General features: G+C 41.2%; 2 protein-coding genes and 1 pseudogene across 2 annotated transcripts; 2 read left to right on the top strand and 1 right to left on the bottom strand.

Moving 5' to 3' along the window:
- Positions 1-21,270: 21,270 nt before the first annotated feature.
- LOC137757780 (sex-determining region Y protein) lies at positions 21,271-21,885 on the bottom strand. The gene has a single exon (XM_068534369.1). The coding sequence runs from the start codon at positions 21,883-21,885 to the stop codon at positions 21,271-21,273; it is 615 nt and encodes a 204-aa protein (XP_068390470.1).
- A 56,890-nt stretch (positions 21,886-78,775) lies between these two features.
- On the top strand, positions 78,776-115,022 carry LOC137757778 (immunoglobulin-binding protein 1-like). The gene is given in 7 exon segments (XM_068534368.1): positions 78,776-78,845; positions 78,848-79,058; positions 79,446-79,739; positions 87,904-88,099; positions 89,679-89,758; positions 90,476-90,588; positions 114,725-115,022. Coding segments are annotated over 7 exon segments (1,104 nt in total). The 3' UTR covers positions 114,865-115,022.
- An 8,882-nt stretch (positions 115,023-123,904) lies between these two features.
- Positions 123,905-139,919, top strand: LOC137757777 (diacylglycerol O-acyltransferase 2-like protein 6; annotated as a pseudogene).
- Positions 139,920-144,179: the final 4,260 nt, after the last annotated feature.

Raw genomic sequence — 144,179 nt, 5'->3', positions numbered from 1 at the left:
TACTTTGATTGGTACCCAGAAGCTTCTAAAAGAGGAAATGAGAGAGTAACTTCTTGAAACTATATCAGAACTAAAGAAGGCTACCAGCCCTCTGTCTCTGACTCCGTCTCTCCCTCTGGCCGTCCCACGGGTCCTCTTCTATCTGAACTGTGTGGCCCAGATGCTATCTCTTTCCCTCTTCCAGCTCTTCCACCTCCTGCTGCTCCTCTCTCCCCAGCAAAGGCGGATAAAGAGTCACAAGTGATTATAGCTCCCTTTAATGAGAAACCTATTACAGGGAGAGATGAACCATCCTCGGTGCTTATGTACACACCCTCGACCCAAACAGGACTTAGAGCCTTGCCTAAGGAATTTCCCGATCCAAGTCAGGATCCATGGGGATTTGCTAAGGAATTTGAATCAACCATCCAGACCTATGAGCCCGGGTTTTCAGACCTATATCTATTAATACAGCTATTAGTTCTGAAAGCAAAGAAAGGGAATGGATAGAGAAGGCAGGATGGAAATGCTCCTTAATGGATTTGGAATTACATACTCCAGAGGCTCACACTGAATGCAAAGAATTAGCTCAGAAATTACTCAAAATTATCCCAGAGCTTTTTCCAAAAACCGTACACTGGACAGAGATTCAACAGTGCAAGCAAAGATCGGATGAATCTATTCTGGATTACTATGAAAGGTTTGAAGGAAAAAAAAGAAAACTTTTAAGCAATGCTCTGGCTCAACACCTGAATCATTCTCTAACCACCAAAATGATAGTCTGCTTAACTCTGCCTTTTTAGAAGGCTTAGATGAGAATTTGGCTACTCTGGTCCGAAGACACAATCTAGGTTGGTCTACTCTACATACAAATGCCCTTGTTACGCTGGCTGACCAAATTTTCAAGACCATAAAAAAAAAGCAAGCAAGCAAGCAAACAAGAAAGGAAGAAGGGAGGAAGGAAGGAAGGAAGGAAGGAAGGAAGGAAGGAAGGAAGGAAGGAAGGAAGGAAGGAAGGATGAAAGAAAGAAAGAAAGAAAGAAAGAAAGAAAGAAAGAAAGAAAGAAAGAAAGAAAGAAAAGGAAAGAAAGAAAGAAAGGAAAGAAAGAAAGGAAAGAAAGAAAGAAAGGAAGAAAAAGAAAGAAAGAAAGAAAAGAAAGAAAGAAAGAAAGAAAGAAAGAAAGAAAGAAAGAAAGAAAGAAAGAAAGGAAGAAAGAGAGAAAGAAAGAAGAAAGAAAAGGGGGGTACCTATGAAAATATGAACCAATTGTGCCAATTAAGTGTACAATGCCAGCTGAAGGTTAACTGACCGCTGTTTAATTCCCAAGTGGTAGAGAATGGTAGCTTGAAGGGAAAAAAAAAAACAAAACAAACTTCAGAATTCTGATCCTGAGGGAATAAGTCCTACTTGGACAACCTGAGTTTCTCTCCCTGTGCCTTGAGACCAGAGCTCTCAGGATCACTTTTCTTATCTAGATCATCTCTAAATTCCTGAGACTGAGAAAAAAAAAAAAAAAAAAGAAGAGAGAGGTGGGGGGGAAAGGAAAAAAAATTCTTTAAAAAATTTAACTTATTCCAACTGTTACTTAAAATTGGTGAGTCTTATGATATCTGATTCATGATTGGTGAGTCTTATGATATCTGATTCATGACTAAGTTTAGAAAAGGAAGCTATGTGATCTCTCGTTTTGTCTGTCTGCATGTTTATATGTGCATTATCTTTGTTTTTACCTTCGGATGGTATTCTTACTGAGTCCAAGCTCGTTCTGCTTACCGCAAAAGAGGCCAATAAATTGGGAGACGAGGTGTAGAGGCAAGGAATGCAACTTTATTCGGAAAGCCAGCAGACCAAGAAGATGGCTGACTAATGTCGCTAAATAGCCATCTTATCGGAATTTGGATGCCAGTTTCTTTTATGGAGCAGAGAGGAGGAGGAGGTGAGGAAGTAAAGTAAAAAGACCATAGTCTTGCAAATATCTCCTGGAATGGCCAGCCTCGGGGAGGGGATGTGTTAATTTCTTCTTTCTTGCAGCCATCCGCAGGTGGACAGGGTCTGGATGTTTCCCTGAACAAAGGTACTTTGGTTTAACATTCAGGCAGAGGGGAGGGTTCCCCAAGGCAGACCACTGTGTACAGACATTATCCTTTTAGTGAACAAAAGCAATGGGAAGCAAAGGTTAAAGTAAAAGAAACACATCCAATATGGAATCAGAATTAGTTCTTCCCTGTTACAGCATTATCAAAAATTAATTTGTAAGTGAGCTCTACTTAACTGGATTAAAGGAAAGTAAGCACTTATATAAATTCTCAAAAAAAAAAAAAAAAAAAATCCCAATATAAACAGAAGTTAACTGGCCAGAATTAATTTCAGTTTCGTGTGAGCTCGGAACTAGTCAGTATTAAATTAATACCTAGTATTAATGTTTGTTTATTGATCTAATTAATACAGACCCATCTTTAGAGTCATCAACATTAAGTATAATACTTTCATTGTGCCTCGGTTTAATATAAGCTAAATAAAATCTTGTTATATCTGTTACAAATTTGTCAGTAAGGAAAGTAACTTGATGTGAAGAAACTTCTAAGGAAAGAAAATATAAATGAGATAATAGCTTTTAGATAAACTGTATTAAGAATAATTATGCTTTAAGAATATCTATTCAAAATAGTCTCTCCAGATTCTGGTAACTTGAAATTCTAGAGTTGTGCTAAATTAAGTTAAGTGATGGAAGCTTATTGCATAGCTAGGTCATTCCCAAATAAAATAAGATACCGAAACATTAATTACTGAACATTGGCTTCCTTTTGCAGAGAAACAAAAGGTATTTAGGACTGTTAATGAATATGTTTGGTGCCACATTCTCTAAAGAAAGCAAATGTTTTTAGAAAATACCACTTGCATTTATGTTCACCAATCTGCAGAACAGTTCATAATTGCTTACTTCTTAGTTTTCACAAGAAATTAAGCTTTTAAGGGCTGAGGATTTTAATTTAAACATGTAATTAAAGCAAATAGAAATAATAAAGGAAACATTTCAGTCTACAGTAGGAAAGTAGGATGTGTGTTGTCAGTAAAGAAGATATGAGGAATGGAATTGCATTTTATTAAGGGAAAAGGAATACAGGTGACTGTTTCTGAAAGGGAAAACAAAGTGATGGATACAGAAAGTGAGGAAAGTTTTGTGGAAAGTGGACTCCAAGAAAAGTATTTTGTACATGGCCAGGATTGACTAAGGTTAAAATAAATTTAATTGAGATAATGAATTTTAAAAGCAAGTGAGCACAAAACTTGAATTTGATTTTTCTCTCTCTTAAGAGGACAAGATTTCTAAAAATGTTGAACTGCCTTTGAGAACAGATTTCAAGTTTCTTTACCTTTTAAGTGATCTGTTCTGTATTTGCCTTTGAAAACTTTTATTGTTACTTTGGCTAAGTGAATATTGTTTCAGAGTGACCTGTGATTGTCTCTGACTGAGTGTTCTAAACCCTTTTTGATTTGGGGTTTTTCTTTTGACAAAACTTTCTAAATCAAATTCTAATGAAGTCCTTTTGACATCTAGCTAACTCTGGGGTGCTTCAAAGGGGCCCTGAAACATCCCAAAGAGAGATTTTAAACTAATTAGGTTCATTTGGTAATTTAAATTACATGGGAAGTATTGTCAAATGAGTAATAAATATTCTTAGGTTATATTGTATGGTAAATGTTACTAATATAGATATTCTAGAATGCATATGGACGTCCTAAAATTCTGATGTGTCCTGGTAAAATGTTATCAGTCATAATTCTAGTTATTATCTACAAATGTTGTATGTCACAGCAGTAACCAAGTTTCTATGTCAGTTGCATTGCAGTCAGATTTAAACGTGCCTTCTTAAGTCTTTTGTCATTATAGACAGTTATGTTTTTATTCTGATGCCTTTGCAAAAATGCTTCCTCTTCAAGAAGATTTATAAAAAGGACTTTTGGATAAATACAAGTTTCTGACTTTCAGACCATAATGCTGAACTGGGTAAGAAATTATAGAATCCAAATGAGAAACCTAATGGCTTCATAAACTGTTAACAAAAAGAGTTCGTTACAGAAGACTGAGTGAACTGGTGAATATGGTTATACTTTTTATGGTTTCTATCTGAAAAATTACTGGTTTAAACCTGTGTTTTCCAGGTATAAGGAAACTTTTCCCTTAAACTAATTATGACTTACAGTAATTTGGTAAATTATACCTTTGTAAGCAGAATTGAAACATTTATCATTTTTCTCTATCTGCTCCCTCCACAGATTGTAAACTCTGGTTCCCAGCAGCTTTATCAGGTAAATTAAAAAGGCCACTCATTAACAGGTACAGAAAGCTCGAGGTATCTGGGGGACCATAAAGAAGGAGGAATTCACCTAGATCTGTTAGGCGAAATCTGTGATAAGCCCTTGGCGTGATTTTCCGAGCCCTCAGAGGTCTTTTAAAAGTTCAGTCTGAGACTCCCTATAAAAGTTTCAGCAAAGCAAAAGGCCTATATGATCAAGTACAGTTACATAAATTATCAGGCCAAGGTTTTGAGACCAGAGTTATTTTTGCAAACAAGTTAGTCTTAATTTGGTTATATTTGGTAGAAATGAGGGTAATTTCAGAAAGAAAAGATGTTTCAGTGAATGTTAAATCCTAGTCTTGTTAGTGGAGGTCTTTATTTACTAAGACTCACTTCCCAGATAATTCCTTGCTGTTACATTATATGGATGTAAAGTTTACTTGAATTATTAAAAGGACAGTCTAAGTTGTTTCTGAAGCTTATCTCAGTAATCTGTCTTTAGATGAAGATCAGATGCCCCACAACCTCCAACCAGGGGATTATGCATACTGGAAATGACATAATTTAGAGGACTATCTCCAATCTAGATGGAAGTACTCTTATCAGATACTCTTTTCTATCTCATGCACAGGGAAACTGAAGGGAATTGACTCTTGGATTAATTTCCAATTACAAAGGGCCCCTGCACCGGACTGGTCTATAGAGAGGACTGCTGACCTCAAACTCGCCTTAAAATGATGCTCAAACAGAGGAAACTACACTCATGCCAGGACGAGGAGAAGATGACATCAGAGGTAGATAGCTAGCCCAAGATGCTGGACCTGACTTGTATGACCATTTATAATGTTTTCTTGACTTCTTGGACCTTTGCATGTGAATCAGATGTTTTCCTATAATGGACATGATCCTCTATGCTGGTTTTAAAAATCAATCCAATTGTTGGGTTTGTGACCAATTACCTGTGTCTACTACTGCTGGATTACCTTGGTGGATTTCTCCACTCCAAGGTTCTAATTAGATGGCCCTTAGGACATTTATATTAGAAGAAAGAAAGTTCAGTCCTGTTCAGGCTACTCTTGATGTTACTAGATGGAATCCCCTTACCTAACCAACTAACAACACCCGCTCTGACCCTGGCCATCAAAAGGACTTTTGCTCTAAAGTAACTCAAGCTCAGTCAGAGCAACAGCAACATTTCAGCCAAGGAATAAAACCTCCCACAATTATGGGATGGATTTATGTGGTTGACACCCAGCTATGGTCATTTGAGTTTTAAGCCCTCCCCACCCCGTCCCCCCCTTATCTTGGGAACAATGAAATTATACTAAGGATAACCAGCCTACTAACAGTAGGAAACTGGGCTGAGAGCCTTATGGACAGTGCCAATATGTCATTTCCCTGAAAGATAAGGTCTGGTACAGAACAGACTAAGTCAGATGACCTGAGGATATACTGGGCTGCACCTAATGGAAGTTCTTGGCTTAATTCTCACTTATGACTTTAATAATGCTGCTAGCCATCTTATTTGTATTTTGCCTGTTTTATAAGATTGTTGTTTTTTGCATTACCAAGTGTGTGACTGAACCTGTGACAAAAAAATATAGTTTTATATGAGATCAATGATTGTAATACTGTGGTTCTAGATAGGGGACGATACAACAAGAAGGAATTTTCCTGGAGCATAACACACTAGTTAGACAGGTGGTCCAGAGTCCTTAGTTACTATTAAAAGACCTAGTCCAGTAATAGCACATTGGGTGGCCTATCAGCAAAACCTTTGCCAGACCTAGGAATGAGCCTTCCTATCACTGTGGGACAATATGGTCATGAAATGCCTCTCAAAGCATGGTTGTATTTATGACCATGAGGGGGCCCTGTCAGCTACAAACTGGCACTTGCCATCTACCTCTACAAGGATTGAATCATGTGCTCTGCAGCTGCTGACCTTCCCCACCCCCTGAAAGGAGTTCAGGGTGGAGAGCTGAAATGAGGCCCTCTGTGCTCTGGGAAAAACAGGCAGAACAGGTCTTCGGATAGTTAGCTATTTTCAGCAGATGATTTAGTGAGCCCAATTCTTGTATCTCCTCGTATCTAGAAAAACACTAAAATCCTTCATGGTGACAACTGCTCCTCGTGACTAGCAGAAGCCTTCTGCAAACAAAAATATATGCTTGATTGCATGTACTCCCCCTTCACCAAAATCACATATATACTGACCTTCCCCCCTATCTCTTTGTAGCAGTTTCTCAGAACTATCTGAAATGCTGTCTCCCAGGCCAGAGTCCTCATTTTGCCCCAAATAAAACTTGATTCACAACTCTCATGTTCTGCACTTTTATTAAGTTGACACTATTATTGGGATAATTATTATTATTATTACCAGTTAGTTCGTTACTAGTGCTGACCTCCTTTCTAAGTACTTTGTTACGTTTGCTCATTCAATCCTATACACTGTATACAATTTCAAGAAAATTGAAGTGGAAATAATCTTGTTCAGGCTTTGCAGGCAATACTAGGCCCCTGACCAATGTGTGATATTGCCTGGACTACATGCTTGCTCATAAGCCCCCAAAGCAAGTCTGGTGGCACTTAAGATAAAGAAAGGGAGTGCGTCTTGGAATTTCTTGAGCCCTGAGAACCTGGCCAGTTCCCCAGGGTCTGGAAAATATTGTGACTCACAAGGTAAAGCAAACAGCATTCTTGAAGAGACCCAAGGCTGCATATTTGCACGTAAACTGATGGTATCAGTTTGCGGCCTGGTATTATAAGCGGGACTCCCCTAAACTGAAATTTGAAGTCTCACCCATGGAGTGAACGCACTGCTTGGGACCTTTCCCAGCTGGGACACCAGATTGCTGTTTCTGGGACTCACCAGCACTGTTTGAGTCTGGATGTAGATGTCAGCCCAATTTGGGGATGTAAATGCTTTAACTTCTCTCTCTCTCATTTATATTTCTTTCGTTTTTTGATGATTTCTTATTAAAATTGAGCTAAAACTGTTCATTTGTGTGATGAGTGGTGTTTTTTGTTAACAAATCCTTTGAGGCTAAAACGAAAGTAAAACTTTTGGCGAAACACACCCTTCACATATTTACTCTTCACAGCCTCCCAGAAAGCTAGGTTATGCTGTTCTTGTTATATTTTATTATTACTACTGCTAATCACTCCTTAGTAATGTCTGCTTCTGTACTTTATACACAAGTGGTTTATATAGACTTACTATTTGGATCCTTATATACCTTCACATATTTAGTCTTCTCAGCATCCCAAGTAAGCTTTGTTGTTGTTGTTGTTGCATTTTTAGTATTATTAATAATTATTATTACTAGTAAGTTCTTTCCTAATATCAACCACTCTTCTAGGTACATTATATACACTCACTCATTGAATCCTTATATGCCTTAACATAGTTAGTCTTTGTAGTGTAGTCTGATGTCAGGGAGCCTGATTCCTCCAGCTCCATTTTTCTTTCTCAAGATTGCTTTGGGAATTCGGGGTTCTAATGGATAAAGAAGATGTGGCCCATATATACAATGGAATATTGCTCAGCCATAAAAAGAAACAAAACTGAGTTATTTGTAGTGAAGTGGATGGACATAGAGTCTGTCATACAGAGTGAAGTAAGTCAGAAAGGGAAAAACAAATACCATATGCTAACACATATATATGAAATTAAAAAAGAAAAAAAAAGGTTCTGATGAACCTAGGGGCTGGACAGGAATAAAGACACAGATGTAGAGAATGGACTTGAGGACACGGGAAGTGGGGAAGAGTAAGCTGGGACAAAGGGAGAGGGTGGCATGGACATATATCCCCGGCCAAATATAAAATAGATAGCTAGTGGGAAGCAGCCACGTGGCACAGGGAGATCAGCTCGGTGCTTTGTGACCACCTAGAAGGGCGGGATAAGGAGTGTGGGAGGGAGATGCAAGAGGGATGGAATATGGGGATATGTGTATATGTATATGTATAGCTGATTCACTTTGTTATACAGCAGACAGTAACCCACCATTGTAAAGCAATTATACTCCAATAGAGATGTTAAAAAAAACAAAACATAGATAGTCTTAACAGTCTTAGTCATCCCAGTGAGGTGGATTTTTTTGTTATTTTATAATTATTTGTATTATTATTACTCATTTGTTCTTTACTAATGCTGACCACTGTTCTAAGTAATCTATTTACATTTACACACTGAATCCTTATACACCTGAACTTATTTAGTCTTCATAGCATCCAAGTGAGGTAGGTTTTTTTGCTGTTATTTTTAAATTTTTATTATTAATAATAATAACTTATTAACATATTGAGTCTTCCTAACAACCCACTGAGGTAGATGGTTTTTGCCATTGTTTTTCTTTTCTTCTTTTTTAACATCTTTGTTGGATTATAGTTGCTTTAAAATGTTGTGTTAGTTTCTGCTGTTTAACAAAGTGAATCAGCTATATATATACATACATCCCCATATCCCCTCCATCTTGTGTCTCCCTCCCACCCTCCCTATCCCACCCCTCTAGGTGGTCACAAAGCACCGAGCTGTTCTCCCCATGTGATGTAGCGTGTCCTCAAGTCCATTATCAACATCTGTGTCTTTATTTCTGTCCTGCCCCTAGGTTCATCAGAAACTTTTTTTTTTTTTTAAGGTTCCATATATACGTGTTAGCATATGGTAATTGTTTTTCTCTTTCTGACTTACTTCACTCTGTATGACAGACTAAAGGTCTATCCACCTCACTACAAATAACTCAATTTCGTTTCTTTTTATGGCTGAGTAATAGTCCATTGTATATAAGGGCTACATCTTCTCTATCCATTCCTCTGTCGATGAAAACTTAGGTTGCTTCCATGTCCTGGCTATTATAAATAGTGTTGCGATGAACATTGTGGTACATGACTCTTTTTGAATTATGGATTTCTCAGGGTATATGCCCAGTAGTGGGATTGCTGTGTCGTATGTAGTTCTATTTTTAGTTTTTTAAGGAACCTCCACAGTGTCCTCCATAGTGGTTGTATCAATTTACATTCCCACCAACAGTGCAAGAGGGTTCCGTTTTCACCACACCCTCTCCAGCATTTATTGTTTCTAGGTTTCTGATGATGGCCATTTGGACCGGTGTGAGGTGATACCATCGCAGTTTTGATTTGCATTTCTTTATGATTAGTGATGTTAAACATCCTTTCATGTGTTTGTTGGCAATCTGTATATCTTCTTTGGAGAAATGTCTATTTACCTCTTCTGCCCATTTTTGGATTGGATTGCTTGTTTTCTGATATTGAGCTGCATGAGCTTCTTGTATATTTTGGGGATTAATCCTTTGTCAGTTGCTTCATTTGCAAATATTTCCTCCCATTCTGAAGGTTGCCTTTTCGTGTTGTTTAGGGTCTCCTTTGCTGTGCAAAAGCTTCTAAGTTTCATTAGGTGCCATTTGTTTATTTTTGTTTTTATTTCCATTTCTCAAGGAGGTGGATCAAAAAGGACCTTGCTGTGATTTATGTCAAAGAGTGTTCTTCCTATGTTTTTCGCTACGAGTTGTATAGTGTCTGACCTTACATTTAAGTCATTGTTCCACCTTAAGTTTATTTTTCTGTATGGTGTTAGAAAGTGTTCTAATTTCATTATTTTACACATAGCTGTCCCGTTTTCCCAACACCACTTACTGAAGATGCCCTCTTTTCTCCAAGGTATATTCTTGCCACCTTTATCAAAGATAAGGTGACCATATGTGTGTGGGTTTATCTCCTGGCTTTCTATCCTGTTCCATTGATCTATATTTCTGTTTTTGTGCCAGTACCATAATGTCTGGATTACTGTAGCTTTGTAGTATTGTCTGAAATCAGGGAGCCTGATTCCTCCAGGTCCGTTTTTCTTTCTCAAGATTGCTTTGGCTATTCAAGGTCTTTTGTGTTTCCATACAAATTGTGAATTTTACTGTTCTAGTTCTGTGAAAAATGTCATTGGTAGTTTGAGAGGGATTTCACTGAATCTGTAGATTGCTTTGGGAAGTATAGTCATTTTCACAATGTTGATTCTTCCAATCCAAGAACATGGTATATCTCTCCATCTGTTTGTATCATCTTTAATTTCTTTCATCAGTGTCTTATAGTTTTCTGCATACAGGTCATTTTTCTCCTTAAGTAAGTTTATTCCTAGGTATTTTAATCTTTTTGTAGTGATGGTAAATATGAGTGTTTCCTTAATTTCTCTTTCATATTTTTCATCATTACTGTATAAGAATGCAAGAGATTTCTGTGCATTGATTTTGTATCCTGCTACGTTACCAATTTCATTGATTAGTCCTAGTAGTTTTCTGGTAGCATCTTTAGGATAGTCTGTGTATAATATCATGTTATCTGCAAACAGTGACAGCTTTATTCCTTCGTTTCTGATTTGGAGTCCTTTTATTTCTTTTTCTCCTCTGATTGCTGTGGCTAAAACTTCCAAAACTATGTTGAATAATAGCGGTGAGAGTGGACAACCTTGTCTTGTTCCTGATCTTTGTGGCAATTGTCTCAGTTTTTCACCACTGAGGATGATGTTGGCTGTGGGTTTGTCATATATGGCCTTTATTATGGTGAGGTAAGTTCCTTCTATGCCTACTTTCTAGAGAGTTTTTAATCATAAATCAGTGTTGAATTTTGTTGAAAGCTTTTTCTGCATCTCTGGAGATTATCATATTGTTTTCATACTTCAGTTTGTTAATATGGTGTATCAAAGTGATTGATTTCCATATACTGAAGAATCCTGGCATTGCTGAAATCAACCCCACTTGATCATGGTGTATGGTCCCTTTAATGTGCTATTGGAGTCTGTTTGCTAGTATTTTGTTGAGGATTTTTGCCTCTGTGTTCATCAGTGATATTGGTCTGCAGTTTTCCTTTTTTTGGTGACATCTTTTTCTGGTTTTGGTATCAGAGTGATGGTGGCCTTGTAGAATGAGTTTGGGAGTGTTCCTCTCTCTGCTATAGTTTGGAAGAGCTTGAGAAGGATACGTGTTAGCTCCTCTCTGAATGTTTGATAGAATTCCCCTGTGAAACCGTCTGGTCCTGGGCTTTTGTTTGTTGGAAGATTTTTAATCACAGTTTCAATTTCAGTGCTTGCGATTGGTCTGTTTACATTTTCTACATCTTCCTGGTTCAGTCTCGGAAGGTTGTGCTTTTCAAAGAATTTGTCCATTTCTTCCAGGTTTTCCATTTTATTGGCATGTAGTTGTTTGTAGTAATCCCTCATGAGTCTTCGTATTTGTGAAGTTTCACTTGTTACTTCTTTTTCATTTCTAATTCTGTTGATTTGGGTCTTCTCCCTTTTTTTCTTGATGAGTCTGACTAGTGGTTTATCAAATTTTTTATCTTCTCAAAGAACCAGCTCTTAGTTTTATTGACCTTTGCTATTGTTTCCTTCATTTCTTTTTCATTGATTACTGATGTGAACTTTATGATTTCTTTCCTTCTGCTAACTTTGGGGTTTTTTGGTTTTTGTTTTTGTTTTCCCTCTTTCTCTAATTGCTTTAGGTGTAAGGTTAGGTTGTTTATTTGAGATGTTTCTTGTTTCTTGAGGTAGGATTGTATTGCTATACACTTCCCTCTTGGAGCTGCTTTTGCTGCATCCCATAGGTTTTGGGTCATCATGTTTTCATTGTCATTTGTTTCTAGGTATTTTTGATTTCCTCTTTGATTTCTTCAGTGATCTCTTGGTTATTTAGTAGTGTATTATTTAGCCTCCATGTGTTTGTAATTTTTTTTACAGTTTTTATTCTGTGATTGATATCTAGTCTCATAGTGTTGTGGTTGGAAAAAATACTTGATGCGAGTTCAATTTTCTTAAGTTTACCAAGGCTTGATTTGTGACCCAAGGTATGATCTGTCCTGGAGAATGTTCCATGAGCACTTGAGAAAAAAGCGTATTCTGGTGTTTTTGGATGGAATGTCCTATAAATATCAATTAAGTCCGCCTTGTTTAAGGTGTCATTTCAAGCTTGTGTTTCCTTATTTATTTCCATTTTGGATGATCTGTCCGTTGGTGAAGGTGGGGTTTTAAAATGCCCTACTATTATTGTTTTACTGTCGATTTTGTCTTTTATGGCTGTTAGCATTTGCCTTATGTATTGTGGTGCTCCTATGTTGGGTGAAAAAATATTTACAATTGTCATATCTTCTTCTTGGTTTGATCCCTTGATCATTATGTAGTGTCCTGCTTTGTCTCTTATAATAGTCCTTATTGTAAAGTCTATTTTGTCTGGTATGAGAATTGCTACTGTAGCTTTCTTTTGATTTCCATTTGCATGGAATAACTTTTTCCATCCCTGCACTTTCAGTCTGTATGTGTCCCTAGGTCTGAAGTGGGTCTCTTGTAGACAACATATATACAGGTCTTTTTTTTTTTTTTTTTTTTGTATCCCTTCAGCTAGTCTATGTCTTTTGGTTGGACCATTTAACCCGTTTACCTTTAAGGTAATTATCGATATGTATGTTCTTATTACAATTTTCTTAATTGTTTTGGGTTTTCTTTTGTCAGTCTTGTCCTTCTCTTGTGTTTCCTGCCTAGAGAAGTTCCTTGAGCATTTGTTGTAAAGCTGGTTTGGTGGTGGTGAATTCTCTTAACTTTTGCTTGTTGGTAAAGGTTTTAATTTCTCTGTTGAATCTGAGTGATATCCTTGCTGGGTAGAGTAATCTTGGTTGTAGGTTTTTGCCTTGCATCACTTTAAATATGTCCTGCCACTCCCTTCTGGCTTGCCAAGTTTCTGCTGAAACTTTGCGATCAGCTCTTACCCTCATGGGGTTTCCCTGGCATGCTATCTCTTGCTTTTCCCTTGCTACTTTTTTCTTTGTGTTTAATTTTTGGTAGTCTGATTAATTTGTGTCTTGGCATGTTTCTCCTTGGGTTTATCCTGTAAGGGACTCTCTGCCTTTCCTGGACTTTATTGACTATTTCCTTTCCCATGTTAGGGAAGTTTTCAACTATAATCTCTCCAAATATTTTCTCAGACCCTTTCTCTTTCTCTTCTTCTTCTGGGACCCCTATAATTCGAATGTTGGTGCATATAATGTTGTCCCAGAGTTCTCTGAAACTGTCCTCAATTCTTTTCATTCTGTTTTCTTTATTCTGCTCTGTGGTAGTTACCTCCACTATTTCATGTTCCAGGTCACTTAACTGTTCTTCTGCTTCAGTGATTCTGCTATTGATTCCTTCTAGAGAATTTTAAATTTTATTTATTGTGTTGTTCATCATTATTTGTTTGCCCTTTAGATCTTCTAGCTAATTGTTAAAAGTTTCTTGTATTTTCTCCATCTCTTTCCAAAATATTGGATCATCTTTACTATCATTACTCTGTATTCTTTTTCAGGTAGACTGCCTATTTCCTCTTCATTCGTTTGGTCTGGTGGCTTTTTACCTTGCTCCTTCATCTGCTGCACATATCTCTGTCTTCACATTTTTCTTAACTTACTGAGCTTGGGGTCTCCTTTTTGCAGGCTGCAGGTTCATCGTTCCCATTGTTTTTGGTGTCTGCCCCCGTGGGTAAGTTTGGTTCAGTGGCTTGTGTAGGCTTTTTGGTGGAGGGGACAGGTGCCTGTGTTCAGGTGGGTGGGGCTGGATCTTGTCTTTCTTGTGGGTAGGACTGCATCCTGTGGTGTGTTTTAGGGTGTCTGTGAACTTAGTATGATTTTAGGCAGCCTCTCTGCTAATGACTGGGGTTGTGTTCCTGTCTTGCTAGTTGTTTGTCATGGGGCATCCATCACTGGAGCTTGTTGGCCATTGGGTGGAGCTGGGTCTTAACGTTGAGATGGAGATCTGTGGGAGAGCTCTTGCCAGTTGATATTATTTAGCGCTGGGAAGTCTCTGGTGGTCCAATGTCCTGAACTCAGCTCTCCCACCTCAGAGGCTCAGGCCTGACACCTGGCCAGAGCCCCAAGACCCTGTCAGCCACACGGCTCAGAGGAAAAGTGGGAAAAAAAGGAAAGAAAAAATGATAATAAATAAATAAAATAAAATAATTAAAATTAAAATATAAAACAATTATTAAAATTAAAAAGTAATTAAAAGAAGAAGAAGAGAGCAACCAAACCAATAAACAAATTCACCAATGATAACAAGCACTAAAATCTATACTAAGTTAAACATAAAAATCAGAAACAAGTCAGTCGCAGACAGCAAAACGCAAGCCTACCGTTGTTCCTAAATTCCACTGCCTCAGTTTGGGATGATTTGTTGTCTCTTCAGATATTCCACAGATGCAGGGTGCCTCAAGTTGATTGTGGGGATTTAGCCCACTGCTCCTGAGGCTGCCTGGAGAAATTTCCCTTTCTCTTCTTTGTTCTCACAGCTCCTGGGGTTCAGCTTTGGTTTTGGCCCCACTTCTGTGTGTAGGTTGCCCTCAGGCTTCTGTTCCTATCCAGAAAGGACGGGGTTAAAGCAGCGGCTGATTAGGGGGCTCTGGCTCACTCAGGCTGGGAGGAGGGTGGGATAGAGTAGACATAATTGGAATGCGGGATGAGCCTGTGGCAGTGGAGGCTGTGGTGTCGTTGCACCAGCCTGAGGCATGCCGTGTGTTCTCCCGGGGAAGTTGTCCCTGGATCACGGGACCCTGGCAGTGGTGGGCTGCACAGGCTCCTGGGAGGGGAGGTGTGGATAGTGACCTGTGCTCGCACACAGGCTTCTTGGTGGCTGCAGCAGCAGCCTTAGTGTCTCATGCCTGTCTCTGGGGTCTGTGCTGATAGCCATGGCTCGCACCCATCTCTGGAGCTGGTTTAGGCAGTGCTCTGCCTTCTGTGGGCAGACAGGGAAGGAATCCCGTCTCCTCACCTCGAAACAATGGTCTCTTGGCCCTTAGGGCTGGACTCTTAGTTCCAGACTTTTTCCCGGACTCCCTCATGGTTAGCTGCGATGCACTAACCCCCTTCAGGCGTTGTTCACGCAGCCAACCCCAGTCCTCTGACTGGGATCTGACCTCCAAAGCCCGGGCCTCAGCTCCCAGCCACCATCCACCCCAGTGGGTGAGCAGACAAGCCTCTCAGCCTGGTGAGTGCTGGTCGGCACCAATCCTCTGTGCAGGAATCTCTCCGCTTTGCCCTCTGCACCCCTGTTGCTGTGCTCTCCTCCGTGGTTCTGAAGCTTCCCCCCCTGGCACCCCCATCTCCGCCAGTGAAGGGCTTCCTAGTGTGTGGAAACTTTTCCTCCTTCACAGCTCCCTCCCCGTGGCGTAGGTCCCATCCCTATTCTTTTGTCTCTGTTTTTTCTTTTGCCCTACCCAGGTACATGGGGAGTTTCTTGCCTTTTGGGAAGTCTGAGGTCTTCTGCCAGCATTCAGTAGGTGTTCTGTAGGAGTTGTTCCACATATAGGTGTATTTCTGATGTATTTGTGGGGAGGAAGGTGATCTCCACATCTCACTCCTCCGCCATCTTGAAGGTCCACCTCCATTGTCTTTCTTATAATTATCAGTATTAATACTTAGTTCTTGTAAATGCCGACCTTGTCCTAGGTACTTTATATAATTTACTGTTTGAACCCTTGCACACCTTAAATTATTTCGTCTTTACACTATCCCAGAGAGGTAGGTTTTTCTTTTGTTTTTGTTGTTGTTATTTTATTATTATTAATACTAACTTGTTCTTTGGTAATGCCAACCTCCATCTAATTACTTTATATACACTTCCTCATTAAATCCTCATATACCTTAACTTATTTAGTCTCTGGAGCATCCCAGTGATGTAGTATTTTCTTGCTTTTGTTATTATTATTATACCATTTTCATTAAAATTATTACCAGTTAGTGCTTTAGTAAACCTGAACTCTGACTTGATATGCTATAAACATTTAATCATTGAATTATACACCTTAACTTATTTAGACTTTACAGTATCCCAGTGAGGTAGGTTTTGTTTGTTTTTATTTATCACTATTATTGTTATTATTACTAGTTATTTTTAATGATGTCGATCTCTGTTCTACGTACTTTATGTAAATTTACTCATTGAATTTAGGTATTTTAATTTATTTAGTCTTCACGGCCTAAGGGTGAGGTAGTTTTCTTTTTGTTTTTTCGTATTATTAATCGTAATCATTATCACTAGTTAGTTCCTTACTAAGGTAGACCACTTCTATGTATGTAACATGCACTTACTCATTGAGCCCTTATCCATGTAAACTTTTTAATCTTCAAAGTATCCCCCTGAGGTAGGTTTTGTTGTTGTTATTTTATTATTATTGTTACTGGGGAATTCTTTACTAATATGATCTCTATTCTAAATACTTAGTATAGTTTTATTCATTGACTCCTATACACTTTAAAATATTTTGTTTTCCCAGATTCCAGTTAGGAAGGTTTTGCTATTGTTCTTCTTTCTTCTTATTAATAATTATAACTATTATTACCAGTTAGTTCTTTACTGATGCCAACCTCTGTTCTAAGTACTTATATAGATGGACTCATTCATTCACTCTTATACACCTCAGCTTATTTACTCTTCACAGCATCCCAGTGAAGGAGAGTTTGTGGTTTTTGTCATTTTATTATTTTTGTTTTATTATTTTTATTGCCAGTTGGTTTTTACTAGTGCTGGCCTCTGTTGAAAGTGCTGTGCCTACATTTACTCACTGAGCCCTATACGCCTTACTTAATTGTCACAGATCTCATGCAGTAGGTTTTATTGTTATTGTTATTTTATTGTTATCAATAATAATTTGTTATTATTCTTTATAGTTAGTTCTTTATTACTTTCATATATTTACGGTTTGAATCCTATAAACCTTAACTTATTTAGTCTTTACAGTATACCAGTGAGGTAGGTTTTGATGTTGTTATTTTATTATTATTAATATATATGTTAGTTCTTTATAAAATAGACATCTGTTCTAGTACTTTATAAATACTTATTCATTTATTTCTATTTAGTTATTTTTTTTAAAATTAATGCTCGTCTTTAACTACTTTGATACATTTATCAAATTCTATAATCCTTGAATTCTACAGTCTTTAATCTTTACATAATACCATTGAGGTATGTTTTGTTGTTATAATTATTGTTGTTGTTGTCATTATTACTACTTTGTTCTTTACTAAGGTCAGCCTCTGTTGTAAGCCCTTTGGGTACATTTACTTATTGAATCCTATACACCTTAACTAATTTAGTCTTCACAGCATCCCAGATAGGTAGGTTTTGTATTGTTTTGTTTTTGGTTATATTATTATTATTGTTTACTATTACTAGTTAGTTCTTTACAAATGCTGACCTCTTTTCTAAGTAGTCAGATATATTAACTCATTCAGTCCTATACACTTTAACATAGTCAATGAGTGAGGTAGGTATTTTGTTAGTTGTATTTTTATTATTAATAGTCCTTATTATTATTACTTGTTTGTCTTTTACTAATGCCATCCTCTTTTCTAAGTTCTTTAGATACATTTATTCATTCAGTCCCTATATGTCTTAACTTACTAAATCTTTCATAGTATCCCAATGATATATTTTTGTTTGTTTCCATTATGTATTATTATTGTTGTTGTTGTTACTAGTTAGTGTTTTATTAATGCCAAGTTCTGTTCTAAGTACTTCAACACACTTATTCATTGACTCCTCTACACCCTCACTTAGACTTCACAGCATCCATGTAGCAGGTTTTCTTTGTTTATCATCATCATGATTTCATCATTACTACTTAGCTTTTGCTAATCTTGACCTCTGTTCTTACTACTTTATATACATTTATGCATTGAATCCTACTCATCTTAATTTCTTTAGTGTTCACAGCATACCATTGAAGTATGTTTTGTTGTTGTCGTTATCTTAGTACTATTATTATTATTACTATTGCTATTGTTATTATTGGCTAGTTCTCTATGAATGCTGACCTCTGTTCTTAGTACATTGTGTACCTTTACTCCTTGAACCCTGTACACCTGAACTTATTTAATCTTCACAGCATCCCAGTGGTGTCACTGTTTTTTAAGTATTACTACTAGTTAGTTCTTTAAAAACCTGAGCCTCTAGCTTTAGTACATTATATATATTTGCTCTTTGAATCATATATACTTTAATGTATTTAGTTTTCCCAGCATCCCACTGAAGTAGGTTTGGTTGTTTTTTTATTATTAATTTTTGCAATTATTACTAATTACTTCTTTACTAATGCCATCCTCTGTTCTAAGTACTTTGTATATTTACTCCTTGAATCTTATATACCTTTACTTATTTAGTCTCATAGCATCCCAGTGAGGAGGTTTTGGTGTTGTTATCATTATTATTATCATTATCACTGTCATCGTCATCATTACTATTAATAGTACTTTAATAATGTTGACCTCTAAGTATGTTAAATATATTTACTCATTACATCTTTATGCCCCTTAGTCTCTTCAGTCTTCACAGCACCTCAGTGAAGTAGGAGTTTTTTTGTTCTTTTTATTTTTGGTTATTAGTTTTACTATTTATTTCTTTGCCAATGCCTACGTCTGTTCTAAGTACTTGAAATACATTTATTCCTTGAAACCTATACACCTTTAAGTAATTTAGTCCTCTCTGTATCCCACTGAGGTAGGTTGTCACTGTTATTTTGTTATTATTACTATCATTAGTTGTTAGTTTGTTACCAGTGCTTACCTCTGCTCTAAGAACTATGTGTATTTTCACTCCCAGCATACTATATACCTTCACTTAGTTAATCTTCATAGTATCTCAGTGGGTGTGTTTTGTTCTTGTTATTTTGTTATTATTATCATCATTACCAACTAGTTTTGTTTTTAAAACTTTATATACTTCTACTCATTGAATCAGCATATACCTTCACTTATAGAGTCTTCCCTACAGCCCAGTGGGGTTGGCTTTGCTTTTGTTGCTGTTCTTTTATTTTTGTTTATTATTCTTATTATCACCTTTAAGTTTTATTATTACTGCTATTTAAAGGTGAAGAAACTGAGGGCCAGACATGTAAAGGAAATAGTTCAATGTCAGGTCTGGTAAATGGCAAAGAAAGGAGTCAGATCTGGGCTGCATCTGGAGGCCATGCTATTACTTCATACCGTTAAATGTTTTTTAAATGTTGGCATTTTAAAATATGGCAAATATTCATTATAAATATAAGAATACTTCTTATAACACTTGCTAAAACAAACAAACAAACACTTGCAAAAAATATGCAAAAGCATCCGTTCATTTCCTAGGTATAGTCTCAGAAGAAATTCACGTAAATATTCTCTCATGGGCATGTATACAAATGTACAAAGGATGTCACTGTAGTGACTAAAACCAGAAGTGTCCATTCACATGTCCATAAAAAAAAATAAAATAAAATGAAATATACACAGTAATTTCTAAAACAAACCAACTGAATGTCACCGACATTATATTAAACAAAACAAACAAACAAACAAAAAAAACAGACATAATATTTTATATGTTCATTTATTTGAAGTTCAAGAAAGGGAAAAATAACCTATTTTGATGCAGGTCATAGTGGAGGTTATTTCTGAACACGTGGAAAGAGAGGCGTTAAACATAAAACACAAATACATATAAATGTAAAAATGTATGTAAAATATTTTAAAATACCAGGTAGTTTAGGCAGTTGTTTAAAAGGTTATTACAACGTACAGTTCTCATTTGGGCTGCATGAATCTCCGATTAAGAAATACTGTTTCTGGAACAAATCAGTCTTTGAAGATAACTCCCTTTTTACCCTGAACTTACTTTCAAAAACCTGACATTTCAATCTAATACGTACTATTTTCGTGTTTTGAGTTTTATTATTTGAGATATTTTTTAAAGGTTTAGAATATATGTATTGGAAAGTTGACTTTGACATATGATATATCATACGATGTGATACATATTGACCATCGGCTTATATTTATTCCAAAAAGTGATGCTTTTCTTTGCAAACTGCCAGGTTTTCTACTTTAGCCTGTATGCAAATTTTATAATGCCTTTGACTTATATTTTCACTGACATCTCATCAGATTAACCAGACGGGGGCTCCCTCCTCCCATCGCCCACCTCACTGCCATAATCTGAATGGTTCATATTCTCGACACGATACCTCTCTCTCTCCCCCTCTTTCTCCCCCCTCTCCCTCCCTCTCTCTCTCTCCCTCTCCTTCGCTCTCTCCCTCTCTCTTCCTTGCAGGAACGTAATAGTTAAGCGGCAATAGAAACAAGTACCTTGCCATTGTTAAAAGAAAATTTTCGGAAAAGAGGCGAAACCGTGAGTCCCACAGGAGCTAATTAAAGATTTCTTTTTACCCGATAGACGTTATAATCGGTTCAAAATAGAGGTCGAAGCGTGCAGAGTTTGTGTGGACTGAAGGAATTGAGTTGCAAATGGCAGCAAAACTGGTTTTTCCACAAAGGGAAGAGGACCCAATATAAACTGTCAAAGAAGATAGAATGTACATATGTATTCACTAATTATCTGCAGTTTACGAAGACCTGCAAAGTAGCTGAAAAGACCAAGCAACAGGCCGTCTACGAGGGAGTGGGTTAGGAGTTAGGAAGATTTCCATCGAAGTGCGACATTTTTTCCCTATACCATAAATCCGTGAGTGTTTCTCTATAGTTTTGAGTTACAGTATTTAAAATAAAGAGTGAGAATTCTATTGTCTATGCTGACGATTACCGGACTACTAACATATATGAACGCCTATCTCATGGCCAATCTCGGGAACAACTAAAATTAGATATAAAAATATTTCCACTAATAGGAAAAACAGATGGCCTTTGAACTCAAGAAGTTTCAGTGTTGTTAAGATACTTTCTTACTAGTTAGTATTCTTTCAAGCGGTCATAAACAAAGGTTCAGTCATATTGTAATGTCCTAATTCTTTACATGTTAAACATGTTTATGTGGCTTATTTTGAAATTAAGTCACAGGTGAAATAATAGTAAAATTGAGATGAATAGGGCCTTTGACAGCGAGAGTAAGGAAATCAGCATCGAAAATAAACGTGAGAAAGTTCGGGCTCTGAACTATAGTAAAAGGGGACGTCTGCAGGTCTGCGTAGCCTAGGTTACCCTATTGTGGCTCAGGCTTGTCCAGCTGCTGCGATGCTCCTGTGGCAGGAGTGAGCTGGTTGTGTTCGTGGGCTGTGAGTGGCTTAACCGACTTTCCATTCGTGAACGTGTGGCCTTGGCGCAACCGTCCTTGTATGTGAAGGGGTACAACGTCTCCTCTATGTGCATTCGGCTGCACAGTACTGAAGAGTCTGCAGGAAGCAATTTCTGTGGCCTCTTGGCCTTGCGACGAGGTCGATATTTATAGCCCGGGTATTTGTCTCGGTGCATGGCTCGTAGTCTCTGTGCCTCCTCGAAGAATGGCTGCTTTTCAGCTTCTGTAAGCATTTTCCAGTCGTATCCCAAGCGCTTACTGATCTCTGAGTTTTGCATTTGGGGATTCTCTAGAGCCACCTTTCGCCTTTGATCACGAGACCACACAATGAAAGCGTTCATGGGTCGCTTGACGCGGTCCTGGCCGCTCTCTCTACCATTTCCTCCAGTTTCACACCGATCATTTGAGCCACCATTGTCCGTCCACAGTAGGGAAGGGGCTTTCCCAAAGTCGAGGCTATTTCGTTGCTGTACCGCTGGGCTGTAATCCTCACCGTTCACAATTCTGAACATGGCAGAAGCGTATGACTGCACCGTTTAAAAAGGGTGAGGAAGCAAAATTGGAAGGTGTAAGCGTTACGAAAATTATCTTGCTATTCAAGGGTTATTTCTGCCAGGGACTGACTGACTATAGCTTTTGCAGTGAAATATGTACTTCTCCGCCCCCAACACCTCCCCTCAATACCGCCCCCGGCCCTCAGCTAAAGCCCGCCCAACCAACCTACCTATTCTCAAGGGAAACTATTTAATACGATTGAAACGCTCTGCTTTCTGCTTTGTTTACATCTAATCAAAACCGCTGAAGGTGCTAACACCTGCTTTAAAATACAGACTTTGTCATTACAAAGCTATTTTATTATCCCCTTAATTCAAAGGCTGAAGGTGCAGCAGAGATACTAACGAATTGTTTATCGTTATGAATGTAAGTGAATATTACCTTAAACACAAAGCTTAAAGACAACCTGAACCTGTTAGCCGTTAGAACACACAGGATACCGAATTCATGCTAATCATCAAACTTGTTTCTTCACTTCTACCTAAAGTACAATTGAAAATTCTATATCAGTATTCCAGTGGCAAGTAACTCGGAATTCTATTATCTATGCTGACGATGACCGGAATGCTAATATATACTAACACCTATTTAATAGGCAATCTTAGGAACAATTAAATTAAATATAAAAAAAAATTTCCATTGAAGAAAAACAAATGACCTTGGAACCCAAGCAGTTCCGTCGTGTTAATGTAACCCTTAAAAGGGACTGGGTTTTTGTTTTGGCGGGGGGTGGGGGTGGGGGTGGTTTGAGACGGTAGGCTATACAGAAGTATACTTGTCATTCTCTACTGCACTTTTACATAACGGATGATCAAAACTAAACAAAACAAAAAAGAACAATGTTCTCGAAATCTAAGTTTCTAAATTATAGCTCTCAATTTGTCGTCTTTTATATTCTAGTTCAAACTTAGGACAAAATTAAAAGGTCGTACTTTACAAAGTGAAATAAATGAATACCTCCTCCAAATAAACCCTTAAGGCAAACTTGGGAGTTTTCATAAAATATTTGCATGTAATAAAACAGGAGAAAACTTCTCCGACACAAGTTTTAAAACTGTATTTGGAAAATGGGAGTAAAAATTATAGACTGCACAGGACATAACCTATGAAAAGTTAAAATAAAAAATATCTCACCAAGACTGCCAAAGAATGATGCCAAAATTCCTAAGAAAATAAAACTTAAATGATCCCTGCATTACATGCAAAACATCTGCATAAGCAAATGTGATTTAGGCAATAAGACATCTGATAGAGTGAGTAATAGAAACTCCAAACAAAAATTAACTTAATCAAAAGACATGTATAAATCCCATAATCTGTATCCTGTCGTCAAAGTTTAGTATTCTATGTTTAGGATTTAGATTCTAAGTTTAGTATTTCTATGGATAATGGAAACTCCAAACAAAAATTAACTTAGTCAAAAGACATGTATATATCCCATAATCCGTATCCTGTCATCAAAGTTTAGTACTCAAGATCCAAATAAAATGTGAAAATATTGTTACTTGGTCCAATTTGAAACAGGCATCTTACTACAGAATCAAATGTTTAAATTGCACTCATACACAAAAGCAGATTTTGTAAAGCTGGAAATTGTTTAACATGTGAGAAAAGAATATATACCATTTCAAAATTGAAATTAAAAAGCAAAGAGGGATACATTCTGCAATGTGGAGGAACCATGAAAACATCAACCTTTGTGAAAAAAGGCAGACACCAGAGGCCAGATACTGGAAGATTCCATTTATATGAAATCCCCTGAGGAGGTAAATGCAGAGACAGGAACCAAATTAGTGATGGTTGCCCAGGACTCAATAAGAGGGAGGGGACATGGGGAGTAACTGTTACCAGGTGCAGGGTTTCCTTCTGGAGTGACGATATATTCTGGAACTAGATACAGGTGACAGTTGCACAGCATTATGAATGTACTTAAGTACTGAATTGTACTGTTTAAATGATTACAATGAGTAAAATGAATGTTATGTATATTTAACCACAATGAAAAAGAAGAAAAATAGGACCTCACAGGTATGAACATAATTACATAAAGGGTTGGGGAAGAGTTTTTTGGAGGAAGGGTGGCAAGAACATTTAAATTTTAAAAAGAGACTTCAGTGCTTTTAGACCTCCAGCTCCTAGAACAGGGCCTGGCATGTATTCGGTTCTTGAAATATTTCTTCAAGGCTTCAGTTAACAAAAGGAGTGAAAATAGCTCCAAGCTTCGAGAAGGAAAGAGAACTGGTAATCCACTTAAAAAAAAAAAAAAAAAAAAAAAAAGAGTCTCTAAAGTAATGATTTTTCATGCAAGAATGGAGGAAAGGAGATGGAGAGAGAGAGGCATGGTCATATTACCTCGGTAATGTGATATCATGATTGTTTCTTTGAGTGCATTTTTAATGTTTCACCTCATTTTGATCTCAGAAACAAGGCTGATACTCACTCGCTATGCCCAGGTACAATATTTAGCAGTCCTTACAATATTGTGCCTTTATGCCGGAGAGTAAAAACATGCTCCCCTGAACTCCTGGGTAACTGGGATACCACCCCCATCCCCCATATTCATTAAAGAAAAGTTTAAGGCACCATTGTGTTAAATGACTACCACCTTTCCTATTCATTACTGACTATGTCTCAACAGTTAAATATGTTTTCCTCAATCAGACCCAGAAGCTAAGTGGTAGGAAGTGATATGGTCCTGCCAATATTAAATCCACACAGGATTTACTAAGAGCAAAGTTCACAAAACAAACAAACAAACTCATTTGATCTTTTGGTGGGATTACTGTTCTAGAATATAAAAATGCTCAAGTGATATTAGATTCAAGTAATTTCATATAGACTTCCTTCTCAAATTAGAATAAAAATGGATAAGAACTGAAAACCATAACTGAGATTATTCCAGTGAAATCAACTGCACTTGGGGTGGTACGGATATGCACTTTATTCTCATGAGTTTAATACCCCCTGTGTTGTTCTCATTTTAATTTCTATGGTGAATGGAAGCACAGCTCAACAGTGTTTACACAATAAAACCCACAAATTTTTACATTAATAATTTATATATTTTCTTCCTCGCCACCCCCCATCTCCTACTCCACCCCTCAGCCCCCAAAATTAGAACATCTTCAAATTAAGGTGTGGATACAAGGAAAATTACATGAATGTTACTCCACTTATTTCCTCTAAATGTATCAGGAGCTTCCCATCAAAATATGAATATAATGGAGTTAAAAGATAACTCCCCCCCACCCCACCCCACCCCCCCCCACCCCCCCCCCCCCCGCAAATCTTAAACCAGTTGGAGTTTACTAATCTAAATCCACTTATGTGTCCATTTCCTTTGCAGGCTGTCTGTGAGCTTTTTTTTTTTTTTTTTTTTGTTTGTTTGTTTGTTTTTTAAGCCTAATGATACATAAAACACAAACAACAAAAGAAAAAGTACATAAAGTACACAGCAGCCAGTGTTAAAATATTTGTGCATCAAAGGACACTATGAAGTAAATGAAAAGATTAAATAGAATAATACTAAATTTATGGGTTTAAAAAATGTTTATAAATGGCTGATTTCCTTTGGAACTTTAGAGTCAAATGCCTTTAAGGTCTGTTTATTTGCTCCTTTGTTTGCTTTTTAAATCTTGCTGGATTCTTAAAATAATTGTGGCCTGGATTTAAAGAACTGGAATGAAATATTCTTTGAATGTGTTAGATACAAATCAATGCTCAGTTATTTCATTGTTCCAAGACTTTAATCAAGTAAACCATAAAGATTCCCTTAAACATGATCTATTGCATTGCTATCTCCTTTCCAGTGGCTTCCTAATTAATCTGGGGGGGAAAGAAAAAGAAACTACTGGAAAAAAAGAAACTTACTAATACCTATCCACTATATTTAGTTTACAACTATAAAATAATGCTGCTTGTTTTCTTCTCTAGCCTCAAACACTTTCTTTTAGTTTACCGTTTTGAAATTTCCAAAATATAGGAGATTGCCTAAAAAAATGGCATAGCCCAAAGCATTTTCCCATATCAGTTGTAGCTGATGGTATTAAAAAGGCATACCTCTGCTAGCCAGGTCTAAAATACGTAAAAAGGAAACTGATTACAATGCAGTCCTCCTTTCTACCTTGAGACATACAGGTGGCCTCACTCCTTTCATTTAACTTCTGATGCACAAGCATGACCTACTCTTTTTAATTCCTCTAATCAGCTCAGATGTTGTTTGTCTCAGCTTGTGTTTTTCTGTAAAATGAAGGTCACTTTTGATCTCCCCTCTGTTTCATTTCTCCCTTCTGTTTCTGTCAAGGTCAGTTATAGCTTCAGTCCTCGAGCGAACCAAGCAGCTATTTGACCAAAACCTACTTTAAGGAAAATTTGTTAAAGATATTCCATGGAAGTGTTCCATTGTACTTTGCACACATTCTTTTTTTCTCACTTTATTAAGATCAGAAACTACTTTCATTCAGCTTCTAATTTTTTGAAATAATTTATTTAATACTCCAGTAATTGGTCAACGCTTATGAGTATTTCTCAGTTTTCTGCTGAGGACTTTTTTCTTTCCTTTTCATTTTGTCTATATGATAGATAGCATCCTTTAGCTGAAATACATTTCACAGATACTTTCCCTATTTTGGCCCTATATTTGCACTTATCCTTTTTTATCTTTTAACCTTCAAATCAGTACTGTAGTAATTAATAGTGGATATAATGTGAATCCCTGCTTTGGCCTTGTTTCAAAGACACTGGTTTCAGTATCTTAACAAGAAAATGTTGCTTGTTTGTGAACTAGTCTTTATGCTGCCACTGCAGCAGGTATTTGATAACAACAACAACAAAAATTTATATTATCTGGTGATTACATTGTTGACTAAAATATAACCATACAACGTAGGGAGTTCCCTGGTGGTCCAGGGGTTAGGACACAGTGCTTTCACTGCCATCACCCCAGGTTCAATCCCTGGTCAGGGAACTAAGATCTTGCAAGCCACTCAGCGTGGCCAAAAAATAAAAATAAAAAATAAACGCACAAGCTAAAAGTTGAGAGTTATATTTTATTTGGCAGACATGCTAAGGACTTCAAGCCCGGGAGGCAGCATCTCAAGTAACCCTGAGAAAACTGCTTTGAGGAGGCAAGGGGGGAGCCAAGGTATATAAGAGTTTTGCAACAAAGTGCAGGTAGTAGGAACAAAAGATTACCCTTAATAGAAGAGAACTAGATATGTCAAGTTAAGGAATATAGCACTTTTGTATGTATGAGAAGTTGCAAGACTGTGGGCTCACTGAAATCATTCGTTTGATATGCACTTCAGCTATCTGGGGCCAGGATCCTGTGCTTTCACATCCTGAGTTTCCTCAGGGCTCACTGTGGGGAGTGGCTGCAGTCTGATGGCTGCTACTTGGCAGGTATTCTTTGTTTCCTTCCTGAGTTCCCTCAGGGCTCACCACTCAATGTCAGAGGTGGCTGCAATCATTGACGACTGTGACATCCTTTGTTTACTGATATGGCAGGCAATGTTTTATTTCTCAATATCTTGCTTGAAATGTGGTTAGAAATCACCTAAAACAATCATCTGAGTCTGGTGACTAGCAAAACAAATCACACTTCGTGGCTGGATTTCTGAATAGAAAAATGAGAAATTGAACTGTCTATGAAACTTTTTGATTTGTGGGGATGTTTTGGTTTTGTTTCTTGGTTTCTATTTCAGCCAAACATGATCACTTTTCTTTTCTTTCCTTTTTTTTAAGGATAAGTGATGTATATAAACATATATACATATGCTTATGTGTCTTTTAAATGTAAAAGTATAAAAGTAGGCAATTTATGTGTTTCCACACCTGACATTTGAAGCAAACCTCATTCTCTCTACCTCTTTCACCCTCCTGTTTTCTTTCTTTTCATACTCTTGTATTGGTTCTAATTGTCAACTGAAAAAAAAAAATTAAGCATTATGTTTTATTCAGTACTGTTGAGAGGTCAATCAAGGTATTGATATCTGAATCAAGGTCTATTGATAATCTAAAATTCTCTGGGTGGCCTGTCTTACTTGTCTGCTATGATCCAGAAAATGTTTTCCTTTGTTGCTTGTTCCTATACCTAGAGATGCACTATTACAGTTATTCCATGTAGAGTTACATATATGAGCCACAGCCTCAAGACTTAGCCATCATTACTTTTGTCAGGGACCTGGTTACACTTTGGGCCACATAAGAGACAACAATCTTGTAAAACAGACAGGATATAAGTAATCTGGCTAGTGACATTAATAAAGTCACAGGGAAGCAGAGAGCGGTGTGAGGTATAAATAATTTGAAAACAGCAAGAGAGAACAAAGTAAAACAAGAATTAGCATAACTACTTGTAATCTGGTCCCAATAAGCCATCAGTTCCACAGGGGAGCCAGCTGGAGAAGCCAAATTCTGGAAGGATCCCTCAGAGAGAAAAAGATAAATGTTTCTTTTTTGTTTACAAAGGTATACTTTATCAACTTGTAGCTCACAGCATGAGAGGAAAGGTTTTTCTGGAAAACAAAGAATTAAAAGCAAGTATATTTCAGAAGAAGTCATGAAATTATAAATTATATTTATCAGTTAATTCAGTCTGATGTAACTGATTCTGTTGATCTGAATGAAGTCCTCGGGTTTTCCATTAGAGGTTTATAACTTCTTACCCGGTTAGGGCTATGATTTAAAAGTCATCAGAAATTTACATTTGTCAAAAAGTCCTTTTTATGACTCTTCCTGAAGATCTTTGGTTTATAAAAGCAACAGAGTAAAACAATGATTGTCTATAAACAACAAGAAAAAAATGGTGGGGTTAAGGATCAGATTACAGTGCAATTGACAAGAAACTTGGATAGTTTGGTGGCATACTACCTTTCAAGATAATCACTAGAATGATGACTGATATCACTGTTCCAGGACATATAAGATTTTTAGGGAGACTGGATCAAGATGGGGAGTAGAAGGACATGCACTCACTCCCTCTGGCGAGAGCACTGGAATCACAACTAAGTGCTGAACGATCATTGACAGGAAAAGATACTCCACATCCAAAGACAAAGGAGAAGCCACAATCAGACGGTAGGAGGGGAGCAATCACAATAAAATCAAATCCCATAACTGCTGGGTGGGTGACTCACAAACTGGAGAACACTTATACCACAGAAGTCCACCCACTGGAGTGAAGGTTCTGAGCCCCACGTCAGGCATCCCAACCTGGGGGTCCGGCAATGGGAGGAAGAATTCCTAGAGAATCAGACTTTAAAGGCCAGCGGGCTATGTTTGCAGGACTTCGACAGGACTGGGGCAAACAGAGACTCCACTCTTGGAAGGCACACACAAAGTAGTGTGTGCATCGGGACCCAGGGGACGGAGCAGTGACCCCATAGGAGACTGAACCAGACCTACCTGCTGGTGATGGAGGGTGTCCTGCAGAGGCAGCGGGTGGCTGTGGGTCACCCTGGGGACAGGGACGCTGGTGGCAGAGGTTCTGGTGAGCGCTCCTTGGCATGAACCCTCCCAGAGTCCACCATTAGCCCCACCAAAGAGCCCAGGTAGGCTCCAGTGTTGGGTCGCCTCAGGCCAAACAACCAACAGGGAGGGAACCCAGGCCCACCCATCAGCAGACAAGTGGATTAAAGTTTCACTGAGCTCTGCTTACCAGAGCAACACCCAGCTCTACCCACCACCGGTTCCTCGCATCAGGAAGCTTGCACAGCCTCTTAGATAGCCTCATCCACCAGAAGGCAGACAGCAGAAGCAAGAAGAAAGACAATCCTGCAGCCCATGGAACAAAAACTACATTCACAGAAAGATAGACAAGAAGAAAAGGCAGAGGGCTAGGTACCTGATGAAGGAAAAAGATAAAACCCCAGAAAAACAACTAAATGAAGTGGAGATAGGAAACCTTCCAGAAAAAGAATTCAGAATAATGTTAGTGAAGATGATCCAGGACCTCAGAAAAAGAATGGAGGCAAAGATCGAGAAGATGCAAGAAATGTTTAACAAAGACCTAGAAGAATTAAAGAACAAGCAACTAGAAGAATTACAGAACAAACAAACAGAGATGAACAATACAATAACTGAAATGAAAACTACACTAGAAGGAATCAATAGCAGAATAACTGAGGCAGAAGAATGGATAAGTGACCTGGAAGACAGAATGGTGGAATTCACTGTCACAGAACAGAATAAAGAAAACAGAATGAAAAGAAATGAAGACAGCCTAAGGGACCTCTGGGACAACATTAAACACAACAACTTTTGCATTATAGGGTTCCCAGAAGGAGAAGAGAGAGAGAAAAGACCCAAGAAAATATTTGAAGAGATTATAGTCGAAAACTTCCCTAACATGGGAAAGGAAATAGCCACCCAAGTGCAGGAAGCACAGAGAGTCCCAGGCAGGATCAACCCAAGGAGAAACAGGCCGAGACACATAGTAATCAAATTGACAAAAATTAAAGACAAAGAAAAATCATCAAAAGCAACAAGGGGAAAACAACAAATAACCTACAAAGGGAACTCCCATAAGCTTAACAGCTGATTTCTCAGCAGAAACTCTACAAGCCGGAAGGAAGTAGCACGATATACTTAAAGAGATGAAAGGGAAGAACCTACAATGAAGATTACTCTAGCCAGCAAGGATCTCATTCAGATTTGACAGAGAAATCAAAAGCTTTACAGACAATCAAAACTTAAGACAATTCAGCAGCACCAAACCAGCTCTACAACAAATGCTAAAGGAACTTCTCTAAGTGGAAAACACATGAGAAGAAAAGTACCTACAAAAACAAATCCATAACAATTAAGAAAATGGAAATAGGAACATACATATCGATAATTACCTTAAACATGAATGGATTAAATGCTCCATCCAAGAGACACAGGCTCACTGAATGGATACAAAAACAAGACCCATATATATGCTGTCTACAGGAGACCCACTTGAGACCTAGGGACACATACAGACTGAAAGTGAGGGGATGGAAAAAGATATTCCATGCAAATGGGAATCAAAAGAAAGCTGGAGTAGCAATACTCATATCAGATAAAATAGACTTTAAAGAATGTTGCAAGAGACAAGGAAGGACACTACATAATGATCAAGGGATCAATCCAAGAAGAAGATATAACAATTATAAATATATATGCACCCAACAGAGGAGCACCTCAATACATAAGGCAACTGCTAACAGCTATAAAAGAGGAAATTGACAGTGACACAGTAATAGTGGGGGACTTTAACACCTCACTTACACCAATGGACAGATCATCCAAACGGAAAATTAATAAGGAAACCCAAGCTTTAAATGACACAATAGACCAGATAGATTTAATTGATATTTATAGGACATTCTATCCAAAACAGCAGATTACACTTTATTCTCAAGGGCGCACAGAACATTCTCCAGGATAGATCACATCTTGGGTCACAAATCAAGCCTCAGTAAATTTAAGAATATTGAAATCATATGAAGCATCTTTTCTGACCACAACGCTATGAGATTAGAAATCAATTCAGGGGAAAAAAAAAAAAAAATTAAAAACACAAACACATGGAAGCTAAACAATACGTTATTAAATAATCGAGAGATAAGTGAAGAAATCAAAGAGGAAATCAAAAAAATACCTACAGACAAGTTACAACAAAAACACGATGATCCAAAACCTATGGATGCAGCAAAAGCAGTTCTAAGAGGGAAGTTGATAGCAATACAATCCTACCTCAAGAAACAAGAAACATCTCAAACAATCTAACCTTACACCTAAAGAAACTAGAGAAACAAGAACAAACAAAGCACAAAGTTAGCAGATGGAAAGGAATCATAAAGAACAGAACAGAAATAAATGAAATAGAAACTAAGAAAACAATAGCAAAGATTGATAAAACTAAAAGCTGGTTCTTTGAGAAGACAAAAAAATTTATAAACAAAAAACAAAAAAAAAATTTGTAAACAAAAAACAAAAAAAATTTATAAACAAAAAACAAAAATTTATAAACGAAAAAGAGGGCGAGGACTCAAATCAATAAAATTAGAAATGGAGAAGGAGAAGTTACAACAGACACCACAGAAATACAAAGCATCCTAAGAGACTACTACAAGCAACTCTATGCCAATACAATGGACACCCTGGAAGAAATGGACACATTCTTAGAAAGGTATAACCTTCCAAGACTGAACCGGGAACAAATAGAAGATATGAACAGACCAATCACAAGTAAAGAAATTGAAACTGTGATTAAAAATCTTCCAGCAAACAAAGGTCCAGCAGCAGATGGCTTCACAGGTGAATTCTATCAAACATTTAGAGAAGCGCTAACACCTACCCTTCTCAAACTCTTCCAAAAAATTGCAGAGGAAGGAACACTCCCAAACTCATTCTATGAGGCCACCATCACCCTGATTCCAAAACCAGACAAAGATACTACAAAAAAAGAAAATTACAGGCCAATATCAGTGATGAACATAGAAGCAAAAATCCTCAACAAAATACTAGCGAACAGAATCCAACAACACACTAAAAGGATCATACGTCATGATCCAGTGGGATTTACCCCAGGGATGCAAGTATTCTTCAGTATACGCAAAGCAATCAATGTGATACACCATATTAACAAATTGAAGAAGAAAAACCATATGATCATCTCAATAGATGCAGAAAAAGCTTTTGACAAAATTCAACACTCATTTATGATAAAAACTCTCCAGAGAGTGGGACATAGAGGGAATTTCTATATAATAATGGCCATATACGACAAACCCACAGCAAACATCATTCTCAATGGTGAAAAACTGAAAGCATTTCCTCTAAGATCAGGAACAAGACAAGGATGTCCACTCAAGCCACTATTATTAAACATAGTTTTGGAAGTCCTAGCCACAGCTAACAGAGAAGAAAAAGAAATAAAAGGAATAAATATTGGAAAAGAAAAAGTAAAACTGTCACTGTTTGCAGATGACATGATACTATACATAGAGAACCCTAAGGATGCCACCAGAAAACTACTAGAGCTAATCAATGGATTTGGTAAAGATGCAGGATACAAAATTAATGCTCAGAAATCTCTTGCATTCCTATACACTAATGATGAAAAGGCTGAAAGAGAAAATAAGGAAACACTCCCATTTACCATTACAACAAAACGAAAAAAATACCTAAGAATAAACGTACCTAGGGAGACAAAAGACCTGTATGCATAAAACTATAAGACACTATAAGATGAAAGAAATTAAAGATGACACACACGGATGGAGAGATATACCATGTTCTTGGGTTGGAAGAATCAATATTGTGAAAATGACTATTATACTACCCAAAGCAATCTACAGATTCAATGCAATCCCTATCAAATTACCAATGGCATTTTTTACAGAACTGGAACAAAATATCTTAAAATTTCTGTGGAGACACAAAAGACCCCGAATAGCCAAAGCAGTCTTGAGGGAAAAAAATGGAGCTGGAGGAATCAGACTCCCTGACTTCAGACTATACTGCAACGCTACAGTAATCAAGAGAATATGGCACCAGCACAAAAAGAGAAATATAGATAAATGGAACAGGATAGAAAGTCCAGAGATAAACCCACACACCTATGGTCACCTTAGTTTTGACAAAGAAGGCAAGAATATACAATGGAGAAAAGACAGCCTCTTCAATAAGTGGTGCTGGGAAAACTGGACCGCTACGTGTAAAACAATGAAAATTAGAACACTCCCTAACACCAGATACAAAAATAAACTCAAAATGGATTAGACACCTAAATGTAAGACCGGACACTATAAAACTCTTAGAGGAAAACATAGGAAGAACACTCTTTGACATAACTCACAGCAAGATCTTCTTTGATCCACTTCCGAGACTAATGGAAATGAAACACAAAAAACAAACAAACAAACAAACAAACAAACACAAATGCGGCCTAATGAAACTTAAAAGCTTTTGCAAAGCAAAGGAAACTACAAACAAGACAAAAACACAACCCTCCTCCTTAAAAAGCTCTAATTTAAAGCCAGCTACTGTATTCCTTTTATTCCAGTTATTCTTCTTATGTCCCAGTACTAGATGAAACACCTGTAAGTTGCCTGATAACAGTTATATAGATTTAAGAACTTTATTTCTCAGTAATGTATCGTAGAATGAAACCACTTTCTTAAGACCTATGTCAATTTTCCTTGATTTTTTTCAAAACTATCTTTCCAAACTATGCTTCCTTTTTTAGTATTAAGCCTGGGGTTTTGACTTAAACTCTGCATAGGGGAGGCATCCAGATTCATAAGAGTAATACAAGACGCCAACGGTGGTTCTACTCTTCTTCCAGTCGGAATTACGGTTTTTCATCCTCATTGCCGCCTCCTGCACAGTTTTATTTCTCTGCATTTTTCTAACCCCTCACTAGGTCCTGTCTTCCAGTTCTTACCAGGGAGGGGAGAAGGGGCTCATGGAGGAAGTTGAATTCAAGGTTAGATACATGCAGTTCTGGTCCCAAAGAGACACAGTGGGACAGTACACACCTTGCCATGTTTGGAGAACAGGAACATGATGAGATAGGACACAGACACACACTCTCACACACTGTGCATGCACACAGTATCCACACATGTGCACACACAAACACACACACACAATACACACACACACAATGCACACACACACATACCCTCAACTCTCACACACTGTGCATGCACACAGTATCCACACATACACACACACACATACACTCAACTCTCACAGACACACATACACACCTTTGACAAAGAAATATATTTGTGTAAGAGATATTTTTCCTAACATACAGGATTCACTTTAACATCCTTTATAGTACTGCCCTAAAATGACCCTAAAATGACATAGACGTCCTCTCCTCTTCTGCTTTGGGGACTCTGGTGCTTCCAACAAGGGAGAAGCTTGGAACAGCATGACCTCACGGGCACTGAGAGCTGTTTCTGTCTCTCCTGGGGCTGCAAAGTTAGACACGAAGAGATGCAGGACGCTCAGGCTAACCTTTAGACTGCAATAATGGCAAGATGCTATGAGGGCGTGTGGAGTGTGAATTTAAAGAGATTGTCATGTATCTCACATCAGCAGGGTTTGTTCCTGGAACCCTCCATTTAAATATCCCTCCCGTAGGATGGCCAAAATTTTTAACCATGGGGTGAATGTCAAGAAGTATTTAAGCCATGCCTATGTACTTTTAGTTGTAAGAATACAAGGACACCTCAGAAAATCAATGAAATGTAAGAAATGCTCAAAAGAGCACTTCATTTTCACCGGGGAAAACCTTGCCCCACTGCCTTCACTCAGCTGTGCTAAGTGCCATGAAATCTGCAAAGTAGACAAACATGATCACAATAAAATTCTGAAACCATGTACAAACTCTTCCATGCAAGGTATGTTTCCAAAAGCAGAGAGTACACACACAAGAGAGAAAGTACTCGGTGAACAGAACTTATCGATGTTGTGAGGTCGGTAGTTATATAGTCTATACATTTGATTTTCCTATAATTCCAGAGGATGCTGCCCTAATAACGTACGGGCTTAAAGAAGAGATAGGTGTTATTTCTAAATTAGACTTTTCTTCTGCCCAGGCAAATTGCAGAAAAAGCCATTACCTTGAAACCATACCTTTCTGCAGTTCTTTGTTCTTTGACTGTCTTGCCCTACTTGGCTGTAACCTCCTTGAGGTTAGGGATCTTTGTCTACTGTGTTCATGGTTATACCCACAGTGCCTAGCACAGTGCCTGGCATCTCATAGGACTGATAAATGGTGGCTGACTGAATGAGCAAAGCAGTTCAAGCATTGGAGTACAGTCAAGGACAAGGTTGGGGTCAGTATAGAAACCCAGCATGAACAGAGGAGCAAACTCTTATGACCTTAGAGGCTGAAGGGACAGGTGGGAGGATGAGGAAAGAACAAATCCTCAGAAAGATACCCAGAATACCTTCAGTGAGGTTGGCTCCCTGTTGCTCAATCTCCCGGCCTCCTTACTCACACTCCAACACCTACACCCCAGCGATGTAATCCTGAATCTGCGAGGGCTGGGGAGTGATTCTCCAGATGCCTAGGAGCTGTGAGGATCTGGAACATCCAGGATGAGAGGATTTCCTCACGACTCCTCTCTTTACACCAAAATATCATTGTATGCTGTTGTTTCTAATTAGGAAAACTTGAATATAATGGCTTGTATTTGACAATTTCTCAACAGCCCTTGAGCTCACTGGAAAGCTCCCTCTGATGTGAGCTAGGACCCCAGTCCAGACAGACACTTAAGGATCAATAAACTCTGAACTAATGAGTATGCTGATTACCATGGAAACTGCTGTCTCTGTTGGCCTATGAAGGGGAGGAGGACCGGCTGTGGTGAAATGGAAAGGGGAGGATGTGTGAGAATGGAGTCGGGGCAGGAGCTGGGAGGTAGGGACAGGGGTAAGGTAGAGGAAAGGAACTTCCGTTTATTACTGTCTTCTTCAGTGTCAGACACTGAACTGGGTGCCTGACATACATTTGATCATCACAGCCCCCTACGAGATAGGCATTAATTCCTTCCCCTCTCACCTCACCAACTGGCAAAGCATATGTTGTTAATCAACAAGATGAACTATCACCATTCCCAGTGCTTCTTATTGGAAAAGATAACCTTGAACTCTCTGCTATCTAATCCTTATCAAAAACTCAGCTGTGGATGTTACTGAGCTCTGCCCACCAGAGCAACAGCCGCCTCTACCCACCATCAGTTCCTCCTATCAGGAAACTTACACAAGCCTCTTAAATAGCCTCATCCACCAGACGGCAGACAGCAGAAACAAGAAGAACTACAATCCTGCAGCCTGTGGAACAAAAAACACATTCATAGAAAGATAGAAAAGATGAAAAGGCAGAGAGCTATGTACCAGATGAAGGAACAAGAGAAAACCCCAGAAAAACAACTAAATGAAGTGGAGATAGGCAACCTTCCAGAAAAAGAATTCAGAATAACGATAGTGAAGATGATCCAGGACCACGGAAAAAGAATGGAGGCAAAGATCGAGAAGATGCAAGAAATGTTTAACAAAGACCTAGAAGAATTAAAGAACAAATAAACAGAGATGAACACTGCAATAATTGAAATGAAAAATACTCTAGAAGGAATCAATAGCAGAATAACTGAGGCAGAAGAATGGATAAGTGACCTGGAAGACAGAATGGTGGAATTCACTGCCATGGAACAGAATAAAGAAAAAAGAAGAAAAGAAATGAAGACAGCCTAAGAGACCTCTGGGACAACAATTAAACACAACAATATTCACATTATGTTGTGAATAGGGGTCCCAGAAGGAGAAGAGAGAGAGAAAGGACCGAAGAAAATATTTGAAGAGAGTATAGTTGAAAACTTCCTTAACATGGGAAAGGAAATATCTACCCAAATCCAGGAAGCGCAGAGAGTCCCAGACAGGATAAACCCAAGGGGAAACATGCGAGACACATAGTAATCAACTTGGCAAAAATGAAAGACAAAGAAAAAATATTGAAAGCAACAGGGGAAAAATGACAAATAATGTACAAGGGAACTCCCATAAGGTTAACAGCTGATTTCTCAGCAGAAACTCTAAAAGCCAGAAGGGAGTGGCATGACATATTTAAAGTGATGAAAGGGAAGAACCAACAAACAAGATTATTCTACCCAGGAAGGATCTCATTCAGGTTCAATGGAGAAATCAAAAGCTTTAAAGACAAGCAAAAGCTAAGAGAATTCAGCACCACCAAACAAGTTCTACAACAAATGCTAAGGAAATTCACTAAGTGGGAAATACAAGACAACAAAAGGACCTACAAAAACAAACCCATAAAAATTAACAAAATGGTAATAGGTACTTACATACTGATAATTACCTTAAACGTGAATGGATTAAATGCTCCAACCAAAAGACACAGGCTCACTGAATGGATACAAAACCAAGAACCATATATATGCTGTCTACAAGAGACCCACTTCAGACCTAGGGACACATACAGACTGAAAGTGAGGGGATGGAAAAAGACATTCCATGCAAATGGAAATCAAAAGGAACCTGGAGTAGCAATACTCATATCAGATAAAATAGACTTTAAAATAAAGAATGTTACAAGAAAAAAGAAAGGACACTACATAATGATCAAGGTATCAATCCAAGAAGGAGACATAACAATTATAAATAGATATGCACCCAACATAGGAGAACCACAATACATAAGACAACTGCTAACAACTATAAAAGAGGAAATCGACTGTAACACAATAATAGTGGGGGACTTTAACACCTCACTTACACTGTCATCGAAACAGAAAATTAATAAGGAAACACAAGCTTTAAATGACACAATAGACCAGAGATTTAATTGATATTTATAGGACAGTCCATTCAAAAACAGCAGATTACACTTTGTTCTCAAGTGCACATGGAACATTCTCCAGGATAGATCATATCTTGGATCACAAATCAAGCCTCAGTAAATTTAAGAAAATTGAAATCATATCAAGCATCTTCTCTGACCACAGTGCCATGAGATTAGAAATGAATTACAGGGGAAAAAATCTAAAAAAAACAAACACATGGAGGCTAAACAATACGTTATTAAATAATCAAGAGATCACTGAAGAAGTGAACGAGGACATCAAAAAATACCTAGAGACAAGTGACAATGAAAACACAATGACCCAAATCCTATGGGATGCAGCAAAAGCACTTCTAAGAGGGAAGTTCATAGCAATACAAGCTTACCTAAAGAAACAAGAAAAATCTCAAATAAACAATCTAACCTTACACCTAAAGGAACTAGAGAAAGAAGAACAAACAAAACCCAAAATTAGCAGAAGGAAAGAAATCATAAAGATCAGAGCAGAAATGAATAAAATAGGAACAAAGAAAACAGTAGCAAAGATCAATAAAACGAAAAGCTGGTTCTTTGAGAAGATAAATAAAGTTGATAAACCATTAGCCAGACTCATCAAGAAAAAGAGGGAGAGGACTCAAATAAATAAAATTAAAAGGAGAAGTTACAACAGACACCACAGAAATGCAAAACATCCTAAGAGACTACTACAAGCAACTCTATGCCAAGAAAATGGGCAACCTGGAAGAAATGGACAAATTCTTAGAAAGGTATAACCTTCCAAGACTGAACCAGGAAGAACTGGAAAATATGAACAGACAAATCACAAGTAATGAAATTGAAACTGTGATTAAGAATCTTTCAACAAACAAAAGTCCAGGACCAGATGGCTTCACAGGTGAATTCTATCAAACATTTAGAGAAGAGCGAACACCTATCCTTCTCAAACTTTTCCAAAAAATTACAGAAGATAGAACAGTCCCAAACTCATTCTATGAGGCCACCATCTCCCTGATACCAAAACCAGACAAAGATACTACAAAAAAAGAAAATTTCAGACTAATAACACTGATGAATATAGATGCAAAAATCCTCAACAAAATACTAGCAAACAGAATTCAACAACACGTTAAAAGGATCATACACCATGATCAAGTGGGATTTATCTCAGAGATGCAAGGATTCTTCAATATACGCAAATCAATCAATGTGATACACCATATTAACAAATTGAATAATAAAAACCATATGATCATCTCAAATAAATGCAGAAAAAGCTTTTGACAAAATTCAACACTCATTTATGATAAAAATTCTCCAGAAAGTGGGCATAGAAGGAACCTACCTCAACATAATAAAAGCCATATACGACAAACCCACAACAAACATCATTCTCAATGATGAAAAACTGAAACCATTTCCTCTAAGATCAGGAACGAGACAAGGATGTCCACTCTCACCACTCTTACGCAACATAGTTTTGGAAGTCCTAGCTACGGCAATCAGAGAAGAAAAAGAAATAAAAGGAATACAAACTGGAAAAGAAGAAGTAAAACTTTCACTGTTTGCAGATGACATGATACTATACGCAGAGAATCCTAAAGATGCCACCAGAAATCTACTAGAGCTAATCAATGAATTTGGTAAAGTTGTGGGATACAAAATTAATGCACAGAAACCTCTTGCATTCCTATACACTAATGATGGAAAATCTGAAAGTGAAATTAAGGAAACACTCTCATTTACAATTGTAACAAAAAGAATAAAACACCTAAGAATGAACCTACCTATGGAGACAAAAGACCTGTATGCAGAAAACTATAAGACACTGATGAAAGAGATTAAACATGATACAAACAGATGGAGAGATATACCATGTTCTTGGATTGGAAGAATCAACATTGTGAAAATGACTATATTACCCAAGTAATCTACAAATTCAATGCAATCCCTATCAAATTACCAATGGCATTTTTAACAGAATTAGAACAAAAAATCTTAAAATTTGTATGGTGACAAAAAAGACTCTGAATAGCCAAAGCAGTCTTGAGGGAAAAACAAAAATGGAGCTGGAGGAATCAGACACCCTGACTTCAGACTATACTACAAAGCTACAGTAATCAAGACAATATGGTACTGGCACAAAAACAGAAATATAGATCAATGGAACAGGATAGAAAGCCCAGAGATAAACGCACGCACCTATGGTCAACTAATCCATGACAAAGGAGGCAAGGATATACAATGGAGAAAAGACAGTCTCTTCAATAAGTGGTGCTGGGAAAACTGGACAGCTACATGTAAAAGAATGAAATTAGAACAGTCCCTAACACCATACACAAAAATAAACTCAAAATGGATTAGAGACCTAAATGTAAGACCAGACACTCTAAACCTCTTAGAGGAAAACATAGGAAGAACACTCTTTGACATAAATCACAGCAAGATATTTTTTGACCCACTTCCTAGAGTAATGGAAATAAAAACAAAAATAAGCAAATGGACCTAATGAAACTTAAAACCTTTTGCAAAGCAAAGGAAACTACAAACAAGATAAAAAGACAACCCTCAGAATGGGAGAAATTATTTGCAACTGAATCAACCGACAAAGGATTAATTTCCAAAATATATAAACAACCCTTGCAGCTCAATATTAAAAAAACAAACAACCCAATCCAAAAATGAGCAGAAGACCTAAATAGACATGTCTCCAAAGAAGACGTACAGATGGCCAAGAATCACATGAAAAGCTGCTCAACATCACTAATCATTAGAGAAATGCAAATCAAAACTACAATGAGGTATCACCTCACATCAGTTCGAGTGGGCATCATCAGAAAATCTACAAACAGCAAATGCTGGAGAGGGTGTGGAGAAAAGGGAACCCTCTTGCACTCTTGGTGGGAATGTAAATTGATATAGCTACTAAGGAGAACATTAGGTAGGTTCCTTAAAAAAACTAAAAATAGAATTACCATATGACCCAGCAATCGACTCCTGGGCATATACCCAGAGAAAACCGTAATTCAAAAAGTCACATGCACCCCAATATTCATTGCAGCACTATTTACAATAGCCGAGTCGTTGAAGCAACCTAAATCCCCATCGACAGATGAATGGATAAAGAAGTAGTGGTACATATATAGAATGGAATATTACTCAGCCATTAAAACGGAACAAAATTGGGTCATTTGTAGAGACGTGGATGAATCTAGAGACTGTCATACGGAGTGAAGTAAGTCAGAAAGAGAAAAACAAATGTCGTATATTAATGCATATATGTGGAACCTAGAAAAATGGTACAGATGAACCGGTTTTCAGGGCAGAAATTGAGACACAGGTGTAGAGAACAAATGTATGGACACCAAGGGTGGAAAGTGGTGTGGGGGGCGGGGGTGGTGGTGTGATGAATTGGGATATTGTGATTGACATGTATACACGAATATGTATAAAATGGATAACTAATAAGAACCTGCTGTATAAAAAAATAAATTAAATTCAGTTCAAAAATTCAAAAAAATGCAGGTTCATGTGCCCCACCCAATCTAAACAACAACAACAACAACAACTCAGCCGTGAGAAATGATATTCATACAGAGCTGCCTGAAAAACAGGCAGCCCATCGACTGCTGAAGTTGTGTGGCTCTACAAGGCAGGGCATGTGCCAGGGAATTTGGATCGTAATCTCTAGATGGGAGAGTGTGTGCTGGGAAAGGTAGAGGAGGGGTGGAGTGGGTGGAGGTAGAGAGGGTGGTAGGCTTCAATGCAGAGCTGGAAAAGGCACATTGGATGTTATAATAACTATGGTTTCCTCAACACAAACTACAGGCAGTAAAGCTCAACATTTGCAAAGCTGGTTTTTCTGCACTTCGGGCCATAAAAGCAACGCCACGTAATGGGGCTTGACATACAAAGTGACCTGTCATCCCTTCTGCAGCATCTAAAAAAGCAATTTTGATTGCTGCAAATGAGCAGACTCTATGAGACCATTTCTATCATGTTATCAAAGTCCAAATGATGTCTCTTTCACGATCAGCATAGTGGTTTTCTAAAATTATCATCTCTTTGATTCATTTTAAGTCATGGTATTTAACTTCTTTGAAACATGAAAATGACAGTAAGGGAGAGTGTGAAGTATTTCTGTTTATTTAATATAAGATGGGGGAAGATAGAATAACTGTACTTTGCCCTATTCCTCTTGCTATTACAACTAAGATCCCTGGACATTGTGTTTAAAACAAACATAAGAAGACTCTGACAGGTGGAGAGAAGAAGGCAGGCGCCCTAGTCCTCAGGATGGGAGGAAAGATATGAATTTTCTTTTTGTCTCATATTTCCCATACTTGGAGTCGAAGAAACCAGCAACCCAGACATGCCAACAGGCACAGACAAAAAGAGCCCCAGCCAAAACCTTGTCTCTCTAGCCAAAGGACTAGGGAAAGATCAACCTAGCAAGACAGGAAATTTTTCGCACTAACCACTCTGCTCCAACCCAAACCAGAGAACAAACTGTGGCCCTGCTGCCACCCATGCTAGTAAAGGCTACGCGGGCAGCTTGGACTTCCACCCCTCCTGAGGCTGTAATGATATGTCCCAATACCCCCAACCCCCTGCCTGCTGGTGTGGTGTCAGAGAAGGCCAATTACAGAGAAAAGACTTTCATCCCCACAGGCCACCCACACACTATGTCAGTAGAGACAATGTGGGGAGTCTACAATTCCACCCCACCAGGCAGTAATGAGGTGCCCCCTATTTCCAGCCCTGACATAATGTCAGAGAAGACCTAATGGAGAGTCAGGAATTTCACCACTGTCCAATGGTAAAGAGGTCAACCTCCCACCCAAGTGTCAGAGGAGGTAGTAACAAAGGAAGCAATAACCTGACACTCTGACCCCTCCCAGGCAGGAAGCTATCAGTGGAAGCCCACTGTGGAGCAGAAACTGTCAACCCTGCCCAGTAGTAATGAGGAGTCCTCCTTTGGATCAGTTGAGGCCAAGTGGGAAACCTAGACTTCTACTTCCACCTGGTAGTAATGATGTGACAGCCCTCTTCCCTATTGGTGGCAGTGTCAGAGGAGGCCAGCTAAAATAGATGGTTTAAGTGAGGTTCAGAGTCTCATTTATCTCCATGACATAATGACATAATACCCAAATGCCCAGATTTCAGACAAATATCACTCAAGAACCAGAAGATTGGGCTTTCCTCGTGGTGCAGTGGTTAAGAATCCACCTGCCAATGCAGGGGACACGGGTTCAAGCCCTGGTCCGGGAAGATCCCATATGCCGCGGAGCAGCTAAGCCCGTGTGCCACAGCTACTGAGCTGTGCTCTAGAGCCCGCGAGCCACAACTACTGCGTCCACTTTCTGCAACAACTGAGCCTGCGTGCTGAGAGCCCATGCTCTGCAACAAGAGAAGCCACCACAATGAAAAGTAGCCCCTGCTCACTGCAACTAGGGAAAACCCACGCACAGCAATGAAGACCCAATGCAGCCATAAATAAATAAATAAATAAATAAATAAAGTCAATAAAAAAAGGAAAAAAAAAAAAAAAAAGAATTCTCACTTTCAAAAACTTGTCAGTCCAAGGCTAGTTGTAGGAGGGAAAGAAGTGTCACTGTTTTTTTTTTTTTTTGAAGGCAGGGTTTGGGGTGGGGAATCTGTTTCCAAAATACAAATATAGAAATCCTGCCAGATAGGTCACTGTGTAAATGTGTGCATCAGATACATTTTTGGATAGCCAGCTGGCTGAGAAGAGGAAGTCCCTGAGAAAACTAGGTATTTGGACGCATTGTGAGAGGAGAGCCTTTTATAGGGATGAGAATGCTGGCTGGGGAAGGAAGAATAGGCCAGAAAGGGAGGCATAATCTGTAGAAGGGGGCCTGGCTGGGAAAAAGGGTGAAAATTGGGGAAGGGGTCAGTCTAGGAGGATGAATGGGACGTGGCAGGGGAAAGGGGAACAGGCAGAAGAAGGGGAGACGTCTAGGTAAGGGAACCTGTGTGGACTGGGGCACAGGGTGAAGAAGGAGGCCAGGCTAGGAAGGGGATAATGGAGTGGGGGCTGCTTAGGGAAGGAAGACTTGGCTGGTCAAGGGAAAGAGGCTTAGTTGAGTTAGGGGCAAAGGATGAGAAAGGAATCCTTGACTGTTAAAGGGAGAAAAGCCTGGGGAATGGCACTTAACCAGGGAAAGAGATCTGGCTGGGAAAGTAGGCTTAAGCTGGGGAGAAAGGCCTAAGCTGGGGAAGAGGGTCAGGCTGGGGAAGAGGTCTGGATATGGGAAGGGGCCTGTCTTGGAAAATGAGCACAGACTTGATAGGGTGGCACAAGCTGAGGATGGGAGACTAGCTGGGCTGGGGGAGATTGGGGGGTGAAAATATCCTGGCAGGGAAAGGTGGCCTGCCTGGGGAGGGGCTCTGGCAGGGGAATGGGGCCTGGGAGGGAGGCACAGGCTAGGAAAGGAACCTGGTGGCAGGAGAGGTTCGAATGCTGAGACGGACATAGGCTGGGCATGGGATAATAGGCGGGTTGATGGACCTGGCTGGAAGAGGGGGATTAGCAGGTGGAGAGGGCCTGCTAGGGCAGGGATCCTGCCTGGGAACGAAGGTGTGTTTCCTGGCTGAGGGAGGGCACATGGTTGAGGAAAGGGACCTAGCTGCGGGCACAGGCAAGGGATGTGGGGAAGATCTGGCTGAGGAGGGGGAATAAGCTAGGGAAGGGGTTTGGTTGAGGAAGAGGTATACCGATTGAGGAAAGGGACCTTACTGGGAAGGAGGCCCACCTGGGAAAATGAGCTTAGACAAGGGGAAAGGCTGTAGGTCCCTGGGTGAAGAGAGCCTGGCTGTGGGGAGGAGTCTGGCTGGGAAAGAGTTCCCAGCTGGGGGCATGTGTGTGTGAAGGGGTCCTGGCAGGGAAACGTCACATGGTTGGGGAGGGTACTTTACTGGTGATGGAGAGCTGAGAGAGGAGGATACTTGGCCAGGGAAGGAGGCACTGGCTACGAAAGGCCAGTGAAGGGGGAACTCCTTGGAAAAGTGGTCCAGCTGAAAAGGGAAAAGGCTGGGCACAAGCACCTGGCTGTCAGAAGGAGGCCCTTTCTGGAGAAGGGGTCCCGTGAGGGCAAGGGGACAAAGGGTTGAAAAGGAGCCTTGCCTGGGGAAGGGTAGTCTGGCTAAGGAGGCTGTCAACAGGGTCTCAGGTTGGGGAACAGGCCCTGGCTGTGTGAGGGGCCTGCGAGCAGAAGGGTCGTGCATGGGGAATACGACAGGCTTGGGTTGAGGCCTGCCTGGGGAGGGGAGCCTGGCATCATAGGATGGTAAAGAGGCTGGGCTGTGGCCCAGGGTGGGAAAACTTCCAGGTAAGTGGCTAGAGGCTGGAGAGTTGGACACAGTCTGGTAAGATGGCTGGTTTAGAAAGGGGGCTAATCCAAAGAAGGAGGCATAGGCTGAGGAAGAGGCTCTGGCTGGGGAAAGGGGCCTGGCCAGGCCAGGGGACATAGGCTGGGAAAGGAAAACCAAGTTAGGTCAGGGAGCCTGGGCACGGGCTGGCGGGGGTGGGTGGGTAACAAGCTGGGGCAGGGGCCTGGGTAGGGTTGCTGCAAAAGAGGATACTGGCTGGGAATGTGACTCTGCTGGGGTGAGGGTCTAGGTGGGTATAGGGGAAGCCTGCCTAGGAGGGGAAGGGAACCAGGCTGGGGAGCTAGCCTTGGCCAGGGAAAGGGTCATAGGTAGCTGGGGAGGAAGGTATAAACGGACAAAGAGAGGCCGGCTGAGAAGAGGGCCTGGCTGGCTTTGAAGCACAGGCAGGTTAAGGGCTTCTGATGGGGGATGGCTTATCTGCTGGGGCAGGGTGCATAATGTGGGGAAATGGGACTACCTGGGGAAGGGGGCCTGGCTCCAAGGGTGTATAGACTGAGGGGCAGGGTTAGGGAAGTGAGGAAGAGGGAATAGGCTGGTGACAAGGACCAGGGGCCTTGTTGGTATAGGGTATGAATTGGTATAAGGGGAAAAAGGGATTCCTGGCTTTTGAATGGGGAAGGGCTAGGGAGTGGTATCTGGCTAGGGGAGGAGGCACTCGCTAGGGAAGTTATCTGCACATAAAGTTGGGAGGGGCTGGATGCAAATGGGGCACTGTTGTGAGGGCAGGGTGCACTGGCCAAGGAAGGGGGCATGTACCGGGCAGAGGCCCTGAATGGGGAAGAGGGCATAGGTTGGTGAAGAGGGCACTGCCTGGTAATGTGGACCTTGCTGGGAGTGGGGAGAGGGCCTGGTGCTGCCCACGGAATTCTTTGGCAGAAGGCAGCAAACAAACCAGCAGAGCCCCATTTTACAGGCTTCTCCCTAAATACAAGAGAAATAACTATTTCTGTCTAGGGAACCCTTAAGATCTCACTGGACCTGTTCCAGCTTCCTCCACTGGGTCTGCCTTCGGCTGGAAAGACAGGAAAGAGTAAACCCAGGCCAGATTCCAACCAGGCCCAGAGCACAAGCCAAGAAGGGGCCTTCGCTGTGGGATCTGGCAGGACACGAGGGATTTGCAGTCTGTTCCATTTTGTAACAGTGACCACAGTCACTGAGGACAGTGACTGTTCTGGGCAATTTTGTGTGCAAAAGCCATGGGGTACTGTTCCCAAAGGGATTCAATTCCAGAAGCAACCTTCATTCATTTACTTACTATTCTTCATTTACTCATTATCATGCCCTTTTGCCTTAGCAGCCAAAGACAAGGACATCTATCTGGATTTGAAGCCCAGCTCATATACCCACTTCCTAGCTTTGTGACTTGGATTAAGTCATCTAATCTTTCCGGGCTTCAGTTTCCTCATCAGTAACATGGGACAGTTAATACCTGTCTTAGAGGTATTTCTTGGGATGTTAGGTACATTAAATGAAAATATGTATAAAATGTGCAATAAATGTATCATTACCTAGGAGCCTAGGACTATAACACTATCAGCTGTGGCAGCAACCACCCCTTCCTTCTGTCTACAGTAACTTTTGGAGCCACTTGGCCTCTTCCCACAGGTCCTACAGTGGGAACCAGAACTTCTTGGGCTGCAGCGTGAAAGCAAAAGCCACTGGAGCTTACCAAAGTGCCCTCTTGAGGACAGGGTGGCCTGTGTGCAGGGACTCCTCAGGCCAGTCAGTATCTTCCTTCCTTCCATGCTTTTTCTACACAAACACACAGACATGCATATTTTTAAAAACCAGACTGGTATCATTCTATTTGAACTACTTTTTTTTTTTTTTTTTTTTTTTTTTTTACTTAACAATACATTATAAGCATTTCCCTCTGTCCTTAGTCTTCAATACAATGATTATAATGCCTGCATTCTAGCCTGTGTGCCATAATTTATTTGTCCTATTGCTGGACATTTAGATTGCTTTCAATTTCTTACTGCTATAAATATGCCACTGTAATATCCTTGTAGCTGAGTCTTTGTCTATATTTCTGATTATTTCCCTTTGATAAGATTTCTAGAAGTGATCTCGGTCAAAAGGAGAGGCTTTTAATGCATACTGGTAAATTGCCCTCCAGAAAGAGTGAGCCAATTTACACTCTCAGGGTATGAGAGTGTTATTTTCCCATATAGTTGCAAACACTGAAAATTATCATCTTTGCTAATTTGTTAGGTGAAAAATGCTGTATTAGTTGACCCTTTGTTGATTACTAGTAAGGTGGAATATTCCTCTAAGTATTTACTAGCATGTCTATTTCATTCATGCTGGAACAAATAATTCTTAATTTATTGCCTGTTCCTGACATTTGCTTAATTTTCTCTGGGTAAGTTTGTCTTCTTCTCATGGATTTTTATTAGGTCCTTCCACTTTTCATTCGGATATTTTTTAAAAATAGTTTTTCCTGTGCATTATTAGCCTTTCAGTGTTGTTTCTGACTTTTTGCATATGCTAAAGTTTAAAATTGTAATGGAGTCTATGTAGCAATCTTTTTCTTTATGGTTTCTGTCTTGGTATCTTGCTTAGAAAGGGCTTCCCCATCCCAAGGTTGGATCAATATTCGTATATACTTTCAAGATTTTTATGCTTTCTCTTTATATTTAACACTATTTAACATATCCACCTGGAAATTACTTGGGTGTAAGATAAGGACATAAACTGATTTTCTCCAATTATGGTAATTAACACCACTTACTGAATAATCCACCATTTCACCACTGAATTGAAGTGCCACCTTCCACGTATATTACATTCTTATGAGAGGGTAAATCTCATTTCAGTCAGTCACACAGAATAACTGCATTCCAGTGACCTCCATGTGAAACTGCCAGCTATCCATTCATCCATTCACTCCATATTTACTGAAGAGAATGGTGATAAACAATAGAGGTACAGAGATAAAGATCCAGTCCCAGCGCTCACCATCTAGTAGAGGTGGTAGATAGGAAAATAGACAGAAATAAACAGAAAGCAGCATGACCAGTGCTGTGATGAAAGGAAGCACAGAGGAAGGACACTTCATCAGACCTGGGGTGGCAGGGAGGCTTAGGAGGAGCTCGCAGAGGACACAGCCAGAGCAAAGGCAGGAGTGAAAGAACAGGGTGTCTCCGTGTTCAGTGGAGCTGCAGGATAGAGGTGAGAGGGGAGGGAGCTGTGGGAAAGAGGCTGCAGAGGGAGGCTGGCATGGTCTCCCAGCTTTAGTAACCATTGGTTCTACTCATAATATTACAAATTAAATAAATACACATTAAATGAGATACCATTTTTCATCAGTCAGATTAGCAAAAAAGTCAAGTTTGATAATATGCTGTGTTGATGGGAGAATGCAGAAACAGGCATTCTCAAACATACTGTTTCTCTTGTACATGACTAAAGAATATATTGTAAATGATACTATTGGTTGCTTTTGAGGAGGGGAACCAAGTTGCTGGGAAAAAAGGATGGGCTGGAGCTTTGCACTGTGTAATCTCTTAAACAGCTGATATTTTGAACTATATGAGTTAATAAATAAATCTAAACCTAGCTCACTAAATAAAATGCACATAGCTTTTGAACTGGCAGTCTATATCCAGGGATCTATACTACAGATATATGTATTATACAGCAGTATATTTCAAGGTTATTCATTAGAGTGTTGTTTGTCCAAGTAAAACTCTAGATACAACCTAAATATCCTCAGTAAGGACTAGCTGAGTAAATTTTGGATCATCCATATGAATTGTTTCCTCTAGGGAGAGGGAAAGAAATGGGTGGGTGGAAGGAGGAAGGTATTGAGCTTTTACTTTTAAACTATGTACTTCGATATAGTTGAATTTTTTTATTGTAAGGCTATATATCTCCTCATTCTCTCTCCTGCCAGCCCCTGGCAACCAACATTCTACTTTCTGTCTCTCACTTTGACTACTCTATGTACCTCATATAAGTGGAATCATACAATATTTGTCGTTTTGTGACTGGCTTATTTCACATAGCATAATGTCTTCAAGGTTCATCCACATTGTAGCAGGTGTCAGAATTTCCTTTTTAAAGCTGAATAATATTCCATTGTGTGTATATACCACATTTTGTTTATCCATTATATCATTGATTTTTTAAGTAGAAATTTTTATCTATATATCATCTAAAAACTAGAAAAAATGATTTCAAAACACTATTTCCTTTCTTCCACTTCCTCTGGGATAATTTAAATAGCATAGGAATTATCTGCTCCTTTAAAGTTTGAAATAGTCCATTCACTTGTGAAACTGGGCCTGGGCCCTTTTTTGAAGTGAGACTCTTTGACAGTCAGGTACACTCCTTGGAAGAAAAGCTATGCTGTGTAAAACCACCATAATTTATCTAAAATAGATAGGGACAAAAATTAGACAAAAAAATCAGGAGGTAAGGAGTAAATGTGAAATTTTTCTTATCTCTCAGAGGGTGAGTCAAAGGTACCATTTCACTTTTGAAGTTGAAAAATTGAGAATTATAGGCTTAAGCATGGTGCTTACCGTCATAAAAATAACCACCAGTAGAACTAAAAGTGAATTGCCTATGCTCCCATTTAGAAGATTAAAAAAAAAAAAAAAAAAAAAGACTAAAGGAAAGAGAAAACCTAGCCCTTGGAGCAACAGATAGAAAACAAAGGAAACAGAAATAGTGAACTGGCCTTTTGTCATGGGGTCGGGGAGGGCATGGGAGGAGCCAGGTAGCTTGTGCCTTTTTTTCCTGGCGTCTTCATTTTTACTTTGGTTTAAATTATTTTGCATATGGAGATACCAAGGTTGTGCTATGCATCTGTGGCCTGTTCCTAGTTTGAAAAAGACGTCTTCTTATTCATTTTGATTATTTTTTATTTCGGCGGGTATCCCCTAGGGGGATTATACATATGCACATTTACTCAACCATCAAGTCCCAACTTGACTTTGAATAGGAGAAATATGCCCCCTAAATATGTTTATTGCTCTTGAATTAATCTTTCCAAAACACTTTGTTAACCACTAACCTAGATGAGTTTTGTAGGCCCTTCAGCTCCCTCTGTGTCTGTTTTGGTTTCTCTGTCTCTCTATCTCTCTGTCTCTCTCCTTCACACACACACACACACACACACACACACACACACACACACAAATCTAAGACCTGTTTCTGAACATTGCGTATGACCCCATAACACTACACGGCAGAAGCAATAGGGAAGCAGTCTTGGTTTGGAGTAAGAAAGAATGTGTTGATAATCAGAGCTATTCAAAGATATGAAAAACCATCTCACAAGGCGGTGAGTTCTCTGTTATTGGATATGTGTAAGCCCAGGCTGGATAATCACCACCTCAGAGGTTTTCAGGCCATTCAAGCATCTCAAGGGGATTTAGAAGAAATCTGAAAACAAAAGTGGTTTCTTGTATTTAGAGGTGGGGAGTGAGCCAGAAGAGAACCACAGAAGCCCCTGGGCATGGGGAAACCTGGGTTGGGAGCTGGGGGAGCACTAAAGGAGATTTGCTAGGACTCTTTTACTCAGTTGAGTCTTCTTTCTAGAACCACAGAAATGTTCGTCTCTCCCCCAGGCCCTGATCAGTTTTGAGTTTGGGAACACAACAGTATTGTGGAGCTGCAGGAATAGCCTAAGGTAAGAGACACCACAACTGCAATGTTGACTCCAGCCCTTGTTCCTAAGTGCAAAACTACTGGTTCAGCAGGCTTGGATAGTTGCCCAAGGGACCTGTTCTAATGAATAGCCTAGAAACACTGGAATACATTCTCAAGTGTGTAAATAGTGCTTCTGACATATTTGAGGGGACTTGAAAACAGTTTAAGTTTTAAACTGTTTAAGTTTTAAAACAGTTTAACTGATCCTAATCAGTTCAACCAAATACACTGAGTATCTCTAATAGCAGGCACTGCTGGCTGGGTAGGGGCCCAGGGAGGCCAGGGTAGGGGCCCCAAGATGATTAAGACTGAGTTTGTACTCTCCACAGCAGCCTCACAGCCTCGGAGAAGAGAACCACACAAATCCAAGTGACTGCCAACCCAAGGCCCACCCCTAAGTGCTGTGGTCCAGTAAGAAGATGAGGAAAGGAAGTGGGAATGCTCTGGGCCAGCTTGGAGTAGGGAGGAAGAGGGAACGGGAAGCTTGGAAAGTTCATCTCAGATTTAGGGGGGAAGCCCTAAAGGGAAGAGCGTCCCAGGCTGTGAGGACCCCAGTAGGCAAACACCAGAGGTGGCAGTGGGCGAGACACGAGTAAAGAAGGGTTGTTCACATCTCCAGCGTCTGTTTCCCTCCATTACCACAAAAGCCTCCAATTTCCTTTTGGGGGTGCCAACCCCTGTCACCCTCTTGGGGTGACAGCGGTTCACCTCCAAGACCCTCTCCTTTCAGGTCTGCCAATCAAAGCACCGATTCTTCTGGGCCACAGTGATTGGCTCAAGCTGACTCTATGGCTTGGGCCCGCCCAATCAGAGTGAAGCCCATGAGCACATGCGCTTTGTTCCTCCTTTGAACCTGTGAGAAACAAAATCCAGAGCCCCCGCCATCTTGCGTCTGTGGGAGCTGGAGGGGGAGGGACTGCAGTGAGCAGGGTGGCTGAGGTGAAGCCACCAAGGTTCATCACCGAATTGAATCACCTCCTAGGAAGAGGCTAATAAGGCCTTCCTGGAATTGGAGGTGAGTTCAAAGTTCTTGGAAAATCACTGCAGAATTTTGTTTGAAACAAAAGAGGAAGGAAATGGGTAGTGACAAAAGTGTTTTCCCATGTCCACGAAACCACTTTATCTGGGTTTCTCAGCTACCTTGAAACCAAGAACAGGCTACTCGGGGTATTCTAGCCCCTGGGGAGTGGGCTCTCTAAGAAGTAAGTGAGAAGTCGGGGGCCTGTGGCAGTCTGATGTGAATTAGTGTTTGTCCATTCCCAGGAATGCAAGCATCACTGGGGGGTCCTGGGAGTAACCGGTTTCTGATCCCGGTCATGAGTTTCTGATCATGAGCTGCCTTCCCGTAGGGCCCAGATTCAGTGACCAGCCACACCCGAGAAGAGAGAATATTTCTGCCACTTGGTCCATCCTTTGTGGAAAAAATCTTCTGTACTGAGGAGTTTGAAAATTACCCTAGAGGGAGTAGAATCTGTTAAAAGTTTGTTTTTCAGAAGGAATGAGACATCAGAGCTATGCTTTAGAGATAAGGAATCCTAGGGGAAAGAATGGATTGCAAGGAGAGAGATTAGAGGCAAGAAGATGATTTGAGAGGTTGTCTTTTAATCCATGACAGACAACGCTGACCTGGCCTGGGGCTGTGGCAGCAGGGAGAGAACAGGGGACCAAAGTGATGGACACTGGCAGTAGAATTAACATTTGTTTTATGTGGAGGGTAAAGACAAAGACAGGATCAGAGGTGATTCCCTGGTTTCTGGCTGGAGTAACTCAGGAAATGGTCCACTGAGATAGACTCTTAAAAATCCCTTCAATTACCAATCAAGTAGAGTGTCCCCAGTTTCATGTATACAACCTTTGTACACTAAAGCTTTTTGTACATCTGAGCCAAACTGAAAAGAGCGTGTGAGTGAGCAAAGACTATCTTAGAAAGGATACACAAGAAACTCCAAGGAGACAAACTCAGCAGCTGACAATAGAGTGTGAATGCACTGATTATTCAAAATATAAATATAGTTTAAAAATTTAACTATATAATCAAAATTTAAGAATAAAAGCAGTACGGGATTTCCCGGGTGGTCCAGTGGTTAGGACTCCTCACTTTCACTGCCAAGGGCCCGAGTTCATTCCCTGGTCAGGGAACTAAGATCCTACAAGCCTCATGGCACAGCCAAATAAATAATAAATAAATAAATAAATAAATAAATAAATAAATAAATAAATAAATAAATAAAAGCAGTAGCAAGACAAGCGTGTGTCACCCATCAGTACTGTCACCAAGCTCAGAATTTTTCAGTTGATAATAATAAGACAGGAGCTTCATCAGGACAATACAGGGAGGGCTCTACATCCTTCCTCCTGTAGTTCTCTAGTAGGTAACTATTTGACCACAGTTCACAGCCTCTCTCTTTGTCATATACACATCCCACTGCTTTCAAGGAAAGCAAATAATCCTCAGAGATAATAAAGTCTAAATTCCACATTTTTTCGTTAAAATGGTAAATTGTATTTATTTTACTATAATAAGAATCATATAATATACACATATGTATACATATACATTTATACAGTACATATACATACAGATACATGCATATATAAAAGAAACACTAAAAAGCTATAAGCCAAATGTCAACAATGAATTGTGAAGTCTGAATCGTGAGATTATGAGATTTTTACCTTCTTTGCATTTTTCTGCATTTTAAAATTTTTCTGTCATGAACACATTACTTTTTTTTTTTTTTTTTGGCTGCATTAGGTCTTTGTTGCTGCATGCGGCTTTCTCTAATTGCCCTGAGCGGGGTCTACTCTTGGTTGCAGTATGCGGGCTTCTCATTGCGGTGGCTTCTCTTGTTGTGGAGCACGGGCTCTAGGCGCGCAAGCTTCAGTAGTTGTGGCACACGGGCTTAGTTGCTCCGTGGCATGTGGGATCTTCCTGGACCAGGGCTTGAACCTGTGTCCACTGCATTGGCAGGCGGCTTCTTAACCACCGCACCACCAGGGAAGCCCGAACACATTACTTTTTCAGGGAAAAGTAAGTGTGTTTCTTTAAATCCATTTGAGTTTGCTTGAACAGGCTCTTTGCTTTGGCCAAGGAGGAGGCAGGCCCTAGAGGCAGATGCACGTGTGTTCCACAGCAGGAATTTCTCCTCTCCAGCCCTGCCCTCCACCTTTACAAGGTGATTGCAGGCTTGCAGAGCTCATAAAGAGTCTCCCGCTCACACATGGGCATTGTCAGAGGGCATGTACAAGGTCTCTTTGAATCTCATAGATGAATTTATGGCTGTTTCATAAGGGATTCCTCCCGATGGCCCCAGAAGCTATGTTGGGACTGTTCTGCCTGACTTACAGCCAAGAGTCATGTCAAGGCTGCTTGTGGTAACAGCACAGTGCAGTGGGAAAAGTGACACAGATGAGTCAGCCGTGGAATTCTGCAGTGTGACCATCAGCCCAAGACTCCCCCTCTCTGACACTTCCTTCCTTCATTGATAAGATGAGGGGATCATTAATTCCACATTTTAAAAGCAGTATAATTTTTTCCTGAAATCAGACCCACAATGGATTTTGAGTTTTGCATCATTTGCAAAGCAATTTCTGTTTCTTTCTTCTGCTTCTACTTATGCAGAGACCTGAGGCCCACTACAATGCCTTGTCTAAAAGCAGAACCACTAAACCTTGGTGACACAAAGAAATTGCCACAGAAACTTTGAAATTTAAGAATTTTTGTTTTGCTTTGTTGTTTGTGTTTTTGATTTTTTACTTTGAGCCGGGTCAAATTTTTAGCCTTGATGTATTCCCTCACTGATCTTTGAAGATAGAAGAGAAGTCCCCAGAGGCCAAGGTGGGGAGAGTGATAGACAGACAGGATGGCGGGGAGCACCACTTAAAGTTCTGTTAAAAAGCAAAATTCACCTGAGTAAATTTGAAGATCAGTTGGCTTTATGCAGCAATTCATAAATCGAACAGCATCCCATCTAGCAAGTATGCTCCAAGGAACTGTACAAAATGGAAGGTTTTGAAAGGCAGCGAAGGGGTGGGACAAAGAAGTCATAAACAAAAGAAGGGGTTATTTCAGACAAGGTCACCTTCCTTTTCGGGAAGGCAGGGGTCTATGTGGCAGACTACCTCACTAGTACTGGCCAGGAAATTCCAGACTGACTGGTTAAAGTCACTTTCATGGGATGGGCTAAAACTGCAATTTGGTTACATGTTAAGTCTTGGTTTACTGATGTGGGGCATAGCACAAGTGACTTCATTTTGGGCCTGTTGTTTCTTTGTTTAACAGTTCTATTTGAGTAGAATAGGCATGGTAAGAAAAAACACAAAATGTTAACAGAGGTTTTCTCCCAGTGGAATTATGGGATTTAATTTCTCCAGATTATTGACAGTGCGCATATATTACAGTTTTGTTTTATATTGTATTTCAATAAAAACAAATCAGTATAAAGATTCCTAGATACTGTAAGAGACTCATTAAAATCATTTTGTAGTTTTTTTTTTTCTGCAAACAAAAGACCTTTTTTTAATTAAGAAAAAAAATCATTTAAAATTGCAAATGCTTTTCTTTTTTTAACGAAAAAACAATTAGCAATGATTTTTTTCCAGTGAATAAAAACTTCCCTAACAGGCTTGCTCTAAATGTTAAATTTTAAAAGTTTCAGTATTGTAGTGCTACCTCCATACACAATAGCTAGCATGATTAAAAGTTAAAATCTTTCTTGAAACACAGAAAGTCATTATAATGAATAATTGAAAATTAAAAAAAATTTTAATTCAGTGTTTTCCTAAAAGTAGCGTCATATTTTAAGTACTCATTAGAAAAATGAAGCTGCAAAGTAATTTGTAAAATGAGACCATACAAATAAATAGGTAATTTACAAGAAAATTAATTATCCTTCTAAATTTTTAGGTGTCATATAAAAACAAAAAATGTTAAAAATAAATTTTTACAATGGGAGAAGTGTCTAAGAGAGTGGGGGGAGGCTTCTGAGGGTAATGATACTACTACTGTATTTCTTAATCTGAGCACTAGCAATACAGGTATATTCACTTGAGAAAACTCATGGAGTTGTACGCTTATGAAATGGGCACTTTTCTGTATGTGTGTTATTCTTCAGTAAATAATATTAAAAACAAAAATAGGGAAGTCAAACAGAATTGAAGGTCACAGAATTTCAGGATGAGGACTGAGACTAGATTGTTGGCTATTGTGAATAATCATAATAGCTACCATGTACATGGCTGATTATTATTATATTGAACACTTACCACGTGCCAGGAATTACTCAAAGCACTTTGCATATATTCATAAATTTAATCCTTCCTTATCCTATGAGGTATGTACTATCATAATCCTCATTTTACAGATGAGAAAACTAAAGTAAAGAGTGGTTAACTTGTCCAAGGAGGTTATAAAGTACTCTTTCTAGAAGTGTATAGTGAATGAGAAGAGAGAACAGTAATTCATGTAGAAAGCAGAAAGGTTTGTTTTTTGTTTTTCTGTTGTTTTAGGCAGGGTTGAGTGCATTTATGGTTCAAGGAGAGAAGACAGAGAGAGTGGGGGAAAGAGAGCAAAAGTGCTTGATCCTCCCCCAGGAGGCCAGAAGGGGATGGATCAAGAACCCATATTTGTACAGTTTTGCCCTGAAGATCTGAAGAAAGGCGAGGTCTGTGCAGTGGAGAGCCGAGAGAGCCTCACATCAGGAGATAGTGAGAGCCTTTGCTGAGCCAGAAGGAGGCCCGGAGTGGGTAAAGAAAGCTGGAGAAAACCTGCAGTGAGGATTACTCAGTGTTTATGACAGTTAAAATGATGGCAATTGCTCATTTCTGGATCCCACCTCAGGCCTGCTGAATCAGACTCTCTGGAGGTGGAGCCCCAGTGCCCGTGTTTTCAACAAGCTCTGAAGGGGGTTCTGATAAACCCTGAGTTTGAGAGACATACTGGCTTATGAGGTCCACAGGCCTCAGAAGATGAAGGAAAGATGGTCCATCCACCCTGTGAGACAGCATGAAGGCATAGTTTTCCCTGGGATTGCAACTTTTTAAGGCTCTCCGAGTGATTCTGACATAGGTGGTCTGTGGATACACTGGGGAAATTTGGCCTCTATAGTGACAGTACTAAGCATGTGGGCTCTGGAGCTAGATTCTACATACTACTATATATCTCCCATTGCACATTTGGCAAGTTAGTTAACCTCTCCATGCCTCAATTTACTCATCTGGAAAAATGGGGCTAATAATAGATAGTACCCACTTCGTAGGGTTGTTGTGAGGATTAAATAAGTTAATGTATGTAAAGTGCTTGAAACATAATAAACACTTAATGCTCAATAAATATTAGCTATTAATGTTGCTATTTTTATTATTCACCATAGTTGGGGGGGGCCCATGGCCACTGAAAGTATGATCTATGAAAAGTAGCTTAGGCAATGGGATGTTCAAGCAGATTCATGAAAAGCACCCAAAGAGTAGAAAAGACAGTCTTGTGACCAGAGAAGAGCTCACGAGGAGACAGGAAAACAGTGGCAAAATGAGGGCTGTACCCTCTCCTGGCTGGTCTTACTAGGGTTCCTGGCTGGCAAAGACAGTCAGTGACCAGGTGTACTGGAGCTACAACCTACAGAAGTAGTGAATGAAGGCGCTGGGGGCAGTGGGAGTGGCAGAGAGATAAAAGTGCTGGTATACCCTCTCCAGGTGGATAGGAACCAGTACTGCATCAAGGACTAACTACTTAAAACCTGCCTTGTTTTGCCTCTGGTGGGAAGTACCAGGTTCTAAAAATGTTCTCAAAAGAACAAAAGTCCTTTATTATTCAACTGACTAAAGGCCTGCCATTAGATTCTAAGCCGAGCCTCTTTGACGTGCACTTGGATCCCAATCTTCAGCCACGGGTGCAGGCTGCTGCTTAGCCTCTTGATCCCTCTTTCTGCACCTTTGCACTTAATCCTGCTAGGGTTCCAGTTAAGGGAAGCCCAGATGGCTGGGGAGAGAACTGGAACCCAGGTCTCATGAGAAGCAGTTGAAGGAGCCGGAGCTGTTTAGCTTGGAGAAGAGAAGACCAAAGGCAGTGTGGTTTCCATACCTCTGAAGGACTGTTACAGGACAGCAAGAGCAGATGGGGTACAGGCCTCAAGAGACAGAGCCAGGACCCATAAATGGATAGAAACCGTGGGAAAGCATATTTCAGCTCAACACAAGGAACTGACTTTCTAACAGAACTGGTCACCCATGAATCAGAATAGATACCTTGTGAGGTAATGAGCTCCTTGTCACTGGAGTGCAAGCTGAGATTGGATGACAACTTGATAGCAGAGAACACTGAAATGTCTGGTTAAACTTTACAGCTAAAACACTTGTTCTGTGCTTGTGTTCAACAGCCTGGTTTGATTCCATAACCATTTGGTGTTCTTAACCTTGCTTTAGTATCCGGTAACCAGGTCACATCTAAATCTACTAGGGAATGGTTATTGGGGAGCACTGTGAGTTTCTCGTAGGCCCCATGTGGGTCCATTCGTGTCTCTCCCTTCTAGCTACCATCACCTCACCCCGCCCAGACTGCCTACAAAGTCAGATACACTGCTCTAGTTCCCAGCTTTTTTGCTGTCCCTGAAACAGACTCATAGGCACTTTAGGATTTAGGGTATAGAGTCAATGATAGAAGGTGACAAAACAGAAAATATGGCAGGTAATCCAGCGCCCAAGAACTTTGACCAAGTTCCCATGGCAGTTGTCCATGGTCTACTAAACAAGTGCTTCTCAAACTTTAGTGTGAATCGAATCGCCTGGGATCTTGTTAAAATGCAGATTCTGGGACTTCCCTGGTGGCACAGTGGTTAAGAATCCGCCTGCCAATGCAGGGGACATGGGTTCAATCCCTGGTCTGGGAAGATCCCACATGCTGCGGAGCAAGCCCGTGCACCACAACTACTGAACCTGCGCTCTAGAGCCTGAGAGACACAACTACTGAAACCTGTGCACCTAGGGCCTGGGATCCACAACAAGAGAAGCCACCACAATGAGAAGCCCGTGCACCACAACGAAGAGTAGCCCCTGCTCACCACAACCAGAGAAAGCCCGTGCACAGCAACAGAGACCTAACACAGCCAAAATTAAATAAATAAAATGCAGATTCTGGTTCAGGGAGCCTGAGATTCTGCATTTCTAACAAGCTTCCAGGTGCTGCTGATACTGCCAGTCCATGGATCTAAATCATTATACAAATAGGAGGGTTGTTGCTGTGGTTATAGTTATCATTGTGATTATCATTCATCGTTCTGTGGCAGAGGTGTAATAAGAGTTGCAAACTCAGGGCCTCCCTGGTGGCGCAGTGGTTGGGAATCTGCCTGCTAATGCAGGGCACACAGGTTCCAGCCCTGGTCTGGGAGGGTCCCACATGCCGCGGAGCGACTGGGCCCGTGAGCCACAGCTGCTGAGCCTGCGCGTCTGGAGCCTGTGCCCCGCAACGGGAGGGGCCGCGATGGTGAGAGGCCCGCGCACCGCGATGAGGAGTGGCCCCCGCTCGCCGCAACTGGAGAAAGCCCTCGCACAGAAACGAAGACCCAACACAGCCAAAAATAAATAAATTAATTAAAAAAAAAAAAAAAGTAACAAATGTTCAAGTGCAATTGGTGTCTTAAAAAAGAAAAGAAAAGAGAAGAAAAGGCCAGGAAGGCAATGGCTCCTCCTTGGAAGAAAAAAAAAAAAAAAAAAAAGAGTTGCAAACTCAAATGCCCATCAGCATTAATAAAACTGGGTGAGAGAAGGAAGATGTAAGACAATGAATTCTAAAGTATTTCGATTGAGACCCAACATAGCACCAATTACAGAGGGTAAACACCTAGCAGCCACCAGTCCAGGAGCTCTGTGAGTCTACATCCACTCCGCATGTGTGTGTAATTCTTTGTGAGAATCTTCTCATCTTGATGTCAGTTTGGTAGAGGTCCCAGGGGTTCTGAGAGGGGAACAAAAAGTGAAATCAGTTGCTCTTCAGGTGCCTCTGGACTCCCTGGGGCCTAGAGCACCCCCCTTTTTTGCCCAAGTGAAGGCCTCCTTGGTACTTTGCTCAAATTTCTCCCTTCAAAACAGAGGGCTCATTTTTCTACATTCAACACAATTCACAATGGGTGTCTCTATTTCAAGCCCCGCACCCCCCCCCCCACATGTACATTAAACAGAAGGTTTGCTGCAGTCATTTTTGGCCAGTAGACCACAGGATAGAGTCCAGGTCAGAGAGCTAAGAGGTGAACTGGGCAAAGGCCAGAGTCAGGCTCTGCGCCACAGGAGAGTCCCAGACCAGTACTCTGTCCATAGGTTTGGGGAGAGAAACTCCTTTGGAAAGGGACATGATGATTTCTCATGCTGTCAGTCAAGCCAGATCAAAGGATCCCTGTGAACATTTGCCTTTGCTCTGAATCTCCCAGATGGAGGAGATCTTAGAGAGTGCCAGTTAGTCCAGCTCACCACTGCCACCTCACACCCAGTAACACCTTAATGTCTTCTCTATTCCCCAAACATATTTTTGAGTTGGCCTTTATTTTCCTGAGTGAGCTTTCTTCCCCAAACAGAATTTTATCTGCCAGGAAAACACTGTTCTTGGGCTCAGTTCCTGGGTATAAGGTAGTCTTAAGGGAATGTGAGCTCTTTAAGATTTCAAGGCCTAATGCCTCTGTCAGGGTCAGGTGCTAGAATTCACAGTTCTCAGTGAAAGTATTGTTCTTCCACAAGAGGCCCATCCAATAAGAAAAATGGCAGCAGACTTAAGCCCAAGTCTATAATCAGGGATAGGAAACCCCACCTCAACCCCCTTGGTACCCTTGGGAAGTGGCACTGGAGAGTAAAACCCAGTTTATTCTACAGAAGAGACAGGATGTTGTGCTCCATTTTCTCACACGGCCCCCAGCCCTCTTTCACGATGCAAGCACCAATACCTCCCCGAAAGGGATTGTGCTAACTTTCAAGAGTGGGCAGCCCATCATTGCACATGACTGGGGCACAGAACCAAATGAGCCAAGAGTGGGAAACATGGAGTATGGCAAGAAGGGAGAAGCACTCGGAGAATTAGCTGCCTCCCCTGGGCAGAAGGAGAAACTGCTTCCAAGGTTCTAGGGCGTATGCCTCTCACGCTTTGCTCTGGACACATAGGGGGAGTCTGTCCCCCCAGGGGCATCAAGTGAGACCTCTACCAGCCTGTGTCTCCACACCCTCCCCCTTAATTGCACCTCTGTGCTGGATCAAGGTTGATTAGAACTTAGAGAAGCCGAGATGTCTGCCAGCTGGCCCTGCACAGGTGTGATGAGAATAGTGACGGCAGCCCCAGCCGGGCATGAAGGTAGGCCCCAGTATGGAGAACCAGAACGACCCAGTTGGGTCTACTCCCAGGTGGACTGCTGCTTGGTAGGAACGTCCAGCTGTTGCAGAGAAACTGTGTTGAACTGCGGGAAAAGCTTGCTTTGGGAATCAGTCCCATTAGGTTGCAGTTCAGCTCCCCCACTTTCTAGCTCTGCGAACTTGACCAGGTTACTTCACTGCTCTGTGCCTCAGTTTCCCTATCTGTGAAAACAGAGAGGTACCTACCTCTTAAGTGTACCGTGAGGATTTAATGAGGTATTTGTAAAAGCACCTGACACAGAGCATGTGCTCAATAAGTGTTTCTTCCCTTTCCTTGGCTTGGCAGAATATGTTTACTGAGGACAGGTGAGATCCACAGAGGCCAGCCCTATCCCTTGGACTGGTGTCAAATTGGAGGCCTCTATATACCATGCCCAATAAACAAAAATAAGACCAGAAGAAGGTTAAACAAAGCTGCGGTCTGCCTGCCTGCCAGCATAACAGTGTCCTGTCCATCAAATCCATAGTTGATCCTCTTGGATCCATCCATGGGCATGTTTGAGGGAGTAATACCTCTATGCCAGGCTTGTCATAGTCTGGTCTTCTTGTGACCAAAAGCAGTCATTTGCAAGACAGCTGGCCTGAGGAGCGGCTTTCCTATGTGAAGTTAATTAGTCCATGAAGTAGTTGGAACTTTGCTCCCTCCTGCATGGAGCCCCCACAAACCACCCCCCCCCCACCCTTCTCCTAGCTAACCTCTCCTCCTGCTGGCCTTGACCTGAAACATTAATTCTGCAGGGAAGCCTTCCAGACTACTAAACTAGGCAGAGTAGCTGTACTTTCCCTGAGCACTTTGCACACCGACAAGTAATGAAACAATTGCACATTTCTGTATAAAGACTGTTTTCGCCTCTAGACTGGAAGCTCCTGAGGGAGGGACAAGGCCTGTTTTGTTCAGCTCTATAACCCCAGCATCATGGTATGTGCTCAAAATATTTGTTGACTGACTAGATGATGCCTGCAGTCCCTCTCAGTCTTAGGATTCTAGGGTCACACAGGTAGGCTGTTCCTCTGTAACCCGCAATGGCAAGGCCATGGTTAATTAGCCAGAGTCAAATCTGAGCAGGGTTTGGGATACCCTGAAATATGACATCTTTTTTTCCGCTCTATTTCTCTCCTTTCTCATCACCATCTCTATTGAGGTGGTAACAGAATCTTGAGCAGCCATTCAGCCTCTGCCATAGTGGAGAGGGAGAATTAGCCAGCAATCCTAACAGCTCTTTTGAGTTCTGACAAAGGAGAGCAAGCCAGGATACACCTGGGTATATACACCCAGCACCAGCTCTGGGTGTTTCAGATCCCAGATCAAGGTCCTAAGTCCTGGGTGACAAAGATGAAGTCCCTAATTGCCCAACCTGGCATACAGTCTGAGGCTGGCAGATGTGTAGGAGAGGCCTGGATCAGAGAGTCATGAAAGCTCAGACTCTGACTGCCAGGAGAAATATGGTTTCTGGAGTCAGAGGTGAAGAAGCTTCCCTCCTGCTGAGAGCTGGAGGAGAGTTCCAGAATGAACAGGAAGTTCAGCACAGAGAGAGACAGCCGAGAGGGAGCCCTGAAGGAGCCATCCGTCAGAGGCTCAGATTGCAACTGCTCTTCTGTGTGTTGGCTTAAAAAATCAAATTCCATTCTCAACAAATTTCCTTATTGCATGCAAGCTGCTCTAATTTCAAGAATGTCCGATATGAGGCCAAACACAATTACACTTTAAGCACAGCACTCACTTGAAATATAGCATAAATTTCTAAACCAATTTTAATCACATTACAGAGAGGGCAGACATGCTCAGAAATCTGAAATTCCACCTTATCCAGAGAGCCTCTCCTGATTAGTTAGAAGAGTGGCCAATTTGCTGGCTCTGCCCTGCCTATTCTCTTGTTCTCTCTCTGCTGTCAGGTATGGATTTATCCTTATTCTTTTACATAATGTAGATGTGTTTGTCGATTATTCATTCTGCCCTGGTTACCTGTTCGCTTGGTTAATCACATGCAGCCTTTCAGCTGTTTGTTTCTGGTTCCCCTCTGTAAGCCTAGGCCTGGCTTTGGATTCCTTTCATGCAGGGCTTGCCCCAGCCCCAGCCCTGCCAAGGTGTTTAATAAGGGTTCTTTGAGAATGAAAGATCTAGGAGCCACAGACCAGACCAGTCCAGGTGGTGTATGGGCCAATATGTGGCAGTGAGTCCAAGCTCCCCAGAATGTAGGCGTAGGTGACTTCTGTCTGGCAGTGGGTCCAAGCACCTTAGCATCACTCCGGTCTGGGACACTGGCACACTCCTTGTGGGCCACCATCACTAGAGATGCCTGTATATATTTTTCTGCCATGGGGTGGCTGGAGAAAGGACCATCTGGGCGCTCCCTATGATTACCAACCCACTGACCAAGACTTGAAGGAATCACACTTGGGGTGGGGGGGGTGGGTGACTGATAGTAGAGAGACCAGAAACTAGCCAGTTACAGGGTCTGCAACTGACCTTTGGAGTCCTTCCAGGTGGAAAAATCTAGGTTGCTGATCTCTGGGTTACCCCAAAGGCTTCAGGACCATCATTCAGGTGGGAAAGGACTCCAGGCTCCACAGACAGCTTGAATCTCATGCTCACTTGTTCTTACTGGCGTGTGTGTGTGTGTGTGTGTGTGTGTGTGTGTCTCTGTCTGTCTCTCACTTGCACTGTTTCTGTCTCCAAATGTGTGTGTGTGTGTATACTTATATACCATCTCTTTCTCCTTTCTCTCTCTCTTTTCTCTCTGTCTTTCTCTGGGTCTCAGTCTCTCTCTCCTCTCTTGCTTCATTTCTATGTATGTACACGTGTCTCTTTAGTTTCTCTGCATCACTGTCTCTCAGTCTCTCTTCTCTCCCCCTTTCTCTTCCACCACTACTCATTCCTCTCTCTGTCTCCTCTCTCTCTCTTTTCATCTCTGTCTCTCTCGCTCTGTCTCTGTCTGTCTGTGTGTCCTCTCTCCTCTCTCTCACTCTTTCTTCACTGCTTACTTCACATGCCCAGATACAGAAACACCCATTTTTTCCCTTTGACAAACCCACACATTTAAAAAGGTAATTTCACTTAGAAATGAAGGGAAAGGAATCTGTCCCAGAGCACAGATGTTGCCTCAGTCAGGATGCTAAACCAAACCCCTTAACGCTTCTTCTTTTTTCTTTTTCTTTTTTTTTAAAATTTATTTATTTATTTTTGGCTGCGTTGGGTCTTCGTTGCCGTGCACGGGCTTTCTCTAGTTGAGGCGAGCGGGGGCTACTTTTCACTGCGGTGCATGGGCTTCTCATTGCGGTGGCTTCTCTTGCTGTGGAGCATGGGCTCTAGGCGCATGGGCTTCAGTAGTTGTGGCATGAGGACTCAGTAGTTGTGGCTCATGGGCTCTAGAGCACAGGCTCAGTAGTTGTGGCACGCGGGCTTAGTTGCTCCGCGGCATATGGGATCTTCTCGGACCAGGGCTCAAACCCGTGTTGCCTGCATTGGCAGGCAGATTCCTAACCACTGCACCACCAGGGAAGTCCCCAACACCTCTTCTGGTGTGTGTTGAGATCACAGGGCTTGAGTTCCCACAGAAACTGCTGTCCTCCCAGAACCTGGCTCACTGCGTTATTCACGCATTTGATGACAATTTCCTGGGGCAGGTAGAATCAGATGGAGGAGTTGGGAGATGAAGATAGACTCGATGGAATAGATAACAGACTTTTAAAGTCCATCCCTGTTGTGAGATTCTGGGATTCTGGGATTTTATGCCTGTAACTTACTTGAACCTGAAATAATCCGACAGTATTCAGTTCTGGGCTTCATACATTAAGAGGAACAAACCAGAATATGTCCAGAAGAGAGTGAGTAGACTGGAACAGGGACTCGAGACCATGTCACCATCTCACAGATGACATGAATTAAGTGTCGACTGTGTGCAAGACACTGGACTAAGCACTGGCCATACAGAGATTAATAAGGCACAGCCTTTTGACTTCACAGAGTGATCCAATCTAGCAATATGAGTTTAATAATTATAGCCCACACTCACCAACTGCTTCCAATATGCCAGACACTGTTACAAGATTTTTGCATGTATTATCTGGTTTAGTCCCCATTTTACAGGTGAGGAAACTGAGACACAGAGAAGTTACATTTGGTGACAGTTTAGTACCTGAAGATTTATTGTAAGAGTTAGGACTGTCTAGCCTGAAGAAGAGAGGATTCATGGGTCTCTTGTCTTCAGACTTCTGTGAGAGTCCAAGAGAACAGATGTATTTGGATGTGGCCCCAGAGGGCAGAGCTGGAACCCAGGAATGGAAGCAGACTTGGACTCAATACAAGGAAGAAAATCTGTCTTAGGACTCAGAGTAGTCCATGGCTAGAACAGGCTTCCCGGGAAGGGAGAGGGATGTCTAAGCAGAGGCTGCATGACCATTCAGGAAGGGGGGAGGGGAGGATGTGTCTAAAGTTCTCTTGTAGTGCCAGTGGGCTGGCACATCTCCATTTTCTGGCTGCACAAATGTGGGGACTTCCGTGGTGGTGCAGTGGTTAAGAATCCACCTGCCAACGCAGGGGACACGGGTTTGATCCCTGGTCTGGGAAGATCGCACATGCCGTGGAGCAATTAACCCGTGCATGACAACTACTGATCCTGCGCTGTAGAGCCCGTGAGACACAACTACTGAGCCTGTGTGCCACAACTACTGTACCCTGTGCGCCTAGAGCCCGTGCTCCGCAACAAGAGAAGCCACCGCAGTGAGAAGCCCATGCACCACAATGAAGACCCAATGCAGACAAAAATAAATTAAAAAAAAAAAAGACCCAAATGTGATACCTTTAAAGTCCTCTGTGAATCCACACTTCAGCTGCTAGAGAGAAACATGTCTCCCTCTGTACACAGGAAACCCCCTGTGGCCTGCTTATGGTTATCTTCTTTCACATGTTTCTCATTTCTCTTACCCCTCTCCAAGAGGTTTGGGCCGTGCCTTGCAAAAGAATCCCACCCACAGTCTTTCCCCATAGTTTCCTATTCAGGCCTTGGGCTGATACTGTTGCTGTGGAACTGCAGACCAAGAGCCAAGCAATGACTGTTTCTCAATAAGGTGGTCAGACCACACCGGATGACCAACAGGCCAGTCACCACCAGCCAGGTCCACATAGCCCAAAGGCTCCCATGCCTCATACACGGTAAACTGTGGTCACCCATTAGTCAAGCCCAGCAGCTGTTCTGCTACCAAGATAGATAGATACTCTGGCCTTCCTCTAGGTCTGGCCCTAAGCAGAGCATCCAGCAGTGGAGAAGATTGCTAGAAGTGGTCAAGCTTCTGAGGTGGTCAGGCACGACCCTCAGGGTCACTCTTTCACAGCTTGCAGGCTCTGGTAATGAAGGTCCAGACTGGCCAAGGGATAGCAGCCAAGGCCCTTGGTTGAGAAAGCTGCTCAGCTTGTAGCCAGAGAAGTCAAGGCACTGAGCTCCTAGAGGCAGGGAGGCTGTGCCTGGGAGTCAGTCATGCTATTGCCGTACCGTACAAAGAGAGCTTCCATGAACAGAAATGCAGGCCTCGGAATGTCCCTGCAGTTAAAGTCAGCCCCGTATTACCTGAGAGATCCAGGGAGCAAAAGGTGGCAGGGGCAGATTCCTGAATGTAAGACCCTGGGCTTCTTCCATGAAGGCCCAGATGCTTCACTAGGAAGACTGCCCTGAAAAGACTTTGGGCAGGGGGTGGGGTGGGGCTTTTGAGGGGCTCTTCCCCCATGGCCCCATGCCTCCAACACAGGTGAACCCCTTGTTCCTCAAGTCCATGGCTTCCAGCCTGGGCATAATTTCAAAGAATCAGGTGGGCAATGACTAAATAATATTCCCCCAGAGATCCAGAGATGTCAAGGGCAGAAGGACAGTGGAAAAGTAGGGACCGGCCTCAGAACTGGTGATGCCATGGGGCAGAGGGTTGTCACATTCTGGAAACAGTTCCAGGCCATTATGAGGTGCTGAAGGGCAGGAAGCCTACCAAGGAAGTCTCATGGGATTGCTGCCTACTTAGGTCAAGTGGGATATGCCAAGATAATGCGTTCAGGTTGGATGTTATATCATGGTACCAACTGCAACCCCCAAAGCTGGGGATAGGGGATTTGATTCTAGGAAGGCCAGGGAGTCGTCAGAGAGGTTAAAATAGAGGAGATGGTATTGGGTGGGTAGAAGTGGGAAGGTACTCAGTCAGTAATGACTCGGGTCTAATACCTGAAACTGGTATGCCCTCAGCTATGGATAACTGCAGGCCACTGGGGCTCAAGTGGAGCTGCCACAGGTTGGGAGGTTGAAGGTGGATATTCAATGAAGAGAATTCCTGGCCGAAATGAGCTCCTACAGCATGGACAAGCCAGCAAATTTCCAGAATGTAGCTGTTGCTCGGGTTGATGCCCAACAGAAAAGGGGATCCAAGAGGGCACCCCAAGCCAGGTGAGTCATGTGATTGTCTGAGAGATTAGGCTCTCCAGTGAGCTGAGTTTGGTCACCTGGTAAGCCGTCATGTCACTGATGAGGCAATTGGCTGAGAGGTCCAGAACCTGAGGGTGACACAAGAACTGGCACACTCTGTCATTAGCCAGGCAGTTATGGTCCAGGAGACTGGAGGCCAGGGTGAGGGAGCTGAGCCAACAAAGCTGGTTGAGGGCCTCTGAGGCCAGAGCCTCCAGCTAGCTACACCTAAAGTCCAGTCTTTGGTCGGGTCTCAGTTGCACCATCCCCTTTAGGGCTTTTACAAGGTTGTGAGAGAGGTCGAGTTGTTCCACACTTCCTGTAGCCCTGCCAGAAAAATTTGGAAGCCGAGGCCCTGGCAGGAAACACTCAGCCTGGCTGTCAGGGAGGAGGAGAGAGAAGAATATCCTGTGAGCTAGACAGAGTGGGGTGGAGTTGGGGAGGAAGAGCCAAACCCCATTTACACACACACACACACACACACACACACACACACACAAAAGGTCTTGAGTACCTCCCTTGGCACTGTCATATACATTACCTCACTCCAAGAAACAGGAGTAGTTTTTCCTGCTTTATAGATGATGAAAGAAGTGCAGAGAAGCAAAGTGACCTGCCCAGTGCACAGGATTTTAACCCAAGTCTGGCTGACTCGAAGCCTATGCCCTTTCCACTATTTATCTTGCCTCCTTGAGCATATCTTTTTCTAGTTCAAAAAGCCCTTGTTCTCTATGGCAACAGGAAATTTGTTTCTATACATGAATGAATCAGGCGATCCTACAGTACAATACAATCAATACAATCCTTGAATGTTACAGCTGGAAGAGACCTTAGAGACCATTTCTCTCTGACAATACTCTCATTTTATAGCTGGAACAACAAAAGGCTCAGAGAGGGGAAGAGACCTGTCCGAGGGGACAGCAAACCTGCGTCTGAGTCTGCCCGCTCACCCTGTTCCCCAGGAGCTCACCAAGTGGGGGTGAAGAAAGGAGGGAGAGACAACAATGAATCCATGTATAGATTCCTTAGGTAGACACTGCCTACCCCTGGTTACTCTTTTTTAATTTTTAAAAGATTTTTATTTTGGGAGATGTGGCACCCACTCAGGGCAGGAGAAACCTATTTCTAGCCTTTTCTTTTAGAAACAAGGTCAACCAGGGGGGTTCTCCTCCCACCCCCAACCCCACCCCACTCTCCCCGCAAAATAACTTACTGGGTACAAATGCATTTTGAGGTTAAAAACACATGGGTTTAATTCCTGACTTAACACTAACTAACCTAATAATCTTGGGCAAATTCTACCATTTCCCTGAGCCTCGGTTTCATCCATAAAATAATGACACTAATACCTCCCTCATCGGGTTGCTGTGGAGATGCAATGCAATGACATCTACAAAACACTTAACACAAAGTACCCGTATATAAGTATTCATTTGTCCCTTTCTTATCCACCACAAACTCCTGTATTTTCACCCCAGATGGGCCAGGAAGGCAAAAGTCCCCAGCATGGAGAAGATAGCAGCCTTGGGGCAGAGGGGCAGAATTTCTACTACTGCCCATGAGGTGCACAGACAGCAAGGCCAAAAGCAGGCTGAGTTCTGAATGGCCTTTGCTGTTGGACTCCTTTAGTTTTCTTCCAAACTGTGGGCCTGGGCTGGACCTTGGGTAGTTTTAAATAGTCCCATGCTGAGTAGGAAGTATTGATAAAAGATGGGAAAATCAAGAACCAACAATTCTCCCTGGGGAAAGATAATGCAGAGAAGGGGGTGAAGGTCTTTGAAAGTGAAAAAGAAACAGAGGAGAATTGCTGGGCTTTCCTAACATATTGGCGTGCCAAGAAATGAACAAAGTGAGATACCGTCTCTGGCTGGCTTATAAGTTTCCCTCAGTCCTTGGGGACCATTATAGGGAAGTCCCTTAAGTGGAAGGGAAATCCAGGCTCTGAGTAAATTCACCAGCCTCTCAGCACTTGTGTCATGGGACTCCGGCTTAGAGATGAGAGGGAAGTCAGAGGATGGGGTCCCCACTGAATCTGGGATAGGCCCCTACCGCTTGGCAGGTATTGGGCTATGTGCCCCTCCCTCCAGTCATTCAGTTAATTGGTGTCAGGTGCTACGGGGAATAGAAGAGCCTCAAGTCTCACCTGTATTTAAAAAAAAAAAAAAAAAAAAAAACTGTACCATAATTTCCTTCTCTGGACCTAGCACTCCTTCTTTTTTCAGGCAAGCTTTTAGAAAAACCTGGTTGCTGATTTCTTCCTCTGAAATAAATCCATGGTCTTCATCCATTGTTCTCTATCCCCACTACATCTTCTCCAATCTAAGCCCAGCTAATCTCTCACCTGCCTCCAGTCTCTGCCCTCCTTCAAGGCAGCTGAATCTCCAAGCCAGCAAGTGTAACCATCATTTCCTTGCTTTAAATTCTTCGATGGCTCCCCACTGCATGCCAGATCAAGTCCCAATCTTCTTCTCCATGAGGCCCTTTGTGATCTGGCCCCTGTCTTTATTTCTTGTCACTTCCCCACAGGAAACATGCATTTCAGCCATACTTAACTACTTACAGTTAGTCAGGGATATGCACATACTGTTTTGTGCCTTTCTTTATTTGCACATACCACTCTTTCTTCCTGGGATTCCCCTTCCAGCTTGACTGTCTGGCAGATTTTGACCTGACCTATGAGCTACAGCTGAAACATGGTCTCTTATGAAAAGACTTCCTGGATCTCTCACCTTTTCTTGGCTTCAACCTGCTAGTCACCTAAGCGGCACCCTCCTCATACTCCCTGGTCAGTTTTCGTCATGTTTGGTCTTATTTATCCCCACCGCTGCCCCTGATTTCTCTTCAATTGAGCCTTCTTCCATACCAGGCACTCTGCTAATGTTGTATACACACATTATCGCATTGAATCTTCTTACCACCCAGTGAGTTTGGAACCATTATTATCCTCATTTTACAGCTGAAAAAACCAAGGCTTGAAGAATCTGGGTCAGTTACCCAACATCACCCAAGATACAGGGTTAATAAGCAGCACAGTAGAGATTGAAACCCAGGCTGACTCAAAAGGCTTAAACCTGGCAATAAAGTACCTAGCCTTTACCCCTTTAAGGAGTGTAGTAACACCACTTAAGGGAGAGGCTTGCTGGGCTGGGCAGAAGTGGAGATATAATCTCTTTAGGTCCATGTTCCCTGATGTCCTAGAGGCTGCAGACAGTGACCTTGGAGCAGCCCAGTGGCTACTATCTATGGTTTCTTCCATTTGAGACAGAAAGCAGAAGGGGATAGGAAAGAAACTAGTACCTTTCTAAGGAGAAAAAGATGCAAAGCTTCAGGTACTAATGCTGCCTACTTCAACAGCTCACACAAAATCCCCTGGCCAAGCCTTGGCAGAGAAGGTCAAACAGTCCTGGGCAAGACTGACAGGCAGCGGGGAGAAAGCCGGAGGTGGGGGGCGGGGGTGGGGGTGGTGCTGCAAGCAAATGTAGCCAGAGTTCAGGCTCCAACTGCCACCTGGTGGTCAGCCTTAGAAAGGCAAGTGGATGGGGCTGGCTGGAGCCCTGTCTTGGCACAAGCTACAGGGCAGAGAGACTGCTCAAGTGAGCTGGCCCTGGCTCACAGCATTCTTTCACTCACTCATTCATCCATCCATCTATCCACTCATTTCTTCATTCATTCAACAAAGGTGTATTGTACCAGACACAGTGTAGGCACCGGGAATACAGCAGTGAGCAAAACAAAAATGCCTGCTCTCCTTGAGCTCGTAGTCTAGTGGTGGGAGACAGACAAAGAATAAATATGTAGATGATATTGTGTATTAGATGGTGATGAATGCTGTGGAGGTAAAAACACATGGGAAAGGGGAGAGGCAAAGGCTTTGCAATTTTAAATAAAGCCTCACTGAGAAGATGAAATTTCAGAAAAGACTTGAAGGAGATAAGGGAGGTAGCAATCGAGATGTCTGTGGAAAGAAGGTTCTGAGATAAGGAAATAGCCCAGGAAAGATTCTAAGGTGGGAACATATGTGATGTGATTAAGGAGCAGTCAGGAGACCAGTGTGGCTGGAACAGAGTGAATAAGGGGAGGAGTAATAGGAGATATGCACAGAGAGGTAGGCCGGGGTTAGATCAGGTGAGGCTCGGAAGGCCTTCTTATATACTGAATGAGGTAGGAAGTCATGGAAGGGTAACTTGCCCAGGATCACCCAAGCTAGCAACTGGCACTAGGCATTCTGTCTCAAAAGCCCGTGCTCTGCACTGACAGGGATATACACATAGACCAGTGGAAAAGAGAACACAGAAATAAACCCATACAAATCTGCCCAACTGAGTTTTGACAAAGGTACAAAGCAATTCAATGGAGGAAGGATAGTCTTTCCAACAAATGGTAGTAGGGCAACTGGACAACCATAGGCAAAAAATAAACTGCAACCTTATACAAAAATGAGCTCAGAATGGATTACAGACTTAAATATAAAACATAAAATTATAAAACTCTTAGAAAAAAAAATAGGAGAACATCTTTGGGACCTAGGGCTAGGCAAAGAGTTTTTAGGCTTGACTCGAAAAGTACAGTCCATAAAAGTAAAAATTGATAAATTGAACCTCATCAAAATTAAACATTTTGCCCATGAAAGACATGTTTGACTCACACAAAAAGACATGAATGTTCATAGCAGCCTAAAACTGGAAACAATCCAGATGTCCTTCATCAGGTGAATGGTTAAACAAACTGGTGCATCCATACCATCAGATACTTACTATTCAGCAATAAAAAGAATGAACTCTTGATATATGCAACAACTTGGATGAATTCCCAGGGAATTATGCTGAGTGAAAAAAGAAATTCCAAAAGGTTATATACTATATGATTCCATTTTTATAAAATTCTTGAAATAACAAAACTGTAGACATGGAGAACAGATTTATGGTTGCCAGGGATGAGGGATGACGGTCGGGAAGTAGGTGAGTGTGGTTATAAAGGGACAACACGAGGAATTCCTTGTGGTGATTGAACAACGCTGTGTCTTCTGAGGCTGTGGATACATGAATCTCCACATGCGATAAAATTGCATTAGAACTACACACACACACACACACACACACACACACCAATGAGTTCATGTAAAACTGGTGAAATCTGAGTAAGCTCTGTGGATTGTTTCCATGTCCGTTGACTGGTTTTGATATTATACTGGTAGTTAGGATGCCAACATTGGCAGAGGTGGGGTAAAGAATGCACAAGACCTCCCTGCAGCTTCCTGTGAATTACTTCAAAATAGAAATTTCAAAACAAACAAAAAACCTTAGAAGAAACCATTAGAGATTCTAAACAATAAACTTATAGAGTATTCAGTCAAAAACTTTTGAAGACCTCCACTATGTCCGTTTTAAAAAACAAAAACACCTTAACAGATTTACTAGCATTCATACCTAGAAAAAAATCAGTTCCTCAAGAGAAGATCAGAACTACTTATGATCTGACATTAATAAGGGGATATTCAAGGTGACAATTAGTCCAATACTGTTATTTTACAGATGGGGAAAATGAGGCTCAGAGACAGGAGGCTACTTGCCCAAGGTCATACAGCAAAGAAGAATGGTGGAAATAAAATCCTCTTGGTTCCCGGTTTCAGTGAGGATGATAAGAGGCTCAGCAGGGGAAACAAGGTCAAGTGCCTCCCCCTCTGTGAGCCTTTCTCCCTTAAACTCTGTAAAATGTATGGTTTGAGTATGTAAAGTGCCTAGCCCAGTGCCTGGCACCTAACTGGTACTTATAAACTGTAATTTCCCTAACCCGTTTGTTGAGAGGGGGGTCCCCATGCCTTCATTCAAAGCCAGAGGGAAAGAGACAAAGCCTGCAGCCACAGCAGGGAGTCACCCTCACCTTCCTTCCAGCGCCCCCTGATTTCTAGACTTCTAGTAAGGATTAATCCTGATTATGTCCTGGGGGTAAGGTTGAGGGTCACCATGGAGATGCCTGGGGGGATGGGGATGACATTTCTGTTTCTATGGTGACAGCCTGAGAAGCAGGATGTGATTCGGAAGAAAGGTTGGGGAGCATGGAGTTCTTTCCTTGGAGATTGGGAGGGGGCTCTCTGAGTCTCACCTAGGGGTGGAGGTAGGGGAATTAGAGAAGTGAAACCACTCATCTCCATGGCAACAGATGGGGAAGAGGTGGAGTCACCTAGGGAACAGCGGGAGGTGAAGCTTTCTATCTCTGATGCTGGAAGGTTGCTAGGGGTATTGCTTAGAGCTATTTAAATGTTTTAAGTGGTCCTCCATGTACCACCTAAATTCATCTCTTGTATCACCAGTATGCCTCCACATTTTGGAAAGACTGACCAGTATACCTACTGTAGTCTCTCTCAGAGCTACTGTGGGGCGCAGTTAAGACATTATCTAAGTTCTTTGGAAATAAGTGCTATACAAAAATGGGCATGCAGTAGCTACTGCTTGCCTTGCGATCCACAAGGGCAGGAGTTTTGTCTGTCTCATTCGCTCCAGCGCCTAGAATGGTGTCTTGCACATAGCAGGCATTCAATAAATACATGTTGAATGAATTAATTACCTACCTTTTGTTGCATCCAACTGTAAGTTCCAGTAATAGTGAAATGATTCAAGTTCCCTACACATCCTATCACCATTCAAGACTCAGTTTTGGCATCATCTCCTTTGAGATGTATCACTCTCAATGTATCACTATGTATCACTATAAAATCATATACCACTTTACGTTGACTTGTCGTCGGTCTCCCTCACCTGGCAGTTAGAGCTTCGGGAGCAAAGACTACGCATATTTATATCCCAGCAGCTAGCACAGTGGCTGGCATATAATAGGTCTTTAATAAATATTGAATTAAACCAAATGCCTCCCTATTGCTTACAGCACATCAAGTCTACACACTTCTGTCTGACTCCACATCCTCCATAATGTGGGCCAGCCTACTGATCCAGCCTTGCTTCCTTTTACTTTTTAGCACAATCTGTTACATGTTCATTTCCCCTTTCATTCTTCACTGGGTCTGTAATTTCCCCCCTCTTTTGTAGTATAGTACAGTGGTTAAAAGCATGGGCTCTGGAATAGGATCTGGATTCAATGGAGTTGGGTTCAAATCCCATGGTAAAGGAACACTAAAGGGCCAGTTACTTTAACCTCTCTGAGCCACAATTTCCTCATCTGTAAAATAAGGATATAACAACACCTATTTCTTAGGGCAGTTGTAGGGATTCATCGAGAAAATGCACATAAAATACTTAGCACAGTCATCTGGCAGGAAATGAGCACTCAGAGAAGGTAAGGTATCATTGTTTTTAATTCATTTAACATTGAGTCCCTACCTAATGACCCCACAGTGTTAGGTGCTGTGCTGAGGTAAACAAAGTCGAACAAGACACTCTCCCTGACCTCAAGGAGCTCTCAGGCTACTGAGAGACAACTGTGGATAAAGAAAACCATAGTCCAGTACTGTCATAGGGAGATGAATAAAGTGCTGGAAGAGCTAAGAGGAGGGCACCTCACCTGCAGGTAAATGATCAGGAAATGCTTCCTGGAGGAAGTGATCCTTCAGCTAAGGTGTCAGTACTAAACACAGATTTTCCAGGCAGACAAGGGAGAGAAGGACATTGCAGGCAGAAGGCACAACCCATGTAAATGCATGAAGGCCTAAGAGGACATGATAGTTTGGAGAACTAGGAGAGTCCACTAAATGTGGAGCTTAGGATCCATGGGTGAACAGAATGGAAAGGATGTCAGCAGCAAGTCAGAAAGGATCAGAAAGTCAGGTATGGAGTTTGACCTTTAACAGAATGCCCCCCTCAGGGCTAAAGTTATTCCCTCCATTCTTACCAAATTCCTATTTGATTATTTGTTTACTGGTCTTTCCCATTGAACTATGGGCCCCTTAAGGGCTCAAACCCAGTGTCTTGTTCTTTGAATTTCCAGTGCCTAGGATTTAGGTAGCACATAACTAATGTGGAAAGGAAGGGAATTCTGCAAGGACACACAGCTACTCAGTAGCAGAGGTAGGACTCAAATATCAGTCTCCAGAGTGTTTTTAACTGTTTTACCACATTCCTCAGAGTTGGATATAAAAGTAGGAATTTAAATCTTTCATTTACTTCAGTCTTCATTGTACTAGAGTTTTTCCTTTCATGGCTTAATGAACTTCTTGTTACTAGTCAGGCAAATTCAAATCTCAGAAATACTTAGTGAAGATAGTTTGAACACTAAGGATTAAGCCATTATTCCATATATAATTTTTGGCAAGTTACAGCCTGCTCTTGGCTTTACACTGTGTGCAATTTGATCTCATCTAGTGTTATTGCTGGCATTACAGGTACACATATCAGTAGAACATTACTCACTCAAGACAAAACAGCAGTAGACCAAAGAAGGTCTAAATTGCCGAACGCCTTAATTCAGACAGGCAGGAAAAGGTCTACTATACCATTTATCTCATGACTCACAAAATTTATCTAAGAGAAAAAAATCTGTGTTGATCCAAACATGACAAATGAACATCATTTCGATCGGGGAGTCACAACAGGAAATACTTGAAAGGTCATCTCATTTCTATAGTTATGCATAGATTACTTAAAATGCTTTCTACTATTTTCCTGGACTTTAGTTTCTCCCCATTCCGACTCACTCTATATACTGTTGACCAGTTAGTCATCCTAGCTCTGCAACTTTGGGCAAGTTCCCTAACTTCTCAGGGTCTCAGTTTCTTCATCTGCTAAATGAGGGGGCTGTGCTAGATTAGTGCTTTTTATACTGTGCTACTTAAGCCCTCGTGTCCCTCAGAAGTGCTTTGGTGCCTTCGGTGCCACTGCACAAGTTGGGGAAAAGATGGGCTGAGTTGGCAGGCTTCTGTGTATCTACTTCAAACACAGCAGCCCTTTTAAAAACTATGGGCCTGTCTAAAATTTGGTTTGGAAAAAGAGTTCTGCTACTACAAAAAGTTTAAGTGACATTTTACTTACAAGATTTCTAAGGGCCCCTCTGGTTCCCCTAAACTAGGATTTTTTTTTAAAAAATCTCTCATACACAACAGGGATTTAATGTGATAAAGTGTTTACACACAGAAACACAATAAATGACTCATTTTTATTATCACTTTTTTTCTAACCACTTTTTAGTCTTGGTATTATCTCAGTAAGATGCAATGCAATACTTAAAATGATGATGTGAATATATGATATGCACTCTGAAAGTAACTGGCGATTCTCATGAAGACTGTCATTTTGAAAGCCATAGAAAAATGGCTTACAAAGTTCAAGACCAAATTCAAATTCTGCATTTTTTTTTTTTTTTTTTTCTCTTGGGCAAGAGTAAAACTATGTCTTAATCCAAGCAAATGTGCAGGAACAAATTATCTTTAGTCTCACAATGACTGTTTCTAAGTCTCCTTCACAAGTACTATCTTTCTTCTTTGTATTCTTGGCAAGGCTGACCCTGAAAGTTCAGTTTACAAGACTCATTAGAGGTTCCAGACAAATCAAATTCGTGATTCACCAGAGCTTCCTTTCCTCCTCAGCTTCTAAAGCAGGTTGCAAGGGAAGGCATATTAGAATCACCTGGGAAGCTTTTTCAACCCACACTTACGCCCCACTCTCCTCTCCTTCTTGCCAAGCACTGGTTTAGCTTGGGGCTTCATTCTGTCCCACATGAAAGGCCTCTCCATCTTTTTAAATCCTACTCAATTTAAGATAGATGGAGTAAAAACAATTGAACTTAGAAGACACTGGCTTTGTCACAACTCGTTGGGCAAGTCACTTATCTGGTCTCAGGATTTTTCCTCTGATTTTTGAGATCCTCTTCCAACTTTGAAATTCATTGACTGCATGTCATGTCTAAGAAGCTTTCTGACTACTCCTAACATAAAATGATTTGTCATTTCTTGGGTTTCCAACAACCTATGCAGTACAGCATATCCCCTAGTTATATACTGTACTATATTGCCCTCTAGTTGTTTTTACATGAAAATTGTTTTCTTCTCAATGATAGTGTAAACTACATTTAGTTTAAAAGCTTATTTTCCAGGGCAGGCAACATGCATTTTACTTAAATTAAATCTCCTAGGACAACTGGGGGTGTGTCCTATGGTAATCAGTACATATTTATATTGATTTGTTCAAAGCAATGAGGTCCCTTCTTTCAAAGTCCTGGAGTTATATTTTTACATCAGCGCTGTACAGTAGCTGTTAGCCACAAACGTAATTCTAAGTTTTCTAGTAGACACATTAAAAAAGTGAAAAGACACAAGTGAAATTAATTTTAATAATATGTTTAACCCAGTATGTACAAAACATTAGCATTTCAACATGTCAGTGTAAAAATTATTGAGATATTTTACATTATTTTTTCGTAATAAGTTCTCAAAATCCGGTGTATATTTTACATTGAAAGCACATCGGCGACGAGTAGACACGCGTAAAGCAGCACCTAGGGTTTGCTTGTTTGTTTGCGCGTTGTGTGTCTGTAACAGATGCCTACTACCGGTAATAGGCAGCCTGGTAAAATGAGTCTATGGAAACGGTTGCTAGGTTTAGCTAACAGCTGCTTCTGGCAGTTGTCCGACGCTTAGGTAACAATGGAGCTACTGGACCAATGTTACGCCCCTTCCGGTTTCGTTGCTGGCAGCCCAGCCCATCTGTCCCAGGGCCGGAAGTGAGGTCTTATGTGTTCTTCCTTGCCCCAAGATGGCAACGGCCGAAGGCGAGTTACTGCTGCCGCGGCTCCCCGAGCTGTTCAGAACCAGCAAGCAGCTTCTGGATGAAGTGGAAGTCGCGACTGAACCCACCGGCTCCCGGATCATCCAAGCTAAGGTGTTCAAGGGACTGGCCCTCCTGAAGAAGGCTGCCGAAATGTTATTGGAGCTCGACTTGTTCAGGTATGGGGAGAGGGTAGTACGACTGAGAAAGTAGGTAATAATAGTTACCAAGGGCGGAACCATTGATCCTGGGTGCAGGAGAACTTTAAAACCCGGAGCCTTTCTTCCCTTCCTCCCACTGCGACCTTGTGTACATTGTTTACATTCTCCACGTCTCTTCCGAGATACTTAATATCACACGACTCGGTTCCCTAGTGTTGGCTATTTGCATAGGCACTGGGTGTGAGCGCTCAGCCACTGTCAATGAAGAAAACTGGCAGCTGTTCCCGGTGCCTCCTCCCTTTGTCCCACCCCCACCTCCACCCCAGCCCTTCCCTCCCCCAGGAAGCCAGGGCCAGAGTTTGAATGCCCAGCCAGACTTCACAGCCTCCTCTTTGCTCTTTCCAGCCGAAATGAAGATTTGGAAGAGATTGCTTCCAGCGATCTGAAGTACCTGATGGTGCCAGCATTTCAAGGAGCATTCGCCATGAAACAAGTCAACCCCAGCAAGCGTCTAGATCATTTGCAGTGGGCTCGAGAACACTTTTTAAACTACTTAACTCAGTGCCAATACTATCATGTGGCAGAGTTTGAGCTGCCCAAAACCAAGACCAACTCCGCTGAAAATAACACTGCTAATTCCTCCTTGGCCTATTCTAGCCTCGTTGCTATGGCATCTCAGAGACAGGCTAGAAGAGAGAGGTGGGTCATTTGAGGACCGCCCAATGGCAGTGCTGTTGGAGGGGAGGGGTGCATGTTTGTTTGTTTTTTTCCTGGGGTGGTGGGAAACAATGGTGTGTGTCACTCTTTGGGTTCTTATTTAGCATAGACCCTGGTGAGAGCAAACTCCTGAGTTTTTCAAGAAGCCTCTGCCTTGGTTGAAATGATCATACCTAACTGTCAGACCCCTAGCACCTTATGGTTGCCAACAACAGCAGTGTAGTTTAGCAGAGTGTCTCCCAGTCTCTCCCACATCACGGCACAGCAATACTCACATGGTACAGTGAGGTAAGTATCTCTGAAGGGCACAAATATCTTGTAGCTATAGTCCATTTATGGTCAATTGATTGAGAAGCTCTGTTCTAACAATACTGGATGAGATGTGTAACATCCTGAACTAATCTTAGTACTGGCATAGCTTCATTCTGTGACCTTGAACACCTTGCTTACTCTCTTAGTTTAGTTTTTTTAAAAAGAGTGCTCACAGTGTTTAGGAGCTATGCTAGGCACTGGGGATTCAAACTGAGTATGGGCGTTTGTATGAATATGGGTGGTCTCTGCCTTGGAGGAGCATACAGTGTGGTGAGGAAAAGAGGCATAGAAACAGTATAAATGATAAAATGATGTGATAGGGAAATGCACAAGGTATCAGGAGAGCAGACAGGAGGGGCACCTAACCAAAGAGAGAGCAGGAGAGAGGAGAAGTCTCCCTGGACGAGGTGACTCCTGTGATGAGTTGCTTAAGGATAAATAGGAGTATCATCTAGAGGAAGAGGAAAGGAGGGCTTTAGCCAGCAGAGATAATAGCATTAGTAAAGCTACAGGGACATTAAAGACCACAGTGCTGGGGTGGGGAACAACCATAAGCAATTAGGTGATGCTAGAACACAAAGTGGGTGGTGAAGGAGGGGAAAGAATGATGCTGAAGAATTTTTAGGGTTCAGACCAAGGAGAGCTTAGGGTGTGAGGAAGGTGAAAGAACGACCTTGTTCCTGAGAACTTGGGAAGGGGGTTTGAATCCCAGCTCCAAAAGTTAATCATTCTGATTTTGCGTAGGTTGCTTAATCCCTCGGTGCCTTAATTTCCCCAGATGTCAAATTGGATAATAATAGGTCCTATAAAATAGAAGAGAAATGCATAAAAAAGCTCTTACATTGTCTGATACAGTAAGCACTCAAAGTCAGCTATTGTCATATCTTTGTAGCTGAGTACAGGTCGTGGAATGAGAGACCTGGGTTTGAGACCCAGCTTTACTTATAAGCCATTGGACTTTGGGTAACTTATGTAACCTGTCTGAGTCTCAGGTTTCCTCATATGTGAAGTCTAAGTAACAGTGGTACCTATCTCATAGGGTTAAGAGGCATTAATAAAATAAACCACATAAAACAGCTAGCGCAGTATGTATTACATAGTAAATATTCTATAAATGTTACCTATTACTAGGCCATGCTAAAGAGCTTGAGATTTGTTTGGTGACTAGGGATCCACTGGAGGTTTTTTGGTTTTTTTTTTTCCTTAAAGAGTAGCAAGGTCATATTTGCATTTTAACTAGCATACTCTGGCAGCAGTTAGGAAGCATTCTGAGGGAGAAGATTAGATCCGGTTAGGTCACAGAGGTGATGAGACCTTACTAGTGCAATGGCAGAAGGGATGGAGGGGATATATTTATTTATAGGGTTGAATCTGCAGAAAACGATCAATTGGTTGTGACAGGTAGGGTAGAAGGAAGCAGCAGGAAGATGTCCACGTTTCTGATGTAGGTGGTTGGCTGTGGAACTCATTGAGATGGGGGGATAGAAGAGGAAGAACAGATAGGGGAGAGTATGAATTGTATATTGAGACATGTTGCATTTAAGGTGCCTAGGAGACATTCAAGTCAAGGTATCTGTAGCATGAAGCTCAGAGGAGAGGCCTGGTCTAGAGAGCTGAAAATTGATTGATTCAGTTAACATATTTATTGAGACTTTACTGTGTGCTAAGTAATGGAGATCCAGACAAAGTCCATATGCCCTCATGGAGCTCTTGTTTTGGTGGAGGAGGCAGACAGTAAGCTAGTAAATAAAAATGTGATTTTAGGTGGTAAGGGCTTTAAAGAATAATAAAGTATGGTTAAGAGCTAGTGAGTGACAGAGAATAATTTTTGAGGAAATGGGATAGACTGATATGAAGTGGAATTCAGTATCATGTCCTTTGTAAGAAGGTAGGGGCAGCCCCTTGGGATATAACAGGTAGTTTAAACAGTGAGTTTGGTATCCAAATTATCATAATATATCCAAAAAAAAAAAAAAAAAAAAAAGACTGTAAATGCACTAGAGAGATACAAATGGTGCTGTGGACAAAGACCAGGGAGTGATCACATCTGGTTGGAGGGTTAAGGAAAAGGTTTCCGAATGTAGTAGCATTTGAGATGAGACTAGAAGGATGGTTAAACATTGCAAATTACAGGTTAGCCTGAATGTAAAAGTAATAATACTCATTGTAGAAAGTTGGAAAACAGAACATTTTTTAAATTAAAAATAAGTCTTCATCCTAGCACTCAGAGATTATCTTTGTTAACTATCTGATTTATTTCCTTCCGGATATATAGTTATTATAATTAATAAATTTGGAAGAATACCATAAATATAGATTTTTTTAATCCTTTTTTTTAAACCTAACATCCTGTTTTGATTCCCCCATGTCTTTTGAAGCCATGGTATTTAATGGTTAAATAGTATTCCAGCTTAACAGTCATATCATAATTATTTAAACTAATATTGTCAAATGCTTAGCCTGTTTATGGGTTGATGTTTTATTTGCTATTCTAAGTAATGTTACGAGGAAACATAACTGCATCTGTCACTGTTCCTGTAGGACAGATTTCTAGAAGAACCAGTGGCTAAATCAAAGGGTTTGAATGTTTTGACTCTTGATGGTAATTATATTGCTTTCCACAATAACAAAGTTTCAAAGTATGTCCCACTGCAACAGGACTGAATGGCAACACTTAGAAAATCCAGATAAGATACCTCATTGTTTTGATTTGCATTTCTTTGGTTAGAAAGCTTGATCTTTGAACTTTTTTTTTTTTTTTTTTTTTTAATGCCTGACAGATGAGATACCAACACTATCTTTTCGCTAATGGCTCCCATATTTATATCACTAACCCAGACCTCTCCTGACTTTGAACACCATACGTGGATGTTTCACAGACATCTCAAACTTAACATGCCTTAAATTGAACTGCTGGCTTTTTAATCCCCAAATGTGCCCCCACACTTATGTCTTTACCATCTCAATAAACAGACCACCACTCACCCAGGTTTTAAACCAGAAACCTAGGAGTTAGCTTCAGTTCCTCCCTTCTGAATTGCCACATCCAGTCCATCAACAAGGCCTGCCAGTTCTAGCTACAAAATGTACCTTATGTCCTTCTGTTTCTCTCTCCACTGTCATACCTTCATCTAGGCCACCAGCATCTCTCACCTGAAATATCCAAGCCATTAACTATAAAGACCTGGATGATCTGGCATCTGCCTCTCTCCAATCTCGTCATATATCATACTCCCCTTGTTCACTAGACTGCTGCCGTAATAGCCTTCTTTCAGTTCCGAACAGATCCAGTCCTTTCCTTCTACAGAGTCTTCGTACATGTTGTTCTCTTTGCATGGCATGCTCTTCGTTTATCTGTCTTTCTGGGCTTTGTCTTTCTCCCCTACTGGAATGTATACTCCATGAAAGCAGTAGCCATTTCTCTCTTGTTCTCTGTGGTATGTCTAGCACAGGGCTTGGTATATAGAAGGTGCTCAAAAAGTCTTTATTCTTGTCAAGCAGCGGGGAACAATATGAGCAAAAGCCCAAGGCAGGGTAGTTGGAGGTATGTACAGGAAATGGAGAATAGTCTGATTTGTCAGAACCTAAGAGTAGTATGGTTGGAGAACTGTAAGGAAGTGATGTGTATGGGACATTGAAAGGGAAGAGAGGGGCAGAAAGACAAGTTAACGTGTTATAATAGTACTTCAACTGGGAAGAAGTGATAGAAATGAAGTTACAACTATCAGAGATATTAGTTTTGCAAGAAGCATTTATATGATTAGAAAACAAATTGTTCAAATCCTTATTTAATTTCTGTAAGTCCTCCATCCCCCACCTCAGGACTTTACACACTGAGGCCATCCTACATAAAACACCTGAATGGTATGTGCTCTCTCTCCCTCAAAACCTGTTTCTTCACATATCTTCTCTACTCTAATTCCCATCTTTGAGGCATAAGTCTTGATTAACTCTACCTACATTCTTTCGACAGAAATGGAGAAGTAGAAGCTGGGTAAGTAATGAGTCTAGTTTTAGATTTACTGAATTTAGGTCCTAAAGTGACAACTGGACAGCCATGTCTATAGACAGATGGAAATGTGTAACTAAAACTTATCAGACTGTTTTGCTGCTAGTGCTAAAAATTCAGGAGTGTCACTGGGTGTGGATAGTTTGCCAAGAAAAAACATGTAGAGAGAAAAAAAAAAAAAAGTCAAGGGCAAAACCTTGGGGCAAATTAAGGGAGAAAGAAGATGAAAGAAAGAGCAGAGGTAAGAGACTCAACAAGGTACAGGTAAAAGTACTTATAGAAAGAAGCCTGGGGAAGAGAGAGAACAAATGTCATGTCCTCTTTGAAGCTTCTCTCTACCTGTCTCCCCTCCCAGATACTGTAGCACTTAGTTTATGTTACTTATAAGGGCATAACAATCTGTTATTTTCTAGACTTGGAACTTCTAGAGGTCAGAGACCTTAACTAATTATATCCTTAGTATCCTAATTATATCCTGGGTACCCAACCAGTAATTGTATCATAGTAGGTACTTGAGGTATCTTTGGGAAGGACAGAGTGGTCATCAGAAAGATGGAAGCAATATAGTATAGCAGAAAAAGCCTGGGCTTTGGAGTCAGACCTGGGGTGACCAGTCCAATTTCTGCCACCTAGTAGATGGGCATCATCTAGCCCTCCTTAACGTCAATTTTTCCCATCAGATAACAATATTTTGCTGCTTACAAAGCACTTTCATGAATATTGTTCATTTGATCCTCTTAACAGCCCCGTGAAGCAGATATTATCCTATTTTAGAAATAAGGAAATAGGCTCTGAGTACTGACTTCTCCAAAGTTACGTGGCTGGTAAGTGGCCAGGCATTAAACTCAGGTCTTCAAATTCCCAGTTCTAGTGCTGTTTAGAAAAGAGAGAAGAGTGGTCATTTGAAAAGGCAGAACATGGATCGAGGGAAGGTGTTTCTAGGATAGGGGAAAGGCACCAGTAGAGTGAAAAATTGTAACTGCTAATGACAGGGAGGATGATTGATTGAGTGAGGCTTGGAAGAATGTGGGTGGGGACAGGATTTATAGCCAAAGTGGAATGGTAAAGACAACAGTGGCTCCTTAAAGGCAAGAGGAGAGGAGGAAAGGTGAAGCTATAGAGATTTTAAGGTAAAAAGGGAAATTGAATTTCTACATTGGCTGGCCATCTGGTGAGCATGATGGTGGCATGGAATCCACAAAAGATGAGCAAAAAGCTGAACAAGAGTGACCGTTCCACTGAAGTTTGATCATATGAATTTGTGGTTGACTCATTTGACACAAATTTGTAATTCGTTACCTCTCTTCAGCAGCTTGGGAACAGAAAAGGGGAATGAATGATGAAAGTTGCCCAGAGTCAGAAGGGTGACAGGCAGTGGGGAATTCTAGGGTGATAGGGAGTGTTCGCATGCAGTGTCTCACCATAGGAAATCTAGAACAGTGACACAGGTCTAGGACAGTGGTTTACAATCTGTTCCGTCGAGCCCTAAGATTCCACCACAGTGCCTGGGTAGGGCGCATGTTGGGAGCCCTCCTCTGATTTAAACAGGGCGGATTTTATCTTTTATTACTTTTTTTTTTTTATTACTATAAGCTCTCATAAGAAGAAAGGGTTCTTCTGCTAAGACAGAAAGGTTTAAAAATCACTGGCCTCAAAGAATAGGAGTTCAGGAACTTAGAAGTCCCAAAGATGACTAGGAGCAAAGTCATAGAAGCAAAGGAAGTAGAGAAGAAGGAAAGACCAGAGAGTGTGACTAGACCACATGCATGCAGAGGATGGGAAAGGAAGCACAGGAACCTTATTCAAAGGCCTAGTAGACTAACCAAGAATATACCCTTGATTACATACATTCTAAGGCCCTGATATATATATGTGCGTGTGCGTGTGCGTGTGTGTGTGTGTGTGTGTGTGTGTGTATATATATATATATATATATATATATATATATATATATATAGTTTTTTTTTCCCTGACTTAGGTACATCCAGGAAAGAGGGTGGGGGTAGGAGTGGCACCAGAGTTAAGTGTTCTCAAGAGATATCTGTAATAGCATTCATGAACTAGGAATTGACCTGTGTAGTGTTTGACTCAGAAGGCCACCTGTGATAGTGCTGTGACAGTTATTTGTAACATTACATAAAGTGCCCACTTGTTGATTAAAAGAAGCAGAAGAGCCTAAAAGATTTTATAATAAAGAATGTTTCCAGAGGGGAGGTTCTTGACTTTTTGTGGGTCGTGGTCCTCCTTAACCTCTCCCCAGTAAAAAAAAAAAAAGAAGAAGAAGAAGAAGAAGAAACATACATGTAGAATTCTATACAAAATTTGGGGGAGTTCAAGAACACCCCTCCCTCCAAACTCTGTCCATGGACCTCAGGTTAAGAACTCCAGATTTGGGTGAACACCCACAGAGGAGCGTCTGGTTCTGGATGTCTAGAGTGGGGTTCCAGACATAGATATTTCAAGATACTTCTCTTGGAAGTTGTGGAGTTTTCCCTTGGTTCCTCTCTGCCTCAAGACCTTACATCCAATAAATCAGCAAATACTGTTATATTTTAATTACGTCCACATCTCACCACCTCCCTATTTCAAGTCACTGTCTCTCACTTGGATTGTGGCAATATCCTCTTAATTGATTTTCCTGCTCCACCCTTGCCTCCCACCCCCCCAAGTCTACACACAACAGAGTAGTCCATTAAAAAAATGTTCATTTCATGTATTCTATTTTAAAGCTTCCAGTGGCTTTCTCTTCTCAAAATATCATGACGTTTGATATTTCGTGTCTTCTTGGCCTACAGGGTTCTACAAACTATGGCCCTGACTATCTCTCTGACCTCACTTCCTATTATTCTTCACTCCATGCCAGCCACACTGACCTCCTTGCTATTTCTCAAACATGTCAGGCCAGCACTCTCCCACCCCAGGACCTTCATATTTGCTTTTCCCCCTTAGAACACTGTTTCAGATACTGGCATGGCTTCCATCCTTATTTCCTTGAAGTCTTTGCTCAAATGTCATGTCTTCAAAGAAGTCTCTCCTGATCGCCCCTACTTTCGCACCATCACTCTATCCACATTACCTTGCTTTTTTTGCTTCTTCAGAGCACCTCACCACCACCTGACTCATCTATTTCTTTTTGTCTGTCTTCTCACACTAGATTGAAGGCTTAAGGAGAGCAAGGACTTTCTTGTATGCACTGTTGTGTCTCAAGCACTGAGAACAGTACCTGTCACGCAATAGGTACTCAGTAAATAGTTGTCCAGTGAGTGATAGGTGACATACTAGAAGGCATCTTGAAAAAAGCAGGCAGGGTGGATATGAGTCTTCAGATTATACTAGGATGAGTTAGAGGAGTTGGAAATGTTTTGCCCAGAAGAAAAGAAGAGATGACCATTTTTTAGGCTGTTTCACAAGGAATTCCTGCATCAATGGCAGGTAAATGACCCCTAAGATTCTATGACTATTTGAAGCTATAATTCCCAAATAGACATTGTATATACTAAGCACCCAACCTAGTAAAGGTTGATGTCATAAAATTACTAAGACACTCCCATCTCAAAATATGATGGGAAGAGTTGCTCAGATCAGGTTACTTTGATATTTTTCTAGTTTCAGAATGTATTTCTCAGCTTCTGCTGATACCTTCCTTGCCTTGTAGTCTTGAGAGAACTGCCTTGGTGGCAAATTCTGAGGTATAGAATCTGTATTTTTGCCTAAATGGAAATCGGTGTACCCGGTCATTTGTAAAGGTAAAATTGTATTGTGGCCTTCTTTTGAAGGAACACCTCTTTATTTTTAAGTTCATGGTAATGCGTTTCTGTGGAACAGATACAAGCAGAAGAAGGAGGTGGAGCATAGGTTGTCTGCACTGAAATCTGCTGTGGAAAGTGGTCAAGCAGATGATGAGCGTGTTCGTGAATATTACCTCCTTCACCTTCGAAGGTGGATTTGTATCAGCTTAGAAGAGATTGAGAGCATTGACCAGGAAATAAAGATCTTGAGAGGAAAAGACTCTTCAAAAGAGGTAAGCCTCGTCACTGTCTATATTGCTAAAAAAGCTACTGTCAGAGATTTGAATCTTCTACAGGAGAGTAATCGAATTAAAATCCTTTTAAGTCTCCATAAAATCATTGTTCTTATTAAGATTAGTGGAGGAAGGCTGAAGGTTCACTAGGATAGCTTTCTTTCTAGCTTATAGTATTGTTCCCCACTGCTTTCTAACCTGTAACACACTTCCAGTCTTTTGTAATTTTGTGACATGCCAGGAGGGAGAGAGCCTTCTCTGAAGTGAAAATTGGTTTGGGCTGTGAGCAGTCATGACTGCTGAAGGAAGGCATAGGGAGGTGGGCCTTGAAAACCTGTACTTGACTGTAAAAAACAGGAAGAGGGATAGGATGGGAATGAAGAAGAAGAGTGTAACTTGAGAAAGAGAAAAGAGTAAAAAGAAGATAAAGCAAAAGACATGGAATGTGTTTAGGTTGGGGGAGAAACCAGGATTTAACCTTACACAATGATACACTCTCACACCTTAGGTCACCCAAGTATGAAACACAGCAAGGACATCTCTGTGCACAAAATGTCGGGCATACTGGTAAAGAAAACTTGTTGTAACGCCACTTTGGCTGTCTCTAAAGATCATAAATGTGTTTTGGAGCTGCTACTTCAAAATATTAGGCTCTGCTGCCACTTTTTTTTTGGTTCACAATATAACATGAATTGAGTTCAATTTATCAGCTAGTCGCAGGCATTTAAGTCCTCAGAGAAACCTCTTGCTAATTCGATTTTCACTGATTAGCCCAGGAGCTTTTGCCTCAGGGTAACATCAACCTAGTTTCTCGTGTGAAAGGATCAAAGAATGAACAATTAGTATTCTAAAGCCTTAAGGCCCCTTGGGCATATCTAGATCAGTGGTTTTCAAGCATCATGAGGCTGGACTCTTCTGGATCCTCCCATCTCCTTAGTTTTTTGTTTTTATGCTCTCTCATTTGGTATTGGGATTGGCTCTGGAAGTGATGGAGTTTAGAACCAAGTGAACATCTTTTCTTTGATCTTTTCTTTGTTTTGGTGTGCCCCTGGACAGCCAAGTTTCCTTGAAACATTTCTATACACCTATATATGAAAGATACTAACCCATTCTTCCCCCCCTTGCATTTAGGAACATCCACTTCTAAAACATCCTAGGGAGCTCATGACAGTTAATAGCAAAATTACATTGGACAAGGTTTTAGCAGAAGGGTCTTCATAATTCAGCTTTAGCACTGAAGGCCAGGCTAAGGAAAGGGGCTTCAAATTCAGCTCAAGGGTTTTAGATGGAACATGGAAGAAGGCTTTGGAATCTTCCTCTTTGGAGGGGAGTATTTTAAAGTCAAGTAATTTTTCACTTGTGGTGAAATGATTCCTGGGAGAGCTTTCTCTTCCTTCCTTTCCAGCAAGATACTTGGGCCACCTCAGGAGAGCTAACCAACCTCCACCATTAGTATTCTGCAGATATATTTTAGAGACTGATAAATAGGGCTTTTCAAGCACCTAAAGACATTAGAGCCTGCATGTAGTGGGGTGGGCAGAATGACAAGTACACTTCTGATAATTAATTTCCTTTTTAGGCATCAACTTCTCACTCATCTCGTCAGGACAGGCGTCCAATGAAACCGTTTGTTCTCACTCGGAACATGGTCCAAGCCAAGTAGGTAGTATTAAAAAGTGGGTTGCCTTTGCAAGCCCCATGCTTTTGTGGTTCATTTACAGTGCATGAGTAACAGAAGGTAATGGCTTCACCTGGGGAGGCTGTTCTTTCATCAGAGGGATATTATCTCTTCTGATACTTTCTCTGTCTGTCTTCATCAGACATTTCTCTCACAAACTCGAGCTTAAAAATAGGCTAGAAAGGAAACCAACAAAAATTAATTAATTATCTAATTAAAAACAGAAAGAAGTAAAGAATCTAAGGGAGAATTGTAGACCTTAAAATTGTTTCCCACTGTTTCCTTCAGCTACAGTTCTCAAAAGGACATGTTTGCCTATCTAGGTTTTAATTCTGAGTTTTGGGATGCTTTTCCATAGGGTGGCAAAAGAGTCTTCTTCCTCTGTGTATCTTTTATACCCTCCAAGTATAAATACTCCTTCCATCGTATCATCACTCCTCTGTGGGGCGTTAACCTCCAGGATTGCTTACTGAGAGATGATTCTGGGCTATTTATCTTCTCATGAAAGCTCTTGCCTTTAATTCTCCTTCCTGGATGCCTCTTTTTACATATCCTAACAGCAGTTTGCACAAATCCTCAGAAGATAGCTGGGTAGGGGAGCAAGGATGAAACAGACACAGGATTTATCACGAAAGAGAAGAGGCTTTTTAATAGAGTTATTTATGTTTACTTTTCTAAATGCAGTGTGATTCTTGCAGAGTATTTGGAGCTTGTTACCCAAGTCTGGCATCTATGACAGTGAATGACTGGTATGAAGAGCATCGGAAATTTGGAGCATTACCCGATCAGGGTATAGCCAAGAAAACATCAGGTATGGAGGGGTGGGAGAAGAGTAGTTATACTACTACACTACTGGTCCCTAACTCTGGAGCAATTAAATTCAGACCAAGTATTTTTGCCTTTTAGAAGCAAAAGAAATCTGGGCAAGGATTCTGAGTAATAGATTCTAGTCAATATTTTATTTCATTTATTATTAAAATAAATAGCACATGATTTTGGGAGGATGGAGGCAGTGGGACAGCATAGTTTTCTAATTTCTCAAATATATCATGGCATAAAAACAGACTGAGCAGCTAGATAGCAAAGCCAAAAATCCATAGATAGCAGTTCTGCTTCTGGTAACAGTAGATAGGTTGTATCAGGCCAACCCCTCCTATAGATAACAATTACAGACTGAACAGAATATAACAAAACAGCTATCTGAAGGCACTGAGAGTGACCAAAATCAGACATAAACTGTAGGGCAGTCAACATTTATATAAGAAGGGAACGGTACTTGGAACTTCTTGAGGGCAAGGACTTTGGCTTACTGTGTTCTTGGTGCTCAGTTTGGTAATTAGATCATGGTAGGTACTTGGAAGTGTCTTTGGGAGGGAAAGGTGGAGCTGGTAGTCATTAGAAAGATGGAAGCAATATGGCATAGCAGAAAAAGCATGGACAGATCTGGAGTAACCAATTACTCCTACCACTTAGATAGGACATCATCTAGCCCTTCTTAGCCTATTTTCCTTATCTCACGTATTATCTCACTTGATACTCTTAACAACACCATGAAGCAAACATTCTTACTCCCATTTTAGAATGAGGAAATGGTGTCTGAGAACTAACCCAAAGTAAACATAGCTAGAAAGTGGCCAGGCTAGGGTCTTAATACAGGCCCTAAAATTCCCACTTCCAATGCTGTTTCCACTGTAGCAAAGAGAAGAGTGATCATTTGAAAAGGTTTCCTGTTTTTTGTATAGCTTTTCACCCATGGGCAGGCTACACTTGCTGTAATATGGAGGTAGGTAAAACTTGGATAGAAACCAGTCTTATTGGATGAGGAAGGAGAGAACTGAGTTCAGGGTGACTGTAGCAACTGAAAACTGAGAAGATATCCCAGGAGAGAACCACAGAGGAGGAGCCCTAATTGTATAAGCCCTGCCCAAATCTCTGGCAGACTACTAAGCTATACAGGATTGATGCCAAGCACCCTCGATAGAGCTAAAATAACTGAATGGATAATCTAGCTACTGCCCAATGCAGAGGAAACAGAATTTGGAATTTTCATTCTAGACAAATGAAAACTAACTAAAATGAAAAATCAGTACTTTTTAGAGGAACAAAACAGAATTCATAATCTCTACAACATAACCGTTCACAAAGTCTGGGATTCAGTCCTAAAATACTATACGTACGGGGAAAAAAAAAAGGAAATGTGACTTACAGTCAAGAGGAAAAGCAATCAATGAAGACCAACCCCAAGATAACTCAGATGTTGAAATTAGCAGATAAGGACTTTAAAGCAGCTTATTTCTATGCTCAAGGGCATAGGGGAAAATACACTTGTAATGAATGAAAAGGTAAGAAATCTCAGAGAAGTTGAAACTGCACAAAAAATTCTGGAACTGAAAAATACAATATCTGAAGTGTAAAAATCAAACCAGACTTATAGATACAGACAAAAAAAAAGGGTGGTTGCCACAGGAGAGGGAGGTTGGAGAGGGGAAATAGGTGAAGGGGATTAAGAGCTATAAACCTCTAGTTATAAAATAAATAAAGCCACAAGGGTGTAATATACAACATAAAAAATGTTGTCAATAATATTGTGATAACTTTGTGTAGGGACAGATGGTTACCAGATTTATGGTGGTGATCATTTCATAATGTATGCAAATGTCAAACCACTGTAATGCACCTGAAACTAACATATTGTACATCAACTATATTTCAATTTTTTAAAATTGGATGAGATTAATAACAGATAGGCAATGACAGGAGAAAGAGTTGGTTAACTTGATATAAGCCAATCTGAAAAAAAAAAAAAAAGATTGGTAAAAAATGAAGAGCCTCAAGGACCTGTGGAACAATATAAAAAGTTCTACCATATGTACAATTGGAATACCAGTAGGAGAGAAGAAAGAGAGAGAAGGGGCCATTAAAAAAAAATGAAGAAATGATGGCTGATATGTTCCCCAAATCTGTGAAACACAAATTTTCAAATTTAGAAATATCAGTAAGCCCTAACTAAGCAGGTTTTAAATACTGTGGAAAACCAAGCATAGGCACATCGTAGTCAAACTGCCAAAAACAAAAGAAAAAGGGAATCTTGAAAGCAGCCAGAGATAAAGTACATATTACACACAGAAGAACAATGATTTGAATTGTTGTCACCTTCCCATTTGAAACAGTGGGTCCCAGAGATAGTAAAGCAATGCCTCAATTAAACACCCCAATTTTATTTATTTATTTATTTAATTTTTCGTTGCATTGGGTCTTCGTTGCTGCGTGCAGGCTTTCTCTTGTTGCTTCGAGCGGGGCCTACTCTTTGTTGTGGTGTGTGGGCTTCTCATTGCGGTGGCTTCTCGTTGCAGAGCACAGGCTCTAGGTGCTTGGGCTTCAGTAGTTGTGGCACATGGGCTCCATAGTTGTGGCACAGGGGCTTAGTTGCTCTGTGGCACGTGAGATCTTCCCGGACCAGGGCTCGAACCCGTGTCCCCTGCATTGGCAGGCAGATTCTTAACCACTGTGCCACCAGGGAAGTCCCTTAACACCCCAATTTAAAAATGAGTAAAAGACCTTAGACACCTCACAGAAGAAGATTATATAGATGGGAAATGAGCATATGAAAAGATGCCCAACATCATATGTCATTAGGGAATTGCAAATTAAAACAACCGTGATCCCACTACACCCCTATAAGAATGGCCAGAATCCAAAATACTGACAACACCAAATGCTGGCATAGATAATGGAGCAACAGGGACTGTCATTCATTGTTGGTGGGAATGTAAAATGGTACAGACACTTTGGAAGACAGTTTGTCAGAATTAAACATTCTCTTACCATGCTATCAAGCAGTCATGCTCCTTGGTATTTACCCAAATGAGTTGAAGTTAGGTCCACACAAAAATTGCACACAAATGTTTATAGCAGCTTTATTCATAATTGCCAACATTTGGAAGCAACCAAGATGCCCTCAGTAGGCAAACGGATAAGCTGTGGTACATACAGACAATGGAATAATATTCATTGCTAAAAACAAATGAGCTATCAAGACATAAAAAGACATGGAGGAAACTTAAATGCATATTATTAAGTGAAAGAAGCTAATCTGAAAAGGCTACATACTGTATGATTCCAGCTACGTGACATTCTGGAAAAGGCAAAACTATGGAGAGAGTAAAAGGGTCAGTGGTTGCCAGGGATTAGAGGAAAAGGGATGAATAGGCAAAACACAGAGGATTTTTGGGGCAGGTAGACTACTCATTATGATGATGTAATGGTGAATATATGTCTTTATACATTTGCCCAAATCCATAGAATGTACAACACCAAGAGTGAACCCTAATGTAAACTGTAGACTTTGCATGATGATGATGCATCAGTGTAGGTTCATTGATTATAACAAATGTACCACTGTGGCTCAATGTTGATAGTGGGGGGAGGCTGTGTCTTTGTGGGGCAGGGTGTATATAGGAACGCTGTGTACTTTTCATTTAGTTTTACTCTATACCTAAGACAGCTCTAAAACTAAGGCCTATTTTTTTAAAAATAATGCAAAGAGAGAAAGCTATAAAGTCAATGGAGAAATTAAAAGGGAGGAAGGCAAGAAAGAATGGAGAAACAAAAAACATATGAGATGAACAGAAAACCAATAGCAGAATGGTAAATCCCAATACAGTCATGTCGGTAATTATGTTAAATATAAATGGAGTAAACCTTCAAATTAGAAATCAGAGATTGATTACCAGACTCAACCACCTGCTGTCTACAAGAGGTGCATTTTATTTGTTTTTTAATTGAAGTATAGTTGATTTACAATATTAGTTTCAGGTGTACAGCAAGATGATTCAGTATTTTTGTAAATTATGCTCCATTATAAGTTATTACAAGATAATGAGTATCATTCCCTGTGCTATACAATATATCCTTGTTGATTATCTATATTATACATAGTAGTTTGTATCTGTTAATCCCATACCCCTAATTTGTCCCTCCCCACTTTCCTCTGCCCTCTTTGGTAGCTACAAGTTTGTTTTCTATATCTCTGAGTCTGTTTCTGTTTTTCATATCCATTCATTTGTATTACTTTTTAGATTCCACATATAAGTAATATCATACAGTATTTGTCTTTCTCTGTCTGACTTATTTCACTAAGCATAATACCCTCTAGGTCCATCCATGTTGCTGCAAATTGCAGAATTTCATTCTTTTTTATGGCTGAGTAATAGTCCATTCTCTGTGTGTATGTGTGTGTGTGTGTGTGTGTGTATGTATATATATATATATGCAACACATCGTCTTTATCCATTCATCTGTTGATGGGCACTTGGGTTGCTTCCATCTCTTGGCTATTGTAAATAGTGCTGCTATAAACATCCGGGTGCATGTATCTTTTCGAATTAGTGGTTTCATTTTTTCTAGTTATATACTTAAGAGTGGAATTGCTGGATCATATGGTAGTTCTATTTTTAGGTTTTTGAGGCACCTGCATACTGTTTTGCATAGTGGCTGCACCAATTTACATTCTTACCAACAGTGTACGAGGGTTCCCTTTTCTTCACATCCTCCCCAGCATTTGTTATTTGTAGACTTTTTGATGATAGCCGTTCTGACAGGTGTGAGGTAATACTTAATTGTGGTTTTGATTTGCATTTTTCTAATAATTAGTTTTGTTGAGCATCTTTTCATGTGCCTGTTAGCCATCTGTATGTCTTTGGAAAACTGTCTCTTCAGGTCTTCGGCCCATTTATTGGGTTGTTTGTTTTTTTGATGATGAATTGTATGAGCTGTTCATAATATTTTGGATAGTAATTCCTTATGGGTCACATCAGTTGTAAATATTTGCTCCCACTGTATAGGTTGTCTTTTCATTTTGTCAATATTTTCCCTTGTTGTGTAAAAGCTTTTAAGTTTAATTATGTCCCATTTGTTTAGTTTTGCTCTTACTTCTTTTGCCTTAGGAGACAGAGCCAAAAAAAAATATTGCTATGATTATGTCAGAGTGTTCTGCCTATATTCTCTTCTAGGAGTTTTATGGTTTCAGGTCTTGTATTTAGGTCTCCTAATCCATTTTGAGTTCATTTTTGTATACGGTATGAGGGAATGTTCTAATCTCACTGTTTTACGTGTAGCTGTCCAATTTTCCCAGCACCACTTACCGAAGGGACTGTCCTTTCTTCATTATATATTCTTGCCTCTTTTGTCAATAATTAATTGACCATAGCCTATTTCTGGGCTCTCTATTCTGTTCCATTAATCTGTGTGTCTGTTTTCGTGTGAGTACCATGCTGTTTTGATTACTGTAGCTTTGTAGTATATTCTGAAGCCTGGGAGCATTATACCTCTGGCTTTGTTCTTTTTCCTCAAGATTGCTTTGGCAATTCAGGATCTTTTGTGGTTCCATATGAATTTTAGGGTTATTTGTTCTAGTCCTGTGAAAAATATCATGTGTATTTTGATAGAGATTGCATTAAATCTGTAGATTGCTTTGGACAGCATGGCCATTTTAATAATATTAATTCTTCTAATCCAAGAGCACAGGATATCTTTCCATTTCTTTGTATCATCTTTAGTTTCCTTTATAAATGTTTTATAGTTTTCAGAGTATAGGTCTTTCACCTTCTTAGTTAAGTTTATTCCTAGGTATTTTATTCTTTTTGATGCAATTTTAAGCAGGATTTTTTTCTGTTTTATTTTCTGATATTTTATTGTTAGTGTATAGTAATGCAACAGATTTCTGTATATTGTTCTTGTATCCTGCAACCTTGCTGAATTCATTTATTAGTTCTAATAGTTTTTGGGTGGAGACTTTAGGGTTTTCTAGATATAGTACCACGTCATCTGCAAATAATGACAGTTTTACCTCTTCCCTTCTGATTTGGATGCCTTTTATTTCTTTCTTGTCTGCTGTGACTAGGACTTCTAATACTATGTTGAATAGAAGTGGGGAGAATGAGCATCCTTGTCTTGTTCCAGAATTTAGCGGGAAGGCTTTCAGCTTTTCACCGTTAAGTATGACATTGGTTGTGGGTTTGTCCTAATTGGCCTTTATTATGCTGAGATATGTTCCCTCGATACCCACTTTCAGAGTTTTTATTATTAATGGATGTTGAATTTTGTCACATTGTTTTTTCTAAATCTATTGAGATGATCATGTGATTTTTATCCTTCCTTTTGATAATGTGGTGTATCACACTGATTAATTTGCATATATTGAATTACCCTTGTGACCCTAGAATAAATTCAGCTTGATCGTTGTGTATGATCCTTCTTATATATTTTTAGATTTGGTTTGCTAATATCTTGTTGAGGATTTTTGCATTTATATTCATCAAATATACTGGCCTGTACTTTCCTTTTTTTTGTAGTGCCACACTGTGGCATGGAGTGAGCAGGGCCAGAACATTCAGCTTGGGCTGGGGTACACATGCAGCAAAGCAGCTGTGGGAAACCCAGTAGCTCTGCTGCCATCAGAAGTCTGGGCTGCTTCTGGGGCGCCTCTTGAGTAAATTCCAGCAATGGTCACCACTGTTGCCCCACGTGGGCTCCACCCTAGGGCCAGGTCACCTCTCCATCTCAAGGTCGAGTCTTTTTTCAGGTCCTGGCCATCCTAGATCCAGTGCCATGCTTGTGGCATGAAGTGAGCAGAGCTAGAACATACTTTCAACTCTGGCTGGAGAGCACAGCAAGGCTGTTGCATGAAACCAGTAGCCTAGGGCAGCAGGCTGCTGGTTTCTCTACCCTACCTGGGGACAATCTACCATGCAGTACTCATGAGTGGAGCCCAGGCTTCTCTATGGACTTCTGTGTATCTTTCTTACAACCTTGGTTGTACAGGAGTCTTTCTGCCAATTTCCAGTTAGTTTTCAGTGAGACTCGTTCTACACGTTGATATATTTTTGATGTGTTCATGGGGAGAGGTGAACTCCACATCTTCTTACACCACCCTCTTGATCTCCTATCAAGAGATGCATTTAAATATAAAGGTACAGATTGGTGGAATGTAAAAAGATTTTTTAAATATACCATGCTAACAGTAAACATAAGAAAGCTGCAGAAGCTATATAATGTCAGATAAAGTAGACTTCAAGACAAAAGGTGTTACTGGACTTTCAAAAAGACATTTAGTGCTGATAAAAGGGGCAATTTATCTGGAAGACATAGCAATCATAAACATGTTTGTGACTAATAACAATCTTCAAATCACATGAAGAAAAATTGACAGAATTAAATGGAGAAATAGACAAATCTACAGCCATAGTTAGAGATTTTCATACTTCTCTTTCAGTAACTGAAAGAATTTCTGGACAGAAAATCAGTAAGGACATAAAAGATCTGGAGAAAACTCACAGCCACCTTAACCTGTTTGACATTTATAGAAAAATATATCCAATAGCTGCAAAATACAGCTTTTTTCAAATGCACATGGTACATTCACTAACTTAGACCATATTCTGGGCCACCAAATAAGTGTCCATAAACTTTCTTTTTTTTAATTAATTAATTTATTTTTAAAATTAGTTAATTAATTTGGCTGCATTGGATCTTAGTTGTGGCACGTGGGACCTTCATCACGGCATGTGAGATCTTTTGTTGTGGTGTATGGGCTCTTCATTGCAGCGCGCGGGCTTCTCTCTAGTTGTGGCGCATGGGCTCTAGAATGCGTGGGCTCAGGAGTTGTGGTGCACAGGCTTAGTTGCCCCATGGCAGGTGGGTTCTTATTTCCCCAGCCAGGGATCAAACTCTTGTCCCCTGCATTGGAAGGTGGATTCTTAACCACTGGACCATCAGGGGAGTCCCTCCATAAACTCTGAAAGATTGAAATTGCACTATGTTCTCTGACCACAGTCTAATTCAGTTAGCAATCAATGACATATAGGAAGTCCCTAAATATTTTAAAATTAAACAACATACTTATAAATAACCCATCAGTCGAAGAAGAAATCACAAAGAAAATTAAGTATTTTTAACTGAATGGTAATGAAATACATTAGAACTTATGGGATACAACTAAAGCAGTGCTGAGAGGGAAAGGTATAACTTTCAGTACTTATATTAGAAAAAAGAAAGGTAAAATCAGTTACTAAGGTACTAACTTAAGAAGTTGGAGAAAACAAGAACAAAATAAGCTTAAAGTATATGGAAGAAAGGAAACAATAAAGATTGAGAACCTCGGGGGGGTTGGTGGTTGTACTGTTGCACAAGAGTCGAACATGTGTATACCCTCATGACCTGGCAGTTTCACTCCTAGGTATATACCTAAGGGGAATGAGACCATATTTCCTCAAAAGCCTTGTACAAGAATGCTCATAGCAGCATTATTTGTAATACCCCAAACTGAACACTACTTAAGTGCCCATACATAGTAGAAATGGATAAATAAATTTTGTCATATTCACACAGTGAAATACTATTTAGCAATAAGGTTAAACAGACTATAGTTCTTTACTTACAAGTAACAAATATAGCTAAATTTTACAAACATAATTTGAGTAAAAAAAGTCAGACACAAAAGAGCATAAAGTTCAGACATGGCTGAAACTTGTATATGCTGGTTAAAAGCCAGTATGGTGCTCACCCTTAGTGGGAGATCATGAATGGACTGGATCTGAGGGGGACTTCTGAAGAGTTAGTAATGTTTTGTATCTTAATCTGGGTACCAATTACATGGATGTGTTCAGATGTGAAAATTGATTGAACTATACTGTGTGTATTTTTCTGCATGTATGTTATATTTCAGTAAAAAGACAAAAAAATCATGGATAATATTTACAGCAAAACTAAGTGACAGTGTATCCTCATGAAACACAAAATAAAAACAGGTAAGGGCAAATCATTCATAGCCACAAGATCAACAAGGAATGGACATCTGTGTAGGAGAAAGCACAAGGAGTTGACAGACCATGTGAAAGACCTGACAAACAGGAGAATTCCAAAACAACAAACAAGTATTCACTAAAAAGCGTGGCATTCTGACAAGTGTGAGGTGGTATCTCATTGCATTTGAGGTGGTTTTGATTTACATTTCCCTTATGATTAGTGATGTTGAGTACCTTTTCATGTGCCTGTTGCCCTTCTCTGTGTCTTCTCTGGAAAAATGTCTATTCAGGTCTTCTGCCCATTTCTTATTCAGATTGTTTGTACTGAGTTGTATGAGTTCTTTACATATTTTGGATATTAACCCCTTAACAGATGTATTATTTGCAAATATCTTCTCCCATTCAGTTAAGTTGCCTTTTTGTTTTGCTGATGGTTCCCTTTGCTGTGCAAAAGTTTTTTAGCTTCATATGGTTCCGTTTGTCTATTTTTGGTTTTGTTGCCGTTGCCTGAGGAGACAGATCAAAAAAAATATTGCTAAGACCAGTTTCAAAGAGCATACTCCCTGTGTTTTCTTCTAGATGTTTTATGGTTTCAGGTCTTACATTTAAGTCTTTAATTCATTTTGAGTTTATTTTTGTAAATGATGTGAGAAAATGGTCTAGTTTCTTTTACTTGTAGCTCTCCAGTTTTCCCAACACCACTAAGCCATACAAATGAATAAAATCTTGCAATCTATGACAACATGGATGGACCTGGAGGGTATTATGCTAAGTGAATAAGTCAGACAGAGAAAGATACAACAAATGACTCCTAAAAAACCCAGAAACAGACTCATAGATACAGAGAACAAACTAGTGGTTGAGAGAATGGGAGGATGGGTGAAATAGGTGAATGGGATTAAGAGATACAAATTACCAGTTATAAAATAAATAAGTCACAGGGATGTAATGCACAGCACAGGGAATATAATCAATAATATTAAATTAACTTTGTATGACACATAATTGATACAAATATAGAATCACTATGTTGTACATCTGAAACAAATATTGTAAGTCAACTATACTTCAATTAAACATTTTTAATGAAAAAAATAGAAGTGTGGCAGTTCAGTTTAAGAATATTAGTTGAAATGGGAGGGGTTTTGCCCTCCAATAAAAACTGAATGAATACAAAGAACCTGTGGTCAGAAGGTCTGAAAGGGATGGAGCAAGCTAACCCTTAATGAACTCTTGAAAATGAGCCACCAGATCTCCCGACTCATACACAGTCTCACACTGAGGAGAAATTGCTGAGAATAGAATTCAAATTGAGCAGAACAGGGACAAAAAAGAATAAAGAAAGAAAAGGTCTCAATAAGAATGGGAGAGAGAACCAGAACCAAGAACTCTAATGAAGCAAGTCATCGTATTCCTTTAACATACATAAAAACAGGAGAAAGGGAGCCTCTGTGAAGTTAGAAAAGCCACCCTGAACCATAGTTCTTTCTAAAAGTTCAGGAAAGTTTAGCACACATAAGAATGAGCAACAGATTGTGATGATGGTTGCAGAGTTCTGAATATACTAAAAACCACTGAATTGTACATTTTAAATGGGTGAATTTTATGGTATGTGAAAAATATCTCAATAAAACTGTGAGAAAAATGAATGGAAAATTAATCAAGGTCAGATCCCACACAAAGTTATTATAAGGAGAAAAAGGAGAGAATCAAAAGCATTCCATGTTGCTTATCTATTTTATGTATAGTAGTTTGTATCTTTTAATCCCATACTCCTAATTTGCCCCTCCCTCCCTCCTTGCTTTGGGAACCATAGATTTGTTTTCTATGTCTGTGAGTCAGTTTCTGTTTTGTATATAGTTTCATTTGTATTATTTTTTAGATTCCACATGTAATTGATATAAAGGATATAAACTGAAAAAACATATATATATATATATATATATATATATATATATATATATATATATATATATATATATATATATATATATATATATATATATACATAACTGAATCACTTTGCTGTACACCTGAAACTAACACAGTATTGTAAATCAACTATACTTCAACTAAAAAAAAAGAGAGAAAAAGGGGGAAAAAATTCCAGAAAGACACATTCAGAAAACAACAAATTTAAAATATACTGTTTAAAAATGAGTTGGAAGACATTAAGAAAATTAAATAAGACGTGAAAGAACAATACAAAGCAGGATTAGAAAAACTCAGAAATGTAGTGACAACTTGGGGGAAGTAAGAAGAAAGAATCACTTGAGAAATGAAGGCTGAGGGACTTACCTGGTGGTCAGTGGTTAAGAATCCGCCTTCCAATGCAGGGCATGTGAGTTCGATCCCTGGTCAGGGAACTAAGATCCCACATGCTGTGGGGCAAGTAAGCCCATGCACTCTAGAGCCCATGAGCCACAACTAGAGCGCCCACATGCCGCAACAAAGAGCCAGCATGCCGCAACTAAGATCCAACGCAGCCAAGTAAGTTAAAAAAGAAAAGAAAAGAGAAAGGAAGGCTGGGACTTCCCTGGTGATCCAGTGGTTAAGACTTCATGCTTCCGCTGCAGGGAGCACAGGTTCGATCCCTGGTTGGGGAATTAGGATCCCACATGCTGTGTGGTGTGGCCATAAAATAAAAATAAAAATAATAGAGATGAAAGCTAAGGCAGAACACTCTTTGACATAAATCGTAGCAATATCTTTATGGATCTGTCTCCTCAGACAAAGGAAACAAAAGCAAAAATAAACAAGTGGGACCTAATTAAACTTAAAAACTTCTGCACAGCAAAGGAAACCAACAACAAAATGAAAAGATAACCTACAGAATGGGAGAAAATATTTTGCAAATGGTATGCCCAATAAGGGGTTAATATCCAAAATATATAGATATTTATATATACAGTGGAGTATTAACCCTAAAAAGAGTGAAACTCTGCCATTTTCAACAACATGGATGGCCCCTAGAGGGTATTAGCCCTAGAGGGTATTAGTGCTTAGTGAAATAAGTCAGAGAAAGACAAATACTGTATGGTATCACTTATATGTGGAATCAAAAAAATAATCTAATAAAAAATATAACAGAACCAGACTCACAAATACAGAGGACAACCCTGTGGACACCAGTGAGGAGAGAAAAGGGAGGGAAGGGCAAGATGGTAGGGGATTAAGAGGTACCAGCTACTATGTATAAAATGAATAAGCTACAAAGATACATTGTACAGCACAGGGAATATAGCCAATTTTTTTTAACATCTTTATTGGAGTACAATTGGTTTACAATGGAGTGTTAGTTTCTGCTTTATAACAAAGTGAATCAGCTATACATATACATATATCCCCATATCTCTTCCCTCTTAACATCTCCCTCCCTCCCACCCTCCCTATCCCACCCCTCTAGGTGGTCACAAAGCACCGAGCTGATCTCGCTGTGCTATGCAGCTGCTTGCTATTGGTTTTACATTTGGTAGTGTATATATGTCCATGCCAGTCTCTCACTTTGTCCCAGGTTACCCTTCCCCCTCCCCGTGTCCTCAAGTACATTCTCTAGTAGGTCTGTGTCTTTATTCCCATCCTGTCCCTAGGTTCTTCATGACCTTTTTTTAAAAACTTTTTTTTAATATTCCATATATATGTGTTCGCATATGGTATTTGTATTTCTCTTTCTGACTTACTTCACTCTGTGTGACAGATCTAGGTCCATCCACCTCACTACAAATAACTGAGTTTCCTTTCTTTTTATGGCTGAGTAATGTTCCATTGTATATATGTGCCACATCTTTATCCATTCATCTGTTGATGGACACTTAGGTTGCTTCCATGTCCTGGCTATTGTAAATAGAGCTGCAATGAACATTGTGGTATGTAACTCTTTGAATTATGGTTTTCTCAGGGTATATGCCCAGTAGTGGGATTGCTGGGTCGTATGGTAGTTCTATTTTTACTTTTTTAAGGAACCTCCATACTGTTCTCCATAGTGGCTGTACCAATTTACATTCCCACCAAGAGTGAAAAAGCGTTCCCTTTTCTCCACACACTCTCCAGCATTTGTTGTTTGTAGATTTTCTGATGATGCCCACTCTAACCGGTGTGAGGTGATACCTCATTGTAGTTTTGATTTGCATTTCTCTAATAATTAGTGATGTTGAGCAGCTTTTCATGTGCTTCTTGGCCATCTGTATGTCTTCTTTGGAGAAATGTCTATTTAGGTCTTCTACTCATTTTTGGATTGAGTTGTTTGTTTTTTAATATTGAGCTGCATGAGCTGTTTATACATTTTGGAAATTAATCCTTTGTCCGTTAACTCGTTTGCAAATATTTTCTCCCATTCTGAGGGTTGTCTTTTCATCTTGTTTGTAGTTTCCTTTGCTGTGCAAAAGCTTTTAAGTTTCATTAGGTCCCATTTGTTTATTTTTGTTTTTACTTCCTTTCTCTAGTATGTGGGTCAAAAAGGATCTTGCTGTGATTTATGTCATAGAGTGTTCTGCTTATGTTTTCCTCTAAGAGTTTGATAGTGTCTGGCCTAACATTTAGGTCTTTAATCCATTTTGAGTTTATTTTTGTGTATGGTGTTAGGGAATGTTCTAATTTCATTCTTTTACATGTAGCTGTCCAGTTTTCCCAGCACCACTTCTTGAAGAGGCTGTCTTTTCTCCATTGTGTATTCTTCCTCCCTTTATCAAAAATAAGGTGACCTATGTGCATGGGTTTATCTCTGGGCTTTCTATCCTGTTCCATTGATGTGTATTTCTGTGTTTGTGCCAGTACCATACTGCCTTGATAACTGTAGCTTTTTAGTCTAAACTGAAGTACGCGGGAACCTGATTCCTCCAGTTCCGTTTTTCTTTCTCAAGATTGCTTTGGCTATTCCGGGTCTTTTGTGTTTCCATACAAATTGTGAAATTTTTTGTTCTAGTTCTGTGAAAAATGACAGTGGTAGTTTGATAAGGGTTACATTGAATCTGTAGATTGCTTTGGGTAGTAGAGTCATTTTCACAATGTTGATTCTTCCAGTCCAAGAACATGGTATATCTCTCCATCTATTTGTATCACCTTTAATTTCTTTCATCAGTGTCTTATAGTTTTCTGGGTACAGGTCTTTTGTCTCCTTAGGTAGGTTTATTCCTAGGTATTTTATTATTTTTGTTGCAATGGTAAAAGGGAGTGTTTCCTTAATTTCACTTTCAGATTTTTCATCCTTAGTGTATAGGAATGCAGGAGATTTCTGTGCATTAATTTTGTATCCTGCTACTTTACCAGATTCATTGATTAGCTCTAGTAGTTTTCTGGTAGCATCTTTAGGATTCTGTATATATAGTATCATGTCATCTGCATTAACAGCTTTATTTCTTCTTTTCTGATTTGGATTCCTTTTATTTCTTTTTCTTCTCTGATTGCTGTGGCTAACACTTCCAAAACAATGTTGAATAATAGTGGTGAGAGTGGGCAACCTTGTCTTGTTCCTGATCTTAGTGGAAATGGTTTTATTTTTTCACCATTGAGGACGATGTTGACTGTGGGTTTGTCATATATGGCCTTTATTATGTCAAGGTAAGTTCACTCTATGCCTACTTTCTGGAGGGTTTTTATCATAAATGGGTGTTGAATTTTGTCAAAAGCTTTTTCTTCATCTATTGAGATGATCATATGTTTTTTTATTCTTCAATTTGTTAATATGGTGTATCACATTGATTGATTTGCATATATTGAAGAATCCTTGCATTCCTGGGACAAACCCCACTCGATCATGTTATATGATCCTTTTAACGTGCTGTTGGATTCTGTTTGCTAGTATTTTGTTGAGGATTTTTGCATCTGTGTTTATCAGTGATATTGGCATATAGTTTTCTTTCTTTGTGACATCTTTGTCTGGTTTTGGTATCAGCATGATGGTGGCCTCGTAGAATGAGTTTAGGAGTGTTCCTTCCTCTGCTATAGTTTGCAAGAGTTTGAGAAGGATGGGTGTTATCTCTTCTCTAAATGTGTGATGGAATTCGCCTGTGAAGCCATCTGGTCCTGGGCTTTTGTTTGTTTGAATGTTTTTAATCAGAGTCTCAATTTCAGTGCTTGGAATTGGTCTGTTTATATTTTCTGTTTCTTCCTTGTTCAGTCTCGGAAGGTTGTGCTTTTCTAAGAATTTGCCCATTTCTTCCAGGTTGTCCATTTTATTGGCATATAGTCATTTGTAGTAATCTCTCATGATCGTTTGTATTCCTGCAGTGTCAGTTTTTTCTCCTTTTTCATTTCTAATTCTATTGATTTGAGGCTTTTCCCTTTTTTTCTTGATGAGTCTGGCTAATGGTTTATCAATTTTGTTTATTTTCTCAAAGAACCAGCTTTTAGTTTTATTGCTCTTTGCTATTGTTTCCTTCATTTCTTTTTTCATTTATTTCTGATCTGATCTTTATGATTTCTTTCCTGCCGCTAACTTTGGGGTTTTTTTTGTTTGTTTGTTTTTCTTTCTCTAACTGCTTTAGGTGTAAGGTTAGATTGTTTATCTGAGATGTTTCTTGTTTCTTAAGGTAGGTCTGTACTGCTATAAACTTCCCTCTTGGAACTGCTTCTGCTGCATCCCATATGTTTTGGGTCATCATGTTTTCATTGTCATTTTTCTCTAGGTATTTTTTGATTTCATCTTTGATTTCTTCAGTGATCTCTTGGTTATTAAGTAGTGTATTGTTTAGCCTCCACATGTCTGTATTTTTTAAAGTTTTTTTTCCTGTAATTGATATCTAGTTTCATAGCGTTGTGGTCAGAAACCATACTTATACGATTTCAATTTTCTTAAATTTACCAAGGCTTGATTTGTGACCCAAGATATGATCTTTCCTGGAGAATGTTCCTTGAGCATTTGAGAAGAAAGTGTATTCTGTTGTTGTTAGACGGAATGTCCTATAATTATCAGTTAAGTCCATCTTGTTTAATGTATCATTTAAAGCTTGTGTTTCCTTATTTATTTTCATTTTGGATGATCTGTCCATTGGTGAAAGTGGGGTGTTAAAGTACCCTACTATGATTGTGTTACTGTCTATTTCCCCTTTTATGTCTGTTAGCATTTGCCTTGTGTATTGAGGTGCTTGTATGTTGGGTGCATAAATATTTATGGTTGTTATATCTTCTTCTTGGATTGATCCCTTGATCAGTTATGTAGTGTCGTTCTTTGTCTCTTGTAATAGTCTTTGTTTTAAAGTCTATTTTGTCTGATATGAGAATTGGTATGCCAGCTATCTTTTGATTTTCATTTGCATGGAATATCATTTTCCATCCCCTCACTTTCAGTCTGTATGTGTCCCTAGGTCTGAAGGAGGTGTCTTGTTTTTGTATCCATTCTGCCAGTTTGTGTCTTCTGGTTGGAGCCTTTAATCCATTTACATTTAAGGTAATTATTGATATGTATATTCCTATTACCATTTTCTTAATTGTTTTGTGTTTGTTATTGTAGTTTTTTTCCTTCTCTTTTGTTTCCTGCCTAGAGAAGTTCCTTTAGCATTTGTTGTAAAGCTGGTTTAGTGGTGCTGAGTTCTCTTAGCTTTTGCTTGTCTGTAAAAGTTTTAATTTCTCCATCAAATCTGAATGAGATCCTTGCTGGGTAGAATAATCTTGGTTGTAGGTTTTTCCATTTCAGCACTTTAAATATGTCCTGTGACTCCCTTCTGGCTTGCAGAGTTTCTGCTGAAAGATCAGCTGTTAACTTTATGGGGATTCCCTTGTATGGTTTTTGTTGCTTTTCCCTTGCTGCTTTTAATATGTTTTCTTTGCATTTTATTTTTGATAGTTTGATTAATATGTGTCTTGGCTTATTTCTCCTTGGATATATCCTGTATGGGACTGTCTGTGCTTCCTGGACCTGATTAACTATTTCCTTTCCCATGTTAGGGAAGTTTTCAACTATAATCTCTTCAATTATTTTCTCAGTCCCTTTCTTTTTCTCTTCTTCTTCTGGGACCCTTATAATTCTATTGTTGGTGCGTTAAATGTTGTCCCAGAGGTCTCTGAGACTGTCCCCAATTCTTTTCATTTTTTTTTTTTTTATTCTGCTCTGCAGTAGTTATTTCCACTATTTTATCTTCCAGGTCACTTATCCGTTCTTCTGCCTCAGTTATTCTGCTATGGATCCCTTCTAGAGAATTTTTAATTTCATTTATTGTGTTCATCACTGTTTGTTTGCTCTTTAGTTCTTCTAGGTCCTTGTTAAACGTTTCTTGTATTTTCTGCATTCTATTTCCAAGATTTTGGATCATCTTTACTATCATTACTCTAAATTCTTTTCAGAAATACATAGACTGCCTATTTCCTCTTCATTTGTTTGGTCTGGTGGGTTTTTACCTTGCTCCTTCAACTGCTGTGCATTTCTCTGTTCTCATTTTGCTTAACTTACTGTGTTTGGTGTCTCCTTTTCACAGGCTGCAGGTTGTTAGTTCCCATTGTTTTTGGTGTTTGCTCCCAGTGAGTAAGGTTGGTTCAGTGGGTTATGTAGGCTTCCTTGTGGAGGGGACTAGTGTCTGTGTTCTGGTGGATGAGGCTGGATCTTGTTTCTTCTGGTGGGCAGGACCTCATCCAGTGGTTTGTTTTGGGGTGTCTGTGACCTTATTTTGATTTTAGGCAGCCTCTCTGCTAATGGGTGGGTTTGTGTTCCTGTCTTGCTAGTTGTTTGGGATAGGGTGTCCAGCACTGTAGCTTGCTGGTCGTTGAGTGGAGCTGGGTCTTGGTGTTGTGATGGAGATCTCTGGGAGATTTTTGCCATTTGGTATTACGTGGAGCTGGGAGGTCTCTTGTGGACCAGTGTCCTGAAGTTGGCTATCCCACCTCAGAGGCACAGACCTGATGCCCGGCTGAAGCACCAAGACCCTGTCATCCATAAGGCTTAGAATAAACAGGAGAAAGAAAGAAAGAAAAAATAAAATAAAGTTATTAAAATAAAAAATAATTATTAATTTTTTTTAAAATTTAGATAAGTAGTAAAAGAAAAGAAAAAAGAAAGAAGAGGGCAACCAAACAAAACAAATCCACCAATGATATCAAGTACTAAAAGCTATACCAAAAAAACCCCAAAAAAACAGACAGACAGAACCCTAAGACAAATGGTAAAAGCAAAGCTATACAGACAAAATCACACACAGAAGCATACACATACCCAGTCATAAAAAGAGAAAAAGGAAAAAAATATATATATCATTGCTCCCAAAGTCCACCACCTCAATTTGGGATGATTCATTGTCTATTCAGGTGTTCCAGAGATGCAGGTACATCAAGTTGTTTGTGGAGCTTTAATCCGCTGCTTCTGAGGCTGCTGGGAGAAATTTCCCTTTCTCTTCTTTGTTCGCACAGCTCCTGGGGTTCAGCTTTGGATTTGACCCCGCTTCTGTGTGTAGGTCGCCTGAGGGCATCTGTTCCTGGCCAGACAGGACGGGGTTAAAGGAGCAGCTGATACAGGGGATCTGGCTCACTCAGGTCGGGGGCAAGGAAGGTTATAGATGCAGGGCGAGCCTGTGGTGGCAGAGGCTGGCATGACGTTGCACCAGCCTGAGGCATGCCGTGTGTTCTCCCAGGGAAGTTGTCCTTGGATCAGCGGACCCTGGCAGTGGCGGGCTGCACAGGCTCTTGGGAGGGGAGGTGTGGAGAGTGACCTGTGCTCACACACAGGCTTCTTGGTGGCTGCAGCAGCATCCTTAGCATCTCATGCCCGTCTCTGTGGTCCACGCTGATAACCTTGGCTCACGCCCATCTCTGGAGCCCCTTTAAGTGGCGCTCTTATTCCCCTCTCCTCACGCACCACGAAACAAAGAGGCAAGAAAAAGTCTCTTGCCTCTTCGGCAGTTCCAGACTTTTTCCTGGTCTCCCTCCAGCTGGCTGTGGCACACCAGCTCCCTTCAGGCTGTGTTCACGCAGCCAACCCCAGTCCTCTCCATGGGGTCTGACTTCCAAAGCCCGAGCCTCAGCTCCCAGCCCCCACCCACCCCGGCGGGTGAGCAGTCAAGCCTCTCGGGCTGGTGAGTGCTGGTCAGCACCGATCCTCTGTTCGGGAATCTCTCCACTTTGCCCTCTGCACCCCTGTGGCTGCGCTCTCCTCCATGGCTCTGAAGCTTCCCCCCCCACCCCCATCTCTGCCAATGGAGGGTCTTCCTAGTGTGTGGAAACCTTTCCTCCTTCACAGCTCCCTCCCACTGGTGTGGGTCCCATCCCTATTCTTTTGTCTCTGTTTTTTTCTTTTTTCTTTTGCCCTACCCAGGTACGTGGGGAGTTTCTTGTCTTTTGGAAAGTCTGAGGTCTTCTGCCAGCGTTCAGTAGGTGTTCTGTAGGAGTTGTTCCACATGTAGATGCATTTCTGTTCTATTTGTGGGGAGGAAGGTGATCTCCACTTCTTACACTTCCACCATCTTCCCAATATTTTATAATAACTCTAAATGGAATATAATATATAAAATATTAAATCAACATGTTGTACACCTGAAACTAATATTGTAAATCAGTTAGACTTCAATTTGAATAAAAGAAAATAAATGAAGGCTAAACTAGAAGAAAACAAGAATGATTGAATATAGCAGAAAATGTCTTTCTAAAGTAAAAAGGAAAATGTTTTAAATCAAAAAGAGGCAAAGACGAACAGATTTCTAGAAAAAGTGACAAATATGAAAGATAGCAAAGAAGACCTGACATATAGATAATAAGATTATCTAAAGAAGGATACCGAAGCAAGGAAAAAGAAAAAAATGCTTAAAACTAATATTGGATGGACCTAGAGACTGTCATACAGAGTGAAGTAAGTCAGAAAGAGAAAAACAGATATCATATGCTAACGCACATATATGGAATCTAAAAAAAACAGTACTGATGAACCTAGTGACAGGGCAGGAATAAAGATGCAGATGTAGAGAATGGACTTGAGGATATGGTGGGGGGGAAGGATAAGCTGGGATGAAGTGAGAGAGTGGCATGGACATATGTACACTACCAAATGTAAAATGGATGGCTAGTGGGAAGCAGCTGCATAGCACAGGGAGATCAGCTCAGTGCTTTGTGACCACCTAGAGGGGTGGGATAGGGAGGGTGGGAGGGAGAGATATGCAAGAGGGAGGGGATATGGGAATACATGTATACATACAGCTGATTCACTTTGTTGTACAGCAGAAACTAACACAACATTGTAAAGCAATTATACTCCAATAAAGATATTAAAAAAAAAAAAAAAAAAAAACTAATATTGAGGAAACTTTAGATTTGCTTTTAAAAAGCACACCGTGTACCTAAGAATTTTGCTCCAGAATGACCAACAGCAAGACACATTCTAATAAAATTACTAGACTTTTTTTAAAAAAAGAAATGCCTTGGATACTTCAGCAAAAACAGCAGGTGGGTTGTAAAGGAAGGAAAATTCAATCATCTTCAAACTTTTTGACACCAACAGTTTATGCCAGAAGAAAATGGAGTAACATTTAAGATACTCAAGGGGAAAAAATGTGAGCCAAGAACATTATATCTGGTAAAACTGCCTTTTAGGTATAAAGGGTACAGGTATTTATCAACATACAGGAAGTCAGGAAATATTGGTCCCATGATCCCTTTCTGAGAAATTTGCTAGAGAATGAGCTTAAGACAACCAAAGTGATGCGAGAGACATTGATATAAGTAATATCAGTCAGCATTAAATATATAGTTACTTGTAGAACTAAGACTAAATGAGATTTGAAAGAGAGAAAGTAATAATGCCTATATGCCCAGTGCTCTGGTAATGTAGATCTCCCCGTGGAGAAATGGAGAAAGAATATGCAAAAAAAAGAACTGTTCTCAGCAATTATATTGGTAACAGTATTAATGTTATTCCAGGACTGTGTAATGTGAGACAATATTAACTGAGTAATTATGAGATATTCAAATTCCATCATCCTCTGTCTTTGAGCGCTAAGACTTTTAGTGTGGAAGAACACAGATGTAACTCAAACGAATTTGAGTTAGAAACAAAACACCCCTGTAGTCCTGAATATGAACTCATGAGACATTTTATTGAAAAGTACACACACACACACACACTTTTGCTTTTTCCACTGAAAAGGCTTAGAAACAATGACCAGCCCAGAAGCAATGAGCACACCTAGTAACCCAGGTTCTGTTCTTGAAATACCATTCCCATTAAAATAAACCAGGATGTCTTAGAGAAATAGCTAATTCCAGGTTTGCAGCAGGAAATAAATAAGATGAGCTTGGAACATCTTGTCATAAAGGATAGGAAAGAAGCTTTCAAAGACTGCTATGGTCATGTCAAAGGGACTCAGAAGCCACTTTGAAGACGTTTCCACTGGCCAAAGACAGTTTGGCTTGAAAAAGGATAATTGCCAGTAGCAACGAGCACATCTAGTGCCCAAATCTTGGTTTCTAATACTATTCTCCAATTAAAGGGCTCCTTAGAGAAATGGATAATTCTAGGGCTGGACCAGGAATATACAAGATGAACCTGAAATATCTTGTAGTACTGGAAAATAAGGAAGCACTCAAAAAACAATAACAACAAACAAAAAAATATTGAGGTATGTTAATGTGACACAGGGCCTTTGGAAAGAACTGTTACTGGCCAAAACTGGAAGAATGTGAGCAGGAAAATAACAGTATTGGATTATAACACAAGGAATAAAATGTGTCCGTGAGTCTATAGTGATAGAAATAAATGATTACATAAATAGATAGGGGTGAAGAGACCAATCTCCCCTACAGAATAATTCTGAATAATTTGTGTATATACACCTGTCTCAAGGAGATGCAGCATAACTCCTCACCCCTTAAGTGTAAGCTATGTTTAGTTACTTGCTTCCAAAGACTATAGTATAGAAGGAGGGGGGAGCAGTTGGGAACCCTACAAACACTACCTGAAGTGATCCCAGTTAACATCAACAGTGATAAGTCAGGTTTGTGGTGTGTAGCCTTGGTTTGATGTGATAAGGAGGAAACTTCACTGTGTTATTCTCTTCCAAAAGTCATAACCCTAGTCTAATTATGAGAAAAATATGAGGCAACTCCAGGTTGAGGGTCATTCTGCAAAAGACCTGATGAGTACCCCTCAAAACTGTCCAGGTCATCAAAAACAAGGAAAGTGAGAAATTCTCACAGCCAAGAGGAGACGAAGGAGACGGAGGACTAATGTAATATGGAATATTTGATGGGATTCTGGAACCAAAAAAAAGGACATTACGTAAAACCTAAGGAAATCTGAATAAAGTATGAACTTTAGTTGTTATGTGTGTATCAGTATTGGTTCATTAGTTATGACACACAAACCATAGGAATGTAAGATGTTAACAATAAGGGAAATTGGGTACAGATGTATAAGAACTCTGTACTATCTTCTCAATTTTTCTGTAAATTAAAACTAAAATTGAAAGCTTATTTGAATATTTTTTAGAAATCATTGCAATTCATTGAAACTCATCAAATATGTTTAAATCCATGAGTTCATAACTATAGTTAAAACAAAAATTGTTCGATTTCAGAGGATGATAAGGAACCAATTTATTACCTTGAGAAATGGTAAATTAAAGCAGAAGAATCAAGCATTAATCTTGTTTTCTTTTCCTGTAAATAGTAGTAGATGAGGGAAAGCCTCTCTTTATAAAAAGCATTCTACGTAATAAAAAAGGAAATGTTAAAGAGTATCACCATTTTGAAACCCTGGGAAAATTAACGAATCTAGGCATTGAGCATCAACAGCTGCTAACATCACAACATAGGAGACACAGATACTATGTGCCACCTGCTGGGGGAGGACAGCACCACCTGTATTCATGCGAAGGGATCAACCCTGAGTCATATCAAGCTCTGTGTCCACTTGCCAATCTGCAGAAATACCGAAGAACATGTTGGACTCCATCACGACTATGCAGTCAGCAAAATCCAGATTTGGGGAAACTACAGGTCAAATGCCCCTGCCTCTTCAATAGAGAACTTGTAAGGAAAGAAAGGGTTGGAAGAAGAAACCTGTAGATTAAAAATATACCAAAATATTTGAAAATGGGTAAGACTAACCTCAAAAGCATTATGCTAAGTGAAAGAAGTCAGACACAAAAGACCACTTGTTACATGATTCCATTTATGTGAAATGTTCAGAATAGGCAAATCTATAGAGATAGAAGGTAGATTGGTGATTTCCAGGGAGGGAAGGAATGGGAATTAACAGCCAGTGAGCACAGGGTGTCATTTGGTAGATGCTCATGGAGAAACTTTGGGGATGGGTACGGAAAATATATATCTTGACCCAAGTGAAGGCTATAAAGGTATAGCCTCCTTACCAAATTTTAAGTTATATATATTTTTGTGTGATTTCCAGTATCTTATATGTTACAATAAAGGGTTAAATAAAGCAGAACACAAGACTCCTAAGCTGTAAGGAGAGATCAGATTCCCCACATATGTCATCCTTTATCATGGTAATGAGAGTATTTCTCGTGGGCAAATTCAAAGTAGCTAGGAAATTGTTCCTTTACCTCACAAAGGAAAGAAAAAAATCGTGCAAAAGAGACGTAGTATTTGGTAGACTGCATGACAAGTGCCATTTGGACCTCACACCCTGTTCCAAACGCGCAAAATAACACACATTCTTTTCTGGTAGGTTCAACTGCCACGTGATTTCCAATTTTATACACACACAGAATTGTAGAACTGTAATAAAGGAAATGGATGAAGGAGAAGTCACCTGTAGTCCCACCTTCCTGGCAAATCACAAATCATAAAACCATAAATATTTTTTACTTTAGTGTTTTTGTCAGGCAAGTGTGATAACCACTATACTATGGAAACACTTCAGTGTTTTTGGTTTGCTGGGGTTCTGTTGGTCAGTTGGTGTTTTTGTTTTCTGTTGTGAGGGGTTGGCCATTTTAGCAAGAATTATTTCCCAAAATAGAATTCATTTTGAGGGGCAACTTATATGTTTTTGCCTTCTCATGAAAACCACTCAGAGGATCCTGTCTTACTATTATTTAACATGTCACCTGTTAAGTAATAGTAAGTACTCTTCCCAGTTCTGCTGGCCCCAGGGTAGGCAGCTAGGGATATATTCTTTGTTCTCTTGTTATGTGGTTGTATTCAGAGTGGAGCTGGGGCCCGTATCAGTCACTCTTTGCCTCACCCTGCTTTCTCATTTTTCCACTGGGGCAGAGTTCAGAACAGCAGCTCAGCGACAAGATCAGGAACAGGAGGAAGAGGATGATGAACGTGCACTCCACAGAGCTCGGGATTGGGATGACTGGAAGGACACCCATCCTAGGGGCTATGGCAACCGACAGAACATGGGTTAGTCTCCCCACAACAAGACAGGACTACAGGGGCTTCTGTCTTCCCCACCAAGGAAAGCTGTGCAGTCTTCCCCTCCCTGGGCTCCTGTGTTCAAGCTGTGTACAACGAAGGCAGAGATGCTTAATCTTGCTTTGCGTTCATTAAAATGTCAAACAATTAAGTGTGTATTTGTATCCTAGATGATGAGCCAGCAATCTTGTCTTGGCATTAGAATCCTCATCATGGTATATTCCACTTTTCTTAAATGGAAAGAAAAGAGTACTAAGAAATGGTTCTGTATAATCAATGGCTGTATGAATTCTCTTTGAAAAAGAAAAGTCCCCTCTATCATGTGAGCCTGTGCAGAAATAGGAGTATCAGCTGCTTTCTTCCAGGGGGTGAGGGGAAGGGGTCAGCTGTGGTTCCCTGGGCTTATGGAGAGATCCTAGTCATCTCCCTTTGATGTGGGCAGTGAGTTACCCAGCATCAGAGCTGCCCAGACTGGCTGGAGCTTGCTTTCTCCTTTCTACCCCAGTGCTGTGAACTAACCCAACACTTGCTTTACAAGGGACAAGCACAAAAGCCAGGACTTGCCCTGCCACACGGCTCTATTTTTGGGAATTACAGCTGTAAATGAACAGAACATAACAATCCTATCTACCCAATCTTCCTTGCTTCAGCCATGAGAAATGAGGAAACCGATAAGGCACTATGAGAGCCATCCTTGTGTGAGCATCTGAGGCCAGGGCCTTTACTCTGGATCTATCTAGAACCCTGAGGGTAAGAGCAGCTCAGGCCATAGCCTAGCTCTTAAGTGGGCTGCTGGAAGACCATTTTGGCCCTCTTTGCCCGTGCTGTGCCATACCTGGCACAGTCCTAAGCGGTCAGTGTGCCGTGGCAGTTACTTTGCTAGTTAATAAGGTACCTGCAGTCATGCCAATAACTGGGAGTGAAAGAGGGGGGACAGCACAGATGACAAGGAAAGGTACCTACTTTCTGCGGTAAAGAGAAGACACGTCCTCAGCTCCTGGGTTAATACCCTAGAAAAGAAGCCATGTGTGAAAACAAATGATACCTATAGAAAACATACTTTTGTTCTGTGTGGCTTTGGTACACTTCATTTTCTTTTAAGAAGATGACTCAGCCTTCCTATTCTAGCTTCTGCAGTCTAGCTTCGGACAGGGGTTTGAAAAGGAGACTCAGATCCCTCTCCTTTGTAGGGTGGTAAATGGAGGGCTGTCAGACGATGAATAGGACGTTATGTTTAGTGAGAGATGACAGAAGACTACCAATGATATATTTATTGCTAAACATATACTGCTTAATAAAGAATTCATGTCACCCTCACAGCATAAGCTCCTGAAACTGGCAGAGCACAGATTAACTTCCCCACAGATTTGGGAATCAAACATTCATTTGTAGTTCTCTTCCAGTTGTTGCCAGGCTGCCCCTAGCAATGGCCTATTTCGTGCCCTTGAAACTCCACCCTGAGCTCATTCCCAAAATGGGCCAGGTTGGGGTTATCCCCTTGGTCTGAGTCTATTTAAAGATGGTCCTTCCAGAAGATCCAGCCTGATGAAGCCCCCTCACATTCTGATATCGAAGAGGCAAACTAGACAAAGTGGGTTTGAATCCTGGCTTTAAAAGTTGAAAGCTGTGTGACCTTGGGCAATATAACTTCTCTGAACTGCTCCTCTGTTTTCTCTGTGTTCATAGATGAGCTGTTTCATAGGGTTGTTGTGAGAATTAAATGAATAATGGCAGCCATGATAATAGGCTGAATAATAAGTGTTTTCCTCTGAGCTCAGTGACTATGGTCTGTCCACTAGGAAGGGAAAGGGAATGGAAAGGTAGGTGTTCGAAACTCTGTTCTGTGCCAGGCACCAGACCCGGCACTTTCACATGCTATTAATACTCACAATGACCCTGCGAAATTGGTAGCATTGTCCTCATTTTGCAGATGAGAAAACAGGGCCAGAGTCGCTGAGTGATTTCTTCAAGTTCACATTGGTAACAAGCTGTGCTTCTGTCATTTTCCACGTGCTTCCCAATTGCATGTGCTTTTAGTTGTGCATCTCAAAGCAGCTTAAAAAGAGGGAGCAGCTTGAAAAATCCAAACCCAAACCACCACTTATATGTTATTGGAGCTCTAGAAATTCCTTTTTAGCTGACTCACTGAAGAAAAGGTTATGCCACCCTGCTTCCCCCCTGCCATTTCCCCCTCAGATGGGGGACAAGAAGACAGAGGCGGTGAGCAAACCCATCTTCCTCCATTTTCCTCCCTAGTTCAGTCTGCCTGCCCCGCGGCTAGAGAAAACAAAAAGAGAACCACCTTCTCTACTCCCACCAGAAGAAGGCGTTTCAGGGTCCTAGAGTGAGCTGAGTGTGGTGGACTGCGGCAAGCGAGGACTCAAAGCATTCCACAGATAACAGTACTGCCTCATCGTTTGCGCTATGCTTATTTCACGTATGCTGCATATTTCATCCTCACAACCCGTCAGGCGGGAGATGATGCCTTCGTTTTACAGGGAAAGAAACTGGCTTGGGGAAACACAGTGAGTGACTTACTTCACCACACGGCTCATACGTAGACCGTGCAAACATATCAGTGTAGCCAAAATATTTGCCCTTTGTAGCTCTCACATGGAGGCCAGTTAGTTATTTGGAAAAGGTGAACGCTGGGCACTACTTCTTTTAATGCCATCATGTGGTGATTTGTCCTTTCCACTCTTATTCTTTTCAACACCCCTGTAAGGAAGACAGGGCAGGGGACTGAATGAGCTGATTTCAAGCCCAAGAAGTTGGAGTTAAGGGTTCTGAATTGAGCCTCAATCCTCAGTGCTCTGCCCCTCCCTAGCCGGGTGACCCAGGGCCACCCAGGTCACCGGGGTCACTGCTGTCATTTAAAACAACGTGCAAAGGATAAAACTTTTGAACCCAAATCCACCTCTCTACGTCAACTGAGTTCCAAAGTCCTCCTCTCCTTACTGTGGGCCTCTGGTTTGCTCATCAGCACAAAAGATACACTGCCACCCAGCTCTTTCAGACACCCAACAACAAGATGGCACTGTGACCTTTGTCTCCTTGCAAAACAGCTCCTTCCAACACCTGCACATCATTTCCTCACAGATTGCTTTTCACCTATTCATCCAAGGTTTAACCTGGCTCAGTTCACTCACGCTCCATAGCAAGGAGGTATGGGTTCTAATACCAGCTCTCTCAGTTTTAGCCCCTCCCAGATGCTGACAACATCTGGCCTACTTACCTCACAGGCCAGAGTAAGGAGCAAATGAAATAAAATATGGAAAAGCACTTTGAACAATTAGAAAACATGGCACAAATGTTTGTAAGTTTGGCGGCCAGAGGAGGGGATGCATTGTTTTTTAAATTCAGTATTTCACAACTTATTTTAACCCCTGCCCGCCTATTGCTTTCTCAGTCTTCTATATATATCACCACCAGCGAAAAGGTTTGTGAACATGCTTTTCTTTGTGTGCTGGAGATGACCAGCACAGGAGAGAATTGTTACCTGCAGTGGAAATTGAGAACGGTTTTTACTTATCTGCCCACCAGACCGCCTTTGACAAACGTATGTGAAAAGATGGTAAACAAAAAGATTTCAGTTTCTTGTCCCAACTGGCAATAAATCCCTCCAAGAGAATACAACTCAGCAATGACTTAGGCCATCCTATTCCCATTTGGTAGCACAAATAACAAGAATTCATGTATTGAGCACCTACTGTATACTAGGAGTTGACTATTTCTAATCCTCACAACAACGTCCCAAGGTAGATATTATTATTGCCTCAATTTGTAAATGAGGAACTTGAGGCTCAGAGAAGGGATTTCCCAAAGGTCACTCAGCCCTAAGTGTCGAGCTGGGCCTGGCTTCCAGGTGGGCCTGATTCCACAGGCCACGTCCTTCCAGTCTGCCACATTCCCTGGGAAGCACAAATCACGGGGGACATATGAAGGTGGGCGAAATACCCCACTGGCACACGGCTCTGGGGATCACCCCTCCCCTTTCTCTGTCTAAATTTTGAGCAATGATTCTATCAGCTTTGCTGGCCAGGCCCTTTAAGGGCACATATGAGACCTGCTCACTAGGGGAATACCCCAGACTCAGAACTTTCCCCTTCCTGGGGCCCTACATCCCTCAACCTGTAGAACATTCCTGCTCCCAGTGCCAGGCTCACCTGTTTCCAGCCCCATCCAATCTTGGTACAAGTGAATCTTTTAAACCCTCTCTCTATTCCACCCTCTCACTTAAGGGTTCCTACACATTTTCTAAGCCCGTCAAAGCCCCCCCTCTTGATCTACCAGGCCCTCTTGGACTACTAAGACCAGACCCAGGTTGTGAGCGCATGAGACTTGGCAGCCAGGGGCTGGGAGGGAGGATTTCTGCCTGAACTCTGAGGCCCTCCCACACTCAAAGACAGATACCACCTCTGCTACCCTGGTGCCCTTGTCCCCGGCTCAGAGACATTGAGAGATTGGCAGAAATACTCCTCACCCGCTTTATGGAACCTGTCTTCTCCTTTCCTTGTCTACCTTCTGCCTGGGTGAGCTCACCCCACCTCCGGCTTTCATGACACACCACATGTATGCTGATGGCCAGCACTAGCCCTGACCTTTCTGCTGAGCTCCCTGACCCATATCCTATCATCTATCTACGACACCACTCCTCTTGATGAACAAAAACTCAAACTCAACAGCCTGGCAATGAACTCATCACACTCCCCACCCCTCTGGCTCCATTAGAGTTTCTTAGGGCCTGTCGCCTACTTAGTGCTCTTCCTGGGAAGCTCAGCACTGTTTCTGGCCTTCTCCTGACAAAGCCGGCATTCAGTGTCTGCAGAATGAATTACTGAATGAATGAGTCCCATCATGAATCATGCTTCTTCGTCAGGCAGATTCACAATAATGCAGCCTCTTTCTTTTCATATTCAAACAACTTTACATAAAAGGAAACCCAGAATCTCTTCACCTTAAAGCAGCAATCATTTCTCTCTCAGACCCCCTTTCATCCTATCACTTCACAAAGTGTATTCAGTGGAGAGGTCTGCTTTATACTCTGCTTTGAAAGCTTACCATATCGTATACTACTGAGTCTACCTTATAATAATTTTTATGACTTTTAATGACTGCAGATTGTCTATAAGAGTCCTATATAATTGCTTACTTAGCCAGGTCCAGATTTTGAACATTTGTATTGTTTCTAGGTTTCTACTGTTATTTCCTTTATTCATTTAACAAAGCAAATTACCTTATTTGCTTGGGCACGCATAAAATTTCCCTGGAGGAGGAGGAGGGGTGTGGGATTGTTAGAGGCCAGGAGTGGGAAGGAGACTTTTCACTGAATTTCCCTATAGACCCTTTTGAATTTTGAATCATGTGAATATGCTGACTATTCAAGATATATATACCAAAAGCTTACTGTACATGAAGCATCTCACTAGAAGCTGGATATAGCAGTGGGGTCTACACTCTCAAACTAACTTCCTAATATGTGCTCTCCCAAAAGTATGTATAATGTACCTTGGGAATCCAGAGGAGAGAGCAGGGTGGAGAATCTCAGACAGTGACATCTTCACAGCAACTTGAAGCATGCGTAGGACATGCTAAGCATGCATAGGCTGATAAGAGACCACCGTGGGCAAAGGCCCAGAATAGCAAAGGGCACTTCCTGGTTGGGAAAGGAGGCTGTATCTGGTGTGGTGTGAAAGTTATGGGTAGTGAGACTTTCAAGGAGGGCAGAAACCAGTGGAGCAAGGGCTCTGGAGGCCAGGCTCTCGGGTTCAAACTTGATCCCGGAGGCCATGGGAACCTTTGGAGGGTTAGAAACAGGGCAGAGGGTAAGAGCTGTGTTTGATAGCAATCCTCTAGCAGCAAAGGACCAAAGGAAGGTAGAGCAGTGGGGAGCAGCCTGCTGAAGTCCAGGAGACAGTGACAAAGGCCTGAACTAGAGGACAAGCTGTCCCAATAAGTCCCAAACCACCCTGGTTTTAGCACTGAAAATCCTGAGTCCCGGGCAACTCCTCAGCCCCTAGCAAATAGACATAGTCGGTCATTCTAGCCTGAACCAAGGCACTATATGCTGTTGTTCCCCAGAGCCTGCCTGCCCTGAGAAGTGATCCAGTGACTTCCAAGAGATTTTGAAATACACTGTTCTGTCCCACCCTCTACCTCCTCAGTCCCCACCTCCAGCCACTACTCCTGGGTTCATTTACTTTCTGTAGGTTCTTTCTAGAGCTGCTGATCTCCAGACATAAAGGGATTTATGAGGAAGACATCCCCACTTGCCAACGTCCAGTCTTCTGTCTTTCTGCTCCCCTCCACAAACCTGAGGCTCCTATCAAATGAAACTAGTCCCTCTGACAAAGCAAACCTGCAGACTTTTGTGTCTCCCCAGCCACCACAAGACAGATCACTCTTCCTACTTCTCTGCCTGTTGAAGCCCATTGCAAATGCCACCCACCCCCCCACCCCGCACAGCTGAGTACCAGTACCATGGAAATGCTTCTGAGTGGCAGACACTGCCCGAGAACATTTCAAACATTACCACTACTCCTCACAGCAAATAAATATGATTAGTCCCTTTTTCCAGAGGAGGAAACCAAGACTCAGAGAAGGGAAGTGTCTTGTCCAAGGTCACACAGGTACTAGCCTTCCCCTCCGTCTTCTTTATACTTCTCTGATGGCCCAAATCCTTGTGTTGATGATGTGTGTACTTTTCACTCCCTGCCAGCCCCCTGACCCACCACACACATGATTATCAACCTAGAATAATGCCAGGCTTGAGTAGAACCTCAATAAAACTTTGGTGAAAGAAGGGACTATGTATGTCCCTTGTATAGTACCTAGCCCATTGACTGGCATTAAATAGGTTCTCCTATGCAGGTATTGCTGAAATTGCAGTACCGAAACAAGTAAGAGTATGATTGAAGGGGAACGATCAGAAGAAAACACATTATGGCGAACCTCAGCTATCCAAAGCTTTCTAGAAATGAGTCATTCTGAAGGCTGAGGGTGAACCTTCAGAATCCAGGAAGAAGGAATCCTAGGGCTGCTTCTTTCTCAGCATTTCCCTCGCTTCCACCCACTTCTTCTGAGCTCCCAAGTCCCCTTGCTCTCCTTTTCCTTCCAGTCCTCTTTGGTTTTCTGTTGTTCCTGCAAAGCTTCTTAGCTTCTGGTTTGGTGAGCTAATTTCAGTCTTCCCCGTGCTGTCCTTCCATGCCTTTTGCACCCTTTCTCCTCACCGCAGCACCTCTGCTTCCATAGAGGCTTCCCTGTCCTCCTCAGGCTGGCGGATGCTTCTCTCATCTGTGTCTGCACACCCCACGGCACCCCATTCGGGTGTCTGTGATTCCATCCACCTCACATGTTGGACTGTGAGTTTCTTGAGGGTTAGAATCATATCAGCCCTAAATGTCTATGAAGGAAACTACCAGACCCTTTTGTGCTTCTCAGCCACCTCTCCTTTGGCACTGTTTACTCCGAGGCAGCTAAGGGTTTGCTTGTTGGTTGGTTGGATTGTACTTGAGAAATCATGAGTGCTGGTTATTCAGGATTTGTCTGGTCACCTACTTCTCTTCTTCCTGCTTTTACTACATTCACTGGTGTTTGTGTTATCCTTGTCCAGTTGGCTCAGGGAGGCTCCAGCTCAGATGGTATGCTCTTTGTTTTGGGGGGGAAATGGCTGGCAAATCAGGGTCATGGCCCAGCCCTGCCAGTCCACCTTGCTTAAAGAACCAGGAAACCAGACCTCATTATTTATTCCACAAGCATTTACTTGAATGCCTACACTGTACCAGGCCCTGAGCCGGACAATAGGGAGACAGAAATAGAAATTGGTGTGTCTTGGCCCTGCATCTAGCACCATGTGTGAGCCCTTTCTAGGCCTCTTCCATTTACCCATCTGAAAGTGAAGCGGGGTAGAGACCTGATTTGTAAGCAGCCTTGGAGCTGGCAGCATTTTGGAACTCATCTATCCAGGATACTCTCGCCCTCCCCACATCTGTGCTTTGCCTTGGAAGAGCCCAGGCCCACCTCTTACCTCTCTCCCTTCTCCCCTGCAGATTCTGAGCAGATGTGCTCTTATATGTCTCACCCTGTATGTGGCCAACTAGCCCCCAAGAAGCAGTTTGGTAACCCCAGCTAGCCAAGGGGAAGAAAAGAAAGAGGAAGAGGAGGAAGGGTGGCATGTCAAGTGGCCATGGAGGGTACATTGGGGGAGGACAATACATCCCAAGGTGCACCAAAACCATCCCCTAAGCTCAACTCCGAAGATTCATATTAGTCAGTCTAATCGAGGAGGCCCAAGCCGGAGTGGGAGATAGGGAGAGAGACAGAGTTCCACTAATATTCTTGGAAAAGGCTAAGGAATCAATATTTCCTTGTACTTGTAGGACACTTGATACCTTTTTGTATTTGATTTTCCTAGCAACCTTTTTGATTACATTCAAAAGATTTTTTTGAGCACCTACATTAGAAGGCTTATGCTGAGAATTACTGGCCTTTTCCTTTAGGACGCTTATCAGAAATTCAAGTGTATAGACAGTTTTGTAAGTTTGTAATGTCTGTCTCCTCCACTAGACTGTGAGTTCAGCGAAGGCAGGAATCATGCCCATCTTCTTCCCCAGTGAATCCTCAACACCTAAAACTGCACCTGGCAAACGGTAATCACTCAACAGATAGTTACCGAAAAAAGGAATCCACAGGCCTGGGACCTGGAGACAATCTTTAATTTTGAAAAGGCTGGTGTGCAGAAGCAAGCTTTTTAGCCTGAAACATAATAGATGTTCAGTAGTCATTCATTTAATTAAACGAAGAATAATAATAGGAAACAATTACAGTAATACCTCCTGTGTGCCAGGCCCTGTGTTAAGTGCTTTACATTCACTCACTCAATCCTCAGAACAACCCTATGAAGCAGGTTCTATTATTATCCCCATTTTACAGTTGGGGAAACCGAGCCACAGAGATTTGCCAACTTGTAAGTGGAAGAGCTGAGATCTGAACCCCAGCTATCTGGCTCTAAAGTCCATGCCTTTAGCAGATAGAATGCCTCCCAACAACAGATCTAGAGAGACAGAGCGATTCCCCCACAGCATCCGGGGAGGAACTTGGCGGAGCCAGGACCGAAAGCCAGGTCTGCTCTCTGTGCAATGCTTCTCCCACTGGCCACTGGTACAGAACCCCTGGGAACAGAGGCACAAGGAGGGATCTGAGAAGTCTAGATATTCATGCAAAAAAAGGCTCTAGTCGACTAGGTGGCTCTCAGAAGAAGACAGGAGGAGTCAAAGAGCATCCACCAGAGCAGACTGCTTTTCAGAGATCCTATTTGAGGCCTAAGCCATTCCCTTTTCCTGCACTAATTTGTGAGGGACCCCTCCTCCCCACCCCACCTCCCACACACACAGCTAGAACCAGCCTGAGGCAATTGAGCATCTGTGGGGAAAGGATGCATATTAGAGAGATTAGAAAGTATGATCTAAAGCCTGGTGTGTGTGTGTGGGAAGTTGAGGTGAGGAGAGAACAGGGAAGACTGGAGAAACGTTAGGTCAAGGCTAAAACCTCCAGCAGATAAAAGTACTCAGTGATGAGATTAAAGCAAAGCACCTGCAATCAGCTCAGCTTTGGAGGCACCAGCCTTCTTACCATAACAGAACAGCACCTTGGCCATTGCCTTTCTCTCCCATCGGTATCTTCAGGAAAGCCTCCAAACACTCTCTGTTTTGCAGTGGATCCCAGTCTATGTCTTTGTAGGTGAGTGAACCCCAGGGGCTGGAGAGCACAAGGGAACAGATGAAGAAAGAGACCAGGAATCTCCAGATGAGGAGGGCTCCAAAGAGATCATTTCGTTGGTCCCCACTCTCTGGGAAGGACTGTGCCTCTCCACCCAGAGAGATGGCTACTGTTGAGTTCATTAGATTTTTCTCCTCCCATCTGAGGGGCATGAAGACCAGGAGTGAGGCTGCAGGTTTCCTGGTTTAAAGATTACCCCAACCTTCTCTCAGGACTGTCCCCAGTGAACTAGCTGAAAAGAGACCTATTCGGGGGCAGGGGCAGAGTTGGTGTTACTGGTAGATGTAAGGTGATTTTCCAGGATAAGACTATGATGAGAGAATTATGGAAAATCTGTGGGCTGCATGAGTGACTCATTAGACAGAATTTTGAGAAAGGGCCAGTTCTTCAATGGACTCAGAGAATGACAGTCATCGGTGCTGGGCAAATGGGCTGAGAGCTTGAAGCTTTTCTCAGTCAGAAACCAGGGCTTTGTGAGCAGCCAACTACAGGGGCAAGTTTGGAAACTGGACGTGGAGAAAGGTCATCCTGAAGGATGGGACAGGTTAGGAGGCTGCTAAGTCCAATCTGTGGGAAGCTATACGACCCCGTAGAGCAGTGGTTCTTAACTAAGGACCTATAGACCTAGAATGAGGCAGGGAGGGACAACGTTGAATTTGGATGGAAAAAATTACCTGTTTATTTTCACTAACTTCATATTGAAATGATGAATGTAGGCAGCAAACCACAGAAATACCTGTGAATTTGTCGATAATAGACATGACAGAGATTTACATTTCACATGCCAGTTGTTGCAGTCATCTCAAAAGTTCATTTATGCTCGTTACCACGTCCAAATTCCAACAGTTATTGGAACTACCATTAGGTGTGGTTATTTAATGCATAAATCAAGAAGCCCATGTTACTCTATGACATTTTTGGCAATATTTTGATAACGGTGTTTTACTATGATGAGTTTCCTTTGCAACTCTGTGTATTTTATTTTGTGCATTAAAAAATACTGTTCAGAAAAGGGCTTCACCAGACTGCCAAATGGGTCCATGGCCTGGTTCCCAGTAAATGCTCCTTACAGAAAAGTGTCCTTCCTTCCTTCCTCCCTCCCTTCCTCCTTCCTAATTCATTTCTTCCTTCTTTTTCTCACCCTCTTTCCTTCATTCTTTCTGTCTTGCTCAGAGCCTCCCTCAGCGGTTCTCCTCCTTCCTGAATGATGTTGAGAATCATGGCTGATTACTGAACACTACTGGGAGTGATGGGGGAAAAAGTAGGGAAGAGGGGGAGAGAAAAGGCAGAGGGACAAGAAGGAGAAAAGAAGCGAGGAGAGAAGAATGAAGAGATGGTTTGGGGGAGATGTGGAATATAAATATTCATGACCCTTGGAATTAGGCAATGCTCCTGAGAGCCCCTCTGAGGCCCAGCTTCCAGTTAAAAGATGGCTCTCCATCTGTCTCTTCTTTTCTGGGCTTGTATTGCCATCTATCTAAACTGTTGCAATATCCTCTTTCCTGGCCTTCTATTCTCCACCCTCTCCCATATATTCCACTGCCTACAACCAGGAGAGTCTTTCAAATGCATCTTTGATTACAGCCCTTTGCTGTTCAGAAATAGTCAGTGGTTTTCCCTTGCCTACTTGATGAAGTACAAATGTGTTATCCTGGGCATTCAAGGCACTGCTGCACTCTCTGCCTCGAACTCTTTACCAGCTCATCCCCCTACTCTTCCCCTAGGCGAAGCTCGTATTCCAGGCAATCTATTCACAGAACAAATGTGAAGGGCACTTACTCTCTCACTCCTTCACCTCTGCTCTATTTCCTCCACTTAAAAGATTCCCTGAACACCCTTCCTGGACTATCCATGGACAACCCCTCCTTTGAGATATTGCTCAAGTCATACCTTCTCTGCAACATTTTCCTGGCAACCTGAGATTACATTATCTCTGAAAGTCCAGAGCACTTTGGAAAAATTGGTTGCATAGCAGCCTTTATACCCTATGCCTCCTCTACCCAGTAAGCTCCATGAAAACAGGAGCCACGTCTTGTCATTGTTATGTTTCTTGCAAGACCAAGCTTGACACTGTTGATTCTTTCAGATTTCTTCTCCTCAGTAAAGACCTTTAAGTCCACCTCTTGTTCTTTTTTCTCTCTCATGGACATCTTTGTGTGTGTGTGTGTGTGTGTGTGTGTGTGTGTGTGTGTGTGTGTCTGCCTCCTATCTCTGGTTGCTGATAATACAAAAAATAGAACATACTCTTGAGAGTCAGACAGACCAGGTCTGCCATTTACTTGTTGTGTGAGCTTGTGCAAGTAAGTCATTCACCCTCTACCATTGTAGAACAGAGCTCTCAAGACCATTCTGAAAATCAAAGAGGAAAGAAAACCCTCAGTAGATGTTCATTTTCTTTCTGTTATAGAAATTGACATCAGAGCCCAACCACCCCACCTTAGAAGACGTTTGATCAACAGAAGAGTGACTACCACTTCTGAGACAGGCACCCTAGACTCTAAATTTATTGCACCTTCAGGAAGAATAATGAGTAACTAGATCCTAGAAAATGAGGCAAACAGAGACTCTGATACCTTCCGAGCATTCCCACAGGCCCTTTCAAGGCATCATTCACTACTCCCTCTCCATCACCCCCTACATCCAGTCAACTGCAAACCCCTGAAAATTCTGCCTCCATAGTATCTTTCAAATTGATTTCTGAAGTAGTGGCTGATTTCACGTTTCCATTGCCTCTCATCTAAGTCACTGCAACTCTTAGCTGACCTCTCTGCCTACCGTTTCTCCTGCTCGTACAGTCATCTCAGATGATCTTACTGATACGCAGATATAATCACGCTCTTCCTCTGCTAAGAACAATCATTGGCTTCTCATTCCATTCAACATGGGTCCTGAGCTCCCCTGCTCCCTCCCAGTGTCATCTCCTGTTCCATGGCTTCCCATGCTCCCTGTACTTTTGCAGGTTATGGTATTACTCACAGACCTTGGACTCTTCCATCTCCAGGCCTTCATTTGAGCTCTTCCTTGTGCGTGGAAGGCCCTTCCGCCACAAATCCATCTGTCAAAACCCTACTCTTCCTTCAAGATTCAATTTAACTCTTACCTTCTGCAAGAAGGCTTTCTAGGTTGCCTGGTAGTAAAGAATGGCCTTCTCCTTTGGTCCCCATATAATGACATTTGAACCCTAACTGTATTGTTCTCACCCTCTAGGATATATCCATTATGTATGGTGTCAGTTTTCCCCTCTTGACTATGAGTCTCTGGAAAGCAGGAACATTATTTTTTACATGTCTTAATATGACTTAAAATTAATTAAACATACACAAAGTGCTTAAAGTAGCTCTTGGTTCATAATAAAGACTCAACAAATGCTACCTACTTTCTTCCCCAAAGCTTGAAATGAAGATATGTGACGTCTCTGAACCTCAGTTTCTTCATATGTAAAATGGGGATAACAAAATTATCTACCTCTCAGGGTCATGAGAGGATTAAATGAGCTAATGTACATTAAGTGCTGAACAGTGTGCTTGTTGACAATAAATGCTCTTACAAGTTATCAGTAACCATACTTAAGTTATTTTCATCATTTTCATACTTATGCTTTTCACCCTCCTCCTTCCAGGCCCCAAGCCTGCCCCCATTGCTTCTAGCACAGATATTTCACATGAGGTATGCTTCGTCTATGTTTGCTGAATTACTAAGTTATCTTTTTTTTACTCTCGCGGGTTCTCATATTTATGGTAATACAGATCCAATAAGTAATCACAAAGCCACAGAAACTCGTCTTTGACAAACCAGCCACATTCTTGGATTTCTGAAGGCTTTGAGCCAACTGATTAAGACGCCGGGTTTTCGTTTTACACTAGAAATGACGGGCTGCCCATAGCCTTACACACTCATGCACACCCTGGAACCTCAGGAGGCCTTTCTTTATTTGGAATAAGGGCATTGGTGGTTTATTTCCCTGTTAACATTCACCTGTCACTTGGAGAATTTTGAAATCAAACTTCCCTGTGCTACAACTGAATGTAACAAATATATTTATCCTGAGTCATCCTCCTGTGCTTGGCACTGTGCTGAAGGCTGTTTTCAAGAAACTTACTGTCTAGGGCTTCCCTGGTGGCGCAGTTGTTAAGAATCCGCCTGCTAATGCAGGGGACACGGTTCGAGCCCTGGTCAGGGAATATCCCACATGCCATGGTGCAACTAAGCCCATGCGCCACAACTACTGAGCCTGTGCTCTAGAGCCCGAGAGCCACAACTACTGAAGCCCGCGTGCCTAGAGTCCATGCTCCGCAACAAGAGAAGGCACTGCAATGAGAAGCTCGTGCACCACAACAAAGACCCAACATAGCCAAAAATAAATAAATTTATTTAAAAAAAAAAGAAGCTTACTGTCTAAAAGGCAAAGGGCCAGCCATGTAAGGTGCTAACTACACAAGCAGCAAAATGAAACAGGGCCAAATAGATGCAGAAGTAATGTGCTGTGGGTGTGTAGAGGAGGGAACTCTTCATTCTGACCAGAGAATAAGCAAAGATATCATCAAGGAGGTATCATTTGACTTAAGCCTTGAGGGCTGAGAGAATTTTGATATAGACAGAAAGTTGGAGAGCGGGTAGTCAGAATAAGGGAACAGCATCACCAAAGGCATGGAGAGGTGAAATTGCATGGTGGGTTGAAAGAATGGGGAGTAGACTAAGGTGGTTGGACCCCCGTTTCCCATTCTTCAGCCATTTGCATCCCACCTTCTGGTTCTTCCCACAGCTGAGTACCACTTATGCTATTATTACTTAACATTTTTTCTCCAAATTGACTCATTCCTGTAACCTAAGTTAATATATTCTAACAGGAAACTTTACATTACCACCATGAATTCACTTTTATTCACTACACATTAAAATAACTTTCCATCCATGAGCCACTTAAGATCACCCTGTGTCCTTACAGTAGCGTGGTTATGATCACCTCATGCTAGATCATAAGGGGTGTGAGTGCCGGTGCTGAGAGATGAGGCCAAGAAGGTGTGTGGGGCCAGCCCATGGAGGGCCTTAAACAGCAGGCTAACATGTTTGGACTTTATCCTGTCAGCAGTGGGAAAATACTGAAGGTTTCAGAGGAGGCAAACAACATTATGACTGCGCCTTAAAAATATATTTGCGGCATGGAAAATAAACTGGAGGGGAAGAGACCAGCAGGCAAGAATAGACAAGAGGCTGCAGTCCAGACCAGAGGAGATCAAGTTCTGGACCACAGCAGTGGCAATGGAGACAGAGGCAGGAGGATGAATGGGAGAGATTTTTTTTTTTTTTGGAAAGAGAGAGAAGTTAAAGATAACTCCAAAATGTTGAAACTGTGACATTTATCCTGAGGCCTGAAATATGAACAGGAGCTAGCCAGGCAACGAGCTGAGGAAAGAGTCTTCCAGGCAAAAGGGACAACATGCACAGAAGCCCAGAGACTGGGGAACACAATGAGTTGAAGAAACTGACAGAAGAACAGTATGGTGGCATGCAGAGAACCAGGGGATGGCCAGGGGCTCCATCACCGAGGACCTTCAGAACCAAGGTTATGAGACTGGACTGTATCCTAAGAGTCATAGGAAGACATGTGAGTTGTTGAATTATTGAATTACCATTAACCCCCATAGGTTCTCACATTTATCACTAATTTTGATCCATTAAGTAATCACAGGACCACAGAAATGTCTCTTTGACAAACCAGCCATGTTCTTGGTTATAGACTATAGAAGGACAGAGATTTGCATTTAGCATGCTGGCTGCATCATGGTTCAAATTGAAGCAGGTAACCTGTTGGGAAGACATTGGCAGTCAGCTTAGAGAGAGAGAATGGTGGCTTGCACGGGATGGTAGCATGGAGGTGGGGAATAGAACAATTTGAAAGATGTTTGGAGGACAGAACTGACGGGAATTAATAATTGACTAAAGGAAAGAAATAATTAGAGCTCAGTGGCAAAGAGTACAGTCTCTGGAGGAAGAGTGTGAGTTCTCAACTCTGGATCACCCACTAGCTGGCTGTGTGACCTTAAGTGGTTATTTAACTTCTCTGAACCTGGGTTCCTCATTCACAAAATGAGAATGATTATTGTCCTAATGGGGGTTTTATGAAGATTAAATAAAATACACATATAAAATACTTAGTTTTACATGATGAGTGTACAGTAAATGTTGACTATTACTATATGGGAATAGTGAGCAAGCAAAATGAATCAGAAATGATTTGAAGAAAGGACCCACTTAGATTCATATTGGTATACCATCTTTAACTTAAACTAGTAATCGTTAGTAATGTGAGGGTGTACAGGTTTCAATTTATTTTTTTAAAATCAAGACCAAGGGTGAAAAAGGATATTACATAATGGTAAAAGGGTCAATTCACCAAGAAGACATAACTATCCTAAATTTCTAGGCACCTAGCAATAGAGCTTTAAAATATATGAAGTGAAACCTGACAGAACTGGAAAAAAAATAGACAAATTAACAATTATATTTGAAGACTTCCTTGAAAACCACAAACAACCAAAACTCACCCAACATAAATAGATAATCTGTAACTATTAATTAAAGTAAATTTTAATTTTGGAAGGTTATAAACCTTCCAAAACAGAAATCTGCAGACCCAGTTGGTTTCAACAGCATATTCTTCCAAACATTTTAAAGATGATATATCACAAATTCTAAACAATCTTTTTCAGAAAATACAAGAGGAAGGAACGCTTCCCAACTCATTTATGAGGCCAGGCCCTGATACCAAAACCAGACAAATCAGTACAAAAAAGAAAACTACAGTCCAATATCCCTCATGAATATAAATGCAAAAATCCTCAAAAAAATACAAGCAAATCAAACAAAGATTAACATACCATGACCAAGTGAGCTCTGTCCCAGAATGCAAGTGTAAATATTTGAAAATCAATCAATGTAGCCTAACATATTAACCACCTAAGGGAGAAAAAACACACACTATTATATTAGTTGATGTAGAAAAAGCATTTGCCAAACTTTAATCCATGATAAAATCTCTCAGCAAACTAGGAATAGAAGGAAATTTTCTCAACTTGATAAAGAGCATCTGTAAAAAAAAAAAAAAAAAAAAAAAAAACACCTGCAGGTAATATCATACTTAATGGTGAAAGACTGAAAGCTTTCTCCCTAAGATGGGGAGCAAAGCAAGGATGTTCACTCTCACCATTTGTATTCAACATCATACTAAAAGTCCTAGCAAGTGCAATAAAGCAAGAGGGGAAAAAAAATAGAAAGAAAAGCATACAGATTGAAAAGTAAGAAATACAACTTTCCTAATTCACGGATGACATGATCATCTGTGTAGAAAATCCCATTAAATTAAATACTTTTAAAATCTACTAAAAAAAATCCCTCTAAGGGTGTGGAGAAAAGGGAACCCTCTTGCACTGTTGGTGGGAATGTAAATTGATACAGCCACTGTGGAGAACACTATGGAGGTTCCTTAAATAACTAAAAATAGAGTTACTATATGACCCAGCAATCCCACCACCAGGCATACACCCTGAGAAAACCATAAGTCAAAAAGACACATGCACCCCAATGTTCATTGCATCACTATTTACAATAGCCAAGACATGGAAGCAACCTAAGTGTCCATCGACAGATGAATGGATAAAGAAGATGTGGCACATATGTAAAGTGGAATATTACTCAGCCATAAAAAGGAATGAAACTGGGTCATTTGTAGACACATGGATGAATCTAGAGACTGTCATACAGAGTGAAGTAAGTCAGAAAGAGAAAAACAAATACCATATGCTAACACATGTATATGGAATCTAAAAAAAATAAATAAAAATAAAAGATGGTTCTGAAGAACCTAGGGGCAGGATTGGAATAAAGATGCAGACCTACTAGAGAATGGACTTGAGGACATGGGGAGGGGGAAGGGTAAACTGGGACGAAGTGAGAGAGTGGCATGGACATATATACACTACCAAATGTAAAATAGGTAGCTAGTGGGAAACAGCCACATAGCACAGGGAGATCAGCTCGGTGTTTTGTGACCACCTAGAAGAGTGGGATAGGGAGGGTGGGAGGGAGATGCAAGATGGAGGGGATATGGAGATATATGTATATGTATAGCTGATTCACTTTGTTATAAAGCAGAAAATAACACACCATTATACAGCCATTATACACCAATAAAGAAGTTGAAAAAAAATTAATGATGATTCATATTTAACATTATCTGAGTTTTCTTCTGAAGCTTACCCAGCAAATTTACTCTCATCTTTTATGAGGGTCAGAGGTAGCAAGATTTGTATCCATGGCAATCTTCCCATAAATTCCTCCCCCTGTTATTTTTCCTATTTAATTGGTATGCTTACAACAACCCCTTCAGCCAGCTCTTGTAAGGGAAATTCAGCCTATCATTAAGGTTTCTTCTACTCCATAACACAACTTTTTTTTTTTTTTTTTTTTTTTTTTAATGCCCATTCCATCTTTTTCCTGTTATTTTCATCTAAGCCCAAAATGCGAGAGACAAACCTGCTGGCAGGTAACTCTTGAGTTTCTTCCCCTTCTCTGAAACTTTTATCTACTATGATATTATCTTGTCAAAGAAGTCATTCTTTTAGCTGGGTATTTTTAAATTCACAATATCTGTACTGAGCCCCTCTTTCTCATGAATGCAGATTTTAAAATGGAATTCAACTCCCACTGCTGTAAGATGTATCATATCTGCATTTCATAGCCTGCTGTGACCCTTTGCTAACAGAGACGATTTTTCTCCCTTCTGAACTTTTGAGAGATTTCTAATGGGACAAAATTGAACAAAGTAAAGCAGTTTCTAATATGTGTTTTCTTCTCAGCATCAAACAGCCCATACACTGCAGGCTGCCCCTCTCCACTGGAATGTGCTGACAGAGCAGTTGCACAAAGGAAGGAGGGTTGAGCTTTCAGAAAGGACTTCCTGAGGTCCCAGAATGGGGATGTAAGCCACCGGCCCAAGATGCTGTTTGCTTCCAATTGCCAAGTAGTGCTGTCCTTTGACCCCAGCTGAGGAGCTACTCTGAGAACGTCATGGTTCTGCTGTTTCCTCAGTTAAGATACCAGCCATCAAGGGGACCCAGATCCAGGGACTCAGAGGTCATCCCGGACCACAGCAGAGCTAGGAGTGTGGTAGGGTGTTGGGGGGTGTGATGAGGAGAGAAGAGTCTCACACCGGCCTCGACCTGCTCCTTCACTACAGAGCAGAGATTGGGGTTATGATAGGTGTATTAAACTTGAAGGGAACTGAAGGGCACGAACCCTTTGTGTCCCCTCAGGAGCTATTCCTATTCTTCTTATACCCTACTTTCTGGTGTTCACTAAATTCGGGATGCCGTGCGTGCTCGCCTTAGCCTGGCTCGCCTATGACTGGAACACCCACAGTGAGGTAAGAAACAGGGGAAGAGTGGTGGTCCCTCTCTGTACCAAGGATGGAACCACAGGGATGGGGTGGGGGTGGAAGGAGAGAGTGGGAGAGACAGATGGAGAAGAGGTGGGGAGAGGAAAGAAGAGGAAAGGGAAAGGAAAGGAGGTCAGGGAGGCGAAGCGAAGGAGAGAGGGAGAGGAGCACAGGAAGGCAAAGGGAGACAGGAGGGCAAAGCTCAGCAAGGAACAGAGGTCTCTGCCAGGTTTCCCAGGAAGAATTGAGGCTGGTTTCTGGGAAGGTGCTCCCAGCATCCTACTACTTCCCTCCCACCTTTCTGACTTCTCCAGAGGGGCCGGGACTTCCTGTGTCTCCTTGGGAGTTGGATTTAGGGACAGTACCTATAGCTCTGTGCCCAAGATATGGAAATGTGAGAAGGAGGCCCCTCTAGTGACCTGAAGATTTTAGGAAGAACCCTCCACCTCCGAGAGAAGTAGAGGGATTGGCAAGATCTCACCCAGTCTTCCCTTCCCTTCCATACCTGCAGGTGGTAGGCGTTCAACTTGGGTATGAAACTGGACGCTCTGGAATTATTTCCAAATTACTTCCCAGTAAAGGTGACTATGCTACCTCTGGGTACCCTCATTCCCTCTTACCCAGACTCTTCCTCCCTATTCAGCCCCATGGTTTCAAAGGCTTTGGTGGCCAGCAGTGGACATAAAGGCCCAGAGGCATATTGCAGAATAGGGACCCAAGATGGATGGGCAGGTGGGGAGACAAATGGATAACACCTTGCCTCAGAGTGGCAGACCCAGGTCAGCCTCTCTGAGCATCATAATCCCTGGCAATCCTGTGGCAGTGAAGACATCCCAGTGAATAGGGATTTGGGGCTGCCCAAGGGCAACACAGGCTACCTACTGGGATCTGAGTCCACATGTCCTCTCTTCCTTCTATCCACTACTCTGATTCAATCTCCCTCTAACAGCTGGTGAAGACTCATGACCTCTGTCCCAAACACAACTATATCATTGCCAACCACCCCCATGGCATTCTCTCTTATGGTGTCTTCATCAACTTTGCCACTGAGGCCACTGGCTTTGCTCAGAATTTCCCAGCCATCACTCTTTATGTAGGGACCTTGGAAGGGATCTTCTGGATCCCAATTGTGTGAGATTATATGATGTCAGTGGGTGGGTATAAGAAATCATTCCATTCTCTGACCTACCTCAGGGCTCCAACTTCTATAAGATTTGACAGTCAGTCCAGTTCTCACTCCCTGCTGGAAGAGGACTTCTTAGTAGAAAATGAGTCCAGAACACACTGGGCCAGTAACAGGAATATGTGACCAAGCCTCAGGTTCTGTCCAAGATCCGAGAGGCAGGGTTTGATTAGGCAGCAGGATAAGTTATATGCATTCATAAGCGTTGCCATGGATCCTTTCAGAGGAGGAAGCAGAAGCCTGGAGTTCAGGATCAAAGCCAAAGTGGAAAGCAGAAAGCAAAAGCCAAATATCAAAACCAAATAGAGGGAAAATGAGGCATGAATGGGACAGCTCAGATGAACTTTGCCTGATTTTTGAGGGATGTCAACTGGCTTCTTTTGACCAGTCATTTATTTAGCAGCTCTCATCTCAGGGTGTCTCAAAGACACTTTTAAGTCTTTCATACTAGCTGGTACCCTCCTGGCCCATGACCTTCATCTCCTGAGAACCCCTTTGAACTTGCATAAGACATCAAGGCATAAAGGATAGGCATCCGTCAGAATCCAGGACAACTTCCACATGCCAGGCTTCAAGCCGTGGTACTGTGCCAAATGTCCTTCTCTTTGGATGAATATCCATCCTTCTGGACACCAGAAAACAACCAAAGCCAAACATTAAATGTAAGATACATTGATATCTGGAGGGGCCAGGTGGGACCACTAGAGTCCCAGAGGATGATTCTACTCCCCTCTGAGGTTGGTATGACCCTGGATCTCAAGGACTGTGGCCTGGAGCCAATGTCTGCCATCCCAAGAGAGAACAGAAGGTGAGCACAGGGCAAAGTTGGAAAACAGAGGTGTGGAAAGACTCTGTGACTGTTGTAGAGCAGCAAGATGTCATCCTCATTCCACGGTTCATCTACATTTCAATTTGGCTTGGACAGGATTCTGGGTCTGCCTACTCTCCAGAACCCCCAGCCAATGGCTTCCCTTTGCCAGGTTGCTCTAAGGAGGAAACATGTTGGTGGTGGCTATTCCTCATTACTCCTAGGGAAGAGAACTCTGGAGAGCCTCAATTGCCATCAGCCTGGGGAGAGTGGAAGACAGCTGTGGTTCCTGGGTAGAGAAGGAAGGGATGGGCTTAAATCCTATAGAGTTAAGAGAAATTAGGCAGAAGAACTCAATGTATCCCCACCTGTAGTAGCGCAGAGCTGCAAGGCAAGAAGCTGACCTTAAGGACCAACCTCAGGGCTAACCCACGATATGGAGGTTAAAGACAGAAGAGTGGAAACAAGCACAGTCAGGAGACAGAAGAACTGTCTCCAGCAGGAAGACCCTCGAGGAACCCCTTATCCCGTCCCCAAGCACCAAGTTTGTTATACCACTTGACTCTTTGGTTTCACAGGTGTGTGCCCAGTGAGTGAGTTGGGCTTGAAGTATTTGCTGACCAAGAAAGGTTCGGGCAATGCTGTGGTTATTGTGGTGGGTGGAGCTGCTGAAGCCCTCTTGTGCCACCCAGGAGCCTCTACCGTCTTCCTTAAACAGTGTAAAGGTTTTGTGAGGTTGGCACTGAAGACAGGGTGGGTCCCTAGGTTCTGATGCCCTATCATCAGGGTGCCATAGGTCCTCTGTAGCACCTCTCCAGAATGGTAACCTTCCTTGGAAACCTGTTAGAGGTGGTTCCCTCTTCATTCTGATTGCTTTTCTCTACTCGCTCACACTGTGCCTTAAGGGTGTTTGGGCCTCCAGACACATTCTGGTGGGTACTTTTAAAACTTGAAGTTGGAGAAAAAACAGTAAAAGACCTTTACCTTCTGCCCATTAGCCTGGTAGGCTGGGGGTCTGGGGAAGTGGGGCTTCAGCCTATATCAACCCATGAACTGTGAGGCCGAGAAAACTTACCCAGGGCAAGGAAGGCACTGGGCTTGATGCTGAGCGGATTGCAAAGATGCAAAAGACATGTATACTGCCCCCAAAGAGCATATAATCTTTTTGAGAAATAGAATGCATTCATTCAGCAGTTATTAAACAGCTACTGTGTGTCAGGCATAGTACTAGGCATTAAGGATATAAAAATAAATAAGACCTAGTCCTTGTCTTTAAGGAACTCCCAGTCCAATGGAAGACAGACATGTTCACATATAATTACAAAATATATCCAGAAACCAACCACTTACCATCTCAACTATCGCCCCGTGGTTTACCACCCCATCGTCTCGCCCCTGGATTATTACAACAGTCTCCTAAGTGCTCTCTCTGCTTCTATCCTTGCCTCCCTCACATCCAAGAGTCTATTCTCAACCATGGCCAGGATGATCCTATTCAGTGTGAGTCAGATCATGTCACTACTCCAAATGCTCCAGTGGCTCCCATTTCACCCCGAGAAAAACCAAAGTCTTTGCAAGGACCTGCAAGACCCTAAATCATCTTGCCACCTCTCTGATCTCATCAGCCACTGCCCTCCCCCTTGCTCACTCTATTAGAGCTACACTGGCCTCCTTGCTATCCCTCAAACAAGCCACACATTCCTCCCTTAGGGTCTTTGCTCTAGCTGTCCCCTCTGTCTGGGACATTATTCCTGCAAATAACTCTTAGGCTTATTTCTTTACCTTCTCCAGGTCTTTGCTCAATGTCTCTTCTCAATAAGGTCTATCCTGACCATCCTGCTGGATCTTTTCCCCATTGCACTTATCTCCTCATACGTCATCAATTTTATTTCTTTACATATATGGTTTTGTATTTGTTCATTATTACTGTTTATTGTCTGTCTTCTCTTAATAAAAGGTAAGCTCCACGCGGACAGAGTTTTTTTAATCCATTATGTTCACTGATGTGTCCCCAGGGCTTAAAAAAGTGCTGGCACATAGAAAGAACTCAATACCTATTTGTTGAATGAAAGCTGTGACATAATGGACATATGTATAAAGCACTATGAGAGCACCAATTGATGGAAAGCCTTTCACCCAAAGTAGAAGTTTCATAAGTAGGTGACATCCGAACTGTGAATTGAAGTATTAGTAGGCATTACCAGTCAGACCAAAAGGGAGAAGAACTCAGGCATTCAGTGAAGGCCTATGCTGAGATGTCTGGCACTATGCCAGGCCCTGGGGTTCAAAGATGAATAAGACATAGTTCCCCCTTTTGATCAGCTTGCTGTCTACTGGGAGTCAGCCAGGCAAGGTGATGACTGTAGTACAGAGTTGGGGTAGTGTTAGTGTAAGGAAAAGGTAATCACTAGATACGGGGAGTGGGAGTGGAAGGAATTGGAGCGGGTCAAAGAACTGGAGGTTGTTCAAGGGGATGAAATTGGAGCTGAGTAGTGAAGGCTGAAATAGAATTACCCACGTAAAGACAGAGGGAAGGCATTTCTGGCAGAGGGAGCAGGATGTACAAAGACGCATAGACAAGCGAGAACATGGCACACTTAGTATGGCTAAGCAGATTGCAACAAAAGGCTGGGGAGAGGGGAAGCTAGCTAGTAGACAAGGCTAGAGCACAAAGTCCATGCTAAGCAGTGTGGTACAAAGTGAGGAGCTCTGGAAGAGTTTTAAAGAGAGGAGTGACATGTCTAGACGCACAGTTTAGGAAGATCACTCTGGATGCTGGGTACAATAAGGGCTATTAGATTTCCTGAGATTACTTTCCTCCCATCACAAGACAAGGTGCAGCAACTCACCTCAAAGGGTTCCCTTGTGGGACGTGGGTGTGGAGCATAGCAAAAATGAGACACAAGGCTGGAGATGCTTGGGTGTTTGGACTCTAGTCCTATAATGGGGAGATTGTAGAGGTTTTCTACCTTGGAGAGGGTTTCACTGCGGGGAGCTTCCTGGGAGAACTCACACTTCTGCCCGTCTCTTTGCAGATCATACCTTGTCCCCTCCTATTCCTTTGGAGAGAATGAGGTTCACAATCAAGAGAAGTTCCCTGAAGGCACGTGGCTAAAGTTCTTCCAAAAAACCTTGCAGGACAGAATCAAAAAAACCCTGAGACTAAGTTTCTCTACCTCCCACGGCCGGGGTCTCACTAGAGATCCTGGGGATTCTTGCCTTTCAATCGGCCCACTGTCACTGTTGGTAAGTTTTCCAGCATCTTTGGACCACTCTGGTCCTTGATTCCCCGAACCCAGGTCATCCCTCAAGTCTCAGGGGACCCGGCACACAGCTGGGACAGGCAATGGGAATTCCAGTAGCTGTGGTTGAGAGCAGGGTGGGGAGGACAACTAAACAGATCAGAGCCGTGGCCATTCATGGGAGGGACTCAGTTCAACAGCTGCCATGAGGGCATCATTATTCGTATACATTCCTTCAGCACTCTGAGTTTATTCTCATTCTCTTAAGCATGCACGAGATTAGGTATTTGGAGAACATGGGACAGGATGGGGTTGGAGCAGAGGGGAAGAACAACGGAAGTGGAGAGGACCCAGATACTGAGTCTCAGTATGTGGCTCCCTCTGAGGAATGGGTAATTTGAGTTGGGTGGGGGGAAAGGTCTGATGCTTGTCTCTCCTCCTTCCCCACAGCTGGGGAGCCCCTGCCAATTCCCAAGATTAAGAAGCCAAACAAAAAGACAGTGGACAAGTACCACGCACTCTACATCAGCGTCCTGTGCAAGCTGTTTGACCAGCACAAATTACAGTATGGCCTCCCTGAGACCCAGGAGCTGACAGTCATATAACAGGAGCTGGATTTCCCCATTGCTGAACCCCCAAAACATTAAGGGATCGAAGTAGGGCCACATGGAAAGAAGAATCTGGGGAGAGGGGAGGATCTCAGGGTTGAGTGAGGAGGCCAACCAAGCCAGAAAGTACTTAATGAGTCTAGCTTAGAGGAAGGAACTTGAGGGATGGGGAAGAGTGGGCAACAACCCAATTTAGTAAGCAGAGTCTTGTGAGTCCACAGATCTTTTTTGCCCCCTGACACCAGCCAACTCTGATCAGAGGCATTAGAAGTTAAAGGACACCATGCCCTTTCTTCCTGAGCCTTAGTGACACCATCACTATTTAAGTTGAAGCTTAGAAGCCTTGTTGAGAACAAGGATGGTTTGTTTCCTCCTAGGCCCTTGGCCCTTTCCTTACAATTTGGGGGCCACCACAAGGTAAACCAGGGACCTGAGCTATGCTTTCCTGATCCAAAGCAGACACGATTCCCTCAGCTGTGACACAGTTCTACACTGGCAAAAACTTTATTAAAAATAATTATGTAATTTCTTCTATAGAAACAAAGCTCTAGATATATAAAACAAGATATGAGTATTTCCTAATTACTGTGTGGTTCACTACTGGGCTTCCCTGAAACCTAGCCAGAAAGCTAGTCTGTGGAGAGCTATTTTCCTCTTCTTTATCCACCCTGTACTCTGTAGCTGACAGAAAAGGTGGAGGAGTGGAACCAGAACTGCTGCACAGTGTAGGAGACAGGACAGAACCATGGGAACTGGCACAGGCATGCCCTGAGTAACCTGTCTCTCCTGATCCCACATAACCACCCTGGGTGAGGAGGGAGGGCACCTACAAGACCACATACCAGCTGTGAGTCTACTTTATGTCAAAAACCTACTGCAGGGAATTCCCTGGTGGTCCAGTGGTTAAGACTCAGTGCTTTCACTGCCAAGGTCCGGGTCTAATCCCTGGTCAGGGAACTAAGATCCCACAAGCTGTGTGGTGCAGACAAAATAATAATGATAACAATAATAATAATAATAAAAGAGCCTACTGAGTACCAGAGACTATGCCATCATTTTCACAGCCTCTGTCTCTGAATGCTAACACAGCCCCATGAGACTGCCATCATCTCCATTTCACAGTAGCTAAAACTCCTAGAGGTGAAGTAACTTGCCCAAAGCCACAAAATCCAGGTTTTGCTAGTTCTATTCCAAAGCTGTTTCTAATTCAAAAAAAACACATTACCTCCCATTCCTCATTTCTCAGAGACCTAGTAATCAGCTTCATTTTCCTAAATGTGGTCCTGTGGCACCCTACTTAAATTTGTTCATAAGTGTGGGTAAAAATGACATGGATTCTACTCCAAGTGGTCCTAGGTTAGGCCTCATGGAAAATAATGTATTAATTAAATAAACTTTTTATAGCGACATAATGGCATTGAGAGTCGAGAAACAAACTTTACATTTATGGTCAATTGATTTTTGCAAAGGGTGCCAAGATAATTCAATGTGGGGAGGGGAGAATAGTCTTTTTAATAAATGATGCAGGGACAACTGGATATTTACATGCAAAAGGGTGAAGTTGGAACCCTACCTCATACCATATACAAAGATTAATTCAAAAAGGATCAAAGACCTACAGTGAGAGCTTAAACTGTAAGATTCATAGAAGAAAAAATAGGGTAATTTGCTGGCCTTGGATTTGGCAATGGTGTCTCATATATGACACCAAAAACTCAAACAACAAAAGAAAAAATAGGTAAGTTGAACTTCATTAAAATTAAACACTTTTGTCCTTCTAAGGACACTATCAAGAAAGTGAAAAGACAACACAGAGAACAGGAGAAATTTGCAAATCATGCATCCAATAAGAGTCTAGTATCCAGAATATATAAATAACTTACAACTCAACAAGAAAAAGACCCAATTAAAAATGGGCAAAGGATTTGAATACACACATTCCTACAAAGAAGCTATACAAATGACAAATGTTCAGTTAACCATTAGAGAAGTATAATACAAAACTAAAATGAGATACAATTTCACACTCCCTAGGATGACTATAATGAAAAAGACAGACGATAACAAGTATTAGTGAGGATATGGAGAAATTGGAACTCTTAAGACAGTGCTGATGAGAACATAAAATGGTACAGCCCCTTTGGAAAACAGCTTGGCAGTTCCTCAAAAAGTTAAAGTTGTCATATGATCTAGCAATTCCACTCCTACATATATACCCAAAGAACTGAAAACACATGGTCACAGAAAAATTTGTATATGGATGACCATAGCACAACTATTTACACAGGCATGCCTGGTTTTATTGTGCTTCACTTTATTATGTTTTGCAGATAATGCATTTTTTACAAATTGAAATTTTGTGGCAACCTTATGTGGAGCAAATCTATCAGCACCATTTTCCCAACAGTATTTCCTCACTTTGTGTCTCTGAATCACTTTTTTAGTAATTCTTGCAACTCTTCAAGCTTTTTCTTTATTATTATGTTTGTTATGGTGATCTGTGATCAGTGATCTCTGATGTTACTACAAAAGCACAGTGAAGCCTCAGATAATAGTTAGCATTTTTTTAGCAATAAAGCATTTCTTAATTAAGGTATGTACATTTTTTTAGACACAATTCTGTTGAACATTTAATAAACTACAGTATAGTGTAAACATAACTTTTATATGCACTGGAAAACCAAAGAAATCACATGACTCACTATATTGCAATATTTGCTTTATTGTAGTGGTATGGAATGGAACCCACAACATCTCCTAGGTAAGCCTCTAATAGCAAAATAGTGGAAACAACCCATAGGTTCAGCAGTTGATGGATGGAGAAACAAAATGTGGTACATCTATACAATGAAATATTATTCAGCCATAAAAAGAATGAAGTACTGATACATGTCACAACAGGATGAAACTTACAAGCATTATGCTAAGTAAAAGTAGCCAGAAACACAAAGCCATATATTGCATGATTCCATTTCCATGAAATGTCCAGAATAGGCAAATATGTGGATACAGAGAAAGAGAGAGACAGAAAGTAGATTAGTCATTGTCAGGGACTGGAGAAAGAGGTGATAGGGAGTGACTGCTAATGGGTACATGGTTTCTTTCTGAGGTGATGAAAATGTTGTGGAATTACATAGTGGTGACAACCTTGTGAATATGTTAAAACCCACTAAATTGCATGTTTTAAAATGATGAATTTTATGATATATTGTAACCGAGTTCAAGCTCACACTGCTCACTGCACAAGAGGCCACTGAGTTGAGAGACAAGGTGTTGGGGCAAGGAAAAATGACTTTATTCAGGAAGCTAGCAAACCAAGAAGATGGCGGACTAATGTCTTAAAGAACCATCTTAATTCAAGGTAGAATTCAAACTTTTTTTATTGTAGGGAAGAAGGAAGCAAGAAAGGTTTAAGATCAGGAAGTGACATGTGGTCACCAGCAAGGGTCCAAGGATGGTTGTGAAAACTTTGTTCTTGGTCAGATGACTTGGGTTGATGTGAGTCTGGTCACAATGTTCCTTTAAATCTTGACAAGAGAATCGTTATTTTTTTGTTCATACTTCCTTATCTCCCTGTGGGAAACAAGATTCAGGTGAGGGGCTGTTTGCACAAATCTTAAGCTGTAAGCAAAATTCCTTTAATGATTATCATGTCTACGTGTAGAGCTAAGCAGAGGTTTATGACTCAGAGATTAAAGCAGCAGAAGAGATAGATACATTATGGAGTCAAAGATGCCAAGCTTCTTCTACAAATAAGATGCAGGCAGGGGACATTGTGGGGAGGGGTGTCTGTCCCCAAGAGGGCCCCACACAGTTCTGCTTGGTTACAATATGAATTATATCTCAAAGAAAAATTAGCCTTTTAGTTTAAGGGAAAAAGTGTGAGCTATATTAAAGTTTCAAAATCACAATAAAAAGTTTTAATACTTTTTATTTTGAAATGATTGTAGATTCACAGGAAGTTTCAAAAATAGAGTTCATTTGACCCTTTATCCTGCTTCCCACAATAGTGACATCTTATATAAGTGTAGTACAGTATCAAAACAGGAAATTGACACTGGTACAATACCGTTAATTAGACTACAGGCCTTATTCAGTTTTCACCATCTTTATACACACTCATTTGTGTGTGTGTGTATGTGTGCAGGTATGTGTGTCTATACAATTAGACCCCATATATAGATTTGTGTAGCCCCCATGACCGTCGTGATATAGAACTGTTTCATCAACATAGAGGAACTCCCTCATACTACACCT

Source organism: Eschrichtius robustus, unplaced genomic scaffold, assembly GCF_028021215.1.
Source record: "Eschrichtius robustus isolate mEscRob2 unplaced genomic scaffold, mEscRob2.pri scaffold_350, whole genome shotgun sequence".
NCBI classification, from domain to species: Eukaryota; Metazoa; Chordata; class Mammalia; order Artiodactyla; family Eschrichtiidae; genus Eschrichtius; species Eschrichtius robustus.
Note: the sequence above shows the minus strand (reverse complement) of the source record. Positions and strands in the feature narration are given on the sequence as shown.

What these genes read in the sequence shown, in the direction of transcription:
- LOC137757780 (XM_068534369.1), bottom strand. Translation starts at nt 21,885, where the DNA reads ATGTTCAGAATTGTGAACGGTGAGGATTACAGCCCAGCGGTACAGCAA.